The following is a 142,778-nucleotide window of genomic DNA, read 5'->3' as shown; positions in this document are numbered from 1 at the left end:
CATGTGTCATCCCAGAACTCCTTGTAGGGGCAGGGAGATGGAGTCCACACATACCCCACAGCGCAAAGACGTGCAGCCCCCTGAACTCTCACACCCTTCCCGGGTGGGAAACCAGCCCAGCTGGTACCTCCCTGACATGCCTGGCACGCTCCTGCACACTGCGCGGAGTACCACCAGCAGGGCCAGAAGTCTGCACGTGATTACCAGGCTGTGACCACACTGGGACCGTGGAGGTGTGGTGGGTAAATGGCACAGAGGGAGAGCTGCAGTGGAGAGACGCGGGTTCTTCAGGAAGGGCCATGTGGGAAGGCGAGGAGGTGGACTTGCCTGCTGCTCGGGGTGGGACAGGAGCCGGCTTAGGGGCCAGGGTCAGCAGGCAGACCAACGTGGGTGCCGTGCTCGCAGGTACCTGCTAGGGACCTCCTGTTAATGAGGAGGATGTAGATGAGGAACTCTGAAAGATTTAAGGGAGTTTTTAGAGATGTATCAGTAAAAGAGTGAGGAAGGCATGCCGGCATGGATTTTGCAATCTTGGGGTAGTAGAGCTACATCTATTCTTTTATCAGCAGGTGGAAAAGATTTAGTAAGCCTTATAGCCATTGATGATCAGACACAATGAGGATATGCTCAGCTGCAAAATGTCAGAGGTCCTGCCAGGCGAGACATTATTGCACCGATGTTGTATCGGTGGTTGTGCGCAGCAGTTTCAGCAGCATATACAGAACCCGTTGGATCAGTGTCGTCCCTCAGAAACTGGTGTGCAATGGAGAAAGGTACTAATTTGGTGCAGCAGGTGGGGATGGCTCATGTGTTGGGTACAGGGTGCAATCCGGAGAGTTTAGCAGTGACGAGAAGTATCAAAGTGCAGTTTGTGAGAGGAGCGCCTGCCTCACTAAACCCCACGTGACAAATGCTGTGGGTACTGTAGGTGCCCTAGGAAATACCTTGAGGGAAATTGGGGCTGCAATTTCGGGACCATCTGTGCAGGTGGTGAATAAAGTAAAGCCGGCAAAACCGGGGGGAGTTACAGCACAGGTTACAGGGAAACAAATGTGGAATAATCTTGTGCAAGCCAGTATCCCCCGACCAGAAATAGATGGGATCACAGCATCAAAAAGGTTTCGACGATGGCAAAAGTTAGCGTTTATGCAAAAAAAGCCAACCGCCCCCTGCCCCACCACCAACTCCTCACCCCCCTCCACCCTGCCTGCCCCCTCACTGCAAGGTGTGACCTGGAAACAAAAGCACTGTACTTTCCGAGTATTGCCTCAGGGATACACACACAGTCCCTCCATTTGCCGCCTAATGACAGCAGCTGATTTAGCACTATGCTCGGGGACTGTTACTGGTTACCGTTCTATTGATGATCTATTGATTCTGGCCGAGTCATAACAAGAAAGTGAAGCAGCTGCCAAATTGCTGAAAGCGCATTTGCAGGACTGAGGCTGGGCAATGAATGCCAAGAGAGTACAGGGTCCGAGTACTACTGTACAATTTTGGGGAATAGTTTGGCATGGACAGATGAGAGGAATACCAAATTGGGTACAGCAAACAGCCCAGCAGCTTCCTGTGCCCATCGCAGTAAAAGAGTTACAGACCTTTGGGGGACTTTTAGGGTATTGGAGAACTTTTTCCCACATTTGGTGATATTAATGTGCCTTCTGCAGAAAATAATGAGGAAGAAAGTTTTCTGGCAGGGGACCAAGCAACAAGAAGCCTCTGATGCCTGCAAAAATGCTTTGATTGAGCATTTGCAATTACACACTCCTAAGCAAGGATATCCTTTTGAATTAGAAGGAACAAGTCCAGATGATACACTCTCGGGATTGTGGCAGATGATTGGGACAAGAAATGAGAAAGAACCTGTAGGATTTTGGTCCAAGGCATTACAAGGCTCCACAATACATTATACCCCAACTTCCCCTCTTATTTGACATCACTTATTAGTATCAGATTCTCGAGTTCTTGTATTTCAGGTACCTTCGACAAATACCTGCGTCTTATCTAGAGGAGACGGCATCGGAACGGTGTTGCAAACACAACATCACGTTGAAGTTCCATCTGAAAAAGTGCGCGCCACAGCTCTCCAGTCTGTATGGGCAATTAGCCCACATGAGGGTATCAAATCTAGAGTAATATTGGCTGAAGGAGCTGGAGCGACGTCTATGTGTCACTGGAAGGAGATGACACTGCTGCTTTTCTCCCCTATCACAGGTTGGCCACTCGTGCTTTGTCGTCTTGTGCTACAAGCGCATGCCCTGGGTACAGCTCTGACAAACCAACATGCAAATACTTAGATTTGGTCAGCCTCTACTGTCACTAACTCATCTGCCTTTTGTATCAAGGGAAGATTAGCAGCTGCAGGTCTTTTGGTAACTTGTTTCCGTGGCACATCAACCCCAGCAGCTGTACTACAGAACTACACTGTGCAAAGTGGTTTTGGTATTAATGTCTCTCATTGCTCTCTCTTCTGAATAGGTAACAGCTGTACGCCAATGAATATTACAAACCCAACTGATGGTGGACTGTTTCCTCCCTCGACGTCAGAAATGCTGCTTCGACTTTGAAAACACGTGTTGTTCCAACATAACTGAGGAAGCAGTCAGCATGAAGCAAGACATTCAAAATCCTCCAGGACTTAATGCATCCAGTGAAACATCGTACTGGCGGTGCCCGGCTGGCTGAGGGGTTTAATTTCTTGACAGGAGGAATGGGACACCTGATTCAAAGCTTTACTTTAGAGAGTTGTTTATTTCTTTTTTTATGTGTGTTTATTTCATGCCTCTGTAAATTACTCTGTATTACACCCCACAAGTTTGAATGAACATTTCCAACTTTGTCAGCCCCAGCAGAAGCGGTCTCTTGAGCGAGGGGGTGGAATGTGGGAAAGTAACAGAAGATTGGCGAGGAGGACTGTAAACACGCTCAAGTGACGCGCACCTGGGGTGCTGGACAACACATCTATCACACTAATTCAGCCCCGTGTGCTCGCAGATGGAATATCCGCACTTAGATACCGTGAGCCTGGGATGGGCTTAGGGACACCTTATCTGGCATATGGGAGATCACTGCCTTGGTCTTGAAGAAGGTCAGAGCACAGTGGAAAACTACGCCTGCTTGAACCCTTGAAAAGCAGGCGAGAAGAGCGAGTTGGAGCTCACGCTGCTGCTAACAAGGACTTTCTCCCGCCTTGTGGCACCTGCATCCCCTGCGTGTGTCCCTCTGTCCGGGCGTTGCTGTGGAGACTCCCCGATTCGCGAGGTATTGAGATCACATTTGTTCTTTGTCTTTCATCCGTGGTCTTGTGGTCGTTCCTGCGTCCTGCCCGAGTTGGCTCACACAGAAGCCTTTTGATCGTATACCATTCCTTAACGTGTGACCAATGCTGTATTATTGATCATTTTTAGTAATCTTTCCACAGGGGGGGATGTTGGAGTCCCTCATGGCACCATCTGTGGTGCAGCCGCGGAACCCTGGGGTGCTCCCCATGGGAAATGTTAAAGAAATAGAGACCAACGTTTTATCCCTGGTGCTATGGTTCCTCCTCCCATCCCGCGGCTGGGGCTGTGCCCCCCTCAGTGCCCGACCCAGTGGGACAGGCTGGCACTGCTGGCACCCACCAGCCTGGGGGGGTGACTGTGTCAGGGGAGCTGGGTGGGCTGGAGAAAGGGAGGAAGCACCTCTTGAAACCAGCTCGGCCCTCTCCAGCCACAAAACCCTCCCCAGAGGCACCAGAGGGGACCCCCAGATCCTTGAAGGGCTGCCCCAGACTCCCTCTGGCCTGCAAGAGTCCCCCCCAGGACCCCATAAGGGCAGCCCAGGACCCCTTACAGACAGCCCAGTGGCGTCCCAAATCTGGTTTCTTTACCTGCTGGGCAAGCCAATAACACACAGAGCAGAGGTATTTCTAATTTTATGCCATTAATGTGCAGAAATGGGTGCTTGTCCCAAAACAGGAGCGCTCACACCTTAGTTCCAAAAGTCCACTTTTACACATTGATTATTACATATTCAAACAATTAATACATAGTCACTGTTATTCCCTCTAATGATTGGGTAAATGAGTAAATGAGTGTGCAGACTCTGTCTTCTTTTTCCTTCTTTTTAATAGGTGGTATCGTTTGGGGAGGTGGTCAATGAGCCGGTGGTCACCATCTCCCCCCGGCCGGAACCACCTTTTACCTGCTTTTCCTCTCATCTTGGCAGTTCCAAGTGGGTTTCTGGGTTTGCTGACCAGGCCTACAGCTCGTCGCTCTCTTGATAGGAATACCCTGCTTATCAACAGTGCTACACTGTCTGCTGGGTAGTTCCTTAACTGAATCATAGAGAAATCGTGTCTACTAACTATTTCTCTATTTTGACATTAGGTAAATAAATAGAGTTGGGGCAGTATAGAGGACTTGAGCAGCAGCAGGTTTCCTTTGTTGCTTCAATTACAGTTTACATTTAATTATCCTGGTTTATGCCAATTTTACTACAACAATTCCCCCCCCCTTGAGACTTACCCAAGTCTTTCTGTACTTCAGTGAGCCTCATTTCCTAATACACATACTAATACATAAGGTTAAGATGATCGCTCGATAACGATGCTCTTAAGACATCCAAACAAAACACAAACAAAAATCACTACGATCACAAAAATGACTGGGTTTCGCAATAGGCTTTGCAGCCATCTGGTCCGGGCAAACTCAAAGCCAAGCAAGATCTTGTTCAACCATCCGACTTCTATTGCCTCTTGTAGATTTCTGCCATCCAAGCAGGAGGCAAATTAATTTTTCCTATCTTCTCTTTTGACTGATTCCCTGTCCAGTCCATACACCAAGGAGTAGATTGCACATAATGCCTTTCTCTGTGTTCAAATTCCCTGCTCCAAAGGAGAGTTTGCTGTCTTTGGTAAAGGCAGACATGCTGTAATTGAACCCATGTTAGGGATTTTACTACAGCACCAGGACACCGCAGCGGACACGCAGTGTCCTCAAGGGCCCATCCAGCACAAACCAGGACACCATAAAAGGACCCCCAGCACCATCAGGGGAACCCCAGACCCGAAGATGCCTCTGTTTTGGGTAGCGCTTCCAGGAGATGCGGTTTCTCAGCCCCAGCCTGAGAAGCGAGCTGCACCAGCCAGTGAGAACCATGTTGTTGTGGGTTTGCAACCACCAGTCCCCATGTGCCACCCTGTTTGGGGTGTCAAACTCGGATTCCAAAGCCACAGGCGCAGATGCTGGCAGCCAGCTGCCTACTCGCAAGGACCCATGTGCCAGCGCCCCGTCTCAGAGCAGCTACGACATCCTTCTGGGGAAGGATGCCATGGAGAGAACCCCGAGATCCACCAGCAACTGGAAAACTACATCCCGGAGCCCCTCTGCAAGCACAGCACCAGCCGCTGCACTGGTGGCAGAACAATGAGCATCGCTTCCCGGCCGCGGGGCGGCTGAGCCGGCAGTACCTCGCCATCCCCATCCACCGCCCTCCTGCCAGACCAGGCCTTCGCTGCCAGGGAAGGTACCCTGGAGCATGGGCGCGCCGTCCTGGTGCCAGAGAATCTGGTCCAGATTCTGTTTATGCGTCAGAACTTTGAGGTTTTTGAAGCCATACGGAACAGCAGCAAGACTTGCAGCAGGAATCCGCACGTGGAGCCCTTCCGTGGGGCAGCGGTGGTTTAAATCCACCCGCGGGGCTTTTGGACCTGTATTTCAATACCGTGCCAGGTATTTTCCCCAAATTCCCACCTTTTGGCATCGCTTTGGCAGCACCCGCAGCGAGGAGCGGGCTTAGGGAGGAGGTGTGAACACACCGCCGCTTCTTTGATTTTCAGGTTTTTTTACGAACAAGTGATGAGGAGCAAAAGGAGAATGTGCTGTTAATGTTAATTACCTAATCTAACTCTACTAAACATGTTTATACTTCAGCTCCCGGGTTTCCTTGTTTTACCCAATTCCCTTTCCCAGGTGGGGAGGGCTCATCGGGTGATAGAATGACAATAAATTGTTATAGGTCTCTCCAGCCATAACAGCACCACCAACCAAGCGGAACGAGTTTTAATTGCTTAAATTATTTACGGCACAAACAGCAAGATCAGTCCCAGAAATTTTACATTCACCAACCCAATTTAATAAGTAAAAGACATAAAATGTGTTGCAGTTGATTGCATGCTGTGGATTGCATGCTCTTGATTGCAGAAGCCAGGGCAGTCACAATTATGCCATGGGGGGTGATGATGTTGTTGTTCCTCCTCCTCTCTGATTGCGCTTCCTCCTCCTGGGAGGTGCCTTCCTCCTCGATGGTGGCCGGAAGCGGCTCTGTGGCATCCCACGGCAAGCTGAGCAGCTATCCGCCTCGCTGCGCCGGCTGCTCCCTGGCAGGCAGATGCACTTGTGCTCCACGCCGTTCTCTCGTGGGCTTACAGACATGCGCTGAGTGCCGTTGATCACGGAAGCGAGGTCACTTGCACCTGTGCCATGAGGAGTGACGTTCCTCCTCCGCTGCTTGCGCTTTCTCCTCCTGGGAGGTGCCTTCCTCCTCCCTGGTTGCAGGGAGTGGCTCTGTGGCGTCCCATGCCAAAGTGGACGGCCATCTGCCTCACTGCTCTGGCTGTTCCCTGGCAGGCAGATGCGCTTGGGCTCCACGCTGTCTCCTGGTGAGCTTATGGTCAGGCGCTCCATGCCTCTGATTATAGAATCGAGGTCATCCGCGCTTGTGCCATCAGGAGTGGTGTGCCGCCTCTGCTCATTGAGCTTCCTCCTCCTGGGATGAGCCTGCCTCCTCTGCGGTTGCGGGGAGCGGCTCTGCGGCGTTCCACACAAAGGTGGGCAGCCATGGGCCTCGCTGCTCCAGCTCCTCTTCCTTCCAAGCATGCTTGGCATCCGAGGGCCTGGAAGCTCGGCAAACTGTGGGCCAGCTGCAGGGACCCCTGCTTTTATAGGTCCCCAAGAACAGGCAGTGTGAGGTGGCTGATGACATCAGGAAGCCATTGTGATGTTGATTGGGACTGTGGCTGATGCGTGTGGCCAACTATGGTATGTTTGGGCGGGGGGGGGCTGTGGCCTGAAACGTGTCCAAATGTGGGAAGAGGAGGAGGGTCGAGGGGGCCAAAAGCCTCTTTCCTGGGGCTCACTCCTGCCCGCCATGTTGCTTGCCCGAGAGGGCAACAGTGTTCCAGGAGGGCTGGGGGTCCTCAGTGCCCTCCCACCGACCCAGTGCCCTGCAAGTGGCAAAGCACCCCATGCTTGATAGTGGCTCTTCATCTGAAGTAAGGGCCTGGGTGGTAGTGTGACAGGCCGCCTTCCACAAGGTTGTGGCTGTCGCTGCCCATCTGGGGAAGGCAGGACAGCTCACCTTTGAAGAACCACAGAAGCATAGAGGTTGGTAGAGACGCTTGGAGGTCTTCAGTCCAAGCTTCTGCTCAGAGCAGCCCCAGCTGGATCCCATTGCTTGGGACTTAGTTCAGTCATGTTTGGGTACCCTCAAGGACAGGCTTCACAACCCCTCTGGGCCCTTGTGCTGTGTCTGAGGAGCCTCACGGTGACAATCTTTTCATTTTGTCTAGCTGGGATTTCTTCTGGGCCTAGTGCCACTTGTTCAGCTGTGGTCACCAGCTGGGTCCACCCCGAGCCTCCTCTTCTTGATGCAGACCAGAGGCAGCTCCCTCTGTCTGCCTCTTGTGTGCCCCTCACCATCCCAAAGGTTTTGGGCTGGGCCCACAGCAAGTCTTTTCTTGGGCTGTGGAAACCAGGAGGGGGACAGAAGTGTTCAGATGAAGTTTCCCAAGTGCCAAAGAAGAGAGGAGGCATTTCAATTGCATTTTCTGGTGTCGTTTAATTGTCTGGGGTTTTTTTTAATGGATTATTGCCCAGTCTTCTTCCATGTTGTCAGTCACTTCTGTTGCTCTTTTCTTTAAAATGTGTTCATGTGAAGCACTGGGGCATTTGGATACAATGAAGGAAGTCTGTCCCTTTGTGTCCTTTGCCATTGATTTGTGAGGAGAAGAGCAAGGGGGAAGGAAGAGGAGGACAATCAGCAAATGGTTGCGGTAGCTCAAGAAATCCCTTAACTTGAAGCTGTTATCCAGCAACCTAATCAAAGCAAGACCTTTTTCCATTGCAGTTTCTCTCATGGGACCTGTGTTGTGCTTTTTATCGTCTGGACTCTAAGTAGCTATAGATTTTATAAATATTTTTCCAGCTCCCCCGGTGATGAGTTTGCAAAGAGAGTGACAGTTCCCTGTTCATGCAGATTGATTTCTGAGGTGCATTGGGGTAAGGACAGTTTTCCAGCCTATTTGGAGCCAAGTGTTGAATCTGACTGAGGCCAGTAGGTGGAGGGAGGTCATTCTTCCCCTCTACTCTGCACTGGTGAGGCCACAACTGGAATAATGTGTCCAGTTCTGGGCTCCCCACTTCAAGAGAGATGGGAAACTACTGGAGAGAGTCCATGTCCTGGTTTGAGGTAAAACAGAACCAATTTTGTTCAGTAACTTCGCTTCTTAGCTGGGCCTCTTCTAACAACTGAAATGAACTGCGTATTGTGCAGAAAATGTTCACTCTCTCAGAGTGATAAGACCAATGTTTATAGCTGATGCCCAGGCATGGCATGCAGAGAGGCTCCTGCTTACACTTATTGCCATAACAGCCAAGGCCAACCAACTTTGTTATTTGCCACGTTGGAGGGTCGGAAGCGGAAAAGCATAGTGGGGTCCCACCTGGAGGGAGGAGCGGACAGGACAGGTGACCCCAAACTGACCAACAGGGTATTCCATCCCATCTGCCTCATGCTCAGTAGAAAAGCTGAGGGATCAAAGGGTCAGGGGCTCTTCCTTCAATGGCCGACGTCTGAGGAGGACTCTGTCTGCCTGTGATCCCAATCCTGAATGCAGATCCGGAATCCAGTTCCCGTCCGTCACTGAGTCCAGCCTGGGACTGCCCCAGTGCCAGCCGGTGACGTGATTGTCACCTCGGGAGCTTGATACGGTTTTGTATATATTTTTCATTATTTCTTTTTATTTTATTATTAATATTTCATTAAAGTAGTTTAGTTTCTTCTAAACTCGTAAGTCTCTTTTTCCTCCTCTGCCTCTCTCTTTGTACAGGGGTAGAGGGGAGCATCTGTCGGTCCCGTCTGGGGTCCCTCGGGTCCCCAGTGGTGGATTTGGCCTAAACCACGACATACCCAAAGAACACACAAGTTAAAAACCGCACATGAGGATAACTCATCACTTTCTTATTGAACCAACATTATATTGATTCTGAATAAATAGTCCATGTTTGTAATTTCTGCTTATAGCAACTACCTGAATTTCTGCAAAATCCGTTATTTAACACAAAGTCCTTCAAAACAGGTTTGTTCTTCAAAGAAACATTTATATTGCACCTGGTGAAAATCCGGGGGTGGGTGTAGGGCTCTCTGTCATTGCATCCATTTCAGCACTGGGGATTTAGGTGTTAATACCTGGGTGATGGCCTTTGGCTCCAGACCCCATCATGTCTCAGGGGATGGCCCAGTCGTACTGACTAGAGACCAAAAGCGGCGTGGTTTTGAGATGCTGCTCCTAGAGCCAGCTGTTAATGTCTGGAACTGGGTGAAACTGACCTTCAAATATTCAAATATTTTCAAATGTGACTTTGTTTTCCTCTAAAAAATTACGCAGAAACCCGTTAAGAAATAACCGGCAACTTGGCACTTACAGATGTCAGCTGGGATGTTGTTCATACCCAGGATACAAACCCACGTGTCTATTTGTCACCATAATACTGTTATACCTGGACTACTGAATCACCTCCCCTGTTAATTAAAACCAAGAATTTTTAATCTGCTATCCCAGCAAGTTGAAGGCAAAGAAAGGAATTGTATTGGCATTTGAATAGGGTTGCGTATGATTTTTTTTAGCTGTCATTTTAGGGATCTTCCTAATTGTCAGTGACATGAAAGATGAACTCGCAAACAGCAATTTAGGTTGCCAAGGTCCACAGAGTAAAAGTGTTGCTTTACTTGGGTATTTGCTAGATCAAATCCTTCTAGTAGTAAAAGTGGTGAGTAGGCAGGTGATGATGTAAGAGAAATGAAAAGTAGTGTGTGTGGTGGTGGGAGGCGGTTGGTAGGGCCACGAGTAGCAATATCTGTTGACAGAGCACAACATGTGAGATGGATGAGACCCCTCTCAGACAGATAACATCAGATTACAATGCTGTGTGTGCAGGTGTACTTCCAGTTCATCGTTTCGAGTAAATTTTTCAGGCTTGAACACTGGATGCAGGCTATTGAAGTACAGTACTAGTGTACAAGGCAGCATAATATCTGAAAATCAGAGTATTTATGGAAAAAAAAAATTATAAGTTGGGATTTTTCCCTCAGTCCATTCTAAGAAGAGCTCTTGTCTACCAGGAGTCCTAGTAGACAGCCGGAACCTGGAACGGGGTAAGACTCCAGGGCAGGGAACCAAGACAGATGTCAGAAATCGGGGGAAGCCAAAGTGAGAGCAAGTCATCGAACCATAGAATAATATAATAGTTTAGGTTGGAAAGGACCTTAAAGATAATCCTGTTCCAAGTCCCCTGCCATGGGCAGGGACACCTCCCACTAGACCAGGTTGCTCAAAGCTCCATGCACCCTGGCCTTGAACACCTCCAGGGATGAGGCATCCACAACTTCTCTGGGCAACCTGGGCCAGTGCTCAGCAACCTCAGAGTGACAAATTTCTTCCTCATGTCTAATCTAAATCTCCCCTCTTCCAGTTTGAAGCCATTACCCCTCATCCTATCACTACATGCCCTTGTAAAAAGTCCCTCTCCAGCCTTCTTGTAGGCCCCCTTCAGATGCTGGAAAGCTGCTATAACCTCTCCCCCGAGCCTTCTCTTCTCCAGGCTGAACACCCCCAACTCTCTCAGCCTGTCCTCCCAGCAGAGGTGCTCTGATCATCTTCGTGGCCCTCCTCTGGACCCGCTCCAACAGGTCCATGTCCTTCTTATGTGGAGGCATCCAGAGCTGGACACAATAGTCCAGGTGGGGTCTCAGAAGAATGGAATAGAGGGGCAGAATCCCCTCCCTCGCCCTGCTGGCCACGCTTCTTTTGATGCAGCCCAGGATATGGTTGGCCATCTGGGCTGTGAGCACACGTTGCCGGCTCATGTTGAGCTTCTCGTCGGTCAGCAACCCCACGTCCTTCTCCTCAGGGCTGCTCTCCATCCATTCTCTGCCCGGCCTGCATTTGTGCTTGGGATTGCCCCGACCCAGGTGCAGGACCCTGCACTTGGCCTTGTTTGAACTGCATGAAGTTGGCGTGGGCCCACCTCTCCAGCCTGTCCAGGTCCCTCTGGATGGCATCCCTTCCTTCCAGCGTGTCAACCACTCCAGGCAGCTTGGTGTCAATGGCAAACTTGCTGAAGGTGCACTCAATCCCACTATCCTTGTCACCGACAAAGATTGGTTCCCTTTAATCCTGACTCATAAATTCTCTGTCGGCTCCTCATCTATCCCTAGGTGGAGCTCCATGCACTCACTCCAGGTGGTCATGGACATAGAGGGCAACACCCCTTGCTTGTTTCCCCTGCCTGTCCTTCCTAAAGGGCCTGTATCCCTCTATTCCAACACTCTAGACATAGGCGCCATCCCACCACGTCTCTGTGATGCCAATGAGATCATAGACCTGGAGGTCTGCACACGTCTCTAACTCCTCTTGTTTACTCCCCACGCCATGTGCGTTTGCATAGAGGCACTTAAGCTGGGTCCCCGTTGAAGGTGACTTAGTGGCTGGAGTGGCTGCAGTTCCTTTGTGCTGTTCTCCAGGTGGCCTTCCTTTGAGGTGTTTACCTGTGTTTCCCCATTGGCTCCTCTTGCCTCAGGAGCCCCTGGCTCCTCTTCATAAGACTACGAGTGTGCTGCAGTATACCCAGCACATCTTGGAGCAAGAGGCTGAGGGCCCTCGCTCGCGCCCCATCCCTCATACCTTGGAGTGTCGTCCCTTGGCTTGTCACAGCCATCCTGATAACACCCTGCGAGTGTCCCTGCACTGGCCCAGCCTTTCCTGCCCCAGAAAAGCTCCAGAAAGGCCCGGGTTGAGGCCAAAAAGGGGTTCTGCTGCGGCCCTGCCTGTACAAGCACTGCTCATTTCAGCGAGTCGGCATGGCGTGTCATAGATGGATGAAGAAGTGGACTAAACCAGAGTTGTTCCTGGGCCTTATCTCCAGAGCTGTGGACAGGTGTCACCAGAGAACTCCAGAGAGACCTCTAGTCAGAAGCAAACACCTTGAGTTCCTGAAATTCCCCCAGGAAAGGGTAGCCTGTCATATCTGGGCATGTTGAGCCTAACTAACCCCATGGCAAGGGGTCGTGTGCTCTTTCTGTGAGTGCCCATACTGCTTCCAGTGCAGTTTCCACTTCCCCCGTGTTGGCGCCAGGCAGCTGGTGCTGCCGTGCCCACCACATAGGCATGACATTGGGTCTGGTGTGAGTCAGAGACTGTGCCTAAGAGGCACTGCGGACAAGGGCATCCTGTAGAAGAGCAACGTCCAACAATCAGAAAGAGAAAATGGACGCAGGCCTTTTCCTTTTTACTGCAATATGGATGAATTCAAAGTTCGTGTGCTGCACAATAACATTGCAAATACGAAAAGTGCATTGATTTGTTTTAATACTTAGAAATCTTGTTAAACGAATTCAAGTTTGATTTGGCTTACACTACCCAGGGCTAATAATATCCTATTCTGGACACTGACAAAGGCTCTATCAAGGTAAAGTGTTGTATCTTACTTTCTCTGGCATGAAATACAACAAATCTGATCTGCAGGAGTGTTATTAAAATGGGTTTGCTAGGATACACATGCTGCTCCTAGGCAAGCAAGAGATGCGGAAGAATAACAGCAAGCGGAATAACAGAAAATGCCCACGCTTCATCTTATTTCTTTGATATTTTTAATATAATGCACAGAATCCTGATTGTATATAGAGCTGCAAATTGGTCAGCTTGAACAACACAAATAGACTTACCATTTTGCATCATTTTTATTTTCAGTCCATTGCATTTCCTGGCTCTCAGAAAATGCTATCCCTGTACTGGAATGGTTTTGCTGCAAATATTATGGGTAGATATAAATTCCTAAGGAAAAGAATATCTTTTCTGATTTTCTTCTAATTAAGTGCAAATTATTTTTGTGAACTTGATATTCTTTCTCAAAATCTACATTTTGTACTTAGTAAAGAGAATCTGATTCAGAAAATTGATAGCAAAAGAACGTCTACAAGCCAAAAAAAGGTAATCTTAGCATTGTGTTGTGGTTTAGGCCAAATCCACCACTGGGGACCCGAGGGACCCCAGACGGGACCGACAGATGCTCCCCTCTACCCCTCTACAAAGAGAGAGGCAGAGGAGGAAAAAGAGACTTACGAGTTTAGAAGAAACTAAACTACTTTAATGAAATATTAATAATAAAATAAAAAGAAATAATGAAAAATATATACAAAACCGTATCAAGCTCCTGAGATGACAATCACGTCACCAGCTGGCACTGGGGCAGTCCCAGGCTGGACTCAGTGACGGACGGGAACTGGATTCCAGATGTGGATTCAGGATCGGGATCACAGGCAGACGAACAGAGTCCTCCTCAGACATCAGCCATTGAAGGAAGAGCCCGTGACCCTTTGATCCCTCAGCTTTTCTACTGAGCATGAGGCAGATGGGATGGAATACCCTGTTGGTCAGTTTGGGGTCACCTGTCCTGTCCGCTCCTCCCTCCAGGTGGGACCCCACTATGCTTTTCCGCTTCCGACCCTCCAACGTGGCAAATGACAAAGTTGGTTGGCCTTGGGGGTTATAGCAATAAGTGTAAGCAGGAGCCTCTCTGCATCCCATGCCTGGGCATCAGCTATAAACAATTGGTCTGATCTCTCTGAGAGAGTGAACACTGTCTGCACAATATGCAGTTATTTTAGTAGTTAGAAGAGGCCCCGCTAAGAAGCGAAGTTACTGAACGAAATTGGTTCTGTTTTATATCAAACCAGGACAGTCTCCATCCACAACCTTGGGGGATTCCTCATATACAGGGGTGAAGAGGTGGAGGGTCAGATGTACACATGCGGCACGGGCTGCGTTAACCCCCGCGCCTCCCACTGCAGGAATGACCGCAGGCAGACGCACTGTGAACCAAACATCAAACCTTTAATGAATTAAGAAAGAGAGAGAGATGTGGGAGAGTGGGGCTGGGGCTGGAGTGGGTGGGTGCGGGTCGCATGCGGTGGGGATGCGTGCTCCACGCCTTCTCTATCAGCCCATGAAGAGAGGCTGGGGGAGCGTGGGGCACTTTGCCCCCCAGCATCCACCAGGTTTCTGCGTCGCTTGGTGGCCATGGTGTTGCCATCAGATGCCCTCCGCTTGTTGCTGCCCATGTGCTGCCTGCTGCTGCCCACTGCGGCACCGTCCCGCTCCGGCGTTCCCTCCCACAGGGGTTTGGAGTGTTTTTCCACCTGGCACACCACCATCTTCCTCTTCTTGGGTGGGATGTTGTCCCACGGGGAGGTCTCTTGCGTCCTGGGGGTGCCGTGTGGCGCGGGGCGCTTGGCCTGCTTGCCACCCGCCTCTCCCGATCTAGGCACAGCCTGGCAGGAGACAACGGCTGGTGGCAGCAGCGAGCGGGTCAAAACCTCCTGGGACTGCCTCCTCAGCAGCTCCTCCAACAGTTGGGCCATGCGGGGTGGCCGATGCTGGGGGACAGCCGGGGGTCTGGCCAGGGTTCTTGGCAGCGGGTGACAGAGGGTTCTCAGCAGGGAACTCTCTGGAGGACTCTTCAGGGGATCCTTCCAGGGACTCTTCACAGGACTGTCCTTTAAAGTCTTCTCTGAACTCTCCATGGAGGGACAGCTTTGCTGGTTTTGCTGCCTCGGCTCGGTGGTGGCCGTTGGAGGGCCCCGTAGGCGGGCTCCTTGAGCAGGCTGACCTCAGAACTCGTTGCCGATAATACGGCTATTACAGACGTTATGAAGGCCGAGGCTTCGCGAGGATGGGAGGACTCAGCCTTCACCGCCTTCAGCACTGTGCGTTCGGTGAGGATTTTCTCCACTATTCCTTCTCCTTCTCTTCCTCCTCCTCCTTCTCTTCCTCCTTCTCTTCCTCTTTCTCCTCCTTCTCCTCCTCGTTCTTCTTCTCTTCCTCTTTCTCCTCCTTCTTTTCCTCCCTCTCTTCCTCCTTCTCCTCCTCTTCCTCCTCTATCGGACTGAGGGTTGGCTGCCATCTCTTGGCTCTGCGTCCATGTTGTCTTTTGGGCATTGCTTTGCCCTTGGGTTGGCTGGTCATGGGTTGGTTTGTGTCGGAGGAGACCCTTGGGACCACCAACCGCCGCCTGGAAGGACACAAAGGAAGAGGTCTACCTGAGGACACAATGGGTTTGGGGCTGCTTTCTGCCCCTCCCCATGAGCCACGTGCCTCCTCATGTAGCCAGCAGCAGGTTGGCTGAGGAAACCCCCTGTGCCGGGACCCTCATCTGACACACAGCTGTCCCATTGTCCCTAGACCACGCTGGGGCTCTCCTGAAGAGCTGGAGAAGATCCAGCCCTGTGAAATGGGGGTGTTCCCGGCAGCCACATCCCACCCCTCCAGGTGCTGCCTTCACCACTCTTGGGTGGTGATGACCAAGGAGCGTTCAGGGCTGGGGAACAGGCTCTTGCTGGGTCAGAAAATCATGGAATGGTTTGGGTTGGAAGGGACATTTAGAGGTTCATCTAGTCCAACGCCCCCCGCTGTCATCGGCAGGGCCACCTTCCAGTAGACCAGGTTGGTTCCAGCCCCATCCAACCTGACCTTGAACACCTCCAGTCAGGCTGATGGAATGGTTTGGGTGGGAAGGGACCTTTGAAGGTCCATCTAGTCCAACACCCCTGCCATGAGCAGGGAGGTCTTCAACCAGATCAGGTTGCTCAAAGCCCCATCCAACCTGGCCTGGAATGTCTCCAGGGATGGAGCGTCTCCCACCTCTCCGGGTAAAATGGCCCCGTGCGGCCGCCCACCCTGAGCCTTCAGCCTCACCTGGCCAGAGACCTTGTCCTCCTCTTCTTCTGCAGCTCCAAGATTTCCCCGAACTGCGGTGTTTTGCTTTGAGTCGGGCTCGGAGCAGCAGGAAAGGGAAAACCGGGAAACCCCACTGGAACCAGAAAGAAGACACCTCCTCAGAAGAGCGTCGCTGTGACGCTGCCAGACCACCCAGGGACACGCAGGGGGTGCTCAGGCCCCTTCCCAAAATGTCTGAGGGTTGGACATTCTGCTCCTCTAGCAGCCCCATCGTGTCCTCCCCAACACCAGCACCATTTCCAATGTGGTTTTCCGACTTCTTCATCATCATCATGATGGTCAGGAAGGAGGAGCCGGGTGGTGCCGGGGAGGGGACAGGTCATTTCTGAGGGGAAGAGGGGGAGGAGAAGGCCTTGGCCCACCATCCTCCCACTGTACCCTTGGGCACATCCCACCCCGGGGCTCTCTTTTGGTGACACCAACAAATCGTTAGGACAAAAGGCCCTCAGGAGTTGGTCTGAAGCTTTGGGACAAGTCGGAGCCTTTTGGCGCTCAGCGTCGGCCATTTCCCCACAACATGGCAGAAGTTGGCTGCCCGTCCCATGGAGAAGAGCTGGGAGCTGCTTTACCTTTCCCACCTTGCTGGAGAGGTGGCAAACTGTCTTTTCTCGTCTGCACATCCTCACCAGGGACTTGTCTCGAGGTCTTGAGGAGAGCCCTGGGTGGGTGTTTGGGCACACACTCCATCACAAACCTGGAAAGAAGGAGAAGACACCCATATGACCCATGGCACCACCAGCACTTGCCACTTGCTGCGGCCACTTGCCCGCAGGCAGAGTTTGGCATTGCCATGAAGGCCATTGACTTCCCAAGTCTACCACATCCCATCCCCAAGGACGGGCCTGGGAAATGGAGTCGCCCAGCAAAGAAGTCCAGGCCACCATGGGAAGAAATGTCACCCAAATTCCTCTGTCTTTCCCTTCAGAGCTGCCTTATGGGAGTGACTGCGGCCTTGGGACATCATCAAGAGTCGCCGCCTGGTGTCCCCAGGACACCCGCAGCGGCACAAGGAAGAGATGCTACCTTGGGCGTTGGCATCAAAGAGCGGCTACAGCCGCCAACGTACTCACTTGGGAAAGAGGATGACACGGCCGGAGAAGCTCAGTGAGGCCACGGGTACCACTGGGGACACAATCATGTCCAGCAGATGGGGGACCTGCAATGGAGGAACACAAAGATTCAGGACATCCTCAACGTGGTTGAAGCACTGCACACTGGAGGATGCCAAAGACAGCAGGACATCCTCAATGTGGTTGAGGGTCTCAGTGTTAGAGGAGGCCAAAGATGGCAGGACATCCCTCAACGTGGTTAAAGCACCCCACATTGGAAGAGGCCAAAAATGGTGGGACATCCCCCACATGGCTGAGGCACTCAAGTGTCGGAGGAGCTTGAGGCAGCAAGTGTTGGCAGGACCGTAACTCTCACCTGGACCGAGTGGCTGAACGTGTCCTGAGGGACCCCACACAAGCAGTGCCAGAACACTGCCGTGGGACCGCACGCACCACAGAGAAACCAAAATGCTTACCTTGAAGACAACCTTCTCCAAGTTCTCCTTCCCAGACAGCCTCTCCAGGAAGCTGCGGTAGAATTTCACGCGCACTTTCGTGCCTTCGATGAGGAGCACCCCCACCTCCCTCAGGATGAGGGCCACATTCTCCCCCTTCCCCAGGCAGTGCGAGAGGAGGGTCGTGGTGCCTTGGATGCAGTCCACCACTTTCTGCCGGGACACGGCGGCTGCCACGGCCACCTTGGAGTACTTGAGGGGCTCCAGCTCCTTGTTGCCTGGAAGAACCACAGGAGAAGGATGGAGACGCTCACCCGGTGGCCCGTGTCCTACAGCTTGTGTGTCACAATCATTGCATTGCCCCAAAAAAACTCAAACCCACTCAATTATTGGACTTTGGAGTTGCTTCAGAGAAGATGACCGTGCAGTCAGCCATCTTACCGGGCAGGTAGTCCTTGTTGTCCATCAGGTTGTGGACAACAGCAAGGTTCCTGGCCAGGTGGAACACCGGCTTCTGGATAGTCACGGTTTCATCTCCGACCTGGACGCGTTCGAGGACAGTACCGAAGGAGCCAAGGGTGGGAATTCGGACGCCCTGCAAGTGGACGAGAAGGGTGGGAGGGTGAGGACTGGCTAGAGGGAAGATCTGGAGGTGACCTCCCCCATCCAGGGATGGTGCTTCAGGCTGGATCCTGCCCTCTCCCACCGTTTGGAGGCACGAGCTGGGCGGTGGGGAGAACTTTGGGGAGGAGATGTTGAGTCCTTCCCCTCCTCAGGAGAAAAAAACAGCACTGGAGTTTGGGCAGAACCAGGATGAGGCCATCCCGGGGGGGTCTCCAGCGACCTGGATCAGCCCTACCAGAAGTGACACCAACATTGCACAGGCCCCGTTTGGCCGTCAGTGGGGACTTTTGGGGTGAGATTCCTGTTTTCTGAGGAGTTGAAGGGTGAGAGCAGGCCACGCCCCAGGGGGATCCCACCACCCCTCATGGTGCATGAGGAGGACGCGGGTGTTGCACCACCTTGTGGAGCAGGAGTTGGTCTTGAATGTAGCCAGCCACTGCATCCCAGACGGCCGTTCGCTCTGAAAAAACAAAGAAGAACCAGGTCAGGCCCCATCTCCACCAGCTCTCAGGTCCACCCCAAACATCTCCCCCTTGAGCCGCGACGCGGTGGCAGACGCCAAGTGTCATGGCTGGCTCCGAAATGGTGACAAGCCCTTGAGTCTTGGCTGCCGGAGAGGTGGCTGCGGTTGGCTGTACCTTCAGCGGTGACGCTGGACATAGCGAAGGTGTGCTCCATCCCATCCCAGAAGTCCATCTTGGTCCGCCTCACGCTGGCAGGTCGGTTCTTGGTGGCGACAGCCATGTTAGAGGTCATCTTATGGACGTTCCTCCAAAGTGTGGGACCCACCACCCGGTGGGCCCTTTTATACCCCCTGAGTGGGTGTGCCACGCACCTCTTGTGACATCAGGGTGACATGTTCATTGCTGATTGACTGACCGTGGTGACACGGCAACCGCCAACCTCTGGTGGGGTGGCCATTAGCAGGGAGAGCTTCAAGCAGCTCAGGATGCTCCAAGCCCCGTCCAACCTGACCTCGGACCTTCCAGTCATGGACACACAGACTGGTTTGGCTTGGAGGGGACATTTGAAGGTCCATCTCGTCCAACCTCCCCTGTCTTCGGCAGGGGCATATTCCAGTAGAGCAGGTTACTCAACGCCCCATCCAACCGGACCTTGGATACATCCACTCAGACCCACAGAATGGTTTGCATTGGTTGAGTTGGATTTTTGGGTGGTTTGGGTTCCAACAGACCAGGTTGGTCCCAGCCCTGTCCAATCTGACCTTGAACCCCTCCAATCAGACTCATAGAAGGTTTGGGTTGGTTGAGTTGGATTTTTGGGCTGGAAGGTTTGGGAACCAGTAGAGAAGGTTGGTCCCAGTCTCATCCAGCCTTACGTTGGACACTTCCAGTCATAGACCCACAGAACGGTTTGTGTTGAAGGGGACCTTTGAAGGTCCATCCAGTCCAACCTCCCCATCATCGGCTGGGACACCTTCCAGTAGACCAGGTTGGTCCCAGCCCCATCCAACCTGACCTTGAACACCTCCAACCGGACCCAAAGAACAGTTTGGATTGGATTTCTGGGTGGTTTGGGATCCAGTAGACGGGGTTGGTTGCAGCCCCATCCAACCTGACCTCAGACACTTCCAGTCATGGACCCAAAGACTGGTTTGGGTGGGAGGGGACCTTGGAAGGTCCATCCTGTCAAACCCCCCAATCACTGCAGTGGCCGAGAATAAAAGTAGTGCCACGAGTGGGGCGGGTGCTGCTGCGTTATTGTATCTCATCCTATTGTATTATTTTATCTCTTTCGTTTATTTTGTTTTTTCCTCTTGAGCTGTTGAGCAGAGATGGTTCTCGTGCTCTCTTCCCATCTCGGGGGGGTCGTTGGGCTGCGGCGTGGGGCTGCAGAGCCCGGGAGGAGAGGACAACCCCGAAGAAAAGGTCCCCTTGCCGCCCTCCACCAGCAGCGGTGGGATGGGTGCAGGGACCCTCCTGCCATCGGCTTATCCCGTCCCCTGCGGGAGCCTTTTTCTGCAGCAAACCGACCCAAACCGACAACGGCACGTTGGTGCTTCTTGCTAAATGGGGAGGGGGGAGAAAACCAAATCTATCAGTTTGCTCTGTAAGGATGGAAGCAGCGCATCCCCAAACAGGGCCAAAATCAGGCGGCTTTTACATGATGGGGTTTTGCAAAGCTGCTGGTGCCAGTGCCCCATGGTGACGGTCAGAGGGGGAAGAAACTGGTTGAGGCCTTAAAAAGAGGAAAAGAAAAAGGCTCGGAGGAAGGGAAAGGTGCAGTGCTGGGGTTTCCTTGCTGCTGTTCCTCCGGGATGCCCGTGCGCGTCCCCTCCACGCTGCCCTCCGGGCAGGACCGTGCTCGCTGCTCCGGCTCTGCCTCCCTGGAGGGGAAAGGTCCTGGCGCAGGAGAGTCCCCATCTCTCCCCCCTTCCCAAAAGAAACTTTAATTACCGGAGAGGTACATTATTACGCCGGTGACCCACAGTGGCTGTGGGGCTGTGGTACCAGCCCTATTGCTGCCCTACCCTTAAAATGGAATTATACACTTCTAATATAGGACAATTTGGTTTTCTTTTTTCCATTTTGTTTTCCTCCCTGTAAAAGGAGGGAGTGGGGCTGAGCTTCACTCCCTCCTGGCAGGGACCGGGAGAAATGAGAAAATCAGGATCTAATTTCTCATTTTTCAAAAAGTCTCCATCTGACTTTCAGAAGCTTGAGACACTGGCGTTTTTATAATTTCAGTATGTTATACAGCAGAAGGCCAACACTTTTGTTAGATTCATGAAAAAGTTAAGAGCCCCTGGGAGATAGCCTCCCAGCCTGCAGTTCCTAGACACATCCAGGCTTACTACAACTGTAATTGAGAGCTGGAAATCTTTTTGCTGGTTTATCCACTGCACTTTGGCTTGTGCTCAGTAGCACTCCAGTGTCATATGCAAATCTATAGCCTGGGATGAGCCAGTGACTTGGAATCCACCATGACGCAAGCTACAGCAAAGACACACAGATATGCACAGTGAACATTGTACCTCTGAGTGGCTGCCAAACCTAGTATGCTAAGGGAATTAAGGCAGAATCTTACTATTGACAACTAAGCATTGCTTCAATCTTGCAAATGATGCTTTTTTTTCTCTTTTTTAACCTTCTTGCTTTAACTGACATATCTTGATATCTGTAGAAACCCGATTTCTTTCCCAGAAAGAAAGAAAATAGGACTCTGGACAATTAGAACATCTTCCTACTAATAGTAGAGGATGAACAGGACAACCTGCTTACACTATATCCTTCAAGCCACTTCCCACTGCTTAGGTTCATCTTGTATACTAATTGAGACCAGGCTCGCTCTTAATTTATTTTTTAAAAAGCCATCTCCTTATACAAAACATGTATTAAGCAAGAGTCTGCAATTTACCTTGGGCTGGTCACATCATGGGTATTATGGAACAACTTCTGTATCTTGTTGCTAGAAACAACTCCCACTTTCACCAGGTAGGAATAGGCTTCCACGTGAAAAGCCCAGAAGTGCTTCCCTTTGGCAATCCCGGTGTCGCCAATGATGTAATCCAGGGTTGTGTAGCATCCGACCTGCATGCGCTCAGACCCCAGCAGTAGAGGAAATCCAGCCCTACTTTCCACAGAGGTTCTTCCTGGGTTCAGCAGGAGATGTTCACTGTTGTACCCGCATTTGTCATCAAAAAGAAAACTGAGAACTGAAAAACAGCATCCCAAAAAATTTTCTCTTAGTTAAGTATTTCTGTGCTTATAAACTATATTTTAAGTCATGCTGGCACTAGAATTCCTCGCTTTTAAAGGCTACCAGGAACATTATGCAAGCTAACACAGTCTCAGTATGCTACCTACTTAACCTGTTTGTTAACAGTGCTTTTAAACATTTATACAACCGGTAACAGTGTAGTAGAAGTCTGGGAGCTACTGGAAACCACCTACAGCTCTTAACACCACCAGCAGCTCGTGGACATAAGAAAACCCAATACCTGGGGCTGGAGGCGTACGCAAGATAACTTCTCGGCTCCAAGGGCTAGAGATGGATCCTTTATATCCTCGAACTCTGAAGGCATAGCTGCTGTCGTCATCGAGATCAGATATTACTTTGCTCTTGCTGCAAACTTCGATCTCCTGCCACGTTGTACTCTCCTCTTCTCTATGAAGCTTATGATACTCAAGAACATAGATATCAGCTGAGTCTGTCTTCCCAGGGCATTCCCAACTGATCAGAGCTTTGTTGTACATTTTGCTCTGCTCTTCATTGATTTCTGGTATTTCTAGACCTGGAATGACAGAGATTCAGGAGAAAAAAACCTCAAATGTAGATACATGTTGTTTTAGAATTAAACACAGAAGCCCTTTGTTGAGTGGCTACAGCACTGGGGGGACAGTGGGGGGGGGGAAATCTGACTCAGTCAAAGAGTGCAGATGAGGATGGGTCTGTTCATGCACTTCAAATAAATCCTTTCTGGTTTTACTTTGAAAGTTGTATTATTTATTTTTGCTGGCAACTAAAAAACCATATAAAAACCTATTCTTTTCTGTCATGCAATCACGACAAAAAGCTGCTAGGAAGGCCTAGTATTACTTAACTACAATATTTTGGAAGCCAATGTAAACTGGTTCTGAATGCCATGGCATCTTAGCTTCTTTATCAAAGCTGAAGCTAGCATTGCTGCCAGGTAATGCCTTGTGAATCACAGAGGCAGAAGGGACAATGCAAGTCACAAGATTGAGTTCTGCAACTGCAGCCCTGCACAAGTTTTGCCTCTTTCCAGAGAAGCCCTTAAAGCTATAACTCAAGAAAGACGTGATGCTCTCATAATTTACCATTGGAATGGAAGGACAAGTCACCAAGGATCTCTTCTTGCTTGGCTATGTCCATCACAAAGTCCTCGAAAGTAGTTTCAGCTGCTGGCTTGAAGCTCTTCAGAGATTCAGTAGCTTTTTGGATTCTGAAAGCACAGAAGCAGAGGGATGGCAGAAGAGGGAAAAAGGAATTCACATGGGTGCATTCCTTAAAGCAAAACCGCTAGGTTTTGCTTTAAAAAAAGTTCTCTTTTCAGGTACTTACTCATGTGTCCCAGAAACTTGTCTCTCTAGACAGAATTAAAATGCAAAATTTAAAGGCCTTTTGTACATCAGTGTAAAGATAACTAACAGGGAATCTTTTGGTTGGCAGAGCATTTTAACAATTTGGGGCATTACATTCAAAGAACAAAATAGGTGTGAAGCGCTAATGGAGCACAACTATTCAGATCAAAGAGTTTAAAGCCAGAAGAGACCTGTTAGATTAACTTGCAAATACCCGATGCAATCTCTGAGCAAAGGACTGTATCAGTGAGCTGAATGGGTTACCCTTCCACTGCAGTCCTACTGAAGAAGGCTAGGCGTTGTCGCAGGACAGAGCCCCTCTTCTGGGCTGTTTTTTAACGCACACTGTAATATAGGAATTTCTACTGAATGGTACCGGGACCGCCTCTGAGGCTCTGCAGCACAAAGTACTTGCATTCAGTACTTTCCTAGCAGGTGTCCAAAGAATATGACTGACCAGACATCCCTGGAACAGTACCTGTACCTCGAACGGAAGATAATTAATAAGATACCTGACATGAAGTTGTTTTGCTGTTTGAACAAAACAAGATGGATCGGTTTCTTTAAGCAGTTCTTGAGCAAGTCCTACAAGGCCATTATTTTCCAGGAGCCCTTGAGATTCTTCTGCTTGTGTTTGCAATTTTTCCAGCCTTAAATTCTTAGAAGCTTCAGTTGCCCTAAGAGCTGCGGATTTCTTCTCTTCCAGGACATGAGATAATTTCTCAAAACTCTGAGATGCTTCTTCTTTAGCTCTTTCACTGTTGCACTAGGAGGGAACAAAAGACATTTTAGACGGATCCCACAGCACTGTGGCTGTGTACAGAAACGTACTTAGGGTTGTTCGAGAGATCAGAGCAAACTAGTCATCTGTTTGAGTGACAAGACTAACGAGCTTTGTTATGCTCTTCAACACTGAAAATGCAATCAGCACTGCACCCAAGCTAGTAAGCGTCTCCTATGTTAACACAGAGAGGAAAGAGCAGGAAATTATTCCTCCGATTATGTATTGAGTTACGCACAGCGTTTGTCTAAATAGTTCATGGAAAAGCACTGTAAAAGCAAGTCAGCGTCTGAAGTCTTCATGCCCAAGACCTAGGTGCTCTTCCACCTTCCCCAGTCACCCTGAACTGGGAGTCCAGCCCAGTTTCTCCCCTATGCCCTGTAGTGCCACCTCTGATGAGTGCCCTGGATTAAAGGAACTATGAAGCACAAAGGCCATCTGCAGCAAGATACAGGCAGGGCCAGGAGCTCCTGCCAATTTTTGCCATTGTGTTTTTCAGCTCGTATGTGAGCTCCCAGCTCTGACTCTTCTGCAGGGAGATTTTGCCCTTAATTCTGACTTCACTGCAACATCCTCAAGGTAAACAGACAGCATAAATTGTGCAGCACCACTCATATGCAAGAGCTCTAAGTCTAACCCACCTCTCTTTGGGTAAGGTATCAAATAAGCTTTATGTCAATTAAATTCACAGCAGCACCCAAAACTTAACTTCCCTCTGTAGGTTGCCCAAATTTCCCACACTGTCAGGATTAGGTCTTACCGTCTGTGACTCAGAACCAACACAAACTGTTCAGAAATGGTTTTGCTGGCTAACAAAAAAAAAACCCAAAGGATCTGGAACACTTCACTGTTCCATTTGGAGTCCCTGCTGTGTCCTTGCGAGGTCCATCCCCAGACAACCCACAAGCCACTCTCACCTCTGTTTCTTTCAGCAGCAGATCCAGCTGCGTGATGCGAGCTTTCACCTGGCTCTCCTTACTGATGAGGTACTCGATATCTTTTGAAAGCTTCTCCTGTTAAAATAAAACAGCAAACTGGCAGGCAGAACAAGGGCATCCCACCCAAACTGACAACAAGCACAGGTGGGCCACCCAGCCAGCACTCAGTTTCTGTAGTTACGAGGACAAGAGCCTGCCATCAGTTAGGAGCAGCAACCCTGCGGAGAACTGCTCAGTGACCCGCCATGACTGGCCCGGGACATCAGGCCACTGCCATGTGCAGGACTGGTGGCACAGCCTCTGAGGAGAAGAGGTGACAGCCTCAGCTGGCTCATCCTTCCCCAGCCACAGCAGTCACCTTCTCTCTTAGGCTAGGAACACGAGTCTTCAAGACATTACCAGAACTAATAGAAAAGCCTCATAGGTTATTAACTCATCTGTAGTAAGGTTTGCTAGAAAAATGAGTGGTTGGAAACTTGAACTTAGGAGTGTCTCTGCACTTCCTTAGTTGCAAGAGTTAACAGCTGTACAGGAAAAGCCTTGCAAACAGGCGAGGAGGCCAAAGAGCAGAAGGCAGGCTGGGAGGCCAAAGAGCAGAAGGCAGGCTGGGATGGGCTTTTTTTTTTTTTCCTCTCCTGTGAGCAAGAGAGGAAGCAAAGGAAGAAGAGGAGGCAGCAGCAATCATTCTTTAATAACAAAGCAGTGTTTGCAAGTCTGCCCTGTTGTATGGTGCTTAGGGAATCAACAGCTCTGCAACTTCAAAAACATACAGCGTCCCAGCAGATAACTGCCGATGCAGATTCTTCAGGAGTGCTTCTGAAGTATAAGCTAACCCAAGCCACAAGGACACTTGCCTTAAAAAAGCCAGATTGTAAACCATTAACTTCTTAAACCTTCTGCATTGGTCAGTACTGATGCACAGTTGGCTAACATAAGGTGGAAGCGCTTTTAAGGGGTTCTGTTTGAAGCCTCATAGAAAATATAGTTTAGTTTCTTAGCCGCACACTATGTCACACTAATATATACATTAACAGATGTTGCACAGCAGCATGCCTCATGACTCGTTCAGTGTCCTCCAAACACACGTCCTGGCATCCTGCCAGGGGAAGTTTGCCCTTAAACCCGAGGCTCAGTGCTCTTCCCCCTTCTTAAGGCCAGGTCCAACAGTATTTACTTTTACCTTAAAGGTTTTGTAGGCAGTGCTTATGGTCGTTACTCTGTGGTTTGCATGACATCCACCCGGTTTACATAGACGACAAACAGGCCTTCTGCAGGTTTCACAGTACATGTTTACCCTCTCCATTTCATGTTCTGGACACATCAAAATCTGGAAGAAAAAAAAAGAGAGCAGAGAGAATGCAGGTGTCCTTCCAAAAACGGAGGTGCTCAACAAACCACCAAAACACTCAATTATCCCACAGCAGCGTCTGACTTATCAGTGGGTATTTTTTATATTCTGTTTATCTTCCACCTTTTACATTTGTCCATGCCAGTGAAAGCCAGCAGATGAAAACAAAGTTTCACCAGGTTTACAGTGAGTGAACCTGTAGCAATGTCTGTGTACACATCACATAGCCTCCATACTGCAATCAACCATTTTGCTAATCCCTGAAGCTGTCTGCACACCTCAAGCTCCCCGCACTCCAGTTCGGAGATGTAAATGCAATACAGAACATGTCCACCCTGTCAAATTTAACCCTGTTCACACCGGCATCTCTTGAAACAGCTATGAACTGTTTCTTAAAGCAAGAGTTGACATAATACTGTAATGACTGAGGTCTAAGCTAGACTCTGACCAGCCACATAGCCATTGCTCTTGGAGCAACAAATGAAACGCAGCCACCACCACCAGTCACAGCCATCTTAAAGACAAAAGGCCCCAGTGTTTCAATTTTTCTGTCTGACTCCAATTACAAGTTGCTCATGCTGAGCGCTAATTCCAGCAACAGCTTAAACAGCACTGTAAAAAACCTGGTGTTCACTAAAACTCATCTTTCAAAAACTGAGCGTGTTGAAATAACTGCTCAAAGAGGGAAAAAGTGCCGCTCAACTCCAAGATCGTGCAACAGATAAAGCCATCTAAAAGGCACATAAAGTAGCATAAACACAGACACTCAAAGCTAAGGTTGCAGACCATCTCCAAAACCAACTCTCAAGCTCCAAATGTTATCTTAGGCTATGGTGAAAAGCCCAAAGACAAAGGAAATGTTCAGGAAAATTAGCTGTGCAGGCAGACATCTCCAAAAACTGCAGTCATGCTGTTAGTCTGTGGAAGCAGTTTTTCCACAGCAGTGCACAGTCACACCTAACGGAAACTGCACACTTTTATTCATCTCCTCGTGTAAGTAAGAATTACAGCCTGCAAGCTAGAGACCGAAGAGGTCAGCAGATTACCTTGTCTAGTTCTCTCAGAATTCAAGAACAATCAGCCCAGTATCTGCTTCTCCCATCCCCACCACACACGTTACAAAGTGCTCTCCAGTCTGGTTGTGAATGAAAGCGGGTTTATGAAAGGTGGGTTAACCTTGACCAGCAGCCAGACAACAACCAAGCTGCTCACTCGCTCCCCGTCCTCAAGATGATACGAGGGGAAAGATGATCATGGGTCAAAACAAAGACAGGGAAATCACTTACAAATTATCAGTTCATTGCCAAGTCAAGTAGACTTGGATAGTCAGAAACTATGACTAAATATTTTAGACCATTCCCCCACCCCACTTTTTTTTTTTTCCCCTAGGCTCAAATTACTCCTTCATTTGCATTTGCATTTTTTCTTCTCACTCCCGCCTGGAGAGGCACACGAGGGATGGGAAATGGAGGATTACAGTCAGTGCATAACACTCCATCTCTGCTACTCCTTCCTCATTATAAGTTTCCTCTCTTCATCACAGGTCCTCTCCACAGGAGACCAAGGTGTTTGTGGCCAAGGGGATCTGTTCTCATTTCTTTCTGTCTTACTTTTGTCCTCTACACTCACAGAATGGGTGAGGTTGGAAGGCACCTCTGGAGACCGTGTAGTCCAAGCCCCAGCTGAGGCAGGGTCAGGTACAGCAGGTTGCTCAGGACCTTCTCTCGGTGGGTTTTGAATAACTCCGTTATTAGAGACTCCACCACCTCTCTGAGACACCTGTTCCAGTGTTTGTTCACCCTCAAAATTCAAAGCTCACTGGGAACTCCTGAGGGTTTGGAAGATCTCCATTGGTGGAGAGTTAACAACCTCTTTGGGCGGTTGCAGTGTTCCAGTGGTTCCAGGGTTTGACAACCTTCCGAGTCTACTCACTGGGAACTCCTGAGGTACAGTTGGCTCCCTTGCCTTCATTCCCTCCCATCAGGCATTGAGACACCTTAATAAGGTCTCCCTGAGCCATTTTTTCTCCAGACTGAACAGCCCCAGATCTCTCAGCCTGAAGAGGACTTCAGGTGTGTAGGGGCCATCGTGTCCACAGGCAGGTCCATGAAACTCTCCACGACAGCGGAGACAGGAGATGTGATGGGACACCGTACCACAGACCTATGGCACATCCTCCGCTTGAACGGCAGGTAACCGTGGCTGAAGAAGATACCAGAGGGGAAGGAAACACTGGAAACTCTTGGGGAGAGTGAAAGAGGGAACGGGGAAGGAGGGCTAAGACAACAGTGACAGGAAAGGAGAAGAGACAAATTGTCCCTTCCCAGGGGCGGGCTCACAGGGGGCGGGCTCACAGGACACAGCCAAGGGGGGTGAAGATGTCCATAAGAGCGTCCCACCCTGTGCCTGAGCTCTGCTTCCAGCAACAATGGCCCAAGGAGCTGCTCAGACATGCAAGTTTATGCACGTACCTTCAGACAGCGCTGAGTAAGAATGCAAGGCCTGGAGTTACTAGGAACCAATTAAGGAAGCTAATTATGGCCTTCAAGCATGAACTGAAGTCCTCCAACTTCTCCAATAACCAAAGCACCCACTGAACCTTGCTCCCAGACAGAACCGCTGTCCTGAGGATAACAGTTATTGCCCACCATGTCAGGGATGAGGTGGACTCTCCTTCCCAGGCCCAAGGGGGTTAAACCCACACCTTAGACTGAAATAACGACTTTTCAGAGCAGCACTGGCACAGTTGGAAGCCCATCATCACCTGAAGGGCTCTGAGCTTTGCACCAGGCCAGTGCCCCTGGACGCCACGGCCGCGGCACGAGGAAGCAGTGACTCGGGGCACTTACAGTCACCGTGAGGTTCTCCCAGGTGATGCCAGACACATTGATCTCGTTGCTCTCCCAGAACTGCAGGGTTTCGTTGCTGGGATGGGTCGGTGCCTCACCCTTACAGCTGGGAGGAGAGAAGCCAAGACAGAGGTGAGGGGAAGGCGATGGACGTGCAGCCCTGAGCTCCTGCCAAGGGGCAGCGGCACTTTAGGAGGAAGAAACCCACTAGGAGATGGTGAGGAAGTCCAGCTTGCTGTGCGTGTGCACAGGGTAGGCCTCTCGCAGGTGACTCAGCTTCTCCAGAGCCTCATAGATGAAGATGATGCAGATGAGGGAGGCGAAGGCTTCTTCGGTGAAGCGGGTGATGTAGCACACCAAAGAGCTAGCATCAGTGGCCACCAGCACCATGCAGAAGAAGGCGGTCCACAGCCCAATGCACGCCGTAGAGAGAGGTAGAAGAGTGCGTAGTCCCTGGGAAAGCAAAAGAAAACGCAGGGTGGAAAGGGCAGCAAGAGGCTCCGAGCCGTGCCTTCCTTTGGGGAAAGTCGGCAGCAATTCAGGAGCGTGTCAAGGCTGCGCATGGTAAATGCAGTTTCCACGTCCTACGACAGACAGCCTCGGGGCTGCGGTGCAGGGTGTGGGCCCGCAGGAGGAGAGGCCAATAATTTAATTATCATTCTTTAACAATTACCTTGTGTTAATGCCTCGGAGGCTAATTGAGGTCAGGTCCCTGTTGTGGAAGGTGGTGTTCTCCCACATCACCCCGATGCCCTAACAGCGAAACCGGCTGGGTTTGCACCCGGTTACCTGCTGCCAGCAAGTTGGGGCTTCATAATAAATTTAATTGCAATAAGAGAGGTTAATCTCCCATCACAGTTGCCACAACAAAAAGACTGTCATGGAAAATATCCATTTTGCCTGAAAAGCTCCTGCTTTTTCAAAAATCATCAAAACATTTGACCAGAGAACTGTTTGGATATGTGGGTAAAATATATTTCCACTTCCAGCAAAAAACATGCAAAAAAGTGCCCGAGTTTGTACTGAGAGGAAAGCAAATCTTCCCTCATTCCCAAACCAGAGTCATTTGTCTCATCTTCCCTGTGCAGCCCATCTCGGGCATCCATATCCTTGTGGTTTCTCCTCCTCCTGCTCTTTCACTTTAACTCTAAAAACCCTGAACCACCCATCCATCCTTCAGAGACCGAGGGCTCCTGCACCGTCACATACTAAAGCAGCAGCGCGTGATGTCTGTGACACAGAAGACAACTTAAATCTACCAACTACCACTAAGAAAAACATCTTTTCTCCATCCCTGCCTTCTTCTGAAGGCGCTCGCAGCACCTGGCCGCAGCAGCCAGCCTTACTTGCAGAATTTGTAAAGGATCTTCTCGAACACGAGGACGGGGCCGGTGCTGCCGAGGATGGCGAGAGGTTGGCCAGCAAAGAGGAAATACACCACGCCGGTCATGGATGCGCCCAGCAGCGACTCCATGGCACTCTGTCCAGGGAAGAGAGGCAGCAGCGAGTAATTAAATCATTAGAGGGAAAACCACAAGTGCAAATTCACTGCAGCAAGGACTTTTGCATGAGTGTTGTCCTCCCTCGTGCCACCCAACAGAGAGAGGTGCTCACTATGTGGCTGTTGGTTGCCTCCCCCAGCAGTCCCCCAAAGGTGATTGATGACGGGGGACATGCAGGCACAGTAGAGGAAGAGGAAGGACGCCAGACACTGCAGGCTCAGACCATCCCGAAAGTCCCTCCAGAACCAGGGGGCTTTTCACTTCACATCCCGGATCAAACCTCCAAAGAGCCTGGAGGAAGGAAAAAAAATTAAACCATTTTCGTGGAAGACCACGTTAAGTTTTCTTGGCTGAGGAAGGACAATCGCAAGCACAGAGTAACTTCCATTGCTAAAAAGAAGTCTCCTTCTCCCATTTTAGCCCCAGTAGAAACTGAGGCATACAAAAAAACCACAGAATCACAGAATAGTCAGGGTTGGAAGGGACCTCTGGAGATCATCTAGTCCAACCCCCTGCCAGAGCAGGGTCACCTACAACAGGTTGCACAGGACAGCGTCCAGGCGGGTTTTGAACATCTCCAGAGTGGGAGACTCCACAACCTCTCTGGGCAGCCTGTTCCAGTGCTCCACTACCCTCAAAGTGAAGAAGTTCCTCCTCATGTTAAGATGGAACTTCCTATGTTCAAGCTTGTGCCCATTACCCCTCGTCCTATCAATGGGCACCACTGAAAAAAGACTCCTCCCATCCCTCTGGCATCCTCCCTTTAAGTATTTGAAAGCATTAATAAGATCCCCCCTCATTCCTTTTCTCTACACTAAAGAGACCCAAGTTCCTCAGCCTTTCCTCATATGAAAGATGTTCTAATCCCCTAATCATCTTCGTAGCCCTTTGCTGGACCCTCTCCAGCAGATCCCTGTCTTTCTTGAACTGGGGAGCCCAGAACTGGACGCAGTACTCCAGATGCGGCCTCACCAGGGCAGAGTAGAGGGGGAGGATGACCTCCCTCCACCTGCTGGCCACACTCTTTTTGATGCACCCCAGGATGCCATTGGCCCTCTTGGCCACCAGGGCACATTGCTGGCTCATGGTCATCCTGTTGTCCACCAGGACTCCCAGGTCCCTTTCCACAGAGCTGCTCTCCAGGAGAGAGTCAGCCCCCAACCTGTACTGATGCGTGGGGTTATTCCTCCCCAGATACAGTACCCTACATTCACCCTTGTTGAATTTCATTAGGTTCCTCCCTGCCCAACTCTCCAGCCTGTCCAGGTCACGCTGTAAAGCAGCACAGCCTTCTGGCCTGTCAGCCACTCCTCCCAGTTTAGTGTCATCAGCAAACTTGCCGATGGTACACTCTATCCCTTCATCCACATCATCGATGAATATATTGAACAGGACTGGACCCAGTACTGACCCCTGAGGGACACCACTTGTTACTGACCTCCAACTAGACTGCACCACTAACCACAACCCTCTGAGCTCTATCTGTCACCCAGTTCTCAATCCACCCCACTGTCCATCCTCCAACAAAAGAAACCCTCCAACAAAAAGAAAAAGAGACCAAACCTGAGAGCCCGTCCCCTCTTATTGCAACAGTCCCTCACTTTGAGAAGCAGCACAGCTCTACCTGGAGGTACTTACACATCTGCTTCCACCCCAAAGCAAGAAAACCTGTGTGCAACCACGCTGCGGCTGAGCCCAGCTGCCCAAATCTCCCACCCACCCAGCCCAAGGGACCAAGCTGGTAACCTGGAGTCCCTTCACTGACCCAGTTCACCCCAAAACTCTGCTAGAAGGGAGGTGCACACTCAGATTTTAGGGGTAAACAGAAAAACACCCCACCAAACTATTTCAGTTCACACCTTCCTGTCCGCTCCAGTTACTAAAAGGGGAGACAGTTGAGTGTTTCAAACCAAAACCAAACCTCCTGCTTCATTCTTGTGGTTCCTTTCGAAAAATTAAAATAGGGATTTCCAAACTGGGGGTGGGGTGGGGAGACCCAACCCCACACTTTTGAGCACAGCCAGTTTCATTCTCCAAACGTAATACCTGCAGGACTCACTAGATGGCACTTGGCCACAGGACATGGCCACCACCAACCTCCAAAGGCCCTCAGAACCTACAAGGGTGAAGCTTCGTCTTCAGCCCAACCAGGCTCAGGCTTCTCTTACTGCAAGCCCGCTTTCCACACAAAACTGCATTTTTCTCCTCAAAAAAAAAAGCCAAGGGCTGACAGCTAATGCCCTCCTTGGCTGAAATACCACTGCCAGCGCTGCACAAAGAGCATCTGTGCCTTAAAAGCTGAAGGAGAACTACAGGAGTTCTCTTCTCCCCTTGCCCCCGGGGCTGGGGAAGCATCACTGGGATCACCGCGCTCAAAGAAATAAAAAACCAACCACGTCTCACACTCGAGTCGCAACTGCAGCTTTGAAAGGGCCTCCAGGAAACCCTTCTCTTTAGAGAAGAGCAAAATACCGGAAATCTGCTTTTTATCCCCCAAATTCCTGCTTCGACCGAATGGCATCACCTGCCGCCGCGCAGCAGCGACACTCGGGGAAGCTCACATCTCCCACTCGCCAGCCAATTTAACGAGCAAAAGGAACAAACGTTCCCATCTGGGAATGAGCTTTTTCTGGCCCCCGAGTACTTTGTCCTTCGCCGCCGCTGCCAGGTGCCTGGAAAACATCAAAGCATCGAAACTGGGCTGGGAAAGGGGATGGCGAGCTCACTTTTGAGTTTCGGAGCAGAGAGTGTTGTTCCATCTCAAGAAAACTTCTCCAAATTATTATTTTGCTGCAGCGGTTTTTTTGTCCCAGCAGGAGAGAGAGGGATTTTTGACTGTCCTGCCTCAGTTTACTTGTCTCAGTGCAACTCCTCCAGTTAGAAAGAAAAATCTTTCCCTGGGGAAGCGTTGGTGTAATTGAGGATGAGGAAAAGTACAAAGCAGAGGTTCACGTCCGGCTTTGAGTCCTCCCGGTGCCGGGGGAGGCCAAAAGCATCGCACGAGCACGCAAACTTCCCACCTCGGCCCCCTCGTCCCGTCACACGCAAGCTGGACTGGCCACCAGCAGCAGGAGGGAGGATTAATGTAATTAATCTCGAGCAAAGTGTAATTAATAACACTGATCCCAGTGTTATAAGGGGATGAGGGGCCAAACTGGGGGAGCTGCTCTGGTGGCGGAGCAGGAGACCCCCCTCCTTGCCCCTCTCCATCTCCATCCTACCCAGACGAAGCCACCGGTCCTGTGGCTCCCTCCTTTGCTATCGTGGGGGTCAGCACCGTCCCCTGCGGGGACCCCTCTGGCTCCTGAGCCAGGATTTGGGCTGTGACGGGGACTGGACCCGGGAGAGGACACATCTCCAGAGCCCCAAAGTAGGGCTGTGAGGGGGGGACACACGCAGGTCACAGCTGAGCATCACCAGGACGTGACCGTCATCCCTTGCTGGCGGAGACGCAAATTCCTCTCAGTCTTTGCCGTGAGCTGTAATTTCAGGGCAGATTAATTAATTCCCCACCTCTCGTTTGCCCCCGAGAGCAGCTCCTGCAGCCGGGTCCCATGGGTGCAGCGGGGGGGCGGACAGGCTCTCCCCCAGGCTAAGGAAATGCAGAAAGATGGGGGGACCACCCAGCCACCTCCTGCCTGCACCCCAACACCAGGCGCATCCGGTGGGACAAGAGCTGAGGTGACCAGGTGGCATGGGGCTCTGTGGGGACAGTGGCCTTTGTCCCCCTGCTCTGAAGGGCCACAGCATCACCAGGGGGTCACATCGAGATGCGGAGGAGGGGACAAGGAGGGGGGGTCTGGTGGGGAGACCCCCAACAGGCATCGCCCAGGTGCCTCCCTCCCACACCCACCTTGGGTACCCCTCACCTCCCCCTTTGAGCCCCCACCCCTCCGCCTTGCAGATGCCTTACACCCCCCTTCAGCGGCCTGCTGCCCCCCCTCCTTGCACACCCCCAGCACCCCATTTTAGACACCTACCACCCTCCTTACCCCCTCCAACCTTGCAGATGCCCTTCACTCCCCTTTCCATGGCCCTCACAGCCCCCCCCCTCCCCCCCGTGCAGATGCTTTGCCTCCCCCATTTGCCCCCACCCCCTGCTCCCCCTGTGTTTCCTCCCTGCCATGGGAAATGCCGCAGTGAGCAGCCATGGAGCATCCTCCAGCCACACCGGCGGCACGGCCTGCCCGGGGGTACCGGGCATCCCCCTCCCTGCCCCGGTGCCGCTGCCTCCCACCTGACAGCTGAGGACCCCATCGGCCCATTGCTGCCGGCGGGCATGACAGGGCTGGGGGGAGATAATTGCTTGATAACGATACTCTTAAGACATCCAAACAAAACACCAACAAAAATCACTACCATCACAAAAATGAATAGGTTTCGCAATAGGCTTTGCAGCCGTCAGCTCAGGGCAAACTCAAAGCCATGCAAGATTTTGTTCAACCATCCGACTTCTATTGCCTCTCGTAGATTTCTGCCATCCAAGTAGAAGGCAAATTAATTTTTCTTATTTTCTCTTTTGACTGATTCCCTGTCCAATCAACACACCAAGGAGTAGATCGCATGTAATGCCATTCTCCGTGTTCTGCCGTCTTCCAAACTGAAGGGAACTGCATTCGAGAAAGTGCTCGAAAGCCCAGCAGTTATCACCTCTGTTTTGGACCCGCGCTTCAAGGAGGTGCAGTTTCTCAGCCCCAGCCTGAGAAGCGAGCTGCACCAGCCAGTGAGAACCACGCTGTTGTGGGTTTGCAACCACCAGTCCCCATCTGCCACCCAGTCTGGGGTGCCAAACTCGGATTCCAAAGCCACAGGCGCAGATGCCGGCAGCCAGCTGCCTGCTCGCAAGGACCCATGCACCAGCGCCCCATCTCAGAGCATCTATGACATCCTTTTGGGGTAGGACCCGATGGAGAGCATACCCGAGATCCACCAGCAACTGGAAAACTACATCCCGGAGCCCCTCTGCAAGCGCAGCACCAGCTGCTGCGCTGGTGGAAGAAGAATGAGCATCGCTTCCCGGCCGTGGGGCGGCTGAGCCAGCAGTACCTCGCCATCCCCACCACCGCCTTCCTGCCAGACCAGGCCTTCGCTGCCGGGGAAAGCACCCTGGAGCATCGGTGCACTGTCCTGGCGCCGGAGAATCTGGTCCAAATTCTGTTCTTGCATCCGCATTCTGATTTTTTAGAATGCACAATTTTTGGGATGGCGACTGAGAAATTAGGTCTTGTGGTTCCCATTGAAACACCCATTAATTCATACAACCAAAACCCAGCCACATGAAAAGGCGATGTTAAACCTCAGCCCCGAGGGAAAAGAAATGTGCCCGACCAGGTGCTAAAAGGCCCTCTGGCAAACCACCCCCCTCTCCAAACTGCAGTTTGCTCTAGGAAACTGACAAGTTTTCTTCCTCTGCAGCCTTAGCGAGGCTGTAGATTTTTCCACCCTGCAGGGAAAGAAACAATCCTCAAAAGCAGATGTTATTCTGCCTGCAAGGAAAGCTTTAAAATATTTTTCTTTTTTTAAAGGCAGAATGCCTAAATGGAACATCCGAGCTGGTTTCTCCATGAAAATAACACTTTGCACTTGCACAGCAAAGCAACGCTCATTAACCAATCTCGGAAAGCTTCGCAGGCATTAAGAAACACTCCAAGTAACACACCTGCGTGCACCCTGTAAGCACACGTGCAAAGAGGAATCCCTGTTTACTCACCCCGGCTATATCAAACCGCACTATTTCCCTCACAAGCCATGATGGAAACGGGCCACGCTCCCATTCCTCGGCTCCAGAGCTCCGGCGATGCCGGGATCATGCCGACCCTCAGCCGCTGCGGGCATCAGCTCTGCTAACACCCCGCTGATGGGTCAGCGACAGGAATCTGGGAGCAGGAAGGGGATTGTACCACCCAGGCTCCCCAAAATCCCACGCACTTAAGAGGAATGCGAATCTCAGGCTCCCCTAAGCCACCACATTTCTCACCGTGACCACTGCACTAACACCTAGAGCACTTTTTAAGCAGCACGCACCAGGTTTAACCTCCACGCCTGAGAAAGTCCCTGTCCTAAGGGCTGCCGGTCCCCTCGGCCCAATGCAGGAGGCAGCAGCAAACCCCTCCAGACAGGGCAAGAGGTGCTTGTAAGAGTGACATCCAGCTAATAACCAAAAAGCACTTAAACCAACCCCAAACTTTGGAGACATTTAGTCTCGGGCCAGCAGCAGCATGTTGCTCAGTAAAGCACGCTTCCACGACTCCCCTCAATTAACCGTCACCCCCAGAGCCCGATCTCTGAAGGTGAGAAGTTCCTTTAGATTGACTCTTGACGTCCCTTTCCCTCCCACAGGCAAAGAGACCCCAAGTATTTCCACTTGAGAGTGCAGTTCCCCTTCCACGGGCACCCAGCTCGCTCTGCAGTTTTGGATTATCACTCAGCAGGGAGTGCGGGAGTCGCGGCAGCAGTTGCATCGATAAGCAATCTGTGCAACAGTTCCTAAAACAGGGGCTGCCCACAATCAGAAGTTGACTCTTTGGTACAAACTCCCTCCACACCAGTCATCACACAGGGGGAAAAAAAACAACCAAGCTATTGTAGGGCTCAGTATTACCCATTTCTCCGCAGCTGGGCAGAAATACACACTTTTGCGGCTTTTCCCACACTGGAAAATTCAAAGCATTAGTACTAATAAAAAGACTTCTTTTTCTAATGCCTCTGTTGGAGGGCTCCGGCACGTGGTCTGCAACGAGCGAATATCCACACAAAAACAAGCCCCAAAAGTCCCACAAAGCTGCTCTACCTCTTACGGTTTATTGCTGGGGTCCCCACCAACACCTAAACCCACGTCCCACCCCCCACACGGTACATCCTTTGCCATTTTGAACTTTGCCGCAAAACATTTTACCATTTTCCACCCCTCTTTCTTGGGAAAAGAAAGAGGGAACGAGACAACTCCAAACCGCTCTCTTTTATTTGATTTGCAGTGATCTGACAACACCAGCCCTTCCCGCTGCCTTAGGCTTTGGGAAACAATTCAAGGGTCCTCAGCCACCAGTAAGGAACGAGCTGTTATTCATGGGCGAATCAGTAGAAACAGCAGCCCCTATCATTAGGAGAAAGTCTCATTTTTCAGTAATGGATTTTCACGGGTTTTGTTTTCAGGCCACCCAAACAGGGCGCGCTTTTATAGCCATCAGCAATTAAATTCTCTGTCCCCTCCAGAAAAGCCTTTTCCTAAAGGCGCTCTCCTTCCAAGGGCAGACCCACAAAAAGAAGCCCACACTGCTTAATCCATTTCACAGAGAAGCTCAAATGCAAACAACAATTAAACAGGACGTCTTTTCCCCGCTTCAGGGAAAGCCAGTAATATAGACCTTGGCAACAGATTTAGCAAATCTATCATTGTAATGCCTTTGCATTTCCCATTTCCACCTGGAGAGCAGGCTGAAAGGACTCTCATAAAAAAAAACCCAAACCAACCACAAAACATATTCCTGTCTAGGGGGTAATTTTATGAAACGATTTGAACACCTTAACGATTTGAACATCTTTTTACAGGTACAAGGCAACAAGAAACATTCTCCAGGTGAAAAAAAAGAAAACAACACCTATTCACCTCTTTACCCCAAAGATCTTTTCACCACATGGATTCCACCACCAATACACAGCTGCTAAATATCCCCGGCTGCTGCCGATCCGTAAGAAACCCTTCAAAATACAAGAGAACGCCGAGCCCGGCATGCTGACGGTGCTGCCAGGGCTGTGAGTCGGAGCTGGACAGAGTTGCAGCCCCTGGGGTTGAAATCAGACCCACGTTTAGGCACAACCCGGGGTTTTAAGCCTCGCTACAAACCAGACCCCCGCTTTTCAAGAAAAACAGGGAGATTCACCTCAAAATAAACCACGTTCTCGACGCCAAAGGGGCGCTGGTCCATGGCCACCGCCGCCCTTAGGGCCAGTTCCATGGGGCTTTGCTTGACCTGGAGCAGAACTCGAGGGCGTGAGGACAACAAGCCCCCTACACAAAATCTAAAAAAAAGGAAAAGTTCAATAAGATTTGCTGTTACTCACCCACCAAAGCCTACCCACTACAACTGGCCCTTTCACAACCAGGCCTGATCGCAGAAGAAAACTGAAATATCCCAATTCCCGGTTCAAACACAAGGCGTGGAGCTGCCCAGACCCCACGTGTGGGCTGGGCAGACGGGGGGCTCTTCTTCTCAAAACCCGCAGGAAGAGAAAGAGCAGGAGTGTTTTCCCAGCCCTGGAAGAGGCTGTGGGGAGAAGGTGGGAGGGAGGAAAAGGCTGCCCAGGAGTGGAGTCAGGGGAAGGAGAAGGCTCCATCCATAGGGGAAACGCCATTCCTGGCCACACAGGAGGCTGCGGGACCACCCTGGGGATGGATTTGGGGGCTCTCCCTTGTGATAAACTCAGTATCGTTTGTTCACCAAACCTAAAAACTTACATTTCCACAAGAAGGCAACTGCTTAACAAGAGGTGGCAAGATGGCCAACATTTTACTGTGTAAACAAGATATGCATGATTGTGCAGGCAAAACTAAACTGCAGGGTCAAGTTATGTAAACAAAGTATAATAAATTGTGAAAAGACTTGAAGGAAAGAAACCTTCACCCCAAGACCACTGGCAATACTAGTGTTTAAGATATTAATTTGTGTAATTTTAAAGGTGTTTGTTTAGTACTGCCAGAGTTTTAAAGATACCTATAGCATTTAGATAAATACTTTGAGAAAATGTTAGATGAAGAATCCTTATAGAATTTACTAACTCTTTAGAAAAAGGGGGGGGACTGAGTCAAAGATATAGTACTAATTAACTAGTAGTAATTCATAACCTAAAAGACAGGCCTGATAAAAAAATGGACGAAGCAAGAAGTCTCGAGGCATTGCCAAGGACAGCTCCTGATAACAAATAAAAGAAGGCCTTGAAAGGCGGCTGAAACCAACCCTGCAGTCTGGACAGAGACCAAAAAGAAAAACTGAGACTGCGCAGGGACAAAAAGTTACTTGAAGTGATGAAGAAGAATTTGCAGCCTTCATCCTCAAGACCCTCAGCGACCACCACCACAAAGCATTGCGCAAGCGCAGTTAGGAGGAGTTTATGAAAATGACTTCTTAAAGCTAATTTTAATACGAAGCGGGGATAGGTTATGCATATGTATAGCCGTATTAAGAGATCTTATGATTATGTAAAAAGTACCATATATATTTGAGAAGGCCGCTGCATTGAGTGCGCGCCGTCGGTGGAGTGAGACTCCCGGGCCGCCCAGCGCTGTTTTGCTTGCTGCCGCTTGCTAATAAATACTCCAAATTTTAATTGACTCTGTCTCACGTCAATTTTGTGAGATCAACATATAACATCCCTGAGGGAAACACTGCTCCCAGCCATGCAGGAGGCTGTAGGGCAACGACAGAGATGGATTTGGGGGCTCTCCCTGAGGGAAACACCATTCCCGGCAACGCAGGAGGCTGTGGGGACACCCCGGGAATAGGTTTGGAGACACTCCCTGAAGGAAACCCCATTCCCGGACACACAGGAGGCTGTGGGGCCGCCCGGGGGACAGATTTGGGGGCTCTCCCTGAGGAGAGCCTGTGGGGAGGAGGGAGGCGGGGGCCGCCCCAGGGCCGGGGCCACTCCTGGAAGGGGAGGGGGGGATCTCCAGCCGCCCACGCGGGGCTGCCCGAAGCCTGAGGAGATGAAAAGAAGAGGAGCAAAGCCAAGAGTTCCCTCACCGCCACCGCCTCTCACAGCCCCGGCCCTCCCCGCCGCGCCTCATGGCGGCTGTGTGCAGTGTCACCTGAGCGGGGGGCGGGGGCTGAGGCAGGAAAAGGCGAGAGAGGAAGGGAAGGGCGGCGCCATTTTGAATGGGAGGAGAGGGGAAGGGGGGGCGAGAGATGGGGGGGGCGAGAGATGGGGGGGGGGGGGGTGGGAGCGAGGGTGTGAGGGGAGTAGGTGTTGTGTGAGGGGGGAGCAAGGGGGGAATGGGTTTTCGGGAGAGGGAGGTTTGCAGGGCTGTGAGGTGTCTGTGAGAGAGGAGGCCCCGGAGGGAGGTGAGTGGAAAGGGCTGTGTGTGAAAAGAAAAGCTTTAAGGACAGGCTGGGCTGGGGAAAGGTGGTGGGCCCTGAGGGAGGGCTTGGGGACCGGGGCCGGAAGCGTGGGTTTGGGGGCAAAACTCTGGGAAAGAACTGCAGGACAGGGCCAATCTGAGTATACAGTTTTCGCGAAGCTTCAAGGAAAAGGTGACCAAAGGTGCCTCTTGTCCTTTTGTGGGCTGGTTTTGTCTAAGTTATTCATGCGAGTGGACTTTTGCCACATGGGATGGGAACTTTCGCTTCCCGGGATAGCTGATGGCCCTGGATAACCACTGCCCGCGAAGCACTGCGAAACCCCGTGATCAAAAATGAGAACAAAGGCCGGGTTTTGCCTCTCAGAAGGATCTGAGAGCCCCATCTCCAAGCTATTTTCAGTACCTTTCTGGTTGTTTTCTTCCCCCCCATCCCCGTGATGTTCGTCGGGAGGGCTGGCGGAGCTCTGCAGGCGGATGTCCGGCTCTTTTTGGGGAGGGCTGGGATGGTTTCGGCCTCGCATTGCCCGACGCGGAGAGAAGCTGTGATGCGGGGCTCGTTCTCCTCGGCGCGGCCCCGCCCCCTCGCTCGCGTTTGCCGCGGCGACGCAGGGGGGCGTGGCCCGGGTTTTCGCCTCGGCACATGCGCGGGTGGGCGGACGTGAGGGGGAGCACTTCCGGTGTACGGCGGCGGGCGGGAGCTGCGACGGTCGGTACCGGGGGAGACGGGGGGACCGGAGCCGAGGAGGGCGGGAGCGGGCGGGCGGGGCGGGGCGGGGTGGCGGCGGCGGCGCGGAGGTGTCCAGGGCCAGTTCGGGTGGTTTGTGGGGTGGCGGGACCGGGCTGGGGGGCTCGGGGGGCGGTCTGGGCCTGTTTGGGGGGGGCAGAGCCGAGTGGGGGGTCCCCGGGGGAAACAGGGCCGATTCAGGCCCCCCCCCCCCCCGTCTACCGCTGCCGCCCCCTCACCCCCCCCCGCAGGTGGCGGCAGCCCCGGCCGCAGCGCAGGGTGCCCGGGGCCGGCCTGGCGGGGCGCTTGGCTCCGCTCTGGGCTCCGCTCTCAGCACCCCCCCTTCCCCCGGCAGGTCAGCCCGGCCGTGCCCCCTTCGCCCGCCTCTAACCCACGGCCGAGTGCCCCCAGGTACCCCCGAGATGGGTCGGGGGGTGTCAGCGCTGGGCCCCCTGAAGTGGGGGTGGGTGGTGGGCACGGGCATTGCTGGGAGCCCGTGGGCAGCCCTGGGACCCCCTTAAAGCCCACGGAGAGCCCCGGGGCCCCCTTGTCTCCCCCAGAGCCGACGGGGAGCCGTAGCTGTGGAGTGAGCTTAAGGAGTCTGCCCTAAGGACTGCCGCTTTTTGGAGCGTTGGGGGAGGGGGAGGGTTGTCGGTGTGGGGAGTGGAGGTGTGTGGGAGGAGTCCCGTGTCTTGAGGGAGGTTTGGGGATGTTGAGCAGATTTGGGGGAGTGGGGGAGGGGTCCCCTCACTTGGAACCCCCTGGTTCTTCTAAACTGTGGGAGGCAGCGGGTGTAGGGGTAAGGCAGTAGAGTGGGTTGCTGTGTTTCAGTCCTTGGTTGAGAGTCAGCGACTCTGCTCCCTTGCTGCTCAGCAGACTATTAACTCCGTGGGGCTGTTTCTCCAGGCAGGCTACGACTACAGAAACGGACCGACTTCCTCAGAAGAGTTGTTAGCGGTGACGTCTCCTGTGAATGTACTGCTTGACATTGGATAGACCTGGCACCACACAGCAGCTCAGAGCCCCACAGCGTATGCTGCCATGCTCATTTGGCTCCATCAAATCCTCCGACCTGAGAATACCAAAGGTACGGAGTTGAAACGGGCCCTTCCTCACCCGCTGAGTCAGATGAACCTTTTTGTGCCCAAGTTGGCTGGGGACTGCTCCTGCCTCGCCGCCTTCAGGCGGAGCATGGCTGTGAGCAGGGGAGCTCAACACACAGTGCTTGCTGATTGCACCTGCTCCCTCGGGGGAGCACCCGCAGCGGTGGGATGGGAGGAGGGAGGACAGCACGAGGGCTAGAGACAAACATTTTATTTCTTTAACATTTCACATAGGGGGTACCCCAGAGGGGTTCCCGGCCCCACACCCCACAGCCGCTCAGTATTCGGGGCACTGTTGGTCTCCTGGGCCTGGCGCTGTCACCACTTGCAGGGCTGGCAGAAGCAGACACGGCTAGTGGCATCTCCACCAGCCCTTCAGGTAGCCCCACAGCCAGGCGCAGCCCTGCCGTGGGCATCTTCCTGCCCTGCACAGCCCTGGGTCTGCCTGGCCACACTCCCTGCCCGTGGTCTTGCAGGACTCCTCCCTCTTTGCCTTCAAGGCCTGGAAAGCGCAGGTGATCTCCAGCTCCACCTTGTCCATGTCCATGGCTGGGGGCCTTCCGGGGGACAGTTGCTCGTCCGTGGGCCTCTGTGTCCTGTCCATCCCCTGCTGGGGAACCCACTCTTTCTCGGTCCCTGCTGGCAGCTCCTGTGGAGGCTCCTGGCTGAGGACCAGACCCAGTTTCCCCACTGCCCCACCAGCAGCCATGGGAGAGCGGGGTTGTCCTGAGTGTGTGAGCACCACTGGCTCTTGCTGCACTGGGCCAGGGCTCCAGGAAGTGGTAGAGGGAGCTCTGGGAAGAGGAGCTGCTCCTCAACAGGCTGCTGCAGTCCTCCGAGTTGGCCAGCGAGCACAGGCTGCAGGGGCTCTTGCGGTGGCCCTCGGGGGGCCCAGGAGCCCGGGGGGTGCCTGGACCAGAAGGAGCTGTCCCCACTGATAGGACCTATAGGCGGCAGAGGAGGGCAGGGGGACCTGTGGGCTTGGGGGGGACAGGGGGTAGAGAGAGGCATCTCTGCTCGGATGGTATATGGTTGGCAGGGAGCCCAGTGGGTCCTGTGGGGCCCGGTGCTCCCTCCTCGCTGCCTCCTCGGTTGCCCTGCAGAGGAGGAGAGAGAAGAGAGCCCGCTGCACCCCGTCTCCTCCGCTGGAGCCCGCGGGCAGCACCCCCTCCTCAGCAGGCGGGCAGGGCTGCCCAGCGCAGGCAGGGCAGGGCACAGGCTGAGGGTCTGGGGCAGGATCTGGGGGTCTCCCCCACACTCCCTGCTTCTCCTGCATCGACTTGGGCTCCCATCCTTCATCTGCTAGTCAAGAAGCTGCTGAGGGAGGGGACGGAGTGAGCGGCCGGCAGCCCCCGGCACAGCCCCGGCTCAGGGCTGCCGTGGGGTGTGGGCTGTTTGCATGGTGCTCGGTGCCAGGGCCACTCACCGCTCTGCTCCTCTGGGCGGGCTCTCGCGTCCGTCGTCCCTTGCTTTGGCTTCTTCCAGTCCCTCTGCAGGACCCCGGGAGCTGGGTGAGACGGGAGCAGCTCCCAGCCCTGCGCCGCAGCCCCCCACCCCACCCCACGCTGTGGCACAGTGCGGTACAGCAGTCGCCTACCTGGAGCTGCTTGGTCCGTAGCACAGAAGAGACGGCGCTGAGCCCCATCAGAAGCATCACGAGCGGAGCCAGGTGAGCTGTGGGGGGGGCATTGGAGTCCCTCCTGGCACCAGCTGTGGTGCAGCCACGCAACCCTGGGGTGCCCCCCATGGGAAATGTTAAAGAAATAAAATGTTGGTCTCTATCCCTGCTCCTGTGGTTCCTCCTCCCATCCCGCGGCTGGGGCTGTGCCCCCCTCAGTGCCCGACCCAGTGGGACAGGCTGGCACTGCTGGCACCCACCAACCTGGGGGGGTGGGGGTGTCGGGGGAGCTGGGTGGGCTGGAGAAAGGGAGGAAGCACCTCTTGAAACCAGCTCGGCCCTCCCCAGCCACAAAACCCTCCCCAGAGGCACCAGAGGGGACCCCCAGATCCTTGAAGGGCTGCCCCAGACTCCCTCTGGCCTGCAAGATTCCCCCCCAGGACCACATAAGGGCAGCCCAGGACCCCTAACGGACACCACAGTGGTGTCCCAAATCTGGGTTCTTTACCTGCTGGGCAAGCCAGTAACACACTGTGTGGGAGCAGCCAGCCAAGCCGGTTTCAGAGCACAAGAGGTGAGAGGCAGGGAGCTGCCGTCCCACTCAGCTCCATCTCCGCCGTGCCTTGGCTGTGCAGAGAGAACTTGGGGGGAGCTGCAGAACAGCTCAGCCCGGGCTTATCTCAAGATGGCACAGAACAACCAAAACCAAATGGCCCTTAACAAACAAAGTGCCCCGAGTCCCATCCCACCACTCTTCCCGTGACGTTGAGCGCCGGACATCACAAATTGGCAACAGAGACTTCGCTATGGCACCACCAGAGGGAAATATCCCAGACAGTGTAATCCACTCGGGCATAATCCTGCACCCTCACCGAGTCAGGAAATATAAACCGCAGGGTCTGGGGAGACAAATGGGGAATCCTCCAAGGATACAGCTGGCCCCTAGGAGATCCATCCCCCCCCATCCAGGACGCTCTACAGGGTAACTTCCCAGGGATTGAGCGACCTCACCTGAGAGAGAGAGGGTAAGTGACTAAGAAACATCTGTACGGTATATGCCATGCGATTGAGTTTGTGACTGGTGCACTCTTTTAAGGTATTAATATCTAGCGCCCTTGTGGTTTGTGTTGCTGCTTGTCGGGGGCATTTGTAGCTCGCAATAGTGGATCCCGCTAATTTCTTTTAAATTGCAATAGTGTAATCGCCATCGCACACACAGAACTTGCAATAGTGACGTATTGGACCCGTGAGCGAAGTCCAAAGAAATTGTTAATTTGAACCTCTCAGTGAAACCCTTTTTCCCGTTTCGTCACACTCCCCGAGCCACTGGGTAAAGCGACACCTGGCAAAAAACCCACCACCACCACCCCAAAAAAAACCCCACACCACATCCCCCACTCCCCACCCACCCCTTCTCCCCCCATCACAGCCATGGGGCAAACTCCCACCCCCACCCCCCCAATCTCAGCTCGGCCGTGACCCCCCCGAGACACTGGAACGAAAGCAACGGAGAGCAGCTCAGGCTCGTGTGAGCTGGAGAGATTTCTCTTTGTTTTTTGATGTTGTCGTTGGGTGGGTTTTGGTTGTTTTTTTTCACAGAACACTTTGCAGTGTGGTGTCGCAGCCCCCAGGGCCGGCGCTGGCACCGCCACCTCACCCCCGGCTCTCGTCCCTTCTCTTGCCCGATGGCTTTCACCACTTTCCTTGCTTGGTTTGGTTGTTTGTTTTTTCCTTTTTACCTTTCTTTTTTTATATTTGGGGGTTTTGTTTCCTTTTCCTTTTTTTTTCTCTTCCCTCCCCTTTTTTCATTTTCCCTTTTTTTCTTTTTCCCCCTTTTTTCTTCCCCCCCTTTTATCTCCTTTTTCTCTTTGTTCTTCTTTCCCCTCTTTTTTTTTCTCCCCCCATTTTTTTCTTTTGGTTTTTTTCTTTTTCTCTTTTCAAACATCTCTCAAGCTTTCTCTGAAGGAACGGCCCCTGGCTCTCAGCCAGCGGAAGGAGACTGTGGAAGAGCTGTGGCACCCGTGGGATTGCTTTCCTTCTCCCGCCTCGCACTCAGTAAGAGTGTGTTTTCCAACTTGTTTTTTTTTTTTTTATTAAGAAAATAAACAAAAATAATGCTCCATCTATCAGTTTTACAAGGCATAGAAAATCTTTAAAAGGGAAACAGAAGCGCAATGTGCTGAGGTATGAAAACCTGAGGTAGTTTTTGTGTGTGGATGTGTGTGTGTCATTTGGGGTTGGGGGTTGTGTGTGTTTTATTTTTGAAATTAAAAAAAAAAGAAAATTTTGCTAGTGTTTTGGTTTTTTTTTCCCCCAGCCCTGGGCTGACAACCTCTTGGAAATCTGTTTTCCCCCCCTGCCCCTCTTTTCCCACCTTCTCTCCTTGCAACCGGGATCTTTCCCCAAAGCGTTTACGGCCGAGCACGGCCTTTCTTTAACCTCTAGAAAAGCCGGCTTGTGCTAAAAAACAAACATCCCCCTCCCGCCCCCACCCCCTCTGAAATGAAATAAATAAATAAATAAATAAAATCCTTACAAAACTTAAAAATCGCCGTTAGTTTTGTTATCGTTACATTAATTCTAAAAACTGATGAGGCGCTGCGCTGTGTGCCGCAGCCCAACCTCCCCCCCTCAACGCTGGGGGAGCTCCTCTGGCCATGCCTGGGATGAAAAACTGGTGGCTTTTAGGAAATAAAAAATTAAAAAAAAAGAATAATAAAACCTCTCTTTCTCTCTCTCTCTGCCTGTGTTAGTCCAACTAAAGTGATAGCGTCGGGAGGTGAGGGAGGAGGAAGGGGGAGGCTGTGGGATGGAGAGAGCCCTCCCCGTACCCCTCGGCTGTGCATCCTCGCAGCGCTGTGGGGAATGGGGGTGGGGGCGTCTTTGGTTTGCACAGGGTGGCCGTGGTGGGGGCTCAGCCCCATCCTTACAGTGCTGGGGAGCACGGGGCTACCAGGCGCAGAGTCCCTCCCCCAGTGAGGTGCTTTGGTGCGTTGAGGTGTTAGATGGGGTGGCACAGCCCCTGCCCGCCCCGGGAGGGGGGACACCACCTCTCCGGTGGCACTGGATGGGTGGGAGGGAGGGAGGGAGCAGAGCTCTGGGAGCCATGGAGAAAAGTGTGGGGGTGTCCCTCATCGTGGCAGCCCCCAGCAGAGCTCTTGGAGCCATGGAGAAAGGTGTGGGGGTGTCCCTCATCGTGGCAGCCCCCAGCAGCCCTACCCCGCCACCCAGCCACCCCAAGGGACACCCAAGCCCCATCTTGGTCCTCTCCCCGTTGGGTGATGCCCTTCCACCCACCCCGGAGGTGCTCTCCTCTCCTGCGGGGGGGACGCCCAGCGCTCGCCTGGCTAGAGAAGCACCGCGGGGGTGCTTAGGGGGCATCTGAGCTTCCCGTTACAAGGGCGTAATTAGTGCACCATTAATAACGACTTTGGCTTTGCTAACCAACTGCGGCGAGGCCCCCACCCCGCTTTAGCACAGGCTTCCTGATGCCAACGCCTCCCCGAGCCACTGGGTAAAGCGACACCTGGCAAAAAAACACCACCACCCCAAAAAAAAAACCCACACCACATCCTCCACTCCTCACCCACCCCTTCTCCCCCCATCACAGCCATGGGGCAAACTCCCACCACCACCACCCCCAATCTCAGCTCGGCCGTGACCCCCCCGAGACACTGGAACGAGAGCAGCGGAGAGCAGCTCAGGCTCGTGTGAGCTGGAGAGATTTCTCTTTGGGTTTTGATGTTGCCGTTGGGTGGGATTTGGTTGGTTGTTTTTCACAGAACACTTTGCAGTAGAGGACAAAAACGTGGTGTCGCAGCCCCCGGGGCCGGCGCTGGCACCGCCACCTCCCCCCACCTCCCCCCACCTCCCCCCTCCCCCGGCTCCTGTCCCTCCTCCTGCCCGGGGGATGTTCCCACTTTCCTTCCTTGGTTTGTTTGTTTGTTTTTTTCCTTTCTACCTTTCTTTTTTAATATGTGGGTTTTTTTTTTTTCTTTTGCCCTTTTTCTTCTTTCTCCCTTTTGTTTTTCGCTTCCCCCTCCTTTTTTCTCTTTTTCCCCTTTTTTTTCCGATTTTTTTTGCCTTTTCCCCCATTTTTCTCTGTTTCCCCTTTCCCCCCCATTTTTATTTTTCTCTTTTTTCACTTCTTCCCCCTTTTTTCTCTTTTTGCCCTTTTTTCTTTTTCCCTTTTTGTTTTTTGCCTATTCCCCCTTTTTTCTGTTTCCCGCCCCCCCCGTTTTACTTTTTCTCTTTTTTTACTTTTTTCCTCTTTGTCCCCTTTGTTCTTTTTCCCTTTTTTTTCTTTTCCCCCCTTTTTTCTCTGTTTCTCCCTTTCCCCGCGTTTTATTTTTTCTCTTTTTTTACTTTTTCCCCTTTTTTTATCTTTTTCCTCTTTTTTCTTTTCCCACTTCTCCCCCCCCCCCCCCCTTTTTTTTTTTTCTCTCTTTTTAAACAAGCTCTCTCCTGAAGGAGCGGCCCCTGGCTCTCCGCTGGCAGAAGAGCCTACGGAAGAGCTCTGGCACTGACACGGGCGGGAACACCCACTCACACATCGCAGCACAGCAGTTAGTTTGGCAACACCCCCACCCCCTGTCACAAGTGAGACCCGCACAGACAAAAGGCTCCTGAGTGAGGGCACTGGGGCAGCCCCACCTTAGAAGCAGCAGAGGAGCAGAGCCGTCCGGAGCCATCAAGAGCACAGGAAGGGCTATTCAGGGCCTCATTGTCTGCGCCGAGTGACCGTCTGCTGAGAACCGCTCTGGCGGCTCAGAGCTCAGCCCCAGCAGCAGTCTGGAGCCAACGGGGAAAAGTACACTGGGAGGAAGACTGGCAGCCTTCCTCCACAACGCCCCGGAGAGAATGACCACAGTGCTGCCTATCCCCATCGCTTTTCCAACTCGGTTCTTTTTTTATTAGAAAATTAATTAAAAAAGGATCTCCAACTCTCAGGTTTCCAAGGCATACAGAATCTCTAAAAGGGAGACACAAGCGTGAGGTGCTGAGGTACCCAAACCTGCCCACGTTAGTCCAACTAAAGGGAGAGCGTCGGGAGGCGAGGGAGGAGGAAGGGGGAGGCTGTGGGATGGAGAGAGCCCTCCCCGTACCCCTCGGCTGTGCATCCTCGCAGCGCCGTGGGGAATGGGGGGCTGTGTGTTTGGGGGGGTCTTTGGTTTGCTCCCCTGACCTGCTGGGGGTGGGGGAGGAGGATTTGGGAGGGGGGGATGTCCGGCTGGGGGGTTACATTCATCGGGCGGTGCTGGGCGGCACGGCGGGAGCCTCCCTTGCTGTGCTGCGGGGCCGGGGCTCCCGGAGCGTGTTTCTGCTCCTGCTGCTTCACCTGCTGGAGCATTTCCCTCATCTTGCGCTGTGCAGTCTTGGGGAGGAGAGGGGAAAAGCAAGAGATGGGGGTCAGGGCACTGTTTCTCCCCCCACCAACCACTCCCGAGCCCCCATCGAGCATCTCGCTGCTCCCAACTTGTCACTCTGGACAAGCTGTAATTAATTTCAGGTTGGTTGGTTGGCTGTTTTTTTAACTTGTGCTTCATTCCTCGAGAGAGCCTGAATTTTTTGGGGGGTCGCCATGCCACCTAAGTGTACAGGAGACAAGGTTATGGAAGATGCACCCAGGTGGGATGCGCATGGATTTGCCCGCACCGGGGAGTCCATTCACACCCCGGGTGCTGCTCTGCACAGCATCCAAAACACCCATTATTAGCTCAATCAAGCCAATCTTCAATTTCAGCGCTCGCACAGCCGGGGGGAGCTACCGAAACACCTTCAGTGCCTCTTGGGGACACAGGGACCTCCCAAAAGAAGAGCAGCAGGTCGCTCGGGTGGTGCTGGGCTCAGCAAGCCCCACACCTTTCCTCGGTGGATGAAAGCGGCCGGGGAAGATCAGGTAAAGCCACAGCCAAACCATACCTGACTGGCAAAGAAATGCCCAATGATTTTAACGATGACCTCCTCGTTCTCGTCCAGGGTTTGGTCTCATGGCACAAGGACTTCCGCACTGGTTAAGTTTTGCAGTTCATTCACCTGGAGCGAACCACAAGAGGCTTCTGTTGTGGAAGAGCCAAAATCCTCCACTGCCGGTGTCACCACGGCACCAGGCACCCTGTGTGTCTCCCCCTTCCTTGGGACCAACGAGAACCACCACCAGGACATGGGGGCTGAGGGTCAAGACGTCGCTGAAACCACTGTGCACCCGGGATTTGGCCCCCTGGGGTGGGCAGGGGTGATGGGCGATTCCCGACTCTGCATCCCCGGGGCACCACCACCTACCGTTTTGCCACCTTTGCCTATCACGTGGCCGGCTGCAAAGGAAGGCACCTTGATGTGGGCTTCAAGCTTCACTTCTTCTTTTGCGTTAAAGAAGTTTGCCTCTTTCAGCTTCCCAAATATTCACCCCTGGGCCTGGGGAGGAGACGGACGGGAAGGAAAACCATCAGGCAGCGCCCGCTGTGCCTCTCCATCCCCAAAGCTGATAATGTCCCCACGTCCAGCAGCATCAAAACCATGGTACCCAGCAAAGAGCTCCCCCGGCGCTGAGGGAGGCCAAGCCAGGCTGGCAGCACAGTGGTGACCACAGGGACGCCCGCAACTTGTCCCTTACTGTCCCCCCCCCCCCATAGTCCCCACCCAGCGCACCCTGAACTGAGCCTCGGGCGGCCCTGTGATGATGACCATCCGCTCGCTGCCCTCGGGACCTTCTGCCGGGGCGATCTGGGGAGGGATGGGGGAGAGGGAGCATGAGCGCGGCCCCCACTTTGGCGAGACCTTCCCTCTGTGGCATTTCCCCCCCAGTGCAGGGCAACCCCCCCATGCAGAAGCATCCCCTCCCACCCGAGCCGGGGTGATAACCGGGTGCTGCAGGCCTGGCCTTCTACTAATGACAGGCTGGAGAGGTGGGCACATGCCAACCTCATGAAGTTCAATGAGGCCCAGTGCAAGGTCCTGCACCTGGGTCGGGGCAATCCCAAGCCCAAATCCAGGCTGGGCGGAGAATGGATGGAGCGCAGCCCTGGGGAGAAGGACCTGGGGGTGCTGATTGATGAGAAGCTCAACATGAGCCGGCAACACGTGATCACAGCCCAGAAAGCCATCCATATCCCAGGCTGCATCAGAAGTGTGGCCAGCAGGGCGAAGGATGTGGTTCTGCCCCTCTGCTGCGTTCTGGTGAGACCCCACCTGGAGTACTGTGTCCAGCTCTGGAGCCCCCAACATAGGAAAGACATGGACCTGCTGGAGCGGGGCCAGAGGAGGCCACGGAGATGCTGTGAGGGCTGGAGCCCCTCTGCTGGGAGGACAGGCTGAGCGTTGGGGTTGTTCAGCCTGGAGCAGGCGCCGGCCGGGGGGGCTCCGTACAGACCTGAGAGGTACACCCAGGAGCTCCATGGTGGGAGAGAAAACGAGGGTCAGTGACGGCCCCAGCATGCCAGACCCTTCCCCGCCACCCCCAGCCCGACGCAGAGCAGTGTGACACCACAGTGAGCCCGGCAGGGACACAGGGACAACCCTTCAGGCCCTGAAACCCCCCCTCACAGAGCACGGGGGCACCCGAGGGTGCATTGGGGTGAGCTGCAGCCCCGACCCAGCACCCAGGTACCCCCAGTTCCTCCCCGCTGCCATCTTTCTGCCTGTGTCCTGCCTTTGTAGGGGAAAACCGGCCCCAACGGCCTTTCAGAGCAGCCGCAACCCCGCAAAGCTGAAACCGTGCTGTGACCACCATCGGTCCCCTGCGCAGAAAGTAGGGGATTGGTGAGAACCGAGCACCATGTCTGGTTTGGCTCTGATTCCCATCACTGTTTCACTTTTCCAGGTCCAAGAGAAGAGAAAGCCAAGGCTGAGGAAGATGTTCCCCCAAGACCTGGGCTGGGGACAGGGGGGAAAGCAGCAAGGGGTGCGTGCCAGCACCCCAACCCAAGTCAACCCAGCCCAAAGCCTCGTCAACTCTTCCATGTCTCAAATCCATCAGAAATCTCCCCTGGCAGTAGACACAACTCTCTCCTGCTCTGCATTCCAGCAAGTGCAACCAGGTGCTACCTGCAAACCACCATTTCTCACATGGAGGACGAGCAGACCCAGCTCCCCTGCCCAGGCTGGACGCCGCTCTCGCTCCCAGCCCTCTGGTTAAACCCGCTGCGCCGAGGTTGTGCTCCCTCTCACATTGAGCCCATGCTCCCTGTGTCCACCCTCTGCTTCTGGCCACGGGCTGCTCCATGGCTCCTGCACCAACATGTCCTCTCCTGCCCAGCCAGTCCTCAAGGCCAGCGTGGACACCGCACCTCCTCACTTCCCTCCCTTCACCAGGAGGCTCATTCCTTCTCCTCCATCCTTCCCAGGTCTCTGCAGCTCCACAGTTGAAGCTACTGCCACCGGCCCCAGGTCCTGCTGAGGATGCAGTCAGAAATGACCACTCCACGGTGTGAAACGTAAAGTACTTGGGTGGAAGGAGCAGAGGCCTCACCAGGGTGGCTTCAATAAGGTCCCACAAAGTTTTGGGCTGAAGGGGGTCCCACCAAACGCTGCCCTTTGGGACACCTGCCCAGCTCTTCTCCAATACGCCAACAAATGCTCAACCAGACGCTTCCCCAAGGCCGTGCTTGCTCGGGCGGTCGCCGCGGGCAGAGCATCCTCCTGCACAGCCAGACCAACCGACCCTTCTCAGTGCCTTCCGGGGCCACTGCGCACATCACACTCACATGCCCCTCCGCACCACCAGCCTGGCACTCACCCTTCTCCTCCGACGGCTCTGCTGCTGGCGTTGCCAGGAGAAGAAAACAGCACAAGTAAACTTCAGACAACAGCACAAGTGAACTTCAGAACTCAGCTTGGCCACTGCAGTTAAAAACAATAAGAAGAGATTCTTTGAGTATATCAATAGAAAAAGGAAGATTAGGGAAAATGTAGGCCCACTGGCGAATGAGACAGGTGCCCTAGTGGTGGAAGACACAGAGAAGGCAGAGTTCCTGAATGCCGCCTTTTCTTCGGTCTTCACTGCTAAAGCTGTCCCTCACGAATCCCATACTCTGAAGGCAAAGGAGAAGGTCTGGAGAGAGGAAAATTTTCCCTCAGTTGAGGAGGACCGGGTCAGAGACCACTTGGCCAAGCTGGACATTCATAAGTGCATGGGCCCTGACGGGATCCACCCGCGAGTGCTGAGAGAGCTGGCGGATGTTATTGCTAGACCACTCTCCATCGTCTTTGAAAGGTCATGGAGAACAGGAGAGGTGTCTGAGGACTGGAGGAAGGCTGACATCACTCCGATCTTCAAAAAAGACAAGAAGGAGGACCCAGGGAACTACAGACCAGTTAGTCTCACCTCTGTCCCTGGGAAAGTAATGGAGCGACTCATTCTGGATGTCATCTCCAAACACGTTGAGGAACAGCAAGTTATTGGAAGTGGTCAACATGGATTTACCAAGGGTAAATCATGCTTGGCCAATCTGATAGCTTTCTATGATGTTATAAGTGGTTGGCTGGATGAGGGGAGAGTCGTAGATGTCACCTACCTTGACTTTAGCAAGGCTTTTGACACTGTCTCCCATGACATCCTCATTAGGAAGCTGAGGAAGTATGGGCTAGATGAGGCGACAGCGAGGTGGATCGAGAGTTGGCTGCGGGACAGAACTCAGAGGGTTGTGATCAGCGGCACAGAGTCTAGTTGGAGGCCTGTAACCAGTGGTGTCCCCCAGGGGTCAATACTGGGTCCAATTTTGTTTAATATATTCATTAATGACCTGGATGAGGGGACAGAGTGTATCCTCAGCAAGTTTGCTGATGATACCAAACTGGGTGGGGTGGCTGACACCCCAGAGTGCCGTGCTGCCATCCAGCGTGACCTGGACAGGCTGGAGAGCTGGGCAGAGAAGAACCTAATGAGGTTCAACAAAAGCAAGTGCAAGGTCCTGCACCTGGGGAGGAAGAATGTAAAGCACCAGTATCGGTTAGGGACGGACCTGCTGGGAAGTAGCTCTGAGGAGAAGGATCTGGGGGTCATGGTAGACAGTAAATTATCCATGGCCCAGCAATGTGCCCTTGTTGCCAAAAAGGCCAATGGCATCCTGGGCTGCATAGGGAAGAGTGTGGCCAGTAGGTCGAGGGAGGTCATTCTCCCCCTCTACTCGGCACTGGTGAGGCCACAACTGGAATACTGTGTCCAGTTTTGGGCTCCCCAGTTCAAGAGGAACAGGGAACTGCTGGAGCGAGTCCAGCGAAGGGCAACTAAGATGATGAAGGGATTGGAGCATCTCCCGTATGAGGAAAGGCTGAGAGCGCTGGGACTCTTTAGCCTGGAGAAGAGAAGGCTGAGGGGAGACCTTATTATGGCGTACAAGTATCTAAAGGGTGGGCTGAAGGAGGATGGAGCCAGGCTCTTTTCAATGGTTCCCAGTGACAGGACGAGGGGCAATGGGCACAAGTTAGAACACAGGAAGTTCCGTTCAAATACACGGAAACACTTCTTTACGGTGAGGGTGACAGAGCACTGGCCCAGGCTGCCCAGGGAGGTTGTGGAGTCCCCTTCCCTGGAGATTTTCAAGACCCGCCTGGATGCAGTCCTGAGTCATGTGCTCTGGGCAATCCTGCTTTAGCAGGGGAGTTGGACTGGATGATCTCTAGAGGTCCCTTCCAACTCTGAAAACTCCGTGATTCTGTGATTCCATAGCGGAAATTGCTAAAATAGCATTAACTGCACGAGAGTCCAGGAGATTGGGCATCTCAGACTGAGTTCGTGGTTAAGGAAAGTTCAGAGTTACGAGATTGCCCTGATCCAATAAATTCTAACGCAGATGCTGCAAAACTTAAGCGACAGCCTCACTCTGATTTGCCAGGATGTTATGAATCACCTACGAAGAAGTCTAATACTGCAAGTTTCACAGGGGAAGGTACTATTTTAGCAGACTTTAATGAAGATGTCCCTTTTTGATATGTTCCAGTTGAAAAATGGAGGCAAATAAAGCAAAAGGCACTGGACAGTGGAGATACAGCATGTGGAAATGCAATAGCGTGTCTCGTCTTACGACGAACGGATCAGCCTAATGAGCACTCGCCTTTTCCTTATGGAGTAATTAAAGACTTGAGACAAACTCTTATGCAAAATGGGTTAAGTGCACCACATACTCAAAGTTTGCTGCAAGGAATATTTGGGGGGAATGAGTTAACACCCTATGATATTTGGCAAATTACACGTTTAATACTTACTCCTACGCAAATGGTATTATTTGAGTCAATGTGGAAATCTGCTTGCCAAGTGGCAGCCCTTGCAAGCAGCGAATGCTGCTGCGAAAGAGTCTTTGTTAACGCAGCTTGTTGTGGGAAATGCTAATTATGAATGTCAGTGTATTTTGTGTTCATTACAAAATCCAACGATAGTCCAAATGATTGAGGCATGTCAAAGAATCGGTTCTAACTCTCATAACATGGAGATGTTGGCGACAACTTTTGCTGCAGAGATGAAAGTACGAGGAAGTTGGGTTTTGTGTGGGCCGGCTATAGCCCAGCGGTTACTTTGGTCTTCAGAAGTGTGTCGTGTGAATCTGTCAGATCATTCAGAATCTGTGCATAAAAGCATTCAAATGTTAAAGGAGGGGGTCAGAAAGTTGCAAGTAGACAATGAATGGAATTGGTTGAACGATTTGTTATCTGGTTGGGGAATTACAGGATGGATAGCTGCAATTATTAAGACAGGATTAATGATATTGATCATAATTTTTTTTATAGCATTAATTGTTCCATGTTTATACTCTTGTCTGCAAAGGGCCCTGCAGAAGATGATAAACTCGGCGTTTCTAATTGAAAAACAAAAAAGGGGGAGATGTGGGGACTGAGGCAAAAGAAAGGTTAAGTGGGGTAGAACTAATCGGGAGGAATAAGCAGCTGCAGCACTGTTCTGGCAGACCACGAAGTTGTGTGAAGCTCCTCCCGAGATAAGGAGGTGCTGCTCACAGGGAAGAGAGATTCCCTTTTCGGTGGGAACGTGATCTTTTGGAGTACGCGATGGTGTAAACAAGCAAAGTAGGCAATTACTGCCGTGGTAGAAAAGTATGTAAAGAGCACGCTTGCTTAATACAGCGGATGTCGGTTTCGATCCTGCATATCGCAGTCCGCGCGTTCCCACCGCCACACGCCCCCTCCCCCGCGGGCCGCCCCCCGGCCCCGGCAGCGCCCCGCTCCGCCCGCCCGCCCCCGCCCTGGGCAGGAGCTCCCCGAGCCCGCGCCGCCCCGCCGGAGCGCAGCGGGACGAGCAGCTGCAGCGCCCGGTGCCGCGGGGCCGGTTCCTGCGCGCCGTCACCCGCGGCGGGAGGAGCCGCACCGCGCCCGCGGGCACCGGCGGGGCTCGGCTCCGCTCGGATGGGGTCGGATGGGGTCGGCGGGGGTCGGATCTGTTCGGCCCATCCATCCCCCAGTGGTGGGAGGGGAGAAGGGAACCCCCCCGTCTTTGCCAGCGCCGCCTCCTCCCCACAGTGTCCCCCAGAGAAGGCTCTGAACTCGGGACGATGCCAACGCGGGGGGGGAGTGCAGTCTCTGCCCTCCGGCACCCACTCCGAGGGGATCTTCCGCTCTCTGACCATCTCCTGCTTCCGCTGCGGGGAGTTCCTGCTCTGGATGGATCCAGCCGGTTATGGAGGTATCGAGGGAAGTTGGACTCTCGCGTCCGCTACGGGGAGGTCAGAGCTGGGCAGCGCTCCGTACCCCGGCAGCAGCGGGGGGGGTCGAGCTGAGCAGGGAGGTGTTGGCCGGGCAGGAGGAACTGCTGCGCTGTCCCTGTGTCCCTCCAGAAGGACATCGGCAAGAGAGGCGTGTGGGAGGAGGAGGTGGCGGGGGCAGAAGAGGAGGGGGAAGGGGAGCCGAACGCGGAGGAGCTGCGGGAGAAGAGCTGGACCATGGGGCTGTCCTGCCCCCCGCTGCCGGGCACGGGGGTCTGGGGGCACCGAGGGCTGGAGCTGTGCTCCGCAGGGCTGTGCTGGCCCCCAGGTGCGGTTTTAATGTTGAATTTCTGTAAATGACTGGCTTGTAGAAGGCAGGTGTAGATTTGGGGAGGGGGGAAGCAGGAGCTGTGGCCGTGGGGGGGTGCATGCAGCTGAGGGGGTGGAGCTGTGACCTTGCTGGGCAGGAAGGACCACGGACCTGTCCGTGTCTGACCCCTGCAGCCCCCCCGGCTGTCCCCCTGCAGCTCTAGGGGAAGGGGCTGCCAGCGTCGGACAGGCGGCTCCTGCTCCTGCCCCCTCCGGGGGAAAAGGGTCCCCGGGGCTGCGGGCAGAGCCCCTCCTGTGCTCCCCGGGGGCTCTCGGGACAACGCCAAGGTGCCGTCAGGGGCGACCTCCTCTTGCAGTAGCAGCGGGGGGGGCAATGCCGCCCGAACCAAGGTGCCTGCCTGTGTCAGGTTCTGCAGGCAGCCTGTGGGCAGGGACGGTGCCCGGAGGGGGCTGGGGGGACCCCGCGCTCTTCCCACATGCCTGCAGCAGGGCAAGCAGCCCCAGGACCCTCCAGCTCCCCACGAGCGCTGGGGGATGTGCCTGTCCCCACCATGGCCCCGCTGGGGGGAAACAACATCCAGTGAGACATTGCAACATAGCAAAATGCATAGCAAGAGTCGTAGCTGAGAGGTTCCTGAATGGTGACCCTGGGGCAGCTCTACTTTGGAAGTGGCAGAGAGCAGAGCCATCTGGAGCCATAGAGCAGCGGCTTTGGCAACCAGATAAGGACAGTTGACCAAAACAATACAGTGATTAAAAAGGAGTCAACGACTCCCAGAGGATTCTGAAGGACCACCGAGAGACTATAATGCGCATACCGGGGTGGGTAGTAGCCTATGGTAATGAGTTCCCGGAAAAGTAACGAACATGTTAAGCATTTACCCAAAACCTTGTGAATGTGTATATATGGCATGTCTATAAGCTGTATAACTAACCCTTTACGGTGTGCAAGTTTGGAGGAGCGATCCCCCTTGCACCCAGCGCTGCAATAGACATAGCTGCTTTATAACTCTGCGTGAGTTGTGGAGTTTGTTTCCGCACCTCAGCACTGCAGGGCTCAAGGATGGGGACATCCACCCCCCCCCCCCCCCGCCTCCCCCGTCCCCTCCCTTCTGCCCGCAGGGAGCAGCCCCAGGCAGGGATGCTGAGCACGGGGGTTTCTTGACAGGCCTGGGGCTGGCAGCGGTGACACGTGGCTATAGGACATGTCCCACCCAGGCAGGGGTGCAACTCCTTCTGTGGGCAGCATGTCACTCAGAGCTGGGGGGGACTTGGATGGTCTCGGGCAGAGCGAGTGTTACCCCAGCCTGCCACCATGGCCCTTTGCAGCTCTGGCGGTACCCAGGCAGGGACGGGATGGGCTGGCCTGAGGCTGGAGCACCCGAGGGTGATGCCCCCCCCACCACAGAGCATCCTCAGACCAATGGGTGCTGTGGGGATGGTGGGGCAGGGCTGGATAAAGGATGTGGGGCAGCGGGGCCAGGGCAGGGCCAGGGCCATCACCTGTAGCTGTAGCCAAGGGGAAGCCGAAGTCCTTTTGGGGTGAAGGTGGTGGAAGGAGTAGCGAGGGCGGCACTCGCTGTCGGACAGGTCCAGGTTGCAGTTCCAGCCGATGGTCACACTGATCATCCAGTCCTGCAGCAGGGACCAGCAGACCTCGCACAGTGCCAGCACGCTGCGGGCACAGCATCCCAACGGGCACGGCACCACCATGGTCACAGCATCTCCAGGGGCACGGCATCCCCATGGGTACAGCACCTACGTCCCTGCAGGCGTAGAATCTCCACAGACATGGCAATCCCCCAGGCACAGCACCCCAGTGGGCATGGGAACCCCCACGGGCATGGCATCCCTGCGGGCACAGCATGTCCACGGCTATGGCATCCCTGGGGGCATGGCAGCATCCCCCCAACCCACACTGCTCCCGCCCGGCCACGAGCACAGCCCCATCCTCGCCCTCCCCAGCAGGACGGGGCTGGGTTGCCACAGGCGTTGGGCCACAGGCCCTTGCCAGGGACGCCGTTGGCACTGCCTGCTGGCCCAAGAGTGCCCGGGAAGGGGCTTCCCAGAGGAGCTGGCCGGGCAGCAAGGAGCAGGTCCCAAAGGACGGGAAGACGCTGGGGACGGGCAGGGGGGCAGAGAGCGGGGGAAGGATGGAACAGCGTCGAGTGCCTCTCCTGGGGGGGACTTGTCTGCTCCCGCAGGTGCAGAGGGCAGGGAGGGCCCTGCGGGGACGCTGCGCTGCTCGGCCACCCGCCCCCCATCCCCGGCAGAGGCGGGAGGGAGTCCCGGGGAGGCGGCACTGCCTCGCTCCGGCCGCGCCTGCCGCCTGCTCCCCCCGCCCGGCTCGGCCCGGCTCTGCCCGCACGGCTGGCTGGATCGGCTCGGCTCGTCTGGGCTCGGCTCGAATGGGCTGCGACCCTGCGGGCCCGGGCCGGGCCGTGCGGCGGGAGCCCCGGCGGAGCGGCGGGGCAGGTGTGGGCGCGGAGGGGGCCGGGGGTCCCGGTGGGTGCGTGCGGGGGCTGCGGGCAGGGGGCGTGTGGGCCTCGCTCCGCGGAGGCTGCGGAGGCCGCGGCGGGGCCCGAGGGCAGAAGCGCGGGGCCGGCGGGCCCGTGAGCGGGTCCCCGCGGGAGCGGGCAGCGGCGCAGCCGTCGGGCGTCCCCCGGGCGCGGCCCCGCCCCTGCCCGCTGCTGCCGGGGGTCTGGCGGGGCGGCCGTCGGCGGGCAGCGGGGGTGCGGAGAGGGGCCGGGCTGCGGCCGCTGGCTGCGCTCCCCCCGGTGCCGGCGGGGACGGGGACGGGGACGGGGACGGGCCCGGGGACGGGCCCGGGGAGAGGCGGGCTGGCGGCGGGGCAGAGGGGGCACAGGGACTCCCCCGGGGCACAGGGTCGGGCCCGGGCCGGTGGAGACGCTCTCGGGCTGCGGCCGGGACAGACGAGGCACAGCCGGCGGCTCTGGCAGAGGAGACGGAGGCTCCGCTTCGATTGCCCGCTCCGTCCTGAGGCAGCATGGCGCCTGCAGCCTGTGCAAGCAGGCCGTGCCCGGCCCAGGGCAGAAGACCCCCGGGGGGCTCGTGCAGGGAGGTCCCGGAGGTGCCCCTGCCAAGCTGGCACAGGGAGGAGAGGCGGAGGGATGGAGGGCACCGCTGGACTCCCGCTCCTGCCAGGACAGGGAACCGCTGGCCACAACTGGCCCCGAGGAGCCCTGGCAAGGGGCCGTGCTCGGGGCTGCAGAGGAAGGCGAAAGACCCCCGGGGGCCCGTGCCAGTGTGCCCCGGGGAAAAAATTCCTTCCTGACCCCAAAAGTGGCGATGGGCTGTTCCCCGAGGACTCGAGCAAGACCTTTTGCGTGGCCTCCTGGGCAGCCGTGGCTCCAGGGGACACCAGCACTGCCCAACTCCTCCTCTGCTTCCACTGGGGGCACCTCAGGGCCATCCCACAATGGAAAACTGACATGGTTTTCTCTACCAAAACACTCTTTTTCTATGAAAATGTATCCTCCAGGGTCCACACAAGACTCCTCCCAGGCAACTCCTGCAGGCTCTTGATCACAGCTTTAGGGATGTGAGATCCCAGGTAGCAACCCCAGACTCGTCCAGGGAAGATACCCAAGATGATTTTTCTCCTTGGACAATGCTCCATCCTCTGGGATGCACCCGAGACTTATCCCAGCTATGTCCCAGGTATGGCCCTGAGTCTTTTTTTCCAGTGTTTTGGTGACCTGTGATCCCGGGTAGCAACCCCAGAGTCCTCCAGGGAAGATACCAAAGATGATTTTTCTCCTTAGGAATGAGCTATGCTGCAGGAATCACTCAGAACTACTCCCAGGCGTCTCCCACAGTCTTTATTCCGGTGGCTGAGGGTCTGGTCATCCCGGGTAGCAACCCCAGGCTCCTCCAGGGAAGACAGCCAAGATGATTTTTCTCAATGGACAATGCTCCATCTCTGGGATGCATCCGAGACTCCTTGCAGGTATGTTTCTGAGTCTTTTTTTCCGGTGGTTTGGGGCCCCGTGACCCCAGGTAGGAACCCCAGACTCCTCCAGGGAAGATACAAAAGATGATTTTTATCCTTGGGCAAAGCTCCATCCTCTGGGATGTATCCGAGATTCCTCCCAGGCGTCTCCCGCAGACATTTTTCCTGTTGTTTGGGGCCCTGTGATCCTGGGTATCAACCCCAGACTCCTCCAGGGAAGATACCCGAGATGATTTTTCTCTTTACAAAATGCTCCCTCCTCTGGGATGTACCCCTGACTCCTCCCAGGCGTCTCCCGCAGACTTTTCTCCAGTAGTTTAAGGATCTGAAATCCCAGGTAGCAACCCCAGACTCCCTCAGGGAAGATACCCAAGATGATTTTCCTCCTTGGGCAATGCTCCATCCTCTGGGATGCATCCGAGACTTATCGCGGCTATGTCCCTGAGACATTTATCCGGTGGTTTAGGGTCCTGTCATCCCGGGTAGCAACCCCAGACTCCTCCAGGGAAGATACCCGAGATGATTTTCCGCCTTGGACTATTGTCCATACTGTGGTATGCACCGGAGACTCCTCCCAGCTCTGTTTCTGAGTGTTTTCGTCCGGTGGTTTAGGGTCCTGTCATCGCGGGTAGCAACCCCAGACTCCTCCAGGGAAGATACCCAAGATGATCATTCTCTCTTGATAGTGGTCCTTCCTGCGGTATCTACCCAGAACTCCTCCCAGGTGTCTTCCGCAGAGTTTTCTCCAATGCTTTAGGGCCCTGTGATTCCGGGTAGCAACGCCAGACTCCTTCAGGGAAGATAACCGAGATGATTTTTGTCCTTGGAATATGCTTTACCATCTGGGATTCACCCGAGACTCCTCGCAGGTATGTCCCTGAGTCTTTATTCCGGTGGTTTGGGGCCCTGTGATCCCAGGTAGCAACCCCAGACTCCACCAGGGAAGATATCTGAGGTGATTTTCCTACTTGGGCAATGCTCCATCCTCTGGGATATACCCCTGACTCCTCCCAGGCTTCTCCCGCAGACTTTTCTCCAGTGGTTTAGGGATCTGAAATCCCAGGTAGCAACCCCAGATTCCTCCGGGGAAGATACCCGAGATGATTTTTATCCTTGGGCAATGCTCCATCCTCTGGGATACACCTGAGATTCCTCCCAGGCATCTCCCGCAGATTTTTTTCCTGTGGTTTGGGGCCCTGTAATCCTGTGTAGCAACCCCAGACTCCTCCAGGGAAGATACCCGAGATGATTTTTCTCCTTGGGCAATGCTCCATCCTCTGGAATTCACCAGAGGTTCCTCACAGGTATGTCCCTCAGTCTTTTTTCCGGTGGTTTAGGGCCCTGTGATCCCAGGTAGCAACCCCAGACTGCTCCAGGGAAGATACCCGAGATGATTTTCCTCCTTTGGCAGCGCTCCATCTTCTGGGATGCACCTGAGATTCCTCCCAGTCATCTCCCGCAGACATTTTTCCTGTGGTTTGGGGCCCTATAATACTGGATAGCAAGACCAGACTTCTCCAGGGAAGATATCTGAGATGATTTTTATCCTTGGACAATTCTCCATCCTGCTGGATGCACCCGAGACTCCTCGCAGCTCTGTTTCTGAGTGTTTTCTTCCTGGGGTTTAGGGCCCTGTGATCCCAGGTAGCAACCCCGGACTCCTACAGCGAAGATACCCAAGATGATTTTTCTCCTTGGGCAATGCTCCATCCTCTGGAATTCACCGGAGGTTCCTCACAGGTATGTCACCGAGTCTTATTTCCGGTGGTTTAGGGCCCTGTGATCCCGGGTAGCAAACCCAGACTCCTCCAGGGAAGATACCCGAGGTGATTTTTCTCCTTGGACAATGCTGCATCGTCTGGGATTCACCGGAGACTCTTCGCAGGTATGTCCCTGAGTCTTTTTTCCGGTGGTTTAGGGTCCTGTCATCCCAGGTAGCAACCCCAGACTCCTCCAGGGAAGATACCCGAGATGATTTTTCCCTCTTGACAGTGGTCCATCCTGCGGGATCTACCCAGAACTCCTCCCAGGCATCTCCCGCAGAGTTTTCTCGAATGCTTTAGGGCCCTGTGATCCCAGGTAGCAACCCCAGACTCCTCCAGGGAAGATACCCGAGATGATTTTTATCCTTGGACAATGCTCCATCCTCTGGGATGCACCTGAGATTCCTGTCAGGCATCTCCTGCAGATATTTTTCCTGTGGTTTGGGGCCCTGTCATCCCGGGTAGGAACCCCAGACTCCTCCTGGGAAGGTACCCAAGAGGATTTTTCTGCTTGGACAATGCTCCATCCTCTGGGATTCACCTGAGACTCCTCGCAGGTATGTCCCTGAGTATTTTTTCCGGTGGTTTGAGGCCCTGTCATCCCGGGTAGCAATCCCAGAATCCTCCAGGGAAGATACCCGAGATGTATTTTCTTTTTATAAAATGTTCCATCCTCTGGGATGCATCCGAGATTCTTCCCAGGCATCTCCTGCATACTTTTCTCCAGTGGTTTGGGGCCCTGTGATCCCAGGTAGCAACCCCAGACTCCTCCAGGGAAGATACCCGAGATGATTTTTCTCTTTAGGAAATGCTCCATCCTCTGGGATGCATCTGAGACTTATCACAGCTATGTCCCTGAGTCTTTATTCCGGTGGTTTAGGGTCCTATCATCCCGGGTAGCAACCCCACACTCCTCCAGGGAAGATAGCCAAGACGATTTTTATCCTTGGACAATGCTCCATCCTGCGGGATGCACCCGAGACTCCTCGCAGGTATGTCACCGAGTCTTATTTCTGGTGATTTAGGGTCCTGTCATCCTGGGTAGCAACCCCACACTCCTCCAGAGAAGATACCTGAAATGATTTTCCTCCTTGGGCAATGCTCCATCCTCTGGGATGCATCCGAGACATATCGCAGCTATGTCCCTGAGACATTTTTCCGGTGGTTTAGGGTCCTGTCATCCCAGGTAGCAACCCCAGACTCCTCCAGGGAAGATACCCGAGATGATTTTTCTCTCTTGACAGTGGTCCATCCTGCGGGATCTACCCAGAACTCCTCCCAGGCGTCTCCCGCAGAGTTTTCTCCAATGCTTTAGGGCCCTGTGATCCCGGGTAGCAACCCCGGACTCCTCCAGGGAAGGTACCCAAGAGGATTTTTCTCCTTGGACAATGCTCCATCCTCTGGGATTCACCTGAGACTCCTCGCAGGTATGTCCCTGAGTCTTTTTTCCGGTGGTTTGAGGCCTTGTGATCCCGGGTAGCAACCCCAGACTCCTCCAGGGAAGATACCCGAGATGATTTTTATCCTTGGACTATTGTCCATCCTTCGTGATGCACCCGAGACTCCTCCCAGCTCTGTTTCTGAGTGTTTTCTTCCTGGGGTTTAGGGCCCTGTAATCCCAGGTAGCAACCCCGGACTCCTCCAGGGAAGATACCCGAGATGATTTTTATCCTTGGGCAATGCTCCATCCTCTGATATTCACCAGAGGTTCCTCACAGGTATGTCCCTCAGTCTTTTTTCCGGTGGTTTAGGGTCCTGTGATCCCAGGTAGCAACCCCAGACTGCTCCAGGGAAGATACCCGAGATGATTTTCCTCCTTTGGCAGCGCTCCATCCTCTGGGATGCACCTGAGATTCCTCCCAGTCATCTCCCGCAGACATTTTTCCTGTGGTTTGGGGCCCTATAATACTGGATAGCAAGACCAGACTTCTCCAGGGAAGATATCTGAGATGATTTTTATCCTTGGACAATTCTCCATCCTGCTGGATGCACCCGAGACTCCTCGCAGCTCTGTTTCTGAGTGTTTTCTTCCTGGGGTTTAGGGCCCTGTGATCCCAGGTAGCAACCCCGGACTCCTCCAGCGAAGATACCCAAGATGATTTTTCTCCTTTGACAATGCTCCATCCTGCGGGATGCACCCGAGACTCCTCGCTGGTATGTCACCGATTTTTATTTCCGGTGGTTTAGGGCCCTGTGTTCCCGGGTAGCAACCCCAGACTCCTCCAGGGAAGATGCCCGAGATGATTTTTCTTTTTAGAATACGCTCCATCCTCTGGGATGCATCCGAGACTTATCCCAGCTATGTCCCTGAGTCTTTATTCCGGTGATTTAGGGTCCTGTCATCTCGGGTAGCAACCCCAGACTCCTCCAGGGAAGATACCCGAGATGATTTTCCTCCTTGGGCAGTGCTCCATCCTCTGGGATGCACCTGAGATTCCTCCCAGTCGTCTCCCGCAGACATTTTTCCTGTGGTTTGGGGCCCTATAATCCTGGATAGCAAGACCTGACTTCTCCAGGGAAGATATCTAAGATGATTTTTCTCCTTGGACAATTCTCCATCCTGCTGGATGCACCCGAGACTCCTCGCAGCTCTGTTTCTGAGTGTTTTCTTCCTGTGTTTTAGGGTCCTGTGATCCCAGGTAGCAACCCCAGACTCCTCCAGGGAAGATACCCGAGATGATTTTTCTCCTTGGGCAATGCTCCATCCTCTGGGATGCGCCAGAGATTCTTCCCAGTCGTCTCCCGCAGATATTTTTCCTGTGGTTTGGGGCCCTGTAATCCTGGGTAGCAACCCCAGACTCCTCCAGGGAAGATACCCGAGGTGATTTTTCTCCTTGGACAATGCTGCATCGTCTGGGATTCACCGGAGACTCCTCGCAGGTATGTCCCTGAGTCTTTTTTCCGGTGGTTTAGGGTCCTGTCATCCCGGGTAGCAACCCCAGACTCCTCCAGGGAAGATACCCAAGATGATATTTCTCTCTTGACAGTGGTCCATCCTGCGGGATCTACACAGAACTCTTCCCAGGCGTCTCCCGCAGAGGTTTCTCCAATGCTTTAGGGCCCTGTGATCCCGGGTAGCAACCCCAGACTCCTCCAGGGAAGATACCAGAGATGATTTTTCTCTTTAGAATATGCTCCATCCTCTGGGATGTACCCCTGTCTCCTCCCAGGTGTCTCCCGCAGACTTTTTTCTAGTGGTTTAGGGATCTGAAATCCCAGGTAGCAACCCCAGACTCCTCCAGGGAAGATACCCAAGATGATTTTTTGCCTTGGGCAATGCTCCATCCTCTGGGATGCACCTGAGATTTCTCCCAGGCATCTCCCGCAGATATTTTTCCTGTGGTTTGGGGCCCTGTAATCCTGGGTAGCAACCCCAGACTCCTCCAGGGAAGATATCCGAGATGATTTTTCTCCTTGGGCAATGCTCCATCCTGCTGGATGCACCTGAGACTCCTCGCAGCTCTGTTTGTGAGTGTTTTCTTCCTGTGGTTTAGGGTCCTGTGATCCCCGGTAGCAACCCCAGACTCCTCCAGGGAAGATACCCGAGATGATTTTTCTCTTTAGAAAATGCTCCATCCTCTGGGATGCATCCGAGACTGATCCCAGCTATGTCCCTGAGTCTTTATTCCCGTGGTTTAGGGTCCTGTCATCTCGGGTAGCAACCCCAGACTCCTCCAGGGAAGATAGCCGAGACGATTTTTCTCTCTTGACAGTGGTCCATCCTGTGTGATCTACTCAGAACTCCTCCCAGGCATCTCCCACAGAGTTTTCTCCAATGCTTTAGGGCCCTGTGATCCTGGGTAGCAACCCCAGACTCCTCCAGGGAAGATACCCAAGATGATTTTTATCCTTGGACTATTGTCCATCCTTCGTGATGCACCCGAGACTCCTCCCAGCTCTGTTTCTGAGTGTTTTCTTCCTGGGGTTTAGGGCCCTGTGATCCCAGGTAGCCACCCACGACTCCTCCAGGGAAGATACCCAAGATGATTTTTCTCCTTTGACAATGCTCCATCCTGCGGGATGCACCCGAGACTCCTCCCAGGTATGTCACCGAGTCTTATTTCCGGTGGTTTAGGGTCCTGTCATCTCGGGTAGCAACCCCAGACTCCTCCAGGGAAGATACCTGAGATGATTTTCCTCCTTCGGCAATGCTCCATCCTCTGGGATGCATCCGAGACATATCGCAGCTATGTCCCTGAGACATTTTTCCGGTGGTTTAGGGTCCTGTCATCCCAGGTAGCAACCCCAGACTCCTCCAGGGAAGATACCCGAGATGATTTTTCTCTCTTGACAGTGGTCCATCCTGCGGGATCTACCCAGAACTCCTCCCAGGCATCTCCTGCAGAGTTTTCTCCAATGCTTTAGGGCCCTGTGATCCCGGGTAACAACACCAGACTCCTCCAGGGAAGATACCCGAGATGATTTTTCTCCTTGGGCAATGCTCCATCCTCTGGGATGCACCTGAGATTTCTCCCAGGCATCTCCCGCAGATATTTTTCCTGTGGTTTGGGGCCCTGTAATCCTGGGTAGCAACCCCACACTCCTCCAGGGAAGATACCCGAGGTGATTTTTCTCCTTGGACAATGCTGCATCGTCTGGGATTCACCGGATACTCCTCGCAGGTATGTCCCTGAGTCTTTTTTCCGGTGATTTAGGGTCCTGTCATCCCGGGTAGAAACCCCAGACTCCTCCAGGGAAGATACCCAAGATGATATTTCTCTCTTGACAGTGGTCCATCCTGCGGGATCTACCCAGAACTCTTCCCAGGCGTCTCCCGCAGAGGTTTCTCCAATGCTTTAGGGCCCTGTGATCCCGGGTAGCAACCCCAGACTCCTCCAGGGAAGATACCCGAGATGATTTTTCTCTTTAGGAAATGCTCCATCCTCTGGGATGCATCTGAGACTTATCACAGCTATGTCCCTGAGTCTTTATTCCGGTGGTTTAGGGTCCTGTCATCCCGGGTAGCAACCCCACACTCCCCCAGGGAAGATACCCAAGATGATTTTTATCCTTGGACAATGCTCCATCCTGCGGGATGCACCCGAGACTCCTCGCAGGTATGTCACCGAGTCTTATTTCCGGTGATTTAGGGTCCTGTCATCTCGGGTAGCAACCCCACACTCCTCCAGAGAAGACACCTGAAATCATTTTCCTCCTTGGGCAATGCTCCATCCTCTGGGATGCATCCGAGACATATCGCAGCTATGTCCCTGAGACATTTTTCCGGTGGTTTAGGGTCCTGTCATCCCAGGTAGCAACCCCAGACTGCTCCAGGGAAGATACCCGAGATGATTTTCCTCTTTTGGCAGCGCTCCATCCTCTGGGATGCACCTGAGATTCCTCCCAGTTATCTCCCGCAGACATTTTTCCTGTGGTTTGGGGCCCTATAATACTGGATAGCAAGACCAGACTTCTCCAGGGAAGATATCTGAGATGATTTTTATCCTTGGACAATTCTCCATCCTGCTGGATGCACCCGGGACTCCTCGCAGCTCTGTTTCTGAGTGTTTTCTTCCTGGGGTTTAGGGCCCTGTGATCCCAGGTAGCAACCCCGGACTCCTCCAGCGAAGATACCCAAGATGATTTTTCTCCTTTGACAATGCTCCATCCTGCGGGATGCACCCGAGACTCCTCGCTGGTATGTCACCGATTCTTATTTCCGGTGGTTTAGGGCCCTGTGTTCCCGGGTAGCAACCCCAGACTCCTCCAGGGAAGATGCCCGAGATGATTTTTCTCTTTAGAATATGCTCCATCCTCTGGGATGCATCCGAGACTTATCCCAGCTATGTCCCTGAGTCTTTATTCCGGTGATTTAGGGTCCTGTCATCTCGGGTAGCAACCCCAGACTCCTCCAGGGAAGATACCCGAGATGATTTTCCTCCTTGGGCAGTGCTCCATCCTCTGGGATGCACCTGAGATTCCTCCCAGTCGTCTCCCGCAGACATTTTTCCTGTGGTTTGGGGCCCTATAATCCTGGATAGCAAGACCTGACTTCTCCAGGGAAGATATCTAAGATGATTTTTCTCCTTGGACAATTCTCCATCCTGCTGGATGCACCCGAGACTCCTCGCAGCTCTGTTTCTGAGTGTTTTCTTCCTGTGTTTTAGGGTCCTGTGATCCCAGGTAGCAACCCCAGACTCCTCCAGGGAAGATACCCGAGATGATTTTTCTCCTTGGGCAATGCTCCATCCTCTGGGATGCACCAGAGATTCTTCCCAGTCGTCTCCCGCAGATATTTTTCCTGTGGTTTGGGGCCCTGTAATCCTGGGTAGCAACCCCAGACTCCTCCAGGGAAGATACCCGAGGTGATTTTTCTCCTTGGACAATGCTGCATCGTCTGGGATTCACCGGAGACTCCTCGCAGGTATGTCCCTGAGTCTTTTTTCCGGTGGTTTAGGGTCCTGTCATCTCGGGTAGCAACCCCAGACTCCTCCAGGGAAGATACCCAAGATGATATTTCTCTCTTGACAGTGGTCCATCCTGCGGGATCTACACAGAACTCTTCCCAGGCGTCTCCCGCAGAGGTTTCTCCAATGCTTTAGGGCCCTGTGATCCCGGGTAGCAACCCCAGACTCCTCCAGGGAAGATACCAGAGATGATTTTTCTCTTTAGAATATGCTCCATCCTCTGGGATGTACCCCTGTCTCCTCCCAGGTGTCTCCCGCAGACTTTTTTCTAGTGGTTTAGGGATCTGAAATCCCAGGTAGCAACCCCAGACTCCTCCAGGGAAGATACCCAAGATGATTTTTTGCCTTGGGCAATGCTCCATCCTCTGGGATGCACCTGAGATTTCTCCCAGGCATCTCCCGCAGATATTTTTCCTGTGGTTTGGGGCCCTGTAATCCCGGGTAGCAACCCCAGACTCCTCCAGGGAAGATGCTCGAGATGATTTTTCTCCTTGGGCAATGCTCCATCCTGCTGGATGCACCTGAGACTCCTCGCAGCTCTGTTTGTGAGTGTTTTCTTCCTGTGGTTTAGGGTCCTGTGATCCCCGGTAGCAACCCCAGACTCCTCCAGGGAAGATACCCGAGATGATTTTTCTCTTTAGAAAATGCTCCATCCTCTGGGATGCATCCGAGACTGATCCCAGCTATGTCCCTGAGTCTTTATTCCCGTGGTTTAGGGTCCTGTCATCTCGGGTATCAACCCCAGACTCCTCCAGGGAAGATACCCGAGATGATTTTTATCCTTGGACAATGCTCCATCCTGCTGGATGCACCCGAGACTCCTCCCAGCTCTGTTTCTGAGTGTTTTCTTCCTGGGGTTTAGGGCCCTGTGATCCCAGGTAGCAACCCCAGACTCCTCCAGGGAAGATACCCAAGATGATTTTTCTCCTTTGACAATGCTCCATCCTGCGGGATGCACCCGAGGCTGCTCGCAGGTATGTCACCGAGTCTTATTTCCGGTGGTTTAGGGCCCTGTGTTCCCGGGTAGCAACCCCAGACTCCTCCAGGGAAGGTACCCGAGATGATTTTTCTCTTTAGAAAATGCTCCATCCTCTGGGATGCATCCGAGACTTATCCCAGCTATGTCCCTGAGTCTTATTTCCGGTGGTTTAGGGTCCTGTCATCTCGGGTAGCAACCCCAGACTCCTCCAGGGAAGATACCCGAGATGATTTTTCACCTTAGAAAATGTTCCATCCTCTGGGATGCATCTGAGATTCTTCCCAGGCATCTCCCGCAGACTTTTCTCCAGTGGTTTAGGGCCCTGTAATCCTCGGTAGCAACCCCAGACTCCTCCAGGGAAGATACCCGAGATGATTTTTCTCTTTAGAATATGCTCCATCCTCTGGGATGTACCCCTGACTCCTCCCAGGTGTCTCCCGCAGACTTTTCTCTAGTGGTTTAGGTATCTGAAATCCCAGGTAGCAACCCCAGACTCCTCCAGGGAAGATACCCGAGATGATTTTTCTCCTTGGGCAATGCTCCATCCTCTGGAATTCACCGGAGGTTCCTCCCAGGTATGTCCCTGAGTCTTTTTTCCGGTGGTTTAGGGTCCTGTCATCCCAGGAAGCAACCGCAGACTGCTCCAGGGAAGATACCTGAGATGATTTTCCTCCTTTGGCAGTGCTCCATCCTCTGGGATGCACCTGAGATTCCTCCCAGTCGTCTCCTGCAGACATTTTTCCTGTGGTTTGGGGCCCTGTAATCCTGGATAGCAACCCCAGACTCCTCCAGGGAAGATATCCGAGATGATTTTTCTCCTTGGACAATTCTCCATCCTGCTGGATGCACCCGAGACTCCTCGCAGCTCTGTTTCTGAGTGTTTTCTTCCTGGGGTTTAGGGCCCTGTGATCCCAGGTAGCAACCCCGGACTCCTCCAGGGAAGATACCCAAGATAATTTTTCTCCTTTGACAATGCTCCATCCTGCGGGATGCACCCGAGGCTGCTCGCAGGTATGTCACCGAGTCTTATTTCCAGTGGTTTAGGGCCCTGTGTTCCCGGGTAGCAATCCCAGACTCCTCCAGGGAAGATACCCAAGATGATTTTTCTCTTTAGAAAATGCTCCATCCTCTGGGATGCATCCGAGACTTATCCCAGCTATGTCCCTGAGTCTTTATTCCGGTGATTTAGGGTCCTGTCATCTCGGGTAGCAACCCCAGACTCCTCCAGGGAAGATACCCGAGATGATTTTCCTCCTTGGGCAGTGCTCCATCCTCTGGGATGCACCTGAGATTCCTCCCAGTCGTCTCCCACAGACATTTTTCCTGTGGTTTGGGGCCCTATAATCCTGGGTAGCAAGACCTGACTTCTCCAGGGAAGATATCTAAGATGATTTTTCTCCTTGGACAATTCTCCATCCTGCTGGATGCACCCGAGACTCCTCGCAGCTCTGTTTCTGAGTGTTTTCTTCCTGTGTTTTAGGGTCCTGTGATCCCAGGTAGCAAGCCCAGACTCCTCCAGGGAAGATACCTGAGATGATTTTTCTCCTTGGGCAATGCTCCATCCTCTGGGATGCACCAGAGATTCTTCCCAGTCGTCTCCCGCAGATATTTTTCCTGTGGTTTGGGGCCCTGTAATCCTGGGTAGCAACCCCAGACTCCTCCAGGGAAGATACCCGAGGTGATTTTTCTCCTTGGACAATGCTGCATCGTCTGGGATTCACCGGAGACTCCTCGCAGGTATGTCCCTGAGTCTTTTTTCCGGTGGTTTAGAGTCCTGTCATCCCGGGTAGCAACCCCAGACTCCTCCAGGGAAGATACCCAAGATGATATTTCTCTCTTGACAGTGGTCCATCCTGCGGGATCTACACAGAACTCTTCCCAGGCGTCTCCCGCAGAGGTTTCTCCAATGCTTTAGGGCCCTGTGATCCCGGGTAGCAACCCCAGACTCCTCCAGGGAAGATACCAGAGATGATTTTTCTCTTTAGAATATGCTCCATCCTCTGGGATGTACCCCTGTCTCCTCCCAGGTGTCTCCCGCAGACTTTTTTCTAGTGGTTTAGGGATCTGAAATCCCAGGTAGCAACCCCAGACTCCTCCAGGGAAGATACCCAAGATGATTTTTTGCCTTGGGCAATGCTCCATCCTCTGGGATGCACCTGAGATTTCTCCCAGGCATCTCCCGCAGATATTTTTCCTGTGGTTTGGGGCCCTGTAATCCTGGGTAGCAACCCCAGACTCCTCCAGGGAAGATACCCAAGATGATTTTTATCCTTGGACTATTGTCCATCCTTCGTGATGCACCCGAGACTCCTCGCAGCTCTGTTTGTGAGTGTTTTCTTCCTGGGGTTTAGGGCCCTGTGATCCCAGGTAGCCACCCCAGACTCCTCCAGGGAAGATACCCAAGATGATTTTTCTCCTTTGACAATGCTCCATCCTGCGGGATGCACCCGAGACTCCTCACAGGTATGTCACCGAGTCTTATTTCCGGTGGTTTAGGGCCCTGTGTTCCCTGGTAGCAATCCCAGACTCCTCCAGGGAAGATACCCGAGATGATTTTTCTCTTTAGAAAATGCTCCATCCTCTGGGATGCATCCGAGATTCTTCCCAGGCATCTCCTGCAGACTTTTCTCCAGTGGTTTGGGGCCCTGTTATCCCAGGTAGCAACCCCAGACTCCTCCAGGGAAGATAGCCGAGATGATTTTTCTCTCTTGACAGTGGTCCATCCTGCGGGATCTACCCAGAACTCCTCCCAGGCATCTCCTGCAGAGTTTTCTCCAATGCTTTAGGGCCCTGTGATCCCGGGTAGCAACCCCAGACTCCTCCAGGGAAGATACCCGAGATGATTTTTCTCCTTGGGCAATGCTCCATCCTCTGGGATGCACCTGAGATTTCTCCCAGGCATCTCCCGCAGATATTTTTCCTGTGGTTTGGGGCCCTGTAATCCTGGGTAGCAACCCCAGACTCCTCCAGGGAAGATACCCGAGGTGATTTTTCTCCTTGGACAATGCTGCATCGTCTGGGATTCACCGGATACTCCTCGCAGGTATGTCCCTGAGTCTTTTTTCCGGTGATTTAGGGTCCTGTCATCCCGGGTAGAAACCCCAGACTCATCCAGGGAAGATACCCAAGATGATATTTCTCTCTTGACAGTGGTCCATCCTGCGGGATCTACCCAGAACTCTTCCCAGGCGTCTCCCACAGAGGTTTCTCCAATGCTTTAGGGCCCTGTGATCCCGGGTAGCAACCCCAGACTCCTCCAGGGAAGATACCCGAGATTTATTTTCTCTTTATAAAATGTTCCATCCTCTGGGATGCATCCGAGATTCTTCCCAGGCATCTCCTGCATACTTTTCTCCAGTGGTTTGGGGCCCTGTTATCCCAGGTAGCAACCCCAGACTCCTCCAGGGAAGATACCCGAGATGATTTTTCTCTTTAGGAAATGCTCCATCCTCTGGGATGCATCTGAGACTTATCACAGCTATGTCCCTGAGTCTTTATTCCGGTGGTTTAGGGTCCTGTCATCCCGGGTAGCAACCCCACACTCCCCCAGGGAAGATAGCCAAGATGATTTTTATCCTTGGACAATGCTCCATCCTGCGGGATGCACCCGAGACTCCTCGCAGGTATGTCACCGAGTCTTATTTCCGGTGATTTAGGGTCCTGTCATCTCGGGTAGCAACCCCACACTCCTCCAGAGAAGATACCTGAAATGATTTTCCTCCTTGGGCAATGCTCCATCCTCTGGGATGCATCCGAGACATATCGCAGCTATGTCCCTGAGACATTTTTCCGGTGGTTTAGGGTCCTGTCATCCCAGGTAGCAACCCCAGACTCCTCCAGGGAAGATACCCGAGATGATTTTTCTCTCTTGACAGTGGTCCATCCTGCGGGATCTACCCAGAACTCCTCCCAGGCGTCTCCCGCAGAGTTTTCTCCAATGCTTTAGGGCCCTGTGATCCCGGGTAGCAACCCCGGACTCCTCCAGGGAAGGTACCCAAGAGGATTCTTCTCCTTGGACAATGCTCCATCCTCTGGGATTCACCTGAGACTCCTCACAGGTATGTCCCTGAGTCTTTTTTCCGGTGGTTTGAGGCCCTGTGATCCCGGGTAGCAACCCCAGACTCCTCCAGGGAAGATACCCGAGATGATTTTTATCCTTGGACTATTGTCCATCCTGCTGGATGCACCCGAGACTCCTCCCAGCTCTGTTTCTGAGTGTTTTCTTCCTGGGGTTTAGGGCCCTGTAATCCCAGGTAGCAACCCCGGACTCCTCCAGGGAAGATACCCGAGATGATTTTTATCCTTGGGCAACGCTCCATCCTCTGATATTCACCAGAGGTTCCTCACAGGTATGTCCCTCAGTCTTTTTTCCGGTGTTTTAGGGCCCTGTGATCCCAGGTAGCAACCCCAGACTGCTCCGGGGAAGATACCCGAGATGATTTTCCTCCTTTGGCAGTGCTCCATCCTCTGGGATGCACCTGAGATTCCTCCCAGTCATCTCCTGCAGACATTTTTCCTGTGGTTTGGGGCCCTATAATACTGGATAGCAAGACCAGACTTCTCCAGGGAAGATATCTGAGATGATTTTTATCCTTGGACAATTCTCCATCCTGCTGTATGCACCCGAGACTCCTCGCAGCTCTGTTTCTGAGTGTTTTCTTCCTGGGGTTTAGGGCCCTGTGATCCCAGGTAGCAACCCCGGACTCCTCCAGCGAAGATACCCAAGATGATTTTTCTCCTTTGACAATGCTCCATCCTCTGGGATGCACCAGAGATTCTTCCCAGTCGTCTCCCGCAGATATTTTTCCTGTGGTTTGGGGCCCTGTAATCCTGGGTAGCAACCCCAGACTCCTCCAGGGAAGATACCCGAGGTGATTTTTCTCCTTGGACAATGCTGCATCGTCTGGGATTCACCGGAGACTCCTCGCAGGTATGTCCCTGAGTCTTTTTTCCGGTGGTTTAGAGTCCTGTCATCCCGGGTAGCAACCCCAGACTCCTCCAGGGAAGATACCCAAGATGATATTTCTCTCTTGACAGTGGTCCATCCTGCGGGATCTACACAGAACTCTTCCCAGGCGTCTCCCGCAGAGGTTTCTCCAATGCTTTAGGGCCCTGTGATCCCGGGTAGCAACCCCAGGCTCCTCCAGGGAAGATACCAGAGATGATTTTTCTCTTTAGAATATGCTCCATCCTCTGGGATGTACCCCTGTCTCCTCCCAGGTGTCTCCCGCAGACTTTTTTCTAGTGGTTTAGGGATCTGAAATCCCAGGTAGCAACCCCAGACTCCTCCAGGGAAGATACCCAAGATGATTTTTTGCCTTGGGCAATGCTCCATCCTCTGGGATGCACCTGAGATTTCTCCCAGGCATCTCCCGCAGATATTTTTCCTGTGGTTTGGGGCCCTGTAATCCTGGGTAGCAACCCCAGACTCCTCCAGGGAAGATACCCAAGATGATTTTTATCCTTGGACTATTGTCCATCCTTCGTGATGCACCCGAGACTCCTCGCAGCTCTGTTTGTGAGTGTTTTCTTCCTGGGGTTTAGGGCCCTGTGATCCCAGGTAGCCACCCCAGACTCCTCCAGGGAAGATACCCAAGATGATTTTTCTCCTTTGACAATGCTCCATCCTGCGGGATGCACCCGAGACTCCTCACAGGTATGTCACCGAGTCTTATTTCCGGTGGTTTAGGGCCCTGTGTTCCCGGGTAGCAATCCCAGACTCCTCCAGGGAAGATACCCGAGATGATTTTTCTCTTTAGAAAATGCTCCATCCTCTGGGATGCATCCGAGATTCTTCCCAGGCATCTCCTGCAGACTTTTCTCCAGTGGTTTGGGGCCCTGTTATCCCAGGTAGCAACCCCAGACTCCTCCAGGGAAGATAGCCGAGATGATTTTTCTCTCTTGACAGTGGTCCATCCTGCGGGATCTACCCAGAACTCCTCCCAGGCATCTCCTGCAGAGTTTTCTCCAATGCTTTAGGGCCCTGTGATCCCGGGTAGCAACCCCAGACTCCTCCAGGGAAGATACCCGAGATGATTTTTCTCCTTGGGCAATGCTCCATCCTCTGGGATGCACCTGAGATTCCTCCCAGTCATCTCCCGCAGATATTTTTCCTGTGGTTTGGGGCCCTGTAATCCTGGGTAGCAACCCCAGACTCCTCCAGGGAAGATACCCGAGGTGATTTTTCTCCTTGGACAATGCTGCATCGTCTGGGATTCACCGGATACTCCTCGCAGGTATGTCCCTGAGTCTTTTTTCCGGTGATTTAGGGTCCTGTCATCCCGGGTAGAAACCCCAGACTCATCCAGGGAAGATACCCAAGATGATATTTCTCTCTTGACAGTGGTCCATCCTGCGGGATCTACCCAGAACTCTTCCCAGGCGTCTCCCACAGAGGTTTCTCCAATGCTTTAGGGCCCTGTGATCCCGGGTAGCAACCCCAGACTCCTCCAGGGAAGATACCCGAGATTTATTTTCTCTTTATAAAATGTTCCATCCTCTGGGATGCATCCGAGATTCTTCCCAGGCATCTCCTGCATACTTTTCTCCAGTGGTTTGGGGCCCTGTTATCCCAGGTAGCAACCCCAGACTCCTCCAGGGAAGATACCCGAGATGATTTTTCTCTTTAGGAAATGCTCCATCCTCTGGGATGCATCTGAGACTTATCACAGCTATGTCCCTGAGTCTTTATTCCGGTGGTTTAGGGTCCTGTCATCCCGGGTAGCAACCCCACACTCCCCCAGGGAAGATAGCCAAGATGATTTTTATCCTTGGACAATGCTCCATCCTGCGGGATGCACCCGAGACTCCTCGCAGGTATGTCACCGAGTCTTATTTCCGGTGATTTAGGGTCCTGTCATCTCGGGTAGCAACCCCACACTCCTCCAGAGAAGATACCTGAAATGATTTTCCTCCTTGGGCAATGCTCCATCCTCTGGGATGCATCCGAGACATATCGCAGCTATGTCCCTGAGACATTTTTCCGGTGGTTTAGGGTCCTGTCATCCCAGGTAGCAACCCCAGACTCCTCCAGGGAAGATACCCGAGATGATTTTTCTCTCTTGACAGTGGTCCATCCTGCGGGATCTACCCAGAACTCCTCCCAGGCGTCTCCCGCAGAGTTTTCTCCAATGCTTTAGGGCCCTGTGATCCCGGGTAGCAACCCCGGACTCCTCCAGGGAAGGTACCCAAGAGGATTCTTCTCCTTGGACAATGCTCCATCCTCTGGGATTCACCTGAGACTCCTCACAGGTATGTCCCTGAGTCTTTTTTCCGGTGGTTTGAGGCCCTGTGATCCCGGGTAGCAACCCCAGACTCCTCCAGGGAAGATACCCGAGATGATTTTTATCCTTGGACTATTGTCCATCCTGCTGGATGCACCCGAGACTCCTCCCAGCTCTGTTTCTGAGTGTTTTCTTCCTGGGGTTTAGGGCCCTGTAATCCCAGGTAGCAACCCCGGACTCCTCCAGGGAAGATACCCGAGATGATTTTTATCCTTGGGCAACGCTCCATCCTCTGATATTCACCAGAGGTTCCTCACAGGTATGTCCCTCAGTCTTTTTTCCGGTGTTTTAGGGCCCTGTGATCCCAGGTAGCAACCCCAGACTGCTCCGGGGAAGATACCCGAGATGATTTTCCTCCTTTGGCAGTGCTCCATCCTCTGGGATGCACCTGAGATTCCTCCCAGTCATCTCCTGCAGACATTTTTCCTGTGGTTTGGGGCCCTATAATACTGGATAGCAAGACCAGACTTCTCCAGGGAAGATATCTGAGATGATTTTTATCCTTGGACAATTCTCCATCCTGCTGTATGCACCCGAGACTCCTCGCAGCTCTGTTTCTGAGTGTTTTCTTCCTGGGGTTTAGGGCCCTGTGATCCCAGGTAGCAACCCCGGACTCCTCCAGCGAAGATACCCAAGATGATTTTTCTCCTTTGACAATGCTCCATCCTGCGGGATGCACCCGAGACTCCTCGCTGGTATGTCACCGATTCTTATTTCCGGTGGTTTAGGGCCCTGTGTTCCCGGGTAGCAACCCCAGACTCCTCCAGGGAAGATGCCCGAGATGATTTTTCTCTTTAGAATATGCTCCATCCTCTGGGATGCATCCGAGACTTATCCCAGCTATGTCCCTGAGTCTTTATTCCGGTGATTTAGGGTCCTGTCATCTCGGGTAGCAACCCCAGACTCCTCCAGGGAAGATACCTGAGATGATTTTCCTCCTTCGGCAAAGCTCCATCCTCTGGGATGCATCCGAGACATATCGCAGCTATGTCCCTGAGACATTTTCCGGTGGTTTAGGGTCCTGTCATCCCAGGTAGCAACCCCAGACTCCTCCAGGGAAGATACCCGAGATGATTTTTATCCTTGGACAATGCTCCATCCTGCTGGATGCACCCGAGGGTCCTGTTCCATCCTCTGGGATGCATCGGAGATTCTTCCCATGCATCTCCCGCAGACTTTTCTCCAGTGGTTAGGGGCCCTGTTATCCCAGGTAGCAACCCCAGACTCCTCCAGGGAAGATACCCGAGATGATTTTTATCCTTGGACTATTGTCCATCCTGCGGTATGCAAAAGAGACTCCTCGCATCTCTGTTTCTGAGTGTTTTCTTCCTGGGGTTTAGGGCCCTGTGATCCCAGGTAGAAACCCCAGAGTCCTCCAGGGAAGATACCCGAGATGATTTTTCTCCTTGGGCAATGCTCCATCCTCTGGAATTCACCGGAGGTTCCTCCCAGGTATGTCCCTGAGTCTTTTTTCCGGTGGTTTAGGGTCCTGTCATCCCAGGAAGCAACCGCAGACTGCTCCAGGGAAGATACCTGAGATGATTTTCCTCCTTTGGCAGTGCTCCATCCTCTGGGATGCACCTGAGATTCCTCCCAGTCGTCTCCCGCAGACATTTTTCCTGTGGTTTGGGGCCCTGTAATCCTGGATAGCAACCCCAGACTCCTCCAGGGAAGATATCCGAGATGATTTTTCTCCTTGGACAATTCTCCATCCTGCTGTATGCACCCGAGACTCCTCGCAGCTCTGTTTCTGAGTGTTTTCTTCCTGGGGTTTAGGGCCCTGTGATCCCAGGTAGCAACCCCGGACTCCTCCAGCGAAGATACCCAAGATGATTTTTCTCCTTTGACAATGCTCCATCCTGCGGGATGCACCCGAGACTCCTCGCTGGTATGTCACCGATTCTTATTTCCGGTGGTTTAGGGCCCTGTGTTCCCGGGTAGCAACCCCAGACTCCTCCAGGGAAGATGCCCGAGATGATTTTTCTCTTTAGAATATGCTCCATCCTCTGGGATGCATCCGAGACTTATCCCAGCTATGTCCCTGAGTCTTTATTCCGGTGATTTAGGGTCCTGTCATCTCGGGTAGCAACCCCAGACTCCTCCAGGGAAGATACCCGAGATGATTTTCCTCCTTGGGCAGTGCTCCATCCTCTGGGATGCACCTGAGATTCCTCCCAGTCGTCTCCCGCAGACATTTTTCCTGTGGTTTGGGGCCCTATAATCCTGGATAGCAAGACCTGACTTCTCCAGGGAAGATATCTGAGATGATTTTTCTCCTTGGACAATTCTCCATCCTGCTGGATGCACCCGAGACTCCTCGCAGCTCTGTTTCTGAGTGTTTTCTTCCTGTGTTTTAGGGTCCTGTGATCCCAGGTAGCAACCCCAGACTCCTCCAGGGAAGATACCCGAGATGATTTTTCTCCTTGGGCAATGCTCCATCCTCTGGGATGCGCCAGAGATTCTTCCCAGTCGTCTCCCGCAGATATTTTTCCTGTGGTTTGGGGCCCTGTAATCCTGGGTAGCAACCCCAGACTCCTCCAGGGAAGATACCCGAGGTGATTTTTCTCCTTGGACAATGCTGCATCGTCTGGGATTCACCGGAGACTCCTCGCAGGTATGTCCCTGAGTCTTTTTTCCGGTGGTTTAGGGTCCTGTCATCCCGGGTAGCAACCCCAGACTCCTACAGGGAAGATACCCAAGATGATATTTCTCTCTTGACAGTGGTCCATCCTGCGGGATCTACACAGAACTCTTCCCAGGCGTCTCCCGCAGAGGTTTCTCCAATGCTTTAGGGCCCTGTGATCCCGGGTAGCAACCCCAGGCTCCTCCAGGGAAGATACCAGAGATGATTTTTCTCTTTAGAATATGCTCCATCCTCTGGGATGTACCCCTGTCTCCTCCCAGGTGTCTCCCGCAGACTTTTTTCTAGTGGTTTAGGGATCTGAAATCCCAGGTAGCAACCCCAGACTCCTCCAGGGAAGATACCCAAGATGATTTTTTGCCTTGGGCAATGCTCCATCCTCTGGGATGCACCTGAGATTTCTCCCAGGCATCTCCCGCAGATATTTTTCCTGTGGTTTGGGGCCCTGTAATCCTGGGTAGCAACCCCAGACTCCTCCAGGGAAGATATCCGAGATGATTTTTCTCCTTGGGCAATGCTCCATCCTGCTGGATGCACCTGAGACTCCTCGCAGCTCTGTTTGTGAGTGTTTTCTTCCTGTGGTTTAGGGTCCTGTGATCCCCGGTAGCAACCCCAGACTCCTCCAGGGAAGATACCCGAGATGTTTTTTCTCTTTAGAAAATGCTCCATCCTCTGGGATGCATCCGAGACTGATCCCAGCTATGTCCCTGAGTCTTTATTCCCGTGGTTTAGGGTCCTGTCATCTCGGGTAGCAACCCCAGACTCCTCCAGGGAAGATAGCCGAGACGATTTTTCTCTCTTGACAGTGGTCCATCCTGTGTGATCTACTCAGAACTCCTCCCAGGCATCTCCCACAGAGTTTTCTCCAATGCTTTAGGGCCCTGTGATCCTGGGTAGCAACCCCAGACTCCTCCAGGGAAGATACCCAAGATGATTTTTATCCTTGGACTATTGTCCATCCTTCGTGATGCACCCGAGACTCCTCCCAGCTCTGTTTCTGAGTGTTTTCTTCCTGGGGTTTAGGGCCCTGTGATCCCAGGTAGCCACCCACGACTCCTCCAGGGAAGATACCCAAGATGATTTTTCTCCTTTGACAATGCTCCATCCTGCGGGATGCACCCGAGACTCCTCACAGGTATGTCACCGAGTCTTATTTCCGGTGGTTTAGGGTCCTGTCATCTCGGGTAGCAACCCCAGACTCCTCCAGGGAAGATACCTGAGATGATTTTCCTCCTTCGGCAATGCTCCATCCTCTGGGATGCATCCGAGACATATCGCAGCTATGTCCCTGAGACATTTTTCCGGTGGTTTAGGGTCCTGTCATCCCAGGTAGCAACCCCAGACTCCTCCAGGGAAGATACCCGAGATGATTTTTCTCTCTTGACAGTGGTCCATCCTGCGGGATCTACCCAGAACTCCTCCCAGGCATCTCCTGCAGAGTTTTCTCCAATGCTTTAGGGCCCTGTGATCCCGGGTAACAACACCAGACTCCTCCAGGGAAGATACCCGAGATGATTTTTCTCCTTGGGCAATGCTCCATCCTCTGGGATGCACCTGAGATTTCTCCCAGGCATCTCCCGCAGATATTTTTCCTGTGGTTTGGGGCCCTGTAATCCTGGGTAGCAACCCCACACTCCTCCAGGGAAGATACCCGAGGTGATTTTTCTCCTTGGACAATGCTGCATCGTCTGGGATTCACCGGATACTCCTCGCAGGTATGTCCCTGAGTCTTTTTTCCGGTGATTTAGGGTCCTGTCATCCCGGGTAGAAACCCCAGACTCATCCAGGGAAGATACCCAAGATGATATTTCTCTCTTGACAGTGGTCCATCCTGCGGGATCTACCCAGAACTCTTCCCAGGCGTCTCCCACAGAGGTTTCTCCAATGCTTTAGGGCCCTGTGATCCCGGGTAGCAACCCCAGACTCCTCCAGGGAAGATACCCGAGATTTATTTTCTCTTTATAAAATGTTCCATCCTCTGGGATGCATCCGAGATTCTTCCCAGGCATCTCCTGCATACTTTTCTCCAGTGGTTTGGGGCCCTGTTATCCCAGGTAGCAACCCCAGACTCCTCCAGGGAAGATACCCGAGATGATTTTTCTCTTTAGGAAATGCTCCATCCTCTGGGATGCATCTGAGACTTATCACAGCTATGTCCCTGAGTCTTTATTCCGGTGGTTTAGGGTCCTGTCATCCCGGGTAGCAACCCCACACCCCTCCAGGGAAGATAGCCAAGATGATTTTTATCCTTGGACAATGCTCCATCCTGCGGGATGCACCCGAGACTCCTCGCAGGTATGTCACCGAGTCTTATTTCCGGTGATTTAGGGTCCTGTCATCTCGGGTAGCAACCCCACACTCCTCCAGAGAAGATACCTGAAATGATTTTCCTCCTTGGGCAATGCTCCATCCTCTGGGATGCATCCGAGACATATCGCAGCTATGTCCCTGAGACATTTTTCCGGTGGTTTAGGGTCCTGTCATCCCAGGTAGCAACCCCAGACTCCTCCAGGGAAGATACCCGAGATGATTTTTCTCTCTTGACAGTGGTCCATCCTGCGGGATCTACCCAGAACTCCTCCCAGGCGTCTCCCGCAGAGTTTTCTCCAATGCTTTAGGGCCCTGTGATCCCGGGTAGCAACCCCGGACTCCTCCAGGGAAGGTACCCAAGAGGATTCTTCTCCTTGGACAATGCTCCATCCTCTGGGATTCACCTGAGACTCCTCACAGGTATGTCCCTGAGTCTTTTTTCCGGTGGTTTGAGGCCCTGTGATCCCGGGTAGCAACCCCAGACTCCTCCAGGGAAGATACCCGAGATGATTTTTATCCTTGGACTATTGTCCATCCTGCTGGATGCACCCGAGACTCCTCCCAGCTCTGTTTCTGAGTGTTTTCTTCCTGGGGTTTAGGGCCCTGTAATCCCAGGTAGCAACCCCGGACTCCTCCAGGGAAGATACCCGAGATGATTTTTATCCTTGGGCAACGCTCCATCCTCTGATATTCACCAGAGGTTCCTCACAGGTATGTCCCTCAGTCTTTTTTCCGGTGTTTTAGGGCCCTGTGATCCCAGGTAGCAACCCCAGACTGCTCCGGGGAAGATACCCGAGATGATTTTCCTCCTTTGGCAGTGCTCCATCCTCTGGGATGCACCTGAGATTCCTCCCAGTCATCTCCTGCAGACATTTTTCCTGTGGTTTGGGGCCCTATAATACTGGATAGCAAGACCAGACTTCTCCAGGGAAGATATCTGAGATGATTTTTATCCTTGTACAATTCTCCATCCTGCTGTATGCACCCGAGACTCCTCGCAGCTCTGTTTCTGAGTGTTTTCTTCCTGGGGTTTAGGGCCCTGTGATCCCAGGTAGCAACCCCGGACTCCTCCAGCGAAGATACCCAAGATGATTTTTCTCCTTTGACAATGCTCCATCCTGCGGGATGCACCCGAGACTCCTCGCTGGTATGTCACCGATTCTTATTTCCGGTGGTTTAGGGCCCTGTGTTCCCGGGTAGCAACCCCAGACTCCTCCAGGGAAGATGCCCGAGATGATTTTTCTCTTTAGAATATGCTCCATCCTCTGGGATGCATCCGAGACTTATCCCAGCTATGTCCCTGAGTCTTTATTCCGGTGATTTAGGGTCCTGTCATCTCGGGTAGCAACCCCAGACTCCTCCAGGGAAGATACCTGAGATGATTTTCCTCCTTCGGCAAAGCTCCATCCTCTGGGATGCATCCGAGACATATCGCAGCTATGTCCCTGAGACATTTTCCGGTGGTTTAGGGTCCTGTCATCCCAGGTAGCAACCCCAGACTCCTCCAGGGAAGATACCCGAGATGATTTTTATCCTTGGACAATGCTCCATCCTGCTGGATGCACCCGAGGGTCCTGTTCCATCCTCTGGGATGCATCGGAGATTCTTCCCATGCATCTCCCGCAGACTTTTCTCCAGTGGTTAGGGGCCCTGTTATCCCAGGTAGCAACCCCAGACTCCTCCAGGGAAGATACCCGAGATGATTTTTATCCTTGGACTATTGTCCATCCTGCGGTATGCAAAAGAGACTCCTCGCATCTCTGTTTCTGAGTGTTTTCTTCCTGGGGTTTAGGGCCCTGTGATCCCAGGTAGAAACCCCAGAGTCCTCCAGGGAAGATACCCGAGATGATTTTTCTCCTTGGGCAATGCTCCATCCTCTGGAATTCACCGGAGGTTCCTCCCAGGTATGTCCCTGAGTCTTTTTTCCGGTGGTTTAGGGTCCTGTCATCCCAGGAAGCAACCGCAGACTGCTCCAGGGAAGATACCTGAGATGATTTTCCTCCTTTGGCAGTGCTCCATCCTCTGGGATGCACCTGAGATTCCTCCCAGTCGTCTCCCGCAGACATTTTTCCTGTGGTTTGGGGCCCTGTAATCCTGGATAGCAACCCCAGACTCCTCCAGGGAAGATATCCGAGATGATTTTTCTCCTTGGACAATTCTCCATCCTGCTGTATGCACCCGAGACTCCTCGCAGCTCTGTTTCTGAGTGTTTTCTTCCTGGGGTTTAGGGCCCTGTGATCCCAGGTAGCAACCCCGGACTCCTCCAGCGAAGATACCCAAGATGATTTTTCTCCTTTGACAATGCTCCATCCTGCGGGATGCACCCGAGATTCCTCGCTGGTATGTCACCGATTCTTATTTCCGGTGGTTTAGGGCCCTGTGTTCCCGGGTAGCAACCCCAGACTCCTCCAGGGAAGATGCCCGAGATGATTTTTCTCTTTACAATATGCTCCATCCTCTGGGATGCATCCGAGACTTATCCCAGCTATGTCCCTGAGTCTTTATTCCGGTGATTTAGGGTCCTGTCATCTCGGGTAGCAACCCCAGACTCCTCCAGGGAAGATACCCGAGATGATTTTCCTCCTTTGGCAGTGCTCCATCCTCTGGGATGCACCTGAGATTCCTCCCAGTCGTCTCCCACAGACATTTTTCCTGTGGTTTGGGGCCCTATAATCCTGGATAGCAAGACCTGACTTCTCCAGGGAAGATATCTGAGATGATTTTTCTCCTTGGACAATTCTCCATCCTGCTGGATGCACCCGAGACTCCTCGCAGCTCTGTTTCTGAGTGTTTTCTTCCTGTGTTTTAGGGTCCTGTGATCCCAGGTAGCAAGCCCAGACTCCTCCAGGGAAGATACCCGAGATGATTTTTCTCCTTGGGCAATGCTCCATCCTCTGGGATGCGCCAGAGATTCTTCCCAGTCGTCTCCCGCAGATATTTTTCCTGTGGTTTGGGGCCCTGTAATCCTGGGTAGCAACCCCAGACTCCTCCAGGGAAGATACCCGAGGTGATTTTTCTCCTTGGACAATGCTGCATCGTCTGGGATTCACCGGAGACTCCTCGCAGGTATGTCCCTGAGTCTTTTTTCCGGTGGTTTAGGGTCCTGTCATCCCGGGTAGCAACCCCAGACTCCTCCAGGGAAGATACCCAAGATGATATTTCTCTCTTGACAGTGGTCCATCCTGCGGGATCTACACAGAACTCTTCCCAGGCGTCTCCCGCAGAGGTTTCTCCAATGCTTTAGGGCCCTGTGATCCCGGGTAGCAACCCCAGGCTCCTCCAGGGAAGATACCAGAGATGATTTTTCTCTTTAGAATATGCTCCATCCTCTGGGATGTACCCCTGTCTCCTCCCAGGTGTCTCCCGCAGACTTTTTTCTAGTGGTTTAGGGATCTGAAATCCCAGGTAGCAACCCCAGACTCCTCCAGGGAAGATACCCAAGATGATTTTTTGCCTTGGGCAATGCTCCATCCTCTGGGATGCACCTGAGATTTCTCCCAGGCATCTCCCGCAGATATTTTTCCTGTGGTTTGGGGCCCTGTAATCCTGGGTAGCAACCCCAGACTCCTCCAGGGAAGATATCCGAGATGATTTTTCTCCTTGGGCAATGCTCCATCCTGCTGGATGCACCTGAGACTCCTCGCAGCTCTGTTTGTGAGTGTTTTCTTCCTGTGGTTTAGGGTCCTGTGATCCCCGGTAGCAACCCCAGACTCCTCCAGGGAAGATACCCGAGATGTTTTTTCTCTTTAGAAAATGCTCCATCCTCTGGGATGCATCCGAGACTGATCCCAGCTATGTCCCTGAGTCTTTATTCCCGTGGTTTAGGGTCCTGTCATCTCGGGTAGCAACCCCAGACTCCTCCAGGGAAGATAGCCGAGACGATTTTTCTCTCTTGACAGTGGTCCATCCTGTGTGATCGACTCAGAACTCCTCCCAGGCATCTCCCACAGAGTTTTCTCCAATGCTTTAGGGCCCTGTGATCCTGGGTAGCAACCCCAGACTCCTCCAGGGAAGATACCCAAGATGATTTTTATCCTTGGACTATTGTCCATCCTTCGTGATGCACCCGAGACTCCTCCCAGATCTGTTTCTGAGTGTTTTCTTCCTGGGGTTTAGGGCCCTGTGATCCCAGGTAGCCACCCCAGACTCCTCCAGGGAAGATACCCAAGATGATTTTTCTCCTTTGACAATGCTCCATCCTGCGGGATGCACCCGAGACTCCTCACAGGTATGTCACCGAGTCTTATTTCCGGTGGTTTAGGGCCCTGTGTTCCCGGGTAGCAACCCCAGACTCCTCCAGGGAAGATACCCGAGATGATTTTTCTCTTTAGAAAATGCTCCATCCTCTGGGATGCATCCGAGACTTATCCCAGCTATGTCCCTGAGTCTTTATTCCGGTGATTTAGGGTCCTGTCATCTCGGGTAGCAACCCCAGACTCCTCCAGGGAAGATACCCGAGATGATTTTCCTCCTTGGGCAGTGCTCCATCCTCTGGGATGCACCTGAGATTCCTCCCAGTCGTCTCCCACAGACATTTTTCCTGTGGTTTGGGGCCCTATAATCCTGGGTAGCAAGACCTGACTTCTCCAGGGAAGATATCTAAGATGATTTTTCTCCTTGGACAATTCTCCATCCTGCTGTATGCACCCGAGACTCCTCGCAGCTCTGTTTCTGAGTGTTTTCTTCCTGTGTTTTAGGGTCCTGTGATCCCAGGTAGCAAGCCCAGACTCCTCCAGGGAAGATACCCGAGATGATTTTTCTCCTTGGGCAATGCTCCATCCTCTGGGATGCACCAGAGATTCTTCCCAGTCGTCTCCCGCAGATATTTTTCCTGTGGTTTGGGGCCCTGTAATCCTGGGTAGCAACCCCAGACTCCTCCAGGGAAGATACCCGAGGTGATTTTTCTCCTTGGACAATGCTGCATCGTCTGGGATTCACCGGAGACTCCTCGCAGGTATGTCCCTGAGTCTTTTTTCCGGTGGTTTAGAGTCCTGTCATCCCGGGTAGCAACCCCAGACTCCTCCAGGGAAGATACCCAAGATGATATTTCTCTCTTGACAGTGGTCCATCCTGCAGGATCTACACAGAACTCTTCCCAGGCGTCTCCCGCAGAGGTTTCTCCAATGCTTTAGGGCCCTGTGATCCCGGGTAGCAACCCCAGACTCCTCCAGGGAAGATACCAGAGATGATTTTTCTCTTTAGATTATGCTCCATCCTCTGGGATGTACCCCTGTCTCCTCCCAGGTGTCTCCCGCAGACTTTTTTCTAGTGGTTTAGGGATCTGAAATCCCAGGTAGCAACCCCAGACTCCTCCAGGGAAGATACCCAAGATGATTTTTTGCCTTGGGCAATGCTCCATCCTCTGGGATGCACCTGAGATTTCTCCCAGGCATCTCCCGCAGATATTTTTCCTGTGGTTTGGGGCCCTGTAATCCTGGGTAGCAACCCCAGACTCCTCCAGGGAAGATATCCGAGATGATTTTTCTCCTTGGGCAATGCTCCATCCTGCTGGATGCACCTGAGACTCCTCGCAGCTCTGTTTGTGAGTGTTTTCTTCCTGGGGTTTAGGGTCCTGTGATCCCCGGTAGCAACCCCAGACTCCTCCAGGGAAGATACCCGAGATGATTTTTCTCTTTAGAAAATGCTCCATCCTCTGGGATGCATCCGAGACTGATCCCAGCTATGTCCCTGAGTCTTTATTCCCGTGGTTTAGGGTCCTGTCATCTCGGGTAGCAACCCCAGACTCCTCCAGGGAAGATAGCCGAGACGATTTTTCTCTCTTGACAGTGGTCCATCCTGTGTGATCTACTCAGAACTCCTCCCAGGCATCTCCCACAGAGTTTTCTCCAATGCTTTAGGGCCCTGTGATCCTGGGTAGCAACCCCAGACTCCTCCAGGGAAGATACCCAAGATGATTTTTATCCTTGGACTATTGTCCATCCTTCGTGATGCACCCGAGACTCCTCCCAGATCTGTTTCTGAGTGTTTTCTTCCTGGGGTTTAGGGCCCTGTGATCCCAGGTAGCCACCCCAGACTCCTCCAGGGAAGATACCCAAGATGATTTTTCTCCTTTGACAATGCTCCATCCTGCGGGATGCACCCGAGACTCCTCACAGGTATGTCACCGAGTCTTATTTCCGGTGGTTTAGGGCCCTGTGTTCCCGGGTAGCAATCCCAGACTCCTCCAGGGAAGATACCCGAGATGATTTTTCTCTTTAGAAAATGCTCCATCCTCTGGGATGCATCCGAGATTCTTCCCAGGCATCTCCTGCAGACTTTTCCCCAGTGGTTTGGGGCCCTGTTATCCCAGGTAGCAACCCCAGACTCCTCCAGGGAAGATAGCCGAGATGATTTTTCTCTCTTGACAGTGGTCCATCCTGCGGGATCTACCCAGAACTCCTCCCAGGCATCTCCTGCAGAGTTTTCTCCAATGCTTTAGGGCCCTGTGATCCCGGGTAACAACACCAGACTCCTCCAGGGAAGATACCCGAGATGATTTTTCTCCTTGGGCAATGCTCCATCCTCTGGGATGCACCTGAGATTTCTCCCAGGCATCTCCCGCAGATATTTTTCCTGTGGTTTGGGGCCCTGTAATCCTGGGTAGCAACCCCACACTCCTCCAGGGAAGATACCCGAGGTGATTTTTCTCCTTGGACAATGCTGCATCGTCTGGGATTCACCGGATACTCCTCGCAGGTATGTCCCTGAGTCTTTTTTCCGGTGATTTAGGGTCCTGTCATCCCGGGTAGAAACCCCAGACTCATCCAGGGAAGATACCCAAGATGATATTTCTCTCTTGACAGTGGTCCATCCTGCGGGATCTACCCAGAACTCTTCCCAGGCGTCTCCCACAGAGGTTTCTCCAATGCTTTAGGGCCCTGTGATCCCGGGTAGCAACCCCAGACTCCTCCAGGGAAGATACCCGAGATTTATTTTCTCTTTATAAAATGTTCCATCCTCTGGGATGCATCCGAGATTCTTCCCAGGCATCTCCTGCATACTTTTCTCCAGTGGTTTGGGGCCCTGTTATCCCAGGTAGCAACCCCAGACTCCTCCAGGGAAGATACCCGAGATGATTTTTCTCTTTAGGAAATGCTCCATCCTCTGGGATGCATCTGAGACTTATCACAGCTATGTCCCTGAGTCTTTATTCCGGTGGTTTAGGGTCCTGTCATCCCGGGTAGCAACCCCACACCCCTCCAGGGAAGATAGCCAAGATGATTTTTATCCTTGGACAATGCTCCATCCTGCGGGATGCACCCGAGACTCCTCGCAGGTATGTCACCGAGTCTTATTTCCGGTGATTTAGGGTCCTGTCATCTCGGGTAGCAACCCCACACTCCTCCAGAGAAGATACCTGAAATGATTTTCCTCCTTGGGCAATGCTCCATCCTCTGGGATGCATCCGAGACATATCGCAGCTATGTCCCTGAGACATTTTTCCGGTGGTTTAGGGTCCTGTCATCCCAGGTAGCAACCCCAGACTCCTCCAGGGAAGATACCCGAGATGATTTTTCTCTCTTGACAGTGGTCCATCCTGCGGGATCTACCCAGAACTCCTCCCAGGCGTCTCCCGCAGAGTTTTCTCCAATGCTTTAGGGCCCTGTGATCCCGGGTAGCAACCCCGGACTCCTCCAGGGAAGGTACCCAAGAGGATTCTTCTCCTTGGACAATGCTCCATCCTCTGGGATTCACCTGAGACTCCTCACAGGTATGTCCCTGAGTCTTTTTTCCGGTGGTTTGAGGCCCTGTGATCCCGGGTAGCAACCCCAGACTCCTCCAGGGAAGATACCCGAGATGATTTTTATCCTTGGACTATTGTCCATCCTGCTGGATGCACCCGAGACTCCTCCCAGCTCTGTTTCTGAGTGTTTTCTTCCTGGGGTTTAGGGCCCTGTAATCCCAGGTAGCAACCCCGGACTCCTCCAGGGAAGATACCCGAGATGATTTTTATCCTTGGGCAACGCTCCATCCTCTGATATTCACCAGAGGTTCCTCACAGGTATGTCCCTCAGTCTTTTTTCCGGTGTTTTAGGGCCCTGTGATCCCAGGTAGCAACCCCAGACTGCTCCGGGGAAGATACCCGAGATGATTTTCCTCCTTTGGCAGTGCTCCATCCTCTGGGATGCACCTGAGATTCCTCCCAGTCATCTCCTGCAGACATTTTTCCTGTGGTTTGGGGCCCTATAATACTGGATAGCAAGACCAGACTTCTCCAGGGAAGATATCTGAGATGATTTTTATCCTTGTACAATTCTCCATCCTGCTGTATGCACCCGAGACTCCTCGCAGCTCTGTTTCTGAGTGTTTTCTTCCTGGGGTTTAGGGCCCTGTGATCCCAGGTAGCAACCCCGGACTCCTCCAGCGAAGATACCCAAGATGATTTTTCTCCTTTGACAATGCTCCATCCTGCGGGATGCACCCGAGACTCCTCGCTGGTATGTCACCGATTCTTATTTCCGGTGGTTTAGGGCCCTGTGTTCCCGGGTAGCAACCCCAGACTCCTCCAGGGAAGATGCCCGAGATGATTTTTCTCTTTAGAATATGCTCCATCCTCTGGGATGCATCCGAGACTTATCCCAGCTATGTCCCTGAGTCTTTATTCCGGTGATTTAGGGTCCTGTCATCTCGGGTAGCAACCCCAGACTCCTCCAGGGAAGATACCTGAGATGATTTTCCTCCTTCGGCAAAGCTCCATCCTCTGGGATGCATCCGAGACATATCGCAGCTATGTCCCTGAGACATTTTCCGGTGGTTTAGGGTCCTGTCATCCCAGGTAGCAACCCCAGACTCCTCCAGGGAAGATACCCGAGATGATTTTTATCCTTGGACAATGCTCCATCCTGCTGGATGCACCCGAGGGTCCTGTTCCATCCTCTGGGATGCATCGGAGATTCTTCCCATGCATCTCCCGCAGACTTTTCTCCAGTGGTTAGGGGCCCTGTTATCCCAGGTAGCAACCCCAGACTCCTCCAGGGAAGATACCCGAGATGATTTTTATCCTTGGACTATTGTCCATCCTGCGGTATGCAAAAGAGACTCCTCGCATCTCTGTTTCTGAGTGTTTTCTTCCTGGGGTTTAGGGCCCTGTGATCCCAGGTAGAAACCCCAGAGTCCTCCAGGGAAGATACCCGAGATGATTTTTCTCCTTGGGCAATGCTCCATCCTCTGGAATTCACCGGAGGTTCCTCACAGGTATGTCCCTGAGTCTTTTTTCCGGTGGTTTAGGGTCCTGTCATCCCAGGAAGCAACCGCAGACTGCTCCAGGGAAGATACCTGAGATGATTTTCCTCCTTTGGCAGTGCTCCATCCTCTGGGATGCACCTGAGATTCCTCCCAGTCGTCTCCCGCAGACATTTTTCCTGTGGTTTGGGGCCCTGTAATCCTGGATAGCAACCCCAGACTCCTCCAGGGAAGATGTCCGAGATGATTTTTCTCCTTGGACAATTCTCCATCCTGCTGTATGCACCCGAGACTCCTCGCAGCTCTGTTTCTGAGTGTTTTCTTCCTGGGGTTTAGGGCCCTGTGATCCCAGGTAGCAACCCCGGACTCCTCCAGGGAAGATACCCAAGATGATTTTTCTCCTTGGACAATGCTCCATCCTGCGGGATGCACCCGAGACTCCTCGCTGGTATGTCACCGATTCTTATTTCCGGTGGTTTAGGGCCCTGTGTTCCCGGGTAGCAACCCCAGACTCCTCCAGGGAAGATGCCCGAGATGATTTTTCTCTTTAGAATATGCTCCATCCTCTGGGATGCATCCGAGACTTATCCCAGCTATGTCCCTGAGTCTTTATTCCGGTGATTTAGGGTCCTGTCATCTCGGGTAGCAACCCCAGACTCCTCCAGGGAAGATACCCGAGATGATTTTCCTCCTTGGGCAGTGCTCCATCCTCTGGGATGCACCTGAGATTCCTCCCAGTCGTCTCCCGCAGACATTTTTCCTGTGGTTTGGGGCCCTATAATCCTGGATAGCAAGACCTGACTTCTCCAGGGAAGATATCTGAGATGATTTTTCTCCTTGGACAATTCTCCATCCTGCTGGATGCACCCGAGACTCCTCGCAGCTCTGTTTCTGAGTGTTTTCTTCCTGTGTTTTAGGGTCCTGTGATCCCAGGTAGCAACCCCAGACTCCTCCAGGGAAGATACCCGAGATGATTTTGCTCCTTGGGCAATGCTCCATCCTCTGGGATGCGCCAGAGATTCTTCCCAGTCGTCTCCCGCAGATATTTTTCCTGTGGTTTGGGGCCCTGTAATCCTGGGTAGCAACCCCAGACTCCTCCAGGGAAGATACCCGAGGTGATTTTTCTCCTTGGACAATGCTGCATCGTCTGGGATTCACCGGAGACTCCTCGCAGGTATGTCCCTGAGTCTTTTTTCCGGTGGTTTAGGGTCCTGTCATCCCGGGTAGCAACCCCAGACTCCTACAGGGAAGATACCCAAGATGATATTTCTCTCTTGACAGTGGTCCATCCTGCGGGATCTACACAGAACTCTTCCCAGGCGTCTCCCGCAGAGGTTTCTCCAATGCTTTAGGGCCCTGTGATCCCGGGTAGCAACCCCAGGCTCCTCCAGGGAAGATACCAGAGATGATTTTTCTCTTTAGAATATGCTCCATCCTCTGGGATGTACCCCTGTCTCCTCCCAGGTGTCTCCCGCAGACTTTTTTCTAGTGGTTTAGGGATCTGAAATCCCAGGTAGCAACCCCAGACTCCTCCAGGGAAGATACCCAAGATGATTTTTTGCCTTGGGCAATGCTCCATCCTCTGGGATGCACCTGAGATTTCTCCCAGGCATCTCCCGCAGATATTTTTCCTGTGGTTTGGGGCCCTGTAATCCTGGGTAGCAACCCCAGACTCCTCCAGGGAAGATATCCGAGATGATTTTTCTCCTTGGGCAATGCTCCATCCTGCTGGATGCACCTGAGACTCCTCGCAGCTCTGTTTGTGAGTGTTTTCTTCCTGTGGTTTAGGGTCCTGTGATCCCCGGTAGCAACCCCAGACTCCTCCAGGGAAGATACCCGAGATGATTTTTCTCTTTAGAAAATGCTCCATCCTCTGGGATGCATCCGAGACTGATCCCAGCTATGTCCCTGAGTCTTTATTCCCGTGGTTTAGGGTCCTGTCATCTCGGGTAGCAACCCCAGACTCCTCCAGGGAAGATAGCCGAGACGATTTTTCTCTCTTGACAGTGGTCCATCCTGTGTGATCTACTCAGAAGTCCTCCCAGGCATCTCCCACAGAGTTTTCTCCAATGCTTTAGGGCCCTGTGATCCTGGGTAGCAACCCCAGACTCCTCCAGGGAAGATACCCGAGATGAATTTTCACCTTAGAAAATGTTCCATCCTCTGGGATGCATCTGAGATTCTTCCCAGGCATCTCCCGCAGACTTTTCTCCAGTGGTTTTGGGCCCTGTTATCCCAGGTAGCAACCCCAGACTCCTCCAGGGAAGATACCCGAGATGATTTTTCTCTTTAGAATATGCTCCATCCTCTGGGATGTACCCCTGACTCCTCCCAAGTGTCTCCCGCAGACTTTTCTCTAGTGGTTTAGGTATCTGAAATCCCAGGTAGCAACCCCAGACTCCTCCAGGGAAGATACCCGAGATGATTTTTCTCCTTGGGCAATGCTCCATCCTCTGGAATTCACCGGAGGTTCCTCACAGGTATGTCCCTGAGTCTTTTTTCCGGTGGTTTAGGGTCCTGTCATCCCAGGTAGCAACCGCAGACTGCTCCAGGGAAGATACCTGAGGTGATTTTCCTCCTTTGGCAGTGCTCCATCCTCTGGGATGCACCTGAGATTCCTCCCAGACGTCTCCCGCAGACATTTTTCCTGTGGTTTGGGGCCCTGTAATCCTGGATAGCAACCCCAGACTCCTCCAGGGAAGATATCCGAGATGATTTTTCTCCTTGGACAATTCTCCATCCTGCTGTATGCACCCGAGACTCCTCCCAGCTCTGTTTCTGAGTGTTTTCTTCCTGGGGTTTAGGGCCCTGTGATCCCAGGTAGCAACCCCGGACTCCTCCAGGGAAGATACCCAAGATGATTTTTCTCCTTTGACAATGCTCCATCCTGCGGGATGCACCCGAGGCTGCTCGCAGGTATGTCACCGAGTCTTATTTCCGGTGGTTTAGGGCCCTGTGTTCCCGGGTAGCAACCCCAGACTCCTCCAGGGAAGATACCCGAGATGATTTTTCTCTTTAGAAAATGCTCCATCCTCTGGGATGCATCCGAGACTTATCCCAGCTATGTCCCTGAGTCTTTATTCCGGTGATTTAGGGTCCTGTCATCTCGGGTAGGAACCCCAGACTCCTCCAGGGAAGATACCCGAGATGATTTTTCTCTCTTGACAGTGGTCCATCCTGTGTGATCTACTCAGAACTCCTCCCAGGCATCTCCCACGGAGTTTTCTCCAATGCTTTAGGGCCCTGTGATCCCGGGTAACAACCCCAGACTCCTCCAGGGAAGATACCCGAGATGATTTTTCTCCTTGGGCAATGCTCCATCCTCTGGGATGCACCTGAGATTTCTCCCAGGCATCTCCCGCAGATATTTTTCCTGTGGTTTGGGGCCCTGTAATCCTGGGTAGCAACCCCACACTCCTCCAGGGAAGATACCCGAGGTGATTTTTCTCCTTGGACTATGCTGCATCGTCTGGGATTCACCGGATACTCCTCGCAGGTATGTCCCTGAGTCTTTTTTCCGGTGATTTAGGGTCCTGTCATCCCGGGTAGAAACCCCAGACTCCTCCAGGGAAGATACCCAAGATGATATTTCTCTCTTGACAGTGGTCCATCCTGCGGGATCTACCCAGAGCTCTTCCCAGGCGTCTCCCGCAGAGGTTTCTCCAATGCTTTAGGGCCCTGTGATCCCGGGTAGCAACCCCAGACTCCTCCAGGGAAGATACCCGAGATGATTTTTCTCTTTAGGAAATGCTCCATCCTCTGGGATGCATCTGAGACTTATCCCAGCTATGTCCCTGAGTCTTTATTCCGGTGGTTTAGGGTCCTGTCATCCCGGGTAGCAACCCCACACTCCTCCAGGGAAGATAGCCAAGATGATTTTTATCCTTGGACAATGCTCCATCCTGCGGGATGCACCCGAGACTCCTCGCAGGTATGTCACCGAGTCTTATTTCCGGTGATTTAGGGTCCTGTCATCTCGGGTAGCAACCCCACACTCCTCCAGAGAAGATACCTGAAATGATTTTCCTCCTTGGGCAATGCTCCATCCTCTGGGATGCATCCGAGACATATCGCAGCTATGTCCCTGAGACATTTTTCCGGTGGTTTAGGGTCCTGTCATCCCAGGTAGCAACCCCAGACTCCTCCAGGGAAGATACCCGAGATGATTTTTCTCTCTTGACAGTGGTCCATCCTGCGGGATCTACCCAGAACTCCTCCCAGGCATCTCCCGCAGAGTTTTCTCGAATGCTTTAGGGCCCTGTGATCCCGGGTAGGAACCCCAGACTCCTCCAGGGAAGGTACCCAAGAGGATTTTTCTCCTTGGACAATGCTCCATCCTCTGGGATTCACCTGAGACTCCTCGCAGGTATGTCCCTGAGTCTTTTTTCCGGTGGTTTGAGGCCCTGTGATCCCGGGTAGCAACCCCACACTCCTCCAGGGAAGATCCCCGAGAGGATTTTTCTCCTTTGACAATGCTCCATCCTTCGGGATGAACCTGAGACTCCTCCCAGCTCTGTTTCTGAGTGTTTTCTTCCTGGGGTTTAGGACCCTGTGATCCCAGGTAGCAACCCCAGACTCCTCCAGGGAAGATCCCCGAGATGATTTTTATCCTTGGACTATTGTCCATCCTTCGGGATACACCCGAGACTCCTCCCAGCTCTGTTTCTGAGTGTTTTCTTCCTGGGGTTTAGGGCCCTGTGATCCCAGGTAGCAACCCCAGACTCCTCCAGGGAAGATACCCAACATGATTTTTATCCTTGGGCAATTCTCCAACCTCTGGGATACATCCGAGATTCTTCCCTGTCGTCTCCCGCAGACATTTTTCCTGTGGTTTGGGGCCCTATAATCCTGGATAGCAAGACCAGACTTCTCCAGGGAAGATATCCGAGATGATTTTTCTCCTTGGACAATGCTCCATCCTGCGGGATGCACCCGAGAGTCCTCCCAGGTCTGTTTCTGAGTGTTTTCTTCCTGGGATTTAGGGCCCTGTGATCCCAGGTAGCAACCCCAGACTCCTCCAGGGAAGATCCCCGAGAGGATTTTTCTCCTTTGACAATGCTCCATCCTTCGGGATGAACCTGAGACTCCTCCCAGCTCTGTTTCTGAGTGTTTTCTTCCTGGGGTTTAGGGCCCTGTGATCCCAGGTAGCAACCCCAGACTCCTCCAGGGAAGATACCCGAGATGAATTTTCTCCTTGGAATATTGTCCATCTTGCGGGATGCACCTTAGACTCCTCCTAGGCATCTCCAACACAGTTTATCCTTTGGTTTATGACCCTGTAATCCTGGGTACCAATCCCAGACTCCTTCAGGGAAGATACCTGAGATGATTTTTCTCATTAGACAATGTTCCATAATCTGGGTTTCACCCGAGGCTCCTTCCAGGCTTCTGGTGTTGTCTTTTGTCATGTATTTTAGGGACCTCAGATCCCTGGTAGGACCTCCAGACTCTCCAAAGGGAGATAACTGTGATGGTTTTTTCTCATTGGGAAATGTTTTTTCTCTTTTAGGCAAAGCTTTTTACCCTGCGACAAACCCATGACTCCTCCCAGGGATCTCCCACAGACTTTTGAACTCTAGTTGAGGGACATGATATCACAGGTAGCTACCAAGACTCCTCCAAGGAAGCTTCCTTCTGTTTTGCCAATAGGTCTCTGTTCCTGGATCCATCCAACCCTCCCATTAGCGTTAGGTTAGGGTGTGAGTTCTGTATGAGAATCCCACAGCTCCAGGGACACCTGGCTGGAAAAGATATGTCGAGGAGGGAACGGTATTGCACCAACATCGCTTCCTTGACACTGTGATGGTGTGCTCCCCCTCCCCGCCTTCCAACCTGACCTTTATCTCCCGTGACCCTGCCCAAGCACTAACACCTGTGGTGGTCACAATGGGCACGTGTACATGTGATGGCTGCCCCCGGCTCGATGTGGTTTCGGGGAAACACATAACACCACAGTAGCCAAGGGCTAACTTGAGCAGTGCTGGTACTGTGGCCAATATGCAGATATGACTATAGGTCAGTCATCTCACCCACATCAACAGCGAACAGCCCAAGAGCCCTTTGAGCTCCCCTGCACGCCAGGATCTCCCCATGAGCGGGGACGCCTCTCAAGGTTACTCCTCGAGCTTCACAGATTCTTTGCCGCAACAGATCCTCGGTCAGTGACTAATAGCACGCGAAACTGTGAAATCTTAGCTAAGTGATAGAAAGGATCGATTGCACATATATAATCCCTTAGACATAAACCGTTGACCCAGTCTGGGACCAGGATTGGATCCAGCCGCACCCAGACTCCTCTCTGAGAAGGAGGTTAGAAAGCAAGGGGCTCCTTTCCGAACCTCAGCCCAACAGGAGGGTCTCCCTGGCAGTTCTGCCTGACCCTGTCCTCCATGCAGGAAATAACCAAGTGTACCTTGCCATCGAATCCTGCTACAGCACTGTCGCATTTACTCTCAAACTTTGTTAAATCCCTGTTTTGTATCAATAAACGTGTCGCTGCTTCTCTCTACGAGTGAAGTGCATCGCTCCATCCGCAGCAGACACCTCTCTCCTCTGGGCCACCCGTGCTGCTGGGGACCTCAGCCTCAGCCCACGCTGCCATTAGCTGCCTGTCAGAGCGCTGCTACGGGATGGTGAAGGCAGGAACAGCTTTCCATCCTTGCTCCTTTTGTGTAGGAGCAGTCGCTGGATGTTTTCCATTTTGGAGCGGGGCTCTGGCGAGTGTGGGAGAGAGTGTTGGGAGCGTTACGGTGCAAGGAAAGCGCAGAGCCCCAGTGTTGGTCGGGCTGTGAAAGTGCTGCCGAGGGATAGTGAGGGCAAGCAGTCTAATATGACCGAATTGAATGAAACAATCCAGGAATTCTTTACTTACAGAATCTCACTTGGCTACAGCCCACGCTAAGGGGCTGTAACAGTAACTCACCAGCAGGAGTGAGGGAGAATAGCGGCGCGGTTGGGTGTTTGCGGTGTTAAGATGTCGAGCAGGAGGAGTGTCGGGGACCCGGAGTATTTAACCAGACACATCCCTCAGAATCCCAGATACCAACATATAAAAACCCGCCTTGATACTGGAAACAGTTTGACAAAATACACCGAGAGGTTGGAAGAGATCAAAAGAAATTACAGGTATAAAAAGGATGAGCTGTTTAAAAGACTGAAAGTGACTACTTTTGCCCAGTTGGTCATCCAGGTTGCCTCTCTATCTGATGAAACCTTAGAAGTGACAAATGAGGAGATCCACAAGCTGGAAGATGGTGATTCTGTTGCTCCAGATGCTGAAGTCACAGCAGGGACAAATGGGAAAGGAAGCCCTGATGTGACACCTAGTCCAATCCTGTTTATAAACAACACAGGAGCTGGGGAATCCTATCGGTCCACGCTGCAGAGTGTGATAAGTGGCATTGGTGAACTGGATATAGAAAAGGACACTCCTTTCTGTTACACAATGTAAAATTCTGTTGTACAGGAGAAGTTTATTTGTTTGCTTGCTTTAAGAACTAAAGGTGGTTTCAAACCCTAAAAATGCAAGGTAACCAAAGTACAGAAGGAGATACCCGAGCTAAACAAAAGACATCTCTCTCGTCTGTGCTATCGCCTAGCAGCCAACTACTCCCCTCGATAAATATCACCGTCAGGAGGAGCCCAATTTGACCTCTCCCTGAATGGCAGCTGCACTGCACGCCAGGCGACTCTCCCCGTGGGCAGGGGCGACTCTCAAGGTTAGAGATTCCTTACCTGAGACTGAGAGCCTTCCTCACCCACGGCGGAGAGATGCCTTAGCTGCGGCAGATCCTCAGTAAGTGACTGAGAGCGTGCTGAATTAGTACTAATGAGACATTACTAATCCGTGCAGCTACTCAATATTATTGCAAACATTGTATAGATAATTCCGTTAGACATAAGCTGTTCTCCAAGTGTGAGACCGGGGCTCCATCAGGAGTTTAGAAGGCAAGGGGATCCACTCTGAACCTCGTGACTCAATGGGAGGGTCTTCCTTACTCTTTGCGTCTCCAGTCTCTGTGTGAATCAGCCTAACCTGCTTCTAACTCAGTTTTCCTTTGTATGTTTTTTCCATGCGGTAGTTAATCATAGAATGGTCTGGGTCGTCTTCAATTGGATCTGGTTGCTCAGAGCCCCATCCAACCTGACCTGGAATGTTTCCAGGTATGGGCCATCTCCCACCTCTTTGGGCAACCTGGGCCAGTGTCTCCCCACCCTCATCATCAAAAAACATAATCTTCCCAGATGCCCCATCCCTGCTTATTGCAGGGGGTTGGACTCAACAACCTCTAAAGGTCCCTTCCAACCCAAATGATTCTATGATACTGTGATTTCACTGATGTTTCCCTGTTGGCTTCTGTTCCGTCAGAAGCCCCTGGCTCATCTCCATAAGACTGCGAGTCTGCTGCACCCAGCACGTCTCAGACCAACAGGCTGAGGGTCCTCGCTGGCGCCCCGTCCCCCTGACCTTAGCATGTTCCCGCAGCTTGTCACGGGCAAGCCTGATCCTATCCCTGACCCCTTCAAGTCTAGTTTAAAGCTCTGCCAATGAACCCCACTGGCTCCTGAGCAAAGACCCTCTTCCCCCTTTCAGAAAGCTCAATCCCATCTGACCCCAGCAGGCCTGGCACCATGGAGGCCACCCTATTTGTGCAAAAAACCGAAAATTGTGGTGGTGACAGCAGCCACGGAGCCATGTATTAAGAGACCAGGTCCGCCTGTTCCTTCCAGTGTCGCTGCACATAACTGGAAGGAGAGAGGAAAAATAGCCGGCGCTCCAGATTCCCTTACCACCCATCCCAAGGCCCTGAAGTCTCTCCGGATCGCCCTCGGACTACGCATTGTGGCTTCGTGGCCACCCACAGGGAAGAGCAGCGCTGGGCAATAGTCCGAGGGCCGTACCAGGCCGGGAAGTTTCCTAGTGACGTCCTTAACCCGGGCCCAGGGGGGCAGCAGACTTCCCCAAGAGGAGGGTCTGCCCGGTGAGTCAGGGGTATGTGATAGAGACAATAACACATTGTGCACTGATTGACTAGCAGTGATTCGTAACCTAAAGGACAGGCCTGATAAAAATGGACGAAGCAAGAAGTCTTGAGATTGCCAAGGACAGCTCCTGATAACGAATAAGAGTATGCCTTGAAAAGCGGCTGAAACCAACCCTGCGGTCTGGACAAAGACCAAAGAAGAACTGAGTCTGCGCAAGGACAAAGAGTTACTTGCGGTGATGAAGAGGAATCATCAGCCTTCGTGGTCACGACCCTCAGCGACCACCACCAGGAGGCATTGCGCAAGCGCAGTTGGGAGGAGTTTATGGAAATGACTTCTTAGAGCTAATTTGAATACGAAGTGGGGACAGGTTATGCATATGTATAGGCGTATTGGGAAATCTTATGATTATGTAATTAAGAACTATATATATTTGAGAAGGCCGCTGCATTGGGCGCGCACGATTGTGGTGGGGCGACCCCCCCGTGCTGCCCAGCGCTGAATAAACACCTACTTTACAGCCTTCCCGGTTGTGGAGTCTCTGGAGTTTCGTTTCCGCATGTCACCGGCAGATCCGGTCCTCCGTTCCCGTCCCCGTCTCCGGGAGGGCAGAGCGCGGCTCCAGCGGCCCCTCTCTCTCTCGCTCACGCTCCCGGCTGCTCCTCAGCCTTTCTCCTTCCTCCCGCGGCTCTGCCGCCAGGCCGAGCGCACCGTCCCCCTGCTCCCCCCTCACGCTGCGCTGCTCTCCGCCGCGGAGCGGGCCGGCCCCGGAGCGGCTCCCTCGGCCACCGGCCGCTCCCTCCGCTGCGGCGCGTTTGAGCCTCCCGCCGTTGCCCGGGCAACGCCCAGGTCTCGCCAGCGGCTGTGGCGAGAGGTACCGGCTGCCGCTCGGCCCCGCTCGGCAACACTCGGCCCCGCTCGGATCGGCTCGTCATCTCGCGGCCCCTCTCGGCCGGTCAGGGCCGTCCCCGAGCGCGGCGGCGGGGCCGGGCTGGCGCAGGGCGGGCAGAGGAGCGGCGGGCGGAGGGGCCGAGCCGCCCCGGGAGGCGGCCGCGGGGCGCTCCCCTCCTGCGCTGCCCCGAGGTCCCGGCCGGTCCGGGGCAGCCGCTCGGTGTCCCTCGGGTCCCCGCTGTCCGGGCGTCGGGGCAGCCCCGGGGCTGGGCTGGGGCCGCTCCGTCCCGGCGGCCATCCCCCTTTGGCGGGGCAGCCGGCGGGGGGCACGGCCGGACCCTCCTGCCTGCCCCGGGCCCCGCCGCACGGGCTCTGTACCGCACACACCGTCCCGTCCGTACCCGCCCTCTCCCCCGCTGGGAGGGCGGTGGGGCCACCGCGGGGCGGGCAGAGCCCTGCGGGGCTGCGCCCGGGAGTCACCGAGCGCCGCAGGTTGCCCGATGCGGAGCGAAAGGAGCCCGAGGGGCCGCCCAGAGCAGCCCCCGCAGCGCAGCGGCACAGGCAGCGGCAGGAGGGGCAGCCCCCGGCCGGGGGAGCCCCCGTCGGGGCGGGTAAGTAGCACAGCCACGTCTGCGCAAGAGGAGCAACGCAGAAGCCTTTTCCCGCCCCGACTGCTCCCGCCAGCGAGCTCGGGGCCGGTGGCACTGACGGCGGCAGCCAGGAGCATCGGGCCCCGAGTCACCGGTGCCGACAGCACAGGCGCCGCTGGAGGCGTCCGCCTCTTCCCGCCCCGACGGGATGCCGAGGGCAAGAGCGGGAAGAGGCCCCCAGACGCAGCCCCGCTGCCTTGCTGCGGCTCCTCTGCTTCCAGTACCTTTCCCTTTCCTTCCACAAGGCCGCCGTATCTTCACCAATCTTGACCTTTTCCTGCTGGGAAGCAGAGGCCCGGCTCATACTAGAAACCTCTGCTGCTTCTTGGAGGGAATGAGTGTTTTCTGCCGGGGTAAGACTGATTAAAGACTGATTAAAATAACACCAAGTTCCAAGTTGCTGCTTCTTTTATTAGAATCCCATAGAACAGTTTTTCAAAGGCACATTCCCGCTTTGTGATTAAACGAATTCAAGTTTGATTTGGCTTACACTACCCAGGGCTAATAATATCCTATTCTGGACACTGACAAAGGCTCTATCAAGGTAAAGTGTTGTATCTTACTTTCTCTGGCATGAAATACAACAAATCTGATCTGCAGGAGTGTTATTAAAATGGGTTTGCTAGGATACACATGCTGCTCCTAGGCAAGCAAGAGATGCGGAAGAATAACAGCAAGTGGAATAACAGAAAATGCCCACGCTTCATCTTATTTCTTTGATATTTTTAATATAATGCACAGAATCCTGATTGTATATAGAGCTGCAAATTGGTCAGCTTGAACAGTACAAATAGACTTACCATTTTTCATCATTTTTATTTTCAGTCCGTTGCATTTCCTGGCTCTCAGAAAATGCTATCCCTGTACTGGAATGGTTTTGCTGCAAATATTACGGGTAGATATAAATTCCTAAGGAAAAGAATATCTTTTCTGATTTTCTTCTAATTAAGTGCAAATTATTTTTGTGAACTTGATATTCTTTCTCAAAATCTACATTTTGTACTTAGTAAAGAGAATTCTGATTCAGAAAATTGGTAGCAAAAGAACGTCTACAAGCCAAAAAAAGGTAATCTTAGCATTGCTAAATCCTCCAAAACTGATGCCATGAGGAGCGATACAGGCCTGCCTATTATTCAGCATGTTTAAACGAGTTTCACAGGTGGGGTCCTGAACTCACTCACTTCAGCCCACGTATTACTGATTGTGTGTTTCCCTCAGCTGTAAATATCTTAAAAGGTATTGGAAGAAAGAAGGTTTCTGCCTCAAATTAATCTATCCACCAGCTGGAAGAGACAGCCAGCCTTTTTAAAATAGCGTAGAATGGTCAAAGTGTTCCTCTTTTCAAAAGGCCTTATTCAGCACTGCCTCATCTGTCCAGTCAGAGGAGTGAGTGCCTGTGATTCTTCCTACTCTCTGTAGTTGGAAAATGCTCTCGGAAGAGAGCGTCTTTCCTACTTTCTTGTAGTTGGAAGACGTCAACCTCCGCAGAAGATTTTTCCTAAAAGGCACAATCTATCTATTTAATGATTCTTTCAATATAATGATTTAAAAACTGTACCTGCTGGTCTGAACCTGGACTTGATATTCTAGTTCCCTCCAAATAAAATAAATATAATGTTCTTGTCTGCAGATGCCCCATTGCCACAGGGTGTACAAGAAGGGATTCTGCCTCCGGCCCATCATCAAGAATCACTCAGAAATCAAAAGAATATTTTACTACCCGTTCACCCTCCACTGATTATAAACCTCAACGACGAGGAGGATGAAGAGGATGACGAAGAGGAAGAGAACTGTAAAGAGTTTTTTTCTCTCTTTTACAAGGAAGCAGAATGGGTTTTTTGGACTCCTGCAGTGTATACATCACAACTGATGTATTATAATAACAATTACATTGTTAGAAAAGAGTTGTTGACAAGTTTTGGAAATAGCTTCCAGCTAATCCTCAAAATATTGGAACTGGTAGTCCCCAGATGTGAGTGAGGCAATGTTTTCTAACCCCTGTGAAATGCCTAGCTGTATATTTCAATGGTGGTACAATTCACTTCTTTTTCATTCAATGAAGTTTAAAATGTGATCCACTATTCAGATGATGTGATCCACCATTCAAAAATTCTCAGAATTTGGGGATGAAATCACAAATTCAGGAGGTACTTCTTTCCCGGGAAACAAACTTTGGAACAGGGGGTGTAGACACTCATCACTGAAGGTGAAGTCACAGGTTTGTTTACAAAAGATAGCCGAGTGACTTCAACTTAAATAATTTGTTTGACTGATTTCCTAAACTCTGAAGGCAGTCTCATTTTATTGCAGAAAGTTACTCTCGAGTCTAGCGAAGAGAAACCAGACAAAACTCTTCACTAGAATTACTGCAGTGTCTATATGTATATATTCACATTATTATTTATTCCCTTTTTGTGAACTGTAGTTAAACCGTTGACTGTATCTCACTCAGAGATGAGAGATTCAGAGTGATGGAATGAATTGCACATTCCCAGAGCGTGAGAGAACAACCTACTCTCCTGCGTGCACCCTGCAAATGACGGTGTTAGTTCTCAGGCAGCCCCGAGCCGCCTTTGCTTTTCCCGCTGTCCTTCGGGTGAGCGGGCAGGGCTGCCTGTTAGGGCCTCCAAACTCAGTTTCAGTCTGAGTTGGCCACGTTAACTTCAACAACAGAAAGAGCAGGGCTTTGCTCGTCTTAGTAGCCTGAACTGAGACAGATAAGGAGCGCTCATTTCACCAGCTCTGCTGGCAGGCGTTACAGGACAGTAACTTTGGGCAGAGGTTTTGTGACAAGCGCTCCCTGGGGACATGTTTAGTCACAAGATTTCCTTTTGGGTGTAAATGAAGGACTGTTTTGCAAATAAGTACTGAAGATTTTTTTTCACTCATTTTAAATCAACAAACATTAACTTCTTAATAGGTGTTGTAACTGCAATTCCATGGCACTTGGCAATACCTAATATTACGGAATCATTTTTCTGCCCAGAAGCAGAGGTTGCAGTCAGAAAAGAAACACCCATGACAGAAATGAAATTCATTATGGTATTTGATTCTTAAGAATTATTGGAGGCCTTTGTATAGATAACTGTTAATCTTTTAAAAGCCTGTCCTATAGATGTTTCTAATTGGGTGCCTAAGACTGCTGCAGATATTGAAGAGGAAAGAGCAATAAAGGAAATGTGCTATAAATCTGGTAAGTATGGAATTAGTCACTCCTTCCTAAACAGCAGTGCTGCCAATATAGTAAACTTTGCATTTTTTTTCCCTCTTGGGATATATTTAGCTGAGTATTACAAGATTCCAAACCCTCACGAACACCAATCAACAAAAACTGTGTCTTCACCTCAGGAAAATGAGCTATTACCCTTGGAAGCGACCGGGCGAGACTTGCAGAAAGGCAAGTACTTTCCATCTTCTCAGACAATGTTTACCAGTTTTTAAATTACTGTTAGAGGGAGAAACTATGACATCATTTGCCCATGCTCCCCGCTTTTTGAACTTAGTGATGATGAAAGATAGCATATTACAAAGAGGATAGAAACACTTTTAATTTCCCCCCACATATATAGGGGATCAGGCCTAGTACCAGGGGATCAGGCCTAGTTACCAGGGGGTGAGGCCTAGTCAGCATGGGTTTATGGAAGGCAGGTCCTGCCAAACGAACCTCATCTCCTTCTATGACAAGATAACCAGAATCTTGGACGAGGGAAAGGCTGTTGATATTGTATACCTGGACTTTCGAAAAGCATTCGATACTGTCCCCCATACAATTCTCGTGGAAAAACTGGCTTCGCAGGGCCTGGATGAGCATACGATCCGCTGGATCAAGCACTGGCTGACTGGAAGGTCCCAAAGAGTGGTGCTCAATGGATTTAAATCCAGCTGGCGGCCGGTCACAAGTGGTGTGCCTCAGGGCTCAGTGTTGGGACCATTTCTGTTTAACGTCTTTATTGATGATCTCAATAAGGACATAGGGTGTATCATCAGCACGTTTGCAGATGACACCACGTTAAGCAGGAGTGTTGATTCCCAGGAGGATAGGGAAGCTCTACAGAGAGACTTAGATTGGATCATTGGGCCAACATCAATGGTATGAGTTTCAACAAGGGCAAGTGCCAGGTCCTGCACTTGGGCCACAATAACCCCATGCAGCGCTACAGGCTTGGGGAGGTGTGGCTGGAAAGCTGCCGGGCAGAAAGAGACCTGGGGGTTCTAATTGAGAGGCGGCTGAACATGAGCCGGCAGTGCGCCCAGGTGGCCAAGAAAGCCACCGGCATCCTGGCTGGTCTTAGAAATAGCGTGGCCAGCAGAAGTAGGGAGGTGATTGTGCCCCTGTACTCAGCACTGGTGAGGCCACACCTCGAGTATTGTGTCCAGTTTTGGGCACCTCAATACAAGAGAGATATCGAGGTGCTGGAGGGAGTGCAGAGGAGGGCAACGAAGCTGGTGAAGGGCCTAGCAAACAAATCATACGAAGAGCGGTTGAAGAAGCTGGGACTGTTTAGTTTGAGGAGGAGGAGGCTGAGGGGAGACCTCATCACTCTCTACAACTATTTGAAAGGGCACTGTAGAGAGGTTGGTGCTGGTCTCTTCTCACAGGTAATTAATGACAGAACAAGAGGGAATGGCTTCAAGCTCCAACAGGGTAGAGTTAGACTGAACATTAGGAAAGAATTTTTCACAGCAAGAGTGGTCGGGCATTGGAATAGACTGCCCAGGGAGGCAGTTGAGTCACTATCCCTGGATGTGTTTAAGAGACGTTTAGATGTGGTGTTGGGGGATATGGTGTAGGGGAGAACTTTGTAGAGTAGGGTAGATGGTTGGACTCGATGATCCCAAGGGTTTCATCCAACCTAGACAAGTCTATGATTCTATGATTCAATGATTCTACATATATTGTCACACACATGGTGACTCCCTGCAACAATTGAGTGTAGATAGAAAAGGTGGAAATGGGCTGTTAACCCTTCGTGTACTTTCCTGAGATATACAACATACGTCTTTCATAGAGTTTTTCTTCATGATCAAGATTTGTGTGGTCTAAGTTTAGCCACCCTAAGGTTAGGAATGTAGTTTAAATTTCTCATGTAGGCTCTCTGTTGGAAATGGAGAGATATAGGCACTCTTTTGGGGCTATTTATTGAATCATAAGACAGTGCCAAAGACAGGTGAGAGGACTCACTTTCCCAGAGGTGCTCCGTGCTCTCTGCTGGCTGTCTTGAGTGTCTACAGGATTAGATGCAGTGATACACCAAACTTTTATATTACTAAATGTAGATTAAATAAATACCCCCTTGAAGTGTCTTGTAAAAGGTAGTAACAAGAAAGTTCCGTTTTGTTTTGAATGTTGGGCTTTATCCAACATAATTAAGGTCAGAGGAAGACAAGCTAATAAATATTTACCTCCCTTAATATGTTTATCCTTATTCTTGGCCAAGTGGCATGACTCAAGAAAATATAATTAGTTTATTCAATGAATCAGTAAGAATATAATTCCACTATAGGAGGGAGAGTTATGTTCTTAACATGACAAGACACCAGAGTAATCAGTAGATTAGGCATGAAGAATTGCCACTGACCTGCCACGTGTAATAAAAAAGATTATTATTGTTTGTTTTGTGTAAATGTGTGGGATAAAATCTTGATAATACTGTGTCGTTGTTGGGACGGACACGACACTGGACATCAAGTTGCAGCAATCCAATTTCTTTACTTAACAAGCAGTGCTTTTTTATATTCTTTTACCCAGGTGCTTATCTATGCATATATTCTAGCATTCTACTTTTGTCTGATATGCTCTCACATCACACAATGTTCATGCTGTGGTCAAAGCCAGGATGTTTGCCAACCTTTATCTTTTTACTTAGCTCTTCTCAGGACTCCCCAGTCTCTTCAAGGGTACACGGATATCTGCTCAAGGTCAACGTTAAACTCGCATTCTGATCCCTCGGACCAGCCAAGGTTTCCCACAGGATGGAATACCCTGTTGGTCAGTTTTGGGTCACCTGTCCTGTCCGCTCCTCCCTCCAGGTGGGACCCCACTATGCTTTTCCACTTCCGACCCTCCGATGGGGCAAATAACAAAGTTGGTTGGCCGTGGGGGTTATAGCAATAAGTGTAAGCAGGAGCCTCTCTGCATCCCATGCCTGGGCATCAGCTATAAACAATTGGTCTGATCTCTCTGAGAGAGTGAACACTGTCTGCACAATATGCAGTTATTTTAGTAGTTAGAAGAGGCCCCGCTAAGAAGCGAAGTTACTGAACAAAATCGGTTCTGTTTTACCTCAAACCAGGACAGTCTCCATCCACAACCTTGGGGGATTCCTCATACACAGGGGTGAAGAGGTGGAGGGTCAGATGTACACATGCGGCACGGGCTGCGTTAACCCCCGCGCCTCCCACTGCAGGAATGACCGCAGGCAGACGCACTGTGAACCAAACATCAAACCTTTAATGAATTAAGAAAGAGAGAGAGATGTGGGAGAGTGGGGCTGGGGCTGGAGTGGGTGGGTGCGGGTCGCATGCGGTGGGGATGCGTGCTCCACGCCTTCTCTATCAGCCCATGAAGAGAGGCTGGGGGAGCGTGGGGCACTTTGCCCCCCAGCATCCCCCAGGGTTCTGGGTCGCGTGGTGGCCATGGTGTTGCCATCTGCCCTCCATTTGTTGCTGCCCATGTGCTGCCTGCTGCTGCCCACTGCGGCACCGTCCCGCTCCGGCGTCCCCTCCCACAGGGGTTTGGAGTGTTTTTCCACCTGGCACACCACCATCTTCCTCTTCTTGGGTGGGATGTTGTCCCACGGGGAGGTCTCTTGCGTCCTGGGGGTGCCGTGTGGCGCGGGGCGCTTGGCCTGCTTGCCACCCCCCTCTCCCGATCTAGGCACAGCCTGGCAGGAGACAACGGCTGGTGGCAGCAGCGAGCGGGTCAGAACCTCCTGGGACTGCCTCCTCAGCAGCTCCTCCAACAGTTGGGCCATGCGGGGTGGCCGATGCTGGGGGACAGCCGGGGGTCTGGCCAGGGTTCTTGGCAGCGGGTGACAGAGGGTTCTCAGCAGGGAACTCTCTGGAGGACTCTTCAGGGGATCCTTCCAGGGACTCTTCACAGGACTGTCCTTTAAAGTCTTCTCTGAACTCTCCATGGAGGGACAGCTTTGCTGGTTTTGCTGCCTCGGCTCGGTGGTGGCCGTTGGAGGGCCCCGTAGGCAGGCTCCTTGAGCAGGCTGACCTCAGAACTCGTTGCCGATAATACGGCTATTACAGACATTATGAAGGCCGAGGCTTCGTGAGGATGGGAGGACTCGGCCTTCACCGCCTTCAGCACTGTGCGTTCGGTGAGGATTTTCTCCACTACTCCTTCTCTTCCTCCTTCTCCTTCTCTTCCTCCTTCTCTTCCTCTTTCTCCTCCTTCTCCTCCTCGTTCTTCTTCTCTTCCTCTTTCTCCTCCTTCTCTTCCTCCTTCTCTTCCTCCTTCTCCTCCTCTTCCTCCTCTATAGGACTGAGGGTTGGCTGCCATCTCTTGGCTCTGCGTCTATGTTGTCTTTTGGGCATTGCTTTGCCCTTGGGTTGGCTGGTCATGGGTTGGTTTGTGTCGGAGGAGACCCTTGGGACCACCAACCGCCGCCTGGAAGGACACAAAGGGAGAGGTCTACCTGAGGACACAATGGGTTTGGGGCTGCTTTCTGCCCCTCCCCATGAGCCACGTGCCTCCTCATGTAGCCAGCAGCAGGTTGGCTGAGGAAACCCCCTGTGCCGGGACCCTCATCTGACACACAGCTGTCCCATTGTCCCTAGACCACGCTGGGGCTCTCCTGAAGAGCTGGCGAAGATCCAGCCCTGTGAAATGGGGGTGTTCCCGGCAGCCACATCCCACCCCTCCAGGTGCTGCCTTCACCACTCTTGGGTGGTGATGACCAAGGAGCGTTCAGGGCTGGGGAACGGGCTCTTGCTGGGTCAGAAAATCATGGAATGGTTTGGGTTGGAAGGGACATTTAGAGGTTCATCTAGTCCAACGCTCCCCGCTGTCATCGGCAGGGCCACCTTCCAGTAGACCAGGTTGGTTCCAGCCCCATCCAACCTGACCTTGAACACCTCCAGTCAGGCTGATGGAATGGTTTGGGTGGGAAGGGACCTTTGAAGGTCCATCTAGTCCAACACCCCTGCCATGAGCAGGGAGGTCTTCAACCAGATCAGGTTGCTCAAAGCCCCATCCAACCTGGCCTGGAATGTCTCCAGGGATGGAGCGTCTCCCACCTCTCCGGGTAAAATGGCCCCGTGCGGCCGCCCACCCTGAGCCTTCAGCCTCACCTGGCCAGAGACCTTGTCCTCTTCTTCTGCAGCTCCAAGATTTCCCCGAACTGCGGTGTTTTGCTTTGAGTCGGGCTCGGAGCAGCAGGAAAGGGAAAACCGGGAAACCCCACTGGAACCAGAAAGAAGACACCTCCTCAGAAGAGCGTCGCTGTGACGCTGCCAGACCACCCAGGGACACGCAGGGGGTGCTCAGGCCCCTTCCCAAAATGTCTGAGGGTTGGACATTCTGCTCCTCTAGCAGCCCCATCGTGTCCTCCCCAACACCAGCACCATTTCCAATGTGGTTTTCCGACTTCATCATCATCATGATGGTCAGGAAGGAGGAGCCGGGTGGTGCCGGGGAGGGGACAGGTGTCATTTCTGAGGGGAAGAGGGGGAGGAGAAGGCCTTGGCCCACCATCCTCCCACTGTACCCTTGGGCACATCCCACCCCGGGGCTCTCTTTTGGTGACACCAACAAATCGTTAGGACAAAAGGCCCTCAGGAGTTGGCCTGAAGCTTTGGGACAAGTCGGAGCCTTTTGGCGCTCAGCGTCGGCCATTTCCCCACAACATGGCAGAAGTTGGCTGCCCGTCCCATGGAGAAGAGCTGGGAGCTGCTTTACCTTTCCCACCTTGCTGGAGAGGTGGCAAACTGTCTTTTCTCATCTGCACATCCTCACCAGGGACTTGTCTCGAGGTCTTGAGGAGAGCCCTGGGTGGGTGTTTGGGCACACACTCCATCACAAACCTGGAAAGAAGGAGAAGACACCCATATGACCCATGGCACCACCAGCACTTGCCACTTGCTGTGGCCACTTGCCCGCAGGCAGAGTTTGGCATTGCCATGAAGGCCATTGACTTCCCAAGTCTACCACATCCCATCCCCAAGGACGGGCCTGGGAAATGGAGTCGCCCAGCAAAGAAGTCCAGGCCACCATGGGAAGAAATGTCATCCAAATTCCTCTGTCTTTCCCCTCAGAGCTGCCTTATGGGAGTGACTGCGGCCTGGGGACATCATCAAGAGTCGCCGCCTGGTGTCCCCAGGACACCCGCAGCGGCACAAGGAAGAGATGCTACCTTGGGCGTTGGCATCAAAGAGCGGCTACAGCCGCCAACGTACTCACTTGGGAAAGAGGATGACACGGCCGGAGAAGCTCAGTGAGGCCACGGGTACCACTGGGGACACAATCATGTCCTGCAATGGAGGAACACAAAGATTCAGGACATCCTCAATGTGGTTGAAGCACTGCACACTGGAGGATGCCAAAGACAGCAGGACATCCTCAATGTGGTTGAGGGTCTCAGTGTTGGAGGAGGCCAAAGATGGCAGGACATCCCTCAACGTGGTTAAAGCACCCCACATTGGAAGAGGCCAAAAATGGTGGGACATCCCCCACATGGCTGAGGCACTCAAGTGTCGGAGGAGCTTGAGGCAGCAAGTGTTGGCAGGACCGTAACTCTCACCTGGACCAAGTGGCTGAACGTGTCCTGAGGGACCCCACACAAGCAGTGCCAGAACACTGCCGTGGGACCGCACGCACCACAGAGAAACCAAAATGCTTACCTTGAAGACAACCTTCTCCAAGTTCTCCTTCCCAGACAGCCTCTCCAGGAAGCTGCGGTAGAATTTCACGCGCACTTTCGTGCCTTCGATGAGGAGCACCCCCACCTCCCTCAGGATGAGGGCCACATTCTCCCCCTTCCCCAGGCAGTGCGAGAGGAGGGTCGTGGTGCCTTGGATGCAGTCCACCACTTTCTGCCGGGACACGGCGGCTGCCACGGCCACCTTGGAGTACTTGAGGGGCTCCAGCTCCTTGTTGCCTGGAAGAACCACAGGAGAAGGATGGAGACGCTCACCCGGTGGCCCGTGTCCTACAGCTTGTGTGTCACAATCATTGCATTGCCCCAAAAAAACTCAAACCCACTCAATTATTGGACTTTCGAGTTGCTTCAGAGAAGATGACCATGCAGTCAGCCATCTTACCGGGCAGGTAGTCCTTGTTGTCCATCAGGTTGTGGACAACAGCAAGGTTCCTGGCCAGGTGGAACACCGGCTTCTGGATAGTCACGGTTTCATCTCCGACCTGGACGCGTTCGAGGACAGTACCGAAGGAGCCAAGGGTGGGAATTCGGACGCCCTGCAAGTGGACGAGAAGGGTGGGAGGGTGAGGACTGGCTAGAGGGAAGATCTGGAGGTGACCTCCCCCATCCAGGGATGGTGCTTCAGGCTGGATCCTGCCCTCTCCCACCGTTTGGAGGCACGAGCTGGGCGGTGGGGAGAACTTTGGGGAGGAGATGTTGAGTCCTTCCCCTCCTCAGGAGAAAAAAACAGCACTGGAGTTTGGGCAGAACCAGGATGAGGCCATCCCGGGGGGGTCTCCAGCGACCTGGATCAGCCCTACCAGAAGTGACACCAACATTGCACAGGCCCCGTTTGGCCGTCAGTGGGGACTTTTGGGGTGAGATTCCTGTTTTCTGAGGAGTTGAAGGGTGAGAGCAGGCCACGCCCCAGGGGGATCCCACCACCCCTCATGGTGCATGAGGAGGACGCGGGTGTTGCACCACCTTGTGGAGCAGGAGTTGGTCTTGAATGTAGCCAGCCACTGCATCCCAGACGGCCGTTCGCTCTGAAAAAACAGAGAAGAACCAGGTCAGGCCCCATCTCCACCAGCTCTCAGGTCCACCCCAAACATCTCCCCCTTGAGCCGCGACGCGGTGGCAGACGCCAAGTGTCATGGCTGGCTCCGAAATGGTGACAAGCCCTTGAGTCTTGGCTGCCGGAGAGGTGGCTGCGGTTGGCCGTACCTTCAGCGGTGACGCTGGACATAGCGAAGGTGTGCTCCATCCCATCCCAGAAGTCCATCTTGGTCCGCCTCACGCTGGCAGGTCGGTTCTTGGTGGCGACAGCCATGTTAGAGGTCATCTTATGGACGTTCCTCCAAAGTGTGGGACCCACCACCCGGTGGGCCCTTTTATACCCCCTGAGTGGGTGTGCCACGCACCTCTTGTGACATCAGGGTGACATGTTCATCGCTGATTGACTGACCGTGGTGACACGGCAACCGCCAACCTCTGGTGGGGTGGCCATTAGCAGGGAGAGCTTCAAGCAGCTCAGGATGCTCCAAGCCCCGTCCAACCTGACCTCGGACCTTCCAGTCATGGACACACAGATTGGTTTGGCTTGGAGGAGACATTTGAAGGTCCATCTCGTCCAACCTCCCCTGTCTTCGGCAGGGGCATATTCCAGTAGAGCAGGTTACTCAACGCCCCATCCAACCGGACCTTGGATACATCCACTCAGACCCACAGAATGGTTTGCATTGGTTGAGTTGGATTTTTGGGTGGTTTGGGTTCCAACAGACCAGGTTGGTCCCAGCCCTGTCCAATCTGACCTTGAACCCCTCCAATCAGACTCATAGAAGGTTTGGGTTGGTTGAGTTGGATTTTTGGGCTGGAAGGTTTGGGAACCAGTAGAGAAGGTTGGTCCCAGTCTCATCCAGCCTTACGTTGGACACTTCCAGTCATAGACCCACAGAACGGTTTGTGTTGAAGGGGACCTTTGAAGGTCCATCCAGTCCAACCTCCCCATCATCGGCTGGGACACCTTCCAGTAGACCAGGTTGGTCCCAGCCCCATCCAACCTGACCTTGAACACCTCCAACCGGACCCAAAGAACAGTTTGGGTTGGATTTCTGGGTGGTTTGGGATCCAGTAGACGGGGTTGGTTGCAGCCCCATCCAACCTGACCTCAGACACTTCCAGTCATGGACCCAAAGACTGGTTTGGGTGGGAGGGGACCTTGGAAGGTCCATCCTGTCAAACCCCCCAATCACTGCAGTGGCCGAGAATAAAAGTAGTGCCACGAGTGGGGCGGGTGCTCCTGCGTTATTGTATCTCATCCTATTGTATTATTTTATCTCTTTCGTTTATTTTGTTTTTTCCTCTTGAGCTGTTGAGCAGAGATGGTTCTCGTGCTCTCTTCCCATCTCGGGGGGGTCGTTGGGCTGCGGCGTGGGGCTGCAGAGCCCGGGAGGAGAGGACAACCCCGAAGAAAAGGTCCCCTTGCCGCCCTCCACCAGCAGCGGTGGGATGGGTGCAGGGACCCTCCTGCCATCGGCTTATCCCGTCCCCTGCGGGAGCCTTTTTCTGCAGCAAACCGACCCAAAACGACAACGGCACGTTGGTGCTTCTTGCTAAATGGGGAGGGGGGAGAAAACCAAATCTATCAGTTTGCTCTGTAAGGATGGAAGCAGCGCATCCCCAAACAGGGCCAAAATCAGGCGGCTTTTACAGGATGGGGTTTTGCAAAGCTGCTGGTGCCAGTGCCCCATGGTGACGGTCAGAGGGGGAAGAAACTGGTTGAGCCCTTAAAAAGAGGAAAAGAAAAAGGCTCGGAGGAAGGGAAAGGTGCAGTGCCGGGGTTTCCTTGCTGCTTGCTGTTCCTCCGGGATGCCCGTGCGCGTCCCCTCCACGCTGCCCTCCGGGCAGGACCGTGCTCGCTGCTCCGGCTCTGCCTCCCTGGAGGGGAAAGGTCCCGGCACAGGAGAGTCCCCATCTCTCCCCCCTTCCCAAAAGAAACTTTAATTACCGGAGAGGTACATTATTACGCCGGTGACCCACAGTGGCTGTGGGGCTGGGGGGCTGTGGTACCAGCCCTATTGCTGCCCTACCCTTAAAATGGAATTATACACTTCTAATATAGGACAATTTGGTTTTCTTTTTTCCATTTTGTTTTCCTCCCTGTAAAAGGAGGGAGCGGGGCTGAGCTTCACTCCCTCCTGGCAGGGACCGGGAGAAATGAGAAAATCAGGATCTAATTTCTCATTTTTCAAAAAGTCTCCACCTGACTTTCAGAAGCTTGAGACACTGGCGTTTTTATAATTTCAGTATGTTATACAGCAGAAGGCCAACACTTTTGTTAGATTCATGAAAAAGTTAAGAGCCCCTGGGAGATAGCCTCCCAGCCTGCAGTTCCTAGACACATCCAGGCTTACTACAACTGTAATTGAGAGCTGGAAATCTTTTTGCTGGTTTGTCCACTGCACTTTGGCTTGTGCTCAGTAGCACTCCAGTGTCATATGCAAATCTATAGCCTGGGATGAGCCAGTGACTTGGAATCCACCATGACGCAAGCTACAGCAAAGACACACAGATATGCACAGTGAACATTGTACCTCTGAGTGGCTGCCAAACCTAGTATGCTAAGGGAATTAAGGCAGAATCTTACTATTGACAACTAAGCATTGCTTCAATCTTGCAAATGATGCTTTTTTTTCTCTTTTTTAACCTTCTTGCTTTAACTGACATATCTTGATATCTGTAGAAACCCGATTTCTTTCCCAGAAAGAAAGAAAATAGGACTCTGGACAATTAGAACATCTTCCTACTAATAGTAGAGGATGAACAGGACAACCTGCTTACACTATATCCTTCAAGCCACTTCCCACTGCTTAGGTTCATCTTGTATACTAATTGAGACCAGGCTCGCTCTTAATTTATTTTTTAAAAAGCCATCTCCTTATACAAAACATGTATTAAGCAAGAGTCTGCAGTTTACCTTGGGCTGGTCACATCATGGGTATTATGGAACAACTTCTGTATCTTGTTGCTAGAAACAACTCCCACTTTCACCAGGTAGGAATAGGCTTCCACGTGAAAAGCCCAGAAGTGCTTCCCTTTGGCAATCCCAGTGTCGCCAATGATGTAATCCAGGGTTGTGTAGCATCCGACCTGCATGCGCTCAGACCCCAGCAGTAGAGGAAATCCAGCCCTACTTTCCACAGAGGTTCTTCCTGGGTTCAGCAGGAGATGTTCACTGTTGTACCCGCATTTGTCATCAAAAAGAAAACTGAGAACTGAAAAACAGCATCCCAAAAAATTTTCTCTTAGTTAAGTATTTCTGTGCTTATAAACTATATTTTAAGTCATGCTGGCACTAGAATTCCTCGCTTTTAAAGGCTACCAGGAACATTACGCAAGCTAACACAGTCTCAGTATGCTACCTACTTAACCTGTTTGTTAACAGTGCTTTTAAACATTTATACAACCGGTAACAGTGTAGTAGAAGTCTGGGAGCTACTGGAAACCACCTACAGCTCTTAACACCACCAGCAGCTCGTGGACATAAGAAAAGCCAATACCTGGGGCTGGAGGCATACGCAAGATAACTTCTCGGCTCCAAGGGCTAGAGATGGATCCTTTATATCCTCGAACTCTGAAGGCATAGCTGCTGTCGTCATCGAGATCAGATATTACTTTGCTCTTGCTGCAAACTTCGATCTCCTGCCACGTTGTACTCTCCTCTTCTCTATTAAGCTTATGATACTCAAGAACATAGATATCAGCTGAGTCTGTCTTCCCAGGGCATTCCCAACTGATCAGAGCTTTGTTGTACATTTTGCTCTGCTCTTCATTGATTTCTGGTATTTCTAGACCTGGAATGACAGAGATTCAGGAGAAAAACACCTCAAATGTAGATACATGTTGTTTTAGAATTAAACACAGAAGCCCTTTGTTGAGTGGCTACAGCACTGGGGGGACAGTGGGGGGGGGAAATCTGACTCAGTCAAAGAGTGCAGATGAGGATGGGTCTGTTCATGCACTTAAATCCTTTCTGGTTTTACTTTGAAAGTTGTATTATTTATTTTTGCTGGCAACTAAAAAACCATATAAAAACCTATTCTTTTCTGTCATGCAATCACGACAAAAAGCTGCTAGGAAGACCTAGTATTACTTAACTACAATATTTTGGAAGCCAATGTAAACTGGTTCTGAATGCCATGGCATCTTAGCTTCTTTATCAAAGCTGAAGCTAGCATTGCTGCCAGGTAATGCCTTGTGAATCACAGAGGCAGAAGGGACAATGCAAGTCACAAGATTGAGTTCTGCAACTGCAGCCCTGCACAAGTTTTGCCTCTTTCCAGAGAAGCCCTTAAAGCTATAACTCAAGAAAGACGTGATGCTCTCATAATTTACCATTGGAATGGAAGGACAAGTCACCAAGGATCTCTTCTTGCTTGGCTATGTCCATCACAAAGTCCTCGAAAGTAGTTTCAGCTGCTGGCTTGAAGCTCTTCAGAGATTCAGTAGCTTTTTGGATTCTGAAAGCACAGAAGCAGAGGGATGGCAGAAGAGGGAAAAAGGAATTCACATGGGTGCATTCCTTAAAGCAAAACCGCTAGGTTTTGCTTTAAAAAAAGTTCTCTTTTCAGGTACTTACTCATGTGTCCCAGAAACTTGTCTCTCTAGACAGAATTAAAATGCAAAATTTAAAGGCCTTTTGTACATCAGTGTAAAGATAACTAACAGGGAATCTTTTGGTTGGCAGAGCATTTTAACAATTTGGGGCATTACATTCAAAGAACAAAATAGGTGTGAAGCGCTAATGGAGCACAACTATTCAGATCAAAGAGTTTAAAGCCAGAAGAGACCTGTTAGATTAACTTGCAAATACCCGATGCAATCTCTGAGCAAAGGACTGTATCAGTGAGCTGAATGGGTTACCCTTCCACTGCAGTCCTACTGAAGAAGGCTAGGCGTTGGCGCAGGACAGAGCCCCTCCTCTGGGCTGTTTTTTAACGCACACTGTAATATAGGAATTTCTACTGAATGGTACCGGGACCGCCTCTGAGGCTCTGCAACACAAAGTACTTGCATTCAGTACTTTCTTAGCAGGTGTCCAAAGAATATGACTGACCAGACATCCCTGGAACAGTACCTGTACCTCGAACGGAAGATAATTAATAAGATACCTGACATGAAGTTGTTTTGCTGTTTGAACAAAACAAGATGGATCGGTTTCTTTAAGCAGTTCTTGAGCAAGTCCTACAAGGCCATTATTTTCCAGGAGCCCTTGAGATTCTTCTGCTTGTGTTTGCAATTTTTCCAGCCTTAAATTCTTAGAAGCTTCAATTGCCCTAAGAGCTGCGGATTTCTTCTCTTCCAGGACATGAGATAATTTCTCAAAACTCTGAGATGCTGCTTCTTTCGCTCTTTCACTGTTGCACTAGGAGGGAACAAAAGACATTTTAGACGGATCCCATAGCACAGAGTACCCCTCTACCGGAAAAAGAAGAGTATAAAAACAGGGACTTTCGGGAAACGGGTGCGAGCCGTCGGCGGAGTGAGACTCCTGGGCCGCCCAGCGCTGTTTTGCTTGCTGCCGCTTGCTAATAAATACTTCAGTCTTAATTGGCTCCGTCTCCTCGCATCAATTTGTGGGACTAACCCATAACAAACCTGAAATTAATTACAGCTTGTTGGGAGTGTCGAGATGCTCGGTGGGGGCTCGGGGGTGGGTGGTGGGGGGAGAAGCGGTGCCCTGACCCCCACCTCTTGCTTTTCCCTTCTCCTCCCCAAGACTGCACAGCGCAAGATGAGGGAAATGCTCCAGCAGGTGAAGCAGCAGGAGCAGAAACACGCTCCGGGAGCCCCGGCCCCGCAGCACAGCAAGGGAGGCTCCTGCTGTGCCGCCCAGCACCGCCCGATGAATGTAACCCCGCCGCCGGACATCCCCCCCTCCCAAACCCTCCTCCCCCACCCCCAGCGGGTCAGGGGAGCAAACCAAAGACCCCCCCAAACACACAGCCCCCCATTCCCCGCGGCGCTGCGAGGATGCACAGCCGAGGGGTACGGGGAGCGCTCTCTCCATCCCACAGCCTCCCCCTTCCTCCTCCCTCGCCTCCCGACGCTCTCCCTTTAGTTGGACTAACGTGGGCAGGTTTGGGTACCTCAGCACCTCACGCTTGTGTCTCCCTTTTAGAGATTTTGTGTGCCTTGGAAACCTGAGAGTTGGAGATCTTTTTTTAATTAATTTTCTAATAAAAAAAGAACCGAGTTGGAAAAGCGATGGGGATAGGCAGCACTCTGGTCATTCTCTCCGGGGCGTTGTGGAGGAAGGCTGCCAGTCTTCCTCCCAGTGTACTTTTCCCCGTTGGCTCCAGACTGCTGCTGGGGCTGAGCTCTGAGCCGCCAGAGCGGTTCTCAGCAGACGGTCACTCGGCGCAGACAATGAGGCCCTGAATAGCCCTTCCTGTGCTCTTGATGGCTCCGGACGGCTCTGCTCCTCTGCTGCTTCTAAGGTGGGGCTGCCCCAGTGCCCTCACTCAGGAGCCTTTTGTCTGTGCAGGTCTCACTTGTGACAGGGGGTGGGGGTGTTGCCAAACTAACTGCTGTGCTGCGATGTGTGAGTGGGTGTTCCCGCCCGTGTCAGTGCCAGAGCTCTTCCGTAGGCTCTTCTGCCAGCGGAGAGCCAGGGGCCGCTCCTTCGGGAGAGAGCTTGTTTAAAAAGAGAAAAAAAAAAAAAAAAGGGGGGGGGGGGGGAAGTGGGAAAAGAAAAAAGAGGAAAAAGATAAAAAAGGGGAAAAAAGTAAAAAAAGAGAAAAATTAAAACGGGGGAAAAGGGAGAAACAGAGAAAAAAGGGGGGGAAGGAAAAAAAAAGGGAAAAAGAACAAAGGGGAAAAAGAGGAAAAAAGTAAAAAAAGAGAAAAAGTAAAACGGGGGGGACGGGAAACAGAAAAAAGGGGGAAAAAGCAAAAAACAAAAAGGGAAAAAGAAAAAAGGGGAAAAAGAGAAAAAAGGGGGAAGAAGTGAAAAAAGAGAAAAATAAAAATGGGGGGGAAAGGGGAAACAGAGAAAAATGGGGGAAAAGGCAAAAAAAATCGGAAAAAAAAGGGGAAAAAGAGAAAAAAGGAGGGGGAAGCGAAAAACAAAAGGGAGAAAGAAGAAAAAGGGCAAAAGAAAAAAAAAACCCACATATTAAAAAAGAAAGGTAGAAAGGAAAAAAACAAACAAACAAACCAAGGAAGGAAAGTGGGAACATCCCCCGGGCAGGAGGAGGGACAGGAGCCGGGGGAGGGGGGAGGTGGGGGGAGGTGGCGGTGCCAGCGCCGGCCCCGGGGGCTGCGACACCACGTTTTTGTCCTCTACTGCAAAGTGTTCTGTGAAAAACAACCAACCAAATCCCACCCAACGACAACATCAAAACCCAAAGAGAAATCTCTCCAGCTCACACGAGCCTGAGCTGCTCTCCGTTGCTCTCTTTCCAGTGTCTCGGGGGGGTCACGGCCGAGCTGAGATTGGGGGGGTGGTGGTGGGAGTTTGCCCCATGGCTGTGGTGGGGGGAGAAGGGGTGGGTGGGGAGTGGAGGATGTGGTGTGGGTTTTTTTTTTGGGGGGGTGGTGGTTTTTTGCCAGGTGTCGCTTTACCCAGTGGCTCGGGGAGGCGTTGGCATCAGGAAGCCTGTGCTAAAGCGGGGTGGGGGCCTCGCCGCAGTTGGTTAGCAGAGCCAAAGTCGTTATTAATGGTTATTAATGGTGCACTAATTACGCCCTTCTAACGGGGAAGCTCAGATGCCCCCTAAGCACCCCCGCGGTGCTTCTCTAGCCAGGCGAGCGCTGGGCGTCCACCCCGCAGGAGAGGAGAGCACCTCCGGGGTAGGTGGAAGGGCATCACCCAATGGGGAGAGGACCAAGATGGGGCTTGGGTGTCCCTTGGGGTGGCCGGGTAGGGCTGCTGGGGGCTGCCACGATGAGGGACACCCCCACACCTTTCTCCATGGCTCCCAGAGCTCTGCTCCCTCCCTCCCTCCCACCCATCCAGTGCCACCGGAGAGGTGGTGTCCCCCCTCCCGGGGCGGGCAGGGGCTGTGCCACCCCATCTAACACCTCAACGCACCAAAGCACCGCACTGGGGGAGGGACTCTGCGCCTGGTAGCCCCGTGCTCCCCAGCACTGTAAGGATGGGGCTGAGCCCCCACCACGGCCACCCTGTGCAAACCAAAGACCCCCCCAAACACACAGCCCCCCATTCCCCGCAGCGCTGTGAGGATGCACAGCCGAGGGGTACGGGGAGGGCTCTCTCCATCCCACAGCCTCCCCCTTCCTCCTCCCTCGCCTCCCGACGCTATCCCTTCAGTTGGACTAACACAGGCAGAGAGAGAGAGAAAGAGAGGTTTTATTATTCTTTTTTTTTTTATTTTTTATTTCCTAAAAGCCACCGGTTTTTCATCCCAGGCATGGCCAGAGGAGCTCACCCAGCGTTGAGGGGGGGAGGTTGGGCTGCGGCACACAGCGCAGCGGCTCATCAGTTTTTAGAATTAATGTAACAATAACAAAACTAACGGCGATTTTTAAGTTTTGTAAGGATTTTATTTATTTATTTATTTATTTCATTTCAGAGGGGGTGGGGGCGGGAGGGGGATGTTTGTTTTTTAGCACAAGCCGGCTTTTCTAGAGGTTAAAGAAAGGCCATGCTCGGCCATAAACGCTTTGGGGAAAGATCCCGGTTGCAAGGAGAGAAGGTGGGAAAAGAGGGGCAGGGGGGGAAAACAGATTTCCAAGAGGTTGTCAGCCCAGGGCTGGGGGAAAAAAAAACCAAAACACTAGCAAAATTATTATTATTTTTTTAATTTCAAAAATAAAACACACACAACCCCCAACCCCAAATGACACACACACATCCACACACAAAAACTACCTCAGGTTTTCATACCTCAGCACATTGCGCTTCTGTTTCCCTTTTACAGATTTTCTATGCCTTGTAAAACTGATAGCTGGAGCATTTTTTTTGTTTATTTTCTTAATAAAAAAAAAAATGAGTTGGAAAACACACTCTTACTGAGTGCGAGGCGGGAGAAGGAAAGCAATCCCACGGGTGCCAGAGCTCTTCCATAGTCTCCTTCTGCTGGCTGAGAGCCAGGGGCCGTTCCTTCGGAGAAAGCTTGAGAAATGTTTGAAAAGAGAAAAAGAAAAAAAACAAAAGAAAAAAATGGGGGGAGAAAAAAAAAGAGGGGAAAGAAGAACAAAGAGAAAAAGGAGATAAAAGGGGGGGAAGAAAAAAGGGGGAAAAAGAAAAAAAGGGAAAATGAAAAAAGGGGAGGGAAGAGGAAAAAAAAAGGAAAAGGAAACAAAAACCCCAAATATAAAAAAAGAAAGGTAAAAAGGAAAAAAAAAAAAACAACCAAACCAAGCAAGGAAAGTGGTGAAAGCCATCGGGCAAGAGGGACGAGAGCCGGGGGTGAGGTGGCGGTGCCAGCGCCGGCCCTGGGGGCTGCGACACCACACTGCAAAGTGTTCTGTGAAAAAAACCAACCAAAACCCACCCAATGACAACATCAAAAAACAAAGAGAAATCTCTCCAGCTCACACGAGCCTGAGCTGCTCTCCGTTGCTTTTGTTCCAGTGTCTCGGGGGGGTCACGGCCGAGCTGAGATTGGGGGGGTGGTGGTGGGAGTTTGCCCCATGGCTGTGATGGGGGGAGAAGGGGTGGGTGGGGAGTGGGGGATGTGCTGTGGGGTTTTTTTTGGGGTGGTGGTGGTGGTTTTTTTGCCAGGTGTCGCTTTACCCAGTGGCTCAGGGAGTGTGACGAAACGGGAAAAAGGGCTTCACTGAGAGGTTCAAATTAACAATTTCTTTGGACTTCGCTCACGGGTCCAATACGTCACTATTGCAAGTTCTGTGTGTGCGATGGCGATTACACTATTGCAATTTAAAATAAATTAGCGGGATCCACTATTGCGAGCTACAAATGCCCCTGAACAATAGCAACACAAACCACAAGGGCGCTAGATATTAATGCCTTAAAAGAGTGCACCAGTCACAAACTCAATCACATGGCATATACTGTACAGATGTTTCTTAGTCACTTACCCTCTCTCTCTCAGGTGAGGTCGCTCCATCCCAGGGAAGTTACCCTGTACAGCGTCCTGGATGGGGGGGGAACGGATCTCCTAGGGGCCAGCTGTATCCTTGGAGGATTCCCCATTTGTCTCCCCAGACCCTGCGGTTTATATTTCCTGACTCGGTGAGGGTGCAGGATTATGCCAGAGTGGATTACACTGTCTGGGATATTTCCCTCTGGTGGGGTGATAGCGAAGTCTCTGTTGCCAATTTGTGATGTCTGGCGCTCAACCTCACGGGAATAGTGGTGGGATGGGACTCGGGGCATTTTGTTTGTTAAGGGCCATTTGGTTTTGGTTGTTCTGTGCCATCTTGAGATAAGCCCGGGCTGAGCTGTTTTGCAGCTCCCCCCAAGTTCTCTCTGCACAGCCAAGGCACGGCGGAGATGGAGCTGAGTGGGATGGCAGCTCCCTGCCTCTCACCTCTTGTGCTCTGAAACCGGCTTGGCTGGCTGCTCCCACACCGTGTGTTACTGGCTTGCCCAGCAGGTAAAGAACCCAGATTTGGGACGCCACTGTGGTGTCCGTAAGGGGTCCTGGGCTGCCCTTATGTGGTCCTGGGGGGTGTCTCTTGCAGGCCAGAGGGAGTCTGGGGCAGCCCTTCAAGGATCTGGGGGTCCCCTCTGGTGCCTCTGGGGAGGGTTTTGTGGCTGGGGAGGGCCAAGCTGGTTTCAAGAGGTGCTTCCTCTCTTTCTCCAGCCCACCCAGCTCCCCCGACACCACCACCCCCCAGGTTGGTGGGTGCCAGCAGTGCCAGCCTGTCCCACTGGGTCGGGCACTGAGGGGGGCACAGCCCCAGCCGCGGGATGGGAGGAGGAACCACAGCACCAGGGATAGAGACCAACATTTTATTTCTTTAACATTTCCCATGGGGGGCACCCCAGGGTTGCGCGGCTGCACCGCAGCTGGTGCCAGGAGGGACTCCAACGTCCCCCCCACAGCTCACCTGGCTCCGCTCGTGATGCTTTTGATGGGGCTCAGCGCAGTCTCTTCTGTGCTACGGACCAAGCGGCTCCAGGTAGGCGACTGCTGCACCGCACTGTGCCGCAGCGTGGGGTGGTGTGGGGGGCTGCGGCGCGGGGCTGGGAGCTGCTCCCGTCTCACCCAGCTCCCGGGGTCCTGCAGAGGGACTGGAAGAAGCCAAAGCAAGGGACGACGGACACGAGAGCCCGCCCAGAGGAGCAGAGCGGTGAGTGTCCCTGGCACCGAGCACCATGCAAACAGCCCACACCCCACGGCAGCCCTGAGCCGGGGCTGTGCCGGGGGCTGCCGGCCGCTCACTCCGTCCCCTCCCTCAGCAGCTTCTTGACTAGCAGATGAAGGATGGGAGCTCAAGTCGATGCAGGAGAAGCAGGGAGTGTGGGGGAGACCCCCAGATGCTGCCCCAGACCCTCAGCCCGTGCCCTGCCCTGCCTGTGCTGGGCAGCCCTGCCCGCCTGCTGAGGAGGGGGTGCTGCCCGTGGGCTCCAGCGGAGGAGACGGGGTGCAGCGGGCTCTCTTCTCTCTCCTCCTCTGCAGGGCAACTGAGGAGGCAGCGAGGAGGGAGCACCTGGCCCCACAGGACCCACTGGGCTCCCTGCCAACCATATACCATCCGAGCAGAGATGCCTCTCTCTACCCCCTGCCCCCCCCCAAGCCCCCAGGTCCCCCTGCCCTCCTCTCCCGCCTATAGGTCCTATCAGTGGGGACAGCTCCTTCTGGTCCAGGCACCCCCCGGGCTCCTGGGCCCCCCGAGGGCCACCGCAAGAGCCCCTGCAGCCTGTGCTCGCTGGCCAACTCGGAGGACTGCAGCAGCCTGTTGAGGAGCAGCTCCTCTTCCCAGAGCTCCCTCTACCACTTCCTGGAGCCCTGGCCCAGTGCAGCAACAGAGCCAGTGGTGCTCACACACTCGGGACAACCCCGCTCTCCCATGGCTGCTAGTGGGGCAGTGGGGAAACCGGGACCGGTCCTGAGCCAGGAGCCTCCACAGGATCTGCCAGCAGGGACCGAGAAAGAGTGGGTTCCCAGGCAGGGGACGGAACTGAATGTGGAAGCATATGCTGTGGGGCTCTGAGCTGCTGCGTGGTGTCAGGTCTATCCAACGTCAGGCAGTACATTCACAGGAGATGTCACTGCTATCAACTCTTCCGAGCAAGTCGGGCCGTTTCTGTAGTCGTAGTCTGCCTGGAGAAAGAGCCCCACGGAGCTAATAGTCTGCTGAGCAGCAAGGGAGCACAGTTGCTGACTCTCAACCAAGGACTGAAATACAGCAACCCACTCTATCGCCGTTCCCCCTACGCCCGCTGCCTCCCACAGTTTAGAAGAAACCAACCAGGGAGCTCCAAGTGAGGGGACCCCTCCCCCACTCCCCCAAATCTGCTCAACATCCCCAAACCTCCCTCAAGACACGGGATTCCTCCCACACACCGACAACCCTCCCCCTCCCCCAACGCTCCAAAAAGCAGCAGTCCTTAGGGCAGACTCCTTAAGCTGACTCCACAGCTATGGCTCCCCGTCGGCTCTGGGGGAGACAAGGGGGCCCCGGGGGTCTCCGTGGGCTTTAAGGGGGTCCCAGGGCTGCCCACGGGCTCCCAGCAATGCCCGTGCCCACCACACACCCCCGCTTCAGGGGGCCCGGCGCTGACACCCCCCGACCCATCTCGGGGGTACCTGGGGGGACTCGGCCGTGGGCTGGAGGCGGGCGAAGGGGGCACGGCCGGGCTGACCTGCCGGGGGGTGCTGAGAGCGGAGCCCAGAGCGGAGCCAAGCGCCCGGCCAGGCCGGCCCCGGGCAGCCTGCGCTGCGGCCGGGGCTGCCGCCACCTGCGGGGAGCGAGCGGGGGGTGAGGGGGCGGCAGCGGGGGACGGGGGGGGGGCCTGAATCGGCCCTGTTCTCCCCGGGGACCCCCCACTCGGCTCTGCCCCCCCCAAACAGGCCCAGACCGCCCCCCGAGCCCCCCAGCCCGGTCCCGCCACCCCACAAACCCTCCGAACTGGCCCTGGACACCTCCGCACCCCTCCTGCCGCCACACACCCCCGGTCCCCCGTCTCCCCCGGTACCGACCGCCGCCGCACACCGGAAACGTTCTCCTTCGCGTCCGCCCACCCGCGCATGCGCCGAGGGGCAGACCCGGGCCACGCCCCCCAGCGGAGGAGGGGGCCGCGCCGAGGAGAACGAGGCCCCCTCAGCCCCGCGCCGCCGCTTCCCTCCGCCCCGGGCACTGCGAGGCCGAAGAAACCAGCCCAGCCCTCCCCAAAATTAGCCGGGACCCCCCCGAAACCAGCCCAGCCCTCCCCAAAATGAGCCGGGACCACCCCGAAACCAGCCCAGCCCTCCCCAAAATGAGCCGGGACCACCCCGAAACCAGCCCAGCCCTCCCCAAAATGAGCCGGGATCCCCCAAACCAGCCCAGCCCTCCCCAAAATGAGCCGGGATCCCCCAAACCAGCCCAGCCCTCCCCAAAATGAGCCGGGATCCCCCAAACCAGCCCAGCCCTCCCCAAAATGAGGGTGTCCCTGGCACCCTCCTCCCGGCTGGGATGCGTCACCGCGGGGGCGGCCAGGGGCACCAAACCGGCCCAAAATGGGGGAGTTCATGGGGTCTTTGGACCCCCTGAACAGGCGGTTCCTGCGGGGCGACCCCCCCCCAGCACTGGGGGAGAAGGAGCCCACCCCTTTGCCTCCTGGCACGGGATCGGGCCCTGCCGCCACAAAAAAGGGGGTCTCAGCACCATTTTAGAGACGGAATCCATCCAAAGGTACTCCAGGAACATTTGGGGCGGATGCTGGGTACGGGCATCGATACAGAGCTGGTGGGGAGAGAAAAAACCCAAATCGGGCTGGCAGAGACCCACGGGCAGCTCTGAAGGACTCGGGGGGGGGGGGGGGGAGGTTAATTACAGTTCCCCAAGTTATTGTAGAGATCGATAAACCAATAAAATACTCTCAATTCCTTTTAATATGCTGTGACTGCATCACCCGGACAAAGAACACATGCACGGGATGCCAAAAATGCCAAAAGCAGAGACAGAGACTGTCACCGATCGGATTTGCATCCTCCAACAATTAACGGCTTTCTCCCCAAAAATGCTTTAGCTTCTGCACGCCTTCATCAAATCAATATCTCTGAATTGTGGCTGAAAATCCTAAAGAAATGGGCAATGAAAGCAGGAAGGGAGGAGCGGGTTTGCCAGTGAGACGGGCACTGCTCCTTCTATTTGTCTGATCCCGTGTGCGAAGCCAGAAAAAAGCAGACGGAGGCAGCGCTGCAGGGACTTGGCACTGATTTAAAACACTATGAACAGTATCTTTATGGATATTCACTTACCAGAAAAGAAATTGTACTTAAGAAGGGTTCAAAACTGCTTTAGGGGGGCTGAAAAACTGCTTTGGAAGGGTTAACAAACTTCTTTAAGTAGTGTTCAAAACCCCTTTCAGGAGGGTTCCAAACTGCTTTTTGCAGCAGGGAAGCTGGGAGAAACCCCGCATTTCCCATCTGGAAAACCAACAAAAAGAAAGAAATAATCCACAGCCTCACTGAGGCCGCAAAGGAAGAAAACTTGTCAGCTGGGCACCCGGCGGCGGCACTGCAGTTTTGGCGGTGGGTTGTGTGTGCCAGAGCGCCTTTTAGCACCTCCTCGGGCACATTTCTTTTCCCTCGGGGCTGAGATTTAACAGGGCCTTCTCATCTGGCCAGCTTTCCATTGCGCTCATTAATAGGGGTTGCCATTAGAATACCCTGGGAATCTTTGGATGGTTGTGCTTGCGTTGTTAAGTTTTGCGGGTTTGACCTTTGTCATTGTCTGGATCTGCGGTAGAGGGAAACGTCCGGCAGAGACCCCGCCGGCTCCTACCGGCCACAGCCGCCACCGGCCTCTATGGCGGGCAGTGATCCCATCCAGACTCCGCCGGCTGAGATCCTGCCAGCTCCTACAACAGCCCCCGCCGCCCCCCTGCTGTACACCGTACCGGCACAGCCCCCGCCAGCCCCCCCGACGGGCATCCCGCCTGCACAGCCCCCACCAGCCCCCCCGACGGGCATCCCGCCTGCACAGCCCCCGCCAGCCACCCTGATGGGCATCCCGCCTGCACAGCCCCCGCCAGCCCCCGCGACATACATCATCCCTGCGCAGCCCCTGTTGGCCCTGTGACAGACACTGATCCCATCCAGACCCCACCGCCTCCCACGACAGCACCCGCAGCTGCAACAAGGACCAGACCTACTCTGACCGTGGTGATGGCTGATGCAGCTGAGCTACAGACACAGTCAGTCGGTGCCGGTATCAGTCACCTCTGTGCATAAGAGGAAACGTGCAGTAGGGCCAGACAGCAATGGGCAACCAGGGACATCATACAACGAAGGAACAGAGGAAACTACTCCATCATTAGCCCCAAGTGAGCTGCGAGACATACGTAAGGATTACGGCTGTCAGGAAGGCGAGCAAGTGATTCCTTGGCTACTCCGATGCTGGGATACTGGAGCCGAGAGTTTGGAGTGAGATGGTAGAGAAGCCAAGCGGTTGGGACCATTGGCTAAAGATTCGGGTATTGACAGGGCTCTTGGAGGACCACCACAATCCCTCACCCTCTGGAGGCGACTCTGTGACGAAACGGGAAAAAGGGCTTCACTGAGAGGTTCAAATTAACAATTTCTTTGGACTTTGCTCACGGGTCCAATACGTCACTATTGCAAGTTCTGTGTGTGCGATGGCGATTACACTATTGCAGTTTAGAAGCAATTAGCGGGATCCACTATTGCGAGCTACAAATGCCCCCGACAAGTAGCAACACAAACCACAAGGGCGCTAGATATTAATGCCTTAGAAGAGTGCACCAGTCACAAACTCAATTGCATGCCCTATTCCGTACGGATGTTTCTTAGTCACTTACCCTCTCTCTCTCAGGTGAGGTCGCTCCATCCCGGGGAAGTTACCCTGTACAGCGTCCTGGATGGGGGGGGACGGATCTCCTAGGGGCCAGCTGTATCCTTGGAGGATTCCCCATTTGTCTCCCCAGACCCTGCGGTTTATATTTCCTGACTCGGTGAGGGTGCAGGATTATGCCTGAGTGGATTACACTGTCTGGGATATTTCCCTCTGGTGGTGCCATAGCGAAGTCTCTGTCGCCAATTTGTGATGTCCGGCGCTCAACCTCACGGGAAGAGTGGTGGGATGGGACTCGGGGCATTTTGTTTGTTAAGGGCCATTTGGTTTTGGTTGTTCTGTGCCATCTGGAGATAAGCCCGGGCTGAGCTGTTTTGCAGCTCCCCCCAAGTTCTCTCTGCACAGCCAAGGCACGGCGGAGATGGAGCTGAGTGGGATGGCAGCTCCCTGCCTCTCACCTCTTGTGCTCTGAAACCGGCTTGGCTGGCTGCTCCCACACAAGGAGGTGTTGGCATCACGAAGCCTGTGCTAAAGCGGGGTGGGGGCAGTTGGTTAGCAAAGCCAAAGTGGTTATTAATGGTTATTAACAGCACACTAATTACGCCCATGTAACTGGGAAGCTCAGATGCCCCCTAAGCACCCCCCCGGTGCTTCTCTAGCCAGGCGAGTGCTGGACGTCCCCCCCGCAGGAGAGGAGCACACCTCTGAGGTGGGTGGAAGGGCATCACCCAACGGGGAGAGGACCAAGATGGGGCTTGGGTGTCCCTTGGGGTGGCCGGGTGGCGGGGTAGGGCTGCTGGGGGCTGCCACGATGAGGGACACCCCCACACCTTTCTCCATGGCTCCCAGAGCTCTGCTCCCTCCCTCCCTCCCACCCATCCAGTGCCACCGGAGAGGTGGTGTCCCCCTCCTGGGGTGGGCAGGGGCTGTGCCACCCCATCTAACACCTCAACGCACCAAAGCACCGCACTGGGGGAGGGACTCTGTGCCTGGTAGCCCCATGCTCCCCAGCACTGTAAGGATGGGGCTGAGCCCCCACCACGGCCACCCTGTGCGCAAGGACCATGTCACGGGGCACATGGCAGCGTGCCAAGTGTGCAAAGCTTGGAGGAGGAACATCTCCTCCAGCCGCGCTGAGGGCAGCAACAGTGTCACTCGCACTGTGGCTCTACCCACGCTCTCCTGGCAGCACGGGAAAGCGCAAGCTCGTCACCTCCCAAAGGCCACTTCCTAACGAGAAGCGAGGCCCAGCTCCTGCACAACACGGCTGGCCCAAAGCGGGCTGATTCTGCCCCCTGGGGTGGTCTCAGGGGAGCTGGTGGGCACATATGGACATGCCGAAGGGCCAGAGCCCACCCTGTGACGCTGTAGGCAGAGGGGACAGTGGTACCTGGACAATGTCCCCACCGCCTCACACACGGAGGCTTTCAACAGTCACAGCCACCCGGGCGCTGCCAAGGGGGCAGCAGGGGCTCCCCACGGGGGGTTTACAGAGCACAGAGAGCGTCCGTACACCACTAACCCCTCTCCAGGGGCGGATTTTCGGGATGCTGCTTGCTCATCTCACCGCTGAACAACTCCCCGATTGCCCCTTCAGCACGTTGTGACCATCGCTTCGTGGCTTTTGTGCTCCGATACTCATCCTGGCTCCAATCCTCTTCCTGGGGGATTGTGAGGGAGCAAAAGACCACATCGCTACATCCAACTTTTTCTTCAGTTAAATAAAAAAAAAAGAATAAATCACCCTCTGTCATTATCAGGTAGAGTTTCGTTCCAGTCAGGCTCTTTTTATTAAAATAAATATTTAAATTATATAAAGAAATAAATATTTCTCTTTTCACATTAAATAACTCCCTGGAGACAGCAAAAAAAAACCCAGACAACCCAGAGTTACTGTCTCCAAAATAAGGATGGTGGGAGGGGAATAAACCATCTTAACTTCTACTTCATAACCTAAAGAGGAAAATTCGTCTAAGAAATGTAACTAAGATCTAAGAAATGTAACTAAGATCTAAGAAATGTAACTAAGATCTAAGAAATGTAACTAAGATCTAAGAAATGTAACTAAGATCTAAGAAATGTAACTAAGATAAGAACTCTAATTGTCCACGTGTCACAGCAGCTGTTGATGGATTATCTCCCACACCATCTTCTTGCGCGAGTATGGCATGTGAGTCTGAAAAGAGAAGAGAAATCCATTAAATAACGACATCACGGCAGAAAGAGGCGGAAAACACGCATAAACGCCCAGCGGAGTCCTTAATAGGATGTTCCCTTTAAGAACTGTCAGCCATTTGGGTACAACACCCCACGCGGCTCCTAAGAGGGTGACACGACAACCCAACAAAACCAGATTGACTTGACCGCGCGACAGCTTACAAGCACGCTAACAAAAGACCGGTATAAAATAAAAATAAGCAGCGGCAGTATCTTGCCCAAGAGGAATCTCACCGGCAGCAGCTCCCAAAGGCGGGGATGGAGAACCACAGCTCTGCCCTGTCCAGGCCACTTGGAAGTTCTGACCCCAGCAACTACGCACCGAAACAGGGCACAAAACCTCAGTCCCTGCCCCAGACACAATTAAGAGCTGCTGCGTAACCTCCCTGGCTCCTGTCCCTGCGCGAAAGGGGCTGGAGGGGTTTATGACCTTCACTCACCTGGGTAAAGTTGAACGGTTTCTCTCTGGAGATGTAATCTGCGTATTTGCACATAAAGACGACGCAGTCGCTTCCGTTCAGCTGCTGAGGGATCTCCTAAGGAATGCAAAGAAGATGGAGGATTTCCCTCTGTATCAAAAGAAAAGCAACTCGGAAGTAGCGCACATTACCCACACCGACACTGCGCTCACCGCACACTCCTGACCCTACTTGCGTAATCCCCAATACCCACTCCCGCCCACGAGGAACAGACCCAGTTCACTGCGCACCATCCCTCCCCTCTGCCTCCCGGACTCGGACACTACAATCCAAATTCTTGGCAGGCCCAGAAGGGGCAGCAGCCCTCCTCCCTGCGAGGCCTCTCGAGGTTCGCACGGCGTCTTTCTCAAGTGACCTTTCTTAAATCCAGTCTGTAGGGACCGCTTTTTACTATTAACTCCTCAAGAAACATCAGCTCAACCCTTTGCTTTGTCACGTGCCAGGATCTGGGCCCCAAAGAAGCACTGACAGTTCCCATTTCAAACCCAAGTGGTGCTCACGTACACGTGGCTCCATGCTGTGAAGAGTCCACTCCGAAACATTCAGCTCCAGGTTTCTTTTTTCCCGGCTTTTTGCAGGTATTGGCTGGTTAAAACAAAAGGGAAAAACAGAAATCCCTTTTCATCTCTGTAATTTAGGCCAACAACAAAATAAAGCGGCTGAAGGATCACAGGAAGACGGACGGCAGGACGGGAAAATGTCAGAGGATCCTCACAGCAGCTGATTTAAGGCTGATTTGGGAGGAAAAATCCCAATCTGAAACTTACAAACATGGGGAGAGGCTGTGAGCTAATGGTCAAGAACGAGGCCAACAATTCCAACAGAGACTTCCACACAAACCTAAGTTCATTGCTTCGGAGAGGTCAAAAAACCCCAAAATCACATGTTATCAGAGGACCAAGAGACAAACCAAGCAGGGAACCGTAATGCCATAATTCCACCGGGTGCCTTGATCCCACACCCTGGGCTCCGACTAACAAAGTCGGCACACGTGTGCCACGGGGCTATGGCGTATTTGGCTGTGCCTATCACGGGAAGGTGGCAGAATCCAGGCACCCCAGACCCTGGGTGGAGGGGACGCTGTGACACCAGATAAGCAGTCAATGCCAGACAACTCGCAGCAAGCAACTCCAGGATTCCTGGTTGGTTATCTACAAGCCATGTGAAAACTTGCAGTCGCCTTACAGCGACTAAATCTAAAAACCCTCTCCTCATTCACACCATAAAAGCAGTGACGGAGCGGTTACTTACAGCAAAGTCTGACAAATTTCATCCCCTTTCTGTGCCAGTGAGTTCAAGTATGTGATGGTCTTCTTTCTGACATCTATGACCTGTTATTAAAAGGTGACTGTGAGACAAAGCACAACCTTGTGCCGCACACCCACCAACACCTAAATGACTTCTCTTGCCAGTTATTTCTCCCCATCCAACTCCAGAGAAAAAGCCCGTGGAACTCACAGCTAGTGTCCAGTGCGCTCACAAGTTCACAGGCATGAAGATGATGTCCTGCTTGAAGACATCCACACTCCTGGTCCACCTCCTGACTGCTTCATAGCCCCCCGATGTTAGTTTGGGATAAAAGAAGGTACTGAAAGCGTGGACCGCTGGATACCCTTCCTTCTTGCCTCTTTCCATCAGCAGACCCATGTAGAAATTAACGACCTGTACCATAAAGAGTAACCATGAGGTGTAAAAATAAGACGCTGGCTTTCCCAACGAAAAATACAGCACCACGTCTTTTCTGGCCACCCTTAAGCACGCAGCGGAGAGAACTCCAGCCTCAGTTGTCAGCTTTTGTTCCCAGAATTTCACACGGGGTTACATCGTCAGTTTGATCAAAACACCTGCCCCCCACGCCAATAACACGAACTAACTCCTGGAAGCTGCGTCATACAAGAAGTAAAGGAACTTCCAGAAACACTCGACCCTTCAATACCTCAAGTAAGAACTGTACAGAGATTTCTAGGCTCTGCAGCGGAGGTCGTCAAAGAACGTTGATGAGACTTCTGTACACGGCGGAGGGGTATTTTTCAATAAAGGCCAAATGAGACTGTCCCTGTGCTGCAGCTGGTTTTACCTCATCATTTAGCCAGCAAAGGTTCCTGAGCGTGCGGATGTCCTCACGAGTGACCTTTAGTTTGAAGGCACTGCTCATGATCTCATCTGGCTCACCTCTGCCAAATGCGGCACTGACCTCTCTCTCCATGGCCTGAAAGGAACAATTCAATGGGGAAGGACTTGTGAAACAGAGCACGGAGCACGCTGACCTGCGGGCAGCTTTCCACTGAAACACGGCCTGTAAATTCAGCTCAGCTGACAGAGCAACTGCCTTCGACAGTTTCTTGGCTCAGTGAGCGATAGCGCTTTTGCCTTGCTTGCTTGGTTTCAGCATCCCAACTTTGAACTTTAGAGCCCAGGCTTGCTGCCATTTCTTTTCACCAAGGACGTTGGGATAAAACCCGTAAACTTAGCAAACACGCTAAAGCAGCTGAAAATGGAACACAACTCTGGCAAACTCCTTTCCCACGTGCTCCCGCGGCCCTCGCAATACCCAGGTTTAAGCCAACCCCAGCGGGCATCCTCTGTACTGAGGCAGCTAAGTCAGGAGCCTGAAAGAATGTGAAGGTGGGGGACTTCAAAGGGAACGGCAAAGGGGGAAACTGAGGCAGCTACACTGGAGTCAGGCAATGGGGAGTCCAGCTTGTGCACGCAACTGGTCGCAATTTGTATGTTCCCATCTAAGTCTGCTTAAGGAATGCAAATAAATCAGTATGTCTGGTAGTATAAAATACTCTGATCTGCAATAGCATCTTCTTGCTTGAATCTGGGTGAGCAAAATAAGAAAACCACCCGGTTTCCCTTGTACCCAGCATCAACTCCGCAGACTTTGTAAACTCTGCATTTGCTCGCCCTTTCCAAGCCCATCCTCAACAGGCAGGAAAAGGCGGGGGGAGCTCAATTAGACTGCAACTCCGAAGAATAAAAGCAGCCAAAATTCATACAAGCAGGGGAAACTAAACTCCCACTCCCCGGTGGTCGGCACCATGGACCAGCACAAGCTGATCTTTCAGGTTCTATCACCACAGTAGGACAAGAGGCACATCCAATATAACTGGATGAGTCGAGTAAGCACTGCTCTGGAGACTGGTGTTCAACCTGGACTCATTTTTTGTCCTGGTAACAGAAGGCCCACAAACCCTCAGGTCAGCACAACTGAAGGAGCGCTGGAGCACACGAAATCCTTCAAACCAGCTTTAGTGCTGACCCTCGCACTGTGAAGTCACAGCCACAGACACTCGCTAACAGGTTCAATGCAAGTTCTTCAGATTTCAAAAAGCCTCAAGAACCACCTAGAATAAGAGGAGTTCCCTGCAGCTCTGTTGCAACCTTCTGTTTTGTGTAACAAACTGTTGGCTACGGTACCTCTGTGAGCGGAGGAAAGCGTTCCGCTGTTTTTCCCAAGCTTGGCACTTTCTTTCCTTCCACATTGAGGCTGGCTGACTTTTTGGACTGCACATGTGTTGGGTGTCCTCGGAATAACGCATCTTCTGAGATTTCAGTGCCATGCTGCCTCTGTTAGACAAACGGACGTTAAGCTAGCAATCAAGCACAGATTTGTTTGCTCGGGGATAGGACAGAAAATCTTGCTTATATAGGAAACTGGAAGGGTCTTTGTACACACATCCAACCAGCAAACCCCAGAGTTACTTTTTATTGACGACTGCATTCCAACTGTGCACCCATGGAGTGCTGCACTCAGAGGCAAGAGAGGCAGAAAGCTCGTTTGGCTTGGGCTAGCGTTAAGAACCCCAGCAAAGCCTCCACGTGTAGGTATCAAGTTGAGAGTGAGATTACTATTTCTGATTTCCATTATTAAAATTTTATTTTTGACCTCAATCCTGACCAGAGGTGAAAGTCAAAGAGATGTACTTCCCATCCCAGAAAACAAGATAAGACTAAAGACACCCCAGTCCAGCTTTGCAGGTCAACTAAGGCTGTGCGCTAAAGATTTTGAGGCTATACCCAACACATGAAAGGGGAAGAATCAAAACGGTATAGTGTAGTGTGCTCCTAATAGTCCAGAAACAAAATTAACGGCAGCGTAAACACTTTGCGACTCATCAAATAATGCTCCTGCTTTCCTGGGTAAAAACAACCTGGGCAAATACAGATATTGTTGAGTAAGTCATGTGAAGTGGAGAGTGCTGAAGTTTCTGATCACAAATAGCTCTATTTTCCTTGTGAATAACACAAGCTTACCCCTGCGATGGTTTGTTTCACTGCTCCTTCCTCTTCCTGAGAGTTTTCTTCTGGTGTGCAGTACCTGCCAGGAGAGGGAGAGAGAGAAGTGAGCTGTGTATCCATCCTCTCCCACGGAATTCTCAGGAATTCACCTTCTGGACAAGAAAGGCTTTTTCAAGGCTTATTCTGACTACAGCCCCGGTTGCGCACATCAACATGTGACAATATCGCCTCAACTTCCAGCACTGTTCTTTCTTAGCAGCAAGACTGGGATAGAATGAAGAGCTGGGAGCTTTGGAATTATGTTTTTTTTTTTTTTCCATCTACTTCTACAAGACTCCTTTTGTTTCTCTTTATCAGTTGCATTATTTGGAAAACAGGGAAGCAACCAGCACTTCCTCTATCGAGGGCTTTGTGATCTACTGCTGATAAACACTGCACGCTGGGTGTTCTACTGCAAGGTGTAACAGGAACATCTGCAACTAGACTTGCATCCAAACAGAGTGAGCTTCGGGAAACTAAGATCAGCACACTGTTTACTTGCCTTCTACAAGCCAGTCAAGAGAGTGACTATCCCCATTTGGAGAGGATTGTCATTCAAACCACGCAGACTCTGAAGAGCAAACAAATACACAGACATTGAAGTTGTCCAGATATATGTCCCTGCTTCAAAAACACAAATTCGCATTGTCACCAAAAGACCCCTTTTTTTCAGGAGGGAGACCTACACCAGACTCTCACAGTATTCTACACTCATTGTGCTTTAACGGCTTTCAGTCCAGCATGGTAAGAGGAGATATCACAAGCTTTGTCAAATCGTTTCAGTTAGTAGCTAAATCCAAAAAAAAAAAGGCAAGAAAATGTCCCTTTTACTTGAACGCATGAGTTATTTTCTTTCCATCTCTCCCCTCCAGCTTAGGGGAACCACTGACACTTTAAGCACACAACAGTGCCGCACAGCTAAATATAGCGCTAGTGTTTAAAGCAGGGAGAAGAACAAGGACAGAATTAGCTACAAAACAGGACTGCCGCAACTGAACCTCTCTCTGCTCCCATCTACGCTTTCTCCTCTCTCATGTAAGGGCAGGTCACTGCAGAAAGATGCGTGCATCTTACCGCCGTACAAAATCTCTCCCTCTAGCTGCACCTACCGTCCCTCAACACCACAAAGCCCTCAGAACTCACAGTCCTGCCAGCTCAGACAGCCAACACCAATGAGGCCACTGGCCTCTCAAACCCAACCGCACGCTGCCTTTTTCCCCCTCCTAGTCAAACCCCACGCATCCTCTAAGTCCCAAAAACTGCCTCAAGTCCCACAAGGCTTTACAAGCTCTCTCATCCTTATGCTCAGGATGCGAGTTTCCAAGCGAAAGAAATGAAATGTCAGCTCGTTGATGGCTCGGCAGAACGACTCACAAACCAAAACGGATTCTGCAAATCCAAGGACAACTTGGTACGGCCACCACTCGCACCCTTACTGGCTTTCTTCCCACAGCAAACACCACACCAGCACAACCCTCTTTGTCACGCAGCACAGCTCTCGCATGGGAGCTGTGTTGGAGATGCACCTGGCTTGCGAGCAATTCCGGAGCCGCAAGCTAGCTACTCCTCTTTCACAGCACTGAGACGATCAAATACCATTTGTCATCTTCGGGACTCTACCAGCGGCTGAGAGACACACTCACGCAGAGCCAAAAGAAACAAGAACCATCATTAAAAGAGACTCTACCTGATCGTATCACCTCTCTGCGACCACTGCGGGCAGCAAACATCTATACATTCAACACCTGCACAGAGAAGCAGTAGTAAGAAAACAAGAAGTCGACTTTCAATCACCATCAGAAAGACACAGCTCTCAATTTCTGGGTGATAAATAAAAAACCCCAAAACTTTTAATGATGACTGTATGGTCAGGAGGTTTGAATTCTGGCAAGCACTTTGAACATCATCTGCCAGTGTATAGGAAATGCCCTGTTCCGATTTGAAGTCTACCTACAAAGTGGAACGGATTGGAACCATGGGGATACTCACCGGTCCTTAGTGTTGGATGTGGACAGACATCTCCTCTGTGTTTTGGTTCTTCTACGTGACTCACAGTCATCACTGGTTCCTTGGAGGAGGCTTGAACGCTTTGGGGCAGGAAAAAAACAACAGAGGAGAATCACAATTTTTATATGTGGGGCATTTGTTATCAGTGCGTACCAATTCACAGTGGCTTTTTGGGTTTTTCTTTAGAAAGAAAAAAATATTCTTTGCACATCCGACAAATATCTGCATCAACCTGAGGAGGCCACTTTACTCTGTGGGACAAGACAGAGTTCATTTCAACCAGCCTTGACCAATTCTGCTCAATCTATTTGTTAAAGATCATGCTGACAGTGAGAATGGCAATGTCCACAACATCCACACTGCTGGGACATTTTACTTCAGACCCGCCCTGCTCTGACCTCAGGGACTATATGCTCTGTAGCAGTTGGAGTGCATTAGACCCGTTCCCCAGGAACCTTCTCTAGTTTAGCTTCCTCTGAAAGGAATCTCTTTCTCATGCTCCAGATCTGCTCCAAAATATGAGCCAAACCACAATAAGCAACGACTGGGAGATTAGATGCCGAAAGCAGAGTCTTGACCCGCTCTCAAATGCGGTGCACTTAAACTCAGTGCACCCAAAATTACATGAGAAAATGTTTTCTGTATCATTTTCATGGTATGGATTTTCATCTGAAGTGGCGGATTCTGGTGCAGCGTGCTCCTTAGTGGGCGGCCTCAGTGGTAAGAAGCTGTCTGGAGCAGCTTTGATGCTCTGTTTGCCATTCCGGCTTGTGCTGAAAACATCAACGGCAAAAGAAATGGTCTCAAGAGAACATTCCAATATGCACCTCCACCACCAACTACTTTGTCAAGCACGTACACTGATGACGATGGAGACAGACACGAGATGTTCATGACTTTCAGATGAAGACCTGCTGTCTTCAACTGGCTAATGGGGAAGTACAGAGAAGTAAAAGTGAAAATCACAACAACTGCCTTGAAGATACACTGTTGATTGTGTCCTCAGCCTCCTCTCAAGTTCAACACTTCCTTTACTGCAGACCTTTAATCTCTAGCTAGTCTCCTGCACCAATTAAGTAGCTGGGTTTAAAGAAAAAGTTTAAAATTGGTTCTTCGGGGAGGAAGCAGCTGGAGACCTCCCTTACCATAGGCAGTAAACCTTTCGGAGAAGTCAAAGAAAACGGAAAGATTTTTACCTCAGACATGGAATTCTCTTGTGAGGACGGGATAGTGTTTCCTTCGTCAGGTGAGCATGGGTTCCACACGGCATTTGAGCTACGAGAGAAGAGCATAAGGTATCAGTAACTCTCAAAGGAAACTGAAGAGGTTCATGAGTTTACAGTAACGAGCTTCACCAAAGATAAATTCTCATTTTCTCTCTCACATCATCGTATTATTTGTGTTATGTCACTTGAGGACATTTTTGGGTTTTCACACTGGCAGCTACAGCAAGTTGTGCGCACAAGGTATTGCCAGTCAAAAACCTGAAATACAAAAGGCTTCTTGGGATCTACTACCTAAAAGGAGCCTTGAAAACAATCTACTTCTGGCAAGCCAACAGTGGACGGATCAGAACGGAAGGACTGCATCCAAGGCAGCTCTGGCACTGAGATGACAAGATAAACGCCCGGCCCCACTCCAGAAGCAATGCAAGGATGCAGGTAAGAAACAGAGGTCACGCTCAAGTCTTCCCAGATGCTGCCTCGTCCTGTGCCTGCAATAATCCGTACAGAACCCTAGGGGTAGGCTTGGACAGTACACAAGGTAGGGTGAAAATGAAACAAGTCGTATAACTTGATGTCAGCCTTACCAATTTGCAGCATTGATACATCGAGCGACAAAAATCGTGGTCTTTTAGTTGAAGGCTCAAAAGAAGTGGACCGAGGCTTAAAAGAAAACAAAAAAAAAGTACCAACGTGAGTATAACTTGAATGTGAATCCAAGCAAACACACTTCCTGAGACTTAGTCAGCTCTGCTATGACTTGGGGACCATGACACGCTGGTTCACATTGCAGAAGAATGCAAATCTTTGCAGGACCTTTAACAGGTATGCTTTAATTTTTTAATACAGGCTCTCATACGTGAAGCGATTAAAAGAATACAAGCTTGTCACTCAATAATCACTCAGTCAGCTCCTAAACATTCCAAAGTGTGATAGTTCAGCCCTTGAAAAATATATTTTGTACAAATCAGAGTTAATGACGCTCTCAGGAATGAAGAATTAGAGCCCGACAGTCTCTTAGCCCTCTTATCCCATGGGGCAATAAGAAAAATAGCACTACACCTTTGAACCAAACTAGGGAGTCAAGCAGTCGGTGGCTCATTTTTACAGAGCCAAAGTCTTACAGGAATCCTCTCCTGGGCTGGTGGCTAACGAGCAGAAAGAGGTTTATCCACAGGAAGTATGCAGTTTTTCTTGCCAGGTAGTGTATTTTGATTCCTTAACCACAAACTCGAGAAAGAGAATAACGCAGACTTGAGTAAGGCAAACCCAGCCCACATTAGAGCTGCCTGCTAGAAATGGAAAAGAACCACCTACAGCTGTACAGGCTCAGAGCAGGCTCAACCTCAAGATGCATTAGGGAGAGCTGCTTGCTCTCGCACCTTGCACAGACCCTAATATTTCAACCCCCTCGCTAACCTCTTCCGCAGACTCTGTGAATGGAGCATCTTTGCTGACGGAGGCCGCCGGGCGTTTGGTTGCCTTGGTCGGCAACTGCAGCACAGCAGAAACTTTCTCTTTCTGCTCGGAGATGGAACAATCTAAAAACCAAAGACAGGCCATATAAGAACATGATAGAAAACCAACAGAGTTACATTGCGAATACAGCCAGGAGGGAGCACACAGCTTTGATTTAAAATACTCTTTCTGCTGACACGCGCGGGCTCACCGCCAGAGACCTGGGCTATCTCCTGCTGGCAGTAAAAGTATTGTGTCCTGCCACAGTCACCGCAGATAACGTCATACAGAGGGCTAAGCCCCACCATACACCCTCAAGCCATTGGCTATAGGGATAGATAGCCACAAGGAAAGAACAGCTTGAAAAGCCACTGTTTCAGGAACAATGCCAGAGCACAAAAGTCAGACTTTTCGAAGGGACACAAAACCTCAGAAAAATCAGGCATATTCAATACTTCTGTAATGTGCAATACCTGATGTTTTCTTTTTCGGCGGACTCTCGTCACCATCGTCCACAGGTATCCAAACGCTGAGGAAAGAACACACACAACAGCGTTTTGCAACCCTAGGGAAGCTCCCAAGAGGCTGACTTCCCTTCACAGGGCCCAAACTTCCAAAGTTACTTTTCCTATCCCGAAGGTCTCCCCCTCCAAGCGCCCCTGGGATCATCTCAGGCACACACACACCTAACTGCACCCCTCCTCAATACCCCCCAACCTCTCCCAGCCAACGACCGCTCTCAGAGAGCTAATTATCCCGCTGGAGCACATTAGGCCTCTTTTTCTCGTTCGGTTAATGCTCCCTAACATTTTACATTTGTTCCTATCGCCAAAAACTTAAGTTCATATGTAAAGTTTTCCTCTTTCCTCGGGGAAAGCAGCACACCAGAGATTACTACGCCATCTAAGTTCATAAATCACTACACCGAGTTGCAAAGAAAAGTCTAAGTAGGACAGGAAATAAAAGGTGGGAAAGCAACAACTGCATACACCCACTTCAATCACTTACTGCTAAATCAGTGCTCGTCAATGAGTTCTTGAAATAATTCTTTGCTGCACCCTTTCTTACTAAGCATAAGTCCAAGTATTATATCAGTTGATAACAATGATAACATCTAGTAAAAATTTTTCCTTTGGGAATGGAGCACAAAGGTTGCTCCTAGGTGGGTTTTCCTCTATTTGTTTTTTTTTTTTTCTTCTATTTGCCCCCCCAAAATGTCATGACAGACTCCAAGGATTCTTTGAAGAATTCTTTGGTCTTTCTTACACAAAGGAATTTCTTTTAAACTGTTATGCCCCGAAACCCTGCTGATATCATTGCTTCTGGACTACCCTCTCTCTGTATCAGGAGCACAAAGAAGTCCCTAAAAGCACCTTTCATACAACATCAAGAGTATTGGCTATTACTGTGCTATTAAAAGTCAGGCAGAAAATATTAGGGGGTAGGCATTAGAGGGAAATATCTTCCCATAAAAATGCATTCTTACTCAGCATATTTGATACTTCAAAAGGCAAAATCTTTGTATCCTCCTGCTCAATTGTTAGCAGGAGCTAACTCCTTCTGAGCTGCTCTCCAGGCTCAAGGCTACGTCCTGAGAGAAACGCAGTTTCAATACCTGACTGCGGTTACGGCAACTGCCTGTGAACAGAAATGCCGCTTTCTCCAGCTTTACCAGAACACCCAGCACCTGGGAGAGCATTGTTTTGTCCTTTTTTACCTTACCAGCCACTTGGAGGTTTAGAATCAGTTTGATGGCGAGAAAAGAAGAATTCTCTCTTGGGAAGTTGTAATAAGCTGCTCCCCGCTCCTTCACCACTCCAAGTCTCCACCCCCTCTTTTTTCCTTTTCAAGCCCCCGCTGTGCAGACAGAAAGCCAACGAGGGGGTGGCTTTGCCCACGGATTTGGGGGGAACATCTGGAAGCCACAGTCATCTCAGCATCACAGGGGAACAACTCTGACTGCGGCACGGGGCGAGCCCACAGCGGCAGGAGCCACAGCCGCCGCACAGGGCCGGAAGGACGGGGATGCCGGGCTGGGAGAGGGCGGGGGGGGGGGGGGGGCA

The 142,778-nt window shown here is 52.5% G+C and overlaps 1 protein-coding gene and 1 long non-coding RNA gene across 2 annotated transcripts; both read right to left on the bottom strand.

Moving 5' to 3' along the window:
• Nucleotides 1-21,553: 21,553 nt before the first annotated feature.
• Nucleotides 21,554-128,245, bottom strand: LOC309685545 (E3 ubiquitin-protein ligase TRIM36-like; the record flags this gene model as incomplete). Its single annotated transcript, XM_082501292.1, has 7 exons — nt 21,554-21,855; nt 22,141-22,434; nt 22,982-23,106; nt 23,758-24,011; nt 24,944-25,039; nt 26,145-26,291; nt 128,234-128,245. The coding sequence occupies 7 exons, from the start codon at nt 128,243-128,245 to the stop codon at nt 21,554-21,556; spliced, it is 1,230 nt and encodes a 409-aa protein (XP_082357418.1).
• A 2,905-nt stretch (nt 128,246-131,150) lies between these two features.
• LOC309685542 lies at nt 131,151-132,303 on the bottom strand. Its single transcript, XR_014270469.1, has 3 exons — nt 132,248-132,303; nt 131,705-131,800; nt 131,151-131,223 (listed from the first exon to the last, which is right to left on the bottom strand). It is a non-coding gene; the product is annotated as an uncharacterized lncRNA (long non-coding RNA).
• Between the last annotated feature and the right edge of the window lie 10,475 nt (nt 132,304-142,778).

The sequence above is a fragment of the Vanellus vanellus genome (assembly GCF_965231255.1).
Source record: "Vanellus vanellus genome assembly, contig: HAP1_SCAFFOLD_47, whole genome shotgun sequence".
Taxonomy (NCBI): Eukaryota; Metazoa; Chordata; class Aves; order Charadriiformes; family Charadriidae; genus Vanellus; species Vanellus vanellus.
Note: the sequence above shows the minus strand (reverse complement) of the source record. Positions and strands in the feature narration are given on the sequence as shown.